The 144,179-nt window shown below is 44.8% G+C and overlaps 3 protein-coding genes across 9 annotated transcripts in view; 1 reads left to right on the top strand and 2 right to left on the bottom strand.

Annotated features, from left to right (window-relative positions):
• The first annotated feature begins 17,469 nt into the window (after window positions 1–17,469).
• On the top strand, window positions 17,470–18,639 carry FOXE1 (forkhead box E1). The gene has a single exon (XM_033948091.1). The coding sequence runs from the start codon at window positions 17,497–17,499 to the stop codon at window positions 18,637–18,639; it is 1,143 nt and encodes a 380-aa protein (XP_033803982.1). The 5' UTR covers window positions 17,470–17,496.
• Window positions 18,640–61,381: 42,742 nt separating this feature from the next.
• On the bottom strand, window positions 61,382–106,486 carry TRMO (tRNA methyltransferase O). Of its 6 annotated transcripts, none has more exons than XM_033916503.1 (6): window positions 106,391–106,486; window positions 106,126–106,267; window positions 101,033–101,207; window positions 84,014–84,171; window positions 71,052–71,702; window positions 61,382–62,155 (listed from the first exon to the last, which is right to left on the bottom strand). In XM_033916503.1, exons 2-6 carry the CDS (start codon window positions 106,244–106,246, stop codon window positions 61,944–61,946), a joined length of 1,317 nt encoding a protein of 438 aa, XP_033772394.1. In that variant the 5' UTR covers window positions 106,247–106,267; window positions 106,391–106,486; the 3' UTR covers window positions 61,382–61,943. The 6 variants fall into 6 exon arrangements, with proteins under 6 accessions (XP_033772394.1, XP_033772412.1, XP_033772403.1 ...); XM_033916521.1 differs by having other exon boundaries at window positions 106,180–106,267; window positions 106,391–106,484; XM_033916512.1 differs by having other exon boundaries at window positions 106,180–106,478.
• A 19,413-nt stretch (window positions 106,487–125,899) lies between these two features.
• The window catches only part of HEMGN (hemogen), a 62,314-nt gene continuing 44,034 nt past the window's right edge, over window positions 125,900–144,179 (bottom strand). For both annotated transcript variants that reach the window (XM_033916584.1, XM_033916593.1), the window contains exons 3-4: window positions 140,548–140,786; window positions 125,900–126,132 (exon numbers count right to left, since the gene is read on the bottom strand). In XM_033916584.1, coding sequence (XP_033772475.1) covers window positions 126,032–126,132; window positions 140,548–140,786 — 340 coding nt within the window. In that variant the 3' untranslated portion in view covers window positions 125,900–126,031. The remainder of the gene's footprint in view (window positions 126,133–140,547; window positions 140,787–144,179) is intronic.

A 144,179-nucleotide genomic window follows, 5' to 3' on the forward strand; every position in this document is an offset into this window, starting at 1 on the left:
ATCAAAATGCCAGGGCTATACAAAGAACATAAAATACTTATGGATACATGGAAAACTTTAAGGTATATAAGTAATCTAACTCCTATCCCAATTAATAAATCAACAACTCAAACGATTTGGCTAAACCCTAAGATCAAAATAGGCGGTTTCAAAATAATCTGGAAAGATTGGATGATAGCAGGTATTCGTACTTTAGATGATATAATAAAAAATGGTAAGTTGCTGGAGTTTTCACAATTGCAACATAAATTTGATCTTAATAAAACACAATATTTTAAATGGTTGCAATTGAAGCAATCCATTCAAGAAGGGTTCCCTGAATGGAAAAATCTTATTAATTATCACAGTTTAGAATTCCTATGTTTCCAGATTAATTCAACAGGTCATGAAGCTGCACAGTGGTATAAATTAATATCCGAATATATAAATAAAAAACCAAAAAATGGTCTTAGAGACATTTGGAGCATTGAGATAAAGCACCAAATTAGTGCATCTCAATGGCCACGACTTTGGTCTTGGAGATTAAAATGTACGATGTCAGCATCTATGAGACAAACTTGGTTTTTTCTTTTACATAGAGCATTATGGACCCCTACACGTTTACATAGAATTGACAGCTCTAAGTCTAATAGATGCTGGCATTGTCATATCGAAATTGGGACATTAGACCATCTTTTATTCTTTTGTCCATTCATTTTAACATTCTGGAAATCAATTTGGCCTCAAATTAATAGGATGTTAGAAAATCCGGTAGCCCTGACATATGATACCATATTGTTTGGAACAACTATGAGAAAAAATAGTCAAATATCATCAAGTAATAACAAACTTCTTTTTATTTTAACTGGAATAGCAATACAACAAATCACTTATAATTGGAAAAAACATGATAGATTAAATTATACATTCTGGTGGAATTCAGTATGCCACATATACAAAATGGAACTCACTATAGCAACACAAAAGGGATATATAAGTAAATTTCAAAAAATATGGAGACCATTAACTGACTACTGTAAAGAATGATTAATTTTTCCCATGTTTAAAATTTGATAAGAAGATAAGGGGGGAATTATATTAAAACTTTACTTAGAAATTGAGGTTCTGAAGGGAGGGGGGAGGGGAAGGGATAATAATATATTAACTAAAAATATATAAATTTAGATTTCTGAAATATTAATATGAATTGTAATATCAATTTTTACTTAAAATTAAATTAAATAATAATAGATGAGCTTATCAAGTATGTATATATATAAAATCTTACTGAGACTATGTAAATCACTTGATGTAACATTTGAAAATGAATAAAGATTTTAAACAAGAAAAACAAGAAAATAGTGTGGGAATCCAAAACATGCCAATGTTTTTTTTATGATATTAGTAACTTGATGCGCTTGGTTGGAGAAGGAAAGGACACATATTTTGCGATCAGAACTTTTATTAGGCATCATGGTAAGTAACAACTGAGGGTTGGCATAACGGGCCCTAAAATAGGCACGTTTGATCATCCTGGTGTGCTGGCAGGGGTTTGTTTGCCTTTGCCTTGCTGTGTAAAGCGCTGGAGGTTCTCCTCCCCTTGCTGACCTCTCACACTGAGGATACTCCGTTTCACAAAAAATTTTATATTTAATTATTTATTGACTTGTGTTCACACATTTTTCTAATCTTCAGAATACCACTCTTAGAACCTATTGACTTATTTACTGCCTTTACGTTTGTGTCTTTTGAAGTTTCTCTGGCAGTCTCTTTTTGGAGTCTTTGTGTTACAATACTTAGAGGGAGCATTGATGGAGAGGATGGTGAATACCCTCCTGGTAGAGATAGTAGGGACAAGAACAGTGTTGGAATTCATAAATTCATGGGATAAGCACAGAGGAGTTTTGTACAGAAAGAGGATGGAAACAAAACACAAATTAAATGACCTTTACATTTTAAACAGAGCATAGATGAGTGTAGCTCTGGCTTCTTTGTTGGGCTGACTGGATGGACCACGGAGGTCTTTATTTGCCACCATTCACTATGGGGCTCATAATCGAAACTAAAATACTTCTAAAAATCTGCCCAAGTTGGCACTTGGATGATCTAAAAGATAGGTCATCCAAGTGCCAATAATCGAAACAGCTTTTTAGACGTATCCAGGGACATTTTGGGCCTCTGAATCCCACTGTGCATCAGGGGCTGAAAGGGGAGTTGTTGGAGGAATGGTTAGGGTGGGATATGGGCCGTCCTAGGCTTAGTCATCCTGCAGGGATAATCGAAGGTTTGACAAGGCTGCCTAGACGAAACTTATACGTTGTGACTTAGACAATGTAAAGACACATATAAATGCCCAAAAGATATCCAAAGTGACTAGATAACCACTGCAGGACAAAGTAAAGACCCCCTCCTCCCATAGTCACTGACCCCGTCGCACTTCCACAAAGTTCAGAATAAAAACATACATACCTGCCTCCTAAATTCCAAGGGGGCATATTAAAGGTGTGCTTTGGGTGAAATTAGGGCAGGCTTAGGACTTGGACATTTTGCAGTGATAAACATTTAACAAAATGTCCAGGGCACTTTTAAACATTTGAGGTTAGACCTGATTTAAAAAAAGAATAAGGACCAAAAAGGTCCCAAAATGACCTCCAGATGACCTCTGGAGGGATTTAAGACATGACCCCCCTTACTCCACCAGTGGTCACAACCCCCCCCCCCCACCACCAGTACATTCCAGCCTATATGACAGTTTCAGCTGGCCACACAGACAAATCTCAGCAGCGCAGAGGGGCACTCTAGGGGTTAATGCAGTAAATGACAGATTAAAAAGTACCAGGTACACATCTCATCACAACCTGCTTATATTGTTTGGTGAGCCCTCCAAAACTTACTGTACTCACCTGTATACCACACAATAGCCCCTATGCCTGCAGGTGTCACCTTTATGTAGGTACAGTAGGTTTCATGCGTTTAAGTACACCTGTTCTATAAATTAGTGTGGCTAATTGGTACCTAAATTTAAAAGCCCTTTATAAAACTGTCCTTTATGATATTAGTTTTTAGAGATCTACAATTGAGAAGGAGATGCAATCCTCGCTCTTGTTGGGTTCTCTATTTTGTTTCTGTATAAGAGTGAGGTTTTAAGGAGGTGCTTCAGTGTTTTGGGATTGCTTGCCATCCTTATGTCCTGCTCTCAGTAATCCAGTGAAGTGGCAGCAGCTAAGTAAATCAAATATATATGCACAATAGATGGGTGATGTAGGAAATATTCAAAATAATCTTTTGGGATGTGAGAAACTGGTGTCACGCTTGACTGCAAATCAGACCAGTTTTGCATTCATTTGTGCTTTGGACAGGTCTCTGTAGTTCAGCAGCTCATGGAAATCTCCCAGTCTATGACTTTAAATGGGATGCCTATGTGAAAAAAAAACACCTCAATCTTAAGTTTTGCCTATCAAATCAGAAATCTGATTTGTCTGCTAGCAAGTAACTAAGGTTTAATATTTTCTAAGAAACCAGTTTGAGATCACACATTCTACAAGACTGTCCTTCATGAAAGTGACATTAAGAACTAAACCAAGTACAGTTGATTGCTCTCCTGGATATATGTAGATCTAGATCACCACAGACTTGCATTCTAATATCTCTAGATCTCTCCACAGCATTTGATACAATAGTCCACTCACTCCTCCTTAATAGATTAGCTACCATAGGCATTAGCGATTAAGTACTTAACTGGTTCAATTCATATTTTCTGGACGCACTACTAAGGTTAGCTTTAATAATTCTACATTGGATGCTGTCCCTTATAATTATGGAATCCCACAGGGATCCATACTCTCGTCACTTCTTTTCAACATTTTCCTTGCTCCATTAATAACAGTGGCCCAATCTATTGGATTCACCCCATATGCCTATGCGGATGATATCCAACTTTTACATCCACTTAACACTGAGGATCCAAACTGAATTCATGATATAAATGGAAAATTACACCAAATCAATCAATGGCTGAGGCTAAATATTAGCCCTAAATGTTAACAAGTCCCAGATTATCTTTTTCCCCCAGAAAGAAGATCAGAATCTACAAGAGCCAATTAAGATCAACAATATTCCCCTACAACAGGTCACAAGCATAAAAATTCTCAGGGTCATTATAGATCATAAATTAACATGTCAAGACCACATAACACAAACAGTGAAAAACTGCTTTTACAAATTGCGCATGATCAGGTCATTAGCAAAAGCACTCAATATACTTATTCACTCTCTGGCTATTTCAAAACTCGATTATTGTAATTCTCTATTAAAAGGCATCACCCAAAAACAAATAAGGAGACTTCAACTTATCCAAAATACTGCAATTAAAATCATAACAAATTCAAAAAAGTATGACCATGTAACACCTCTTTTAAAAAAATGCTCTTTGGTTGGCAGTACCCCATTGTATTACCTATAAAATAGCATTAATATACATTTAAGATCCACCAATCTAATCTGCCTACCTTTTTGGACAGGTTACTGATCCCTTATATTCCATCCAGAACTCTGCGGTCCTCTGACCAAAACCTTTTCTCAGTACCATCTCTTAAAGTTATTGGCACGAGACGAGCAGAAACATTTTCAGTAGCTGCACCTCAATTATGGAATTCTTTGCCTGGATATATTAGAGGAGAATCCGCTCTAGATAAGTTTAAAAGTGTTTTAAAAATGTTTCTTTTTAAAGATTCTTTCGAAAATTAAAATTCACCAATCAAATTTATTTTTGTAGGTCTTCTGTTTTTAAACATTTTTGCTTCTGCTTTTAGCCCCTCCCTATTATGTGACCCTTCATTGTTATCTTTTTCTAAAAATTTTGGCGTTCCACCCCTTCTCCCATTGTTGTCTGTAAGTCTGTTTATTTTTGTTAACATATGTGTGAAAATGTTCCTGTTACCCCTTTTTATATTTGTAATTCGCTTTGAAACTATGTTATAAGCGTTTGCATCAAATTTTAATAAACATGACATATGAAAATTATTGTTCCCAGAGAACACAGAGAAATAGAGACTGCAATGGCAGACAAGTATCTTGGGATCCATCCAGTTTGCCCATTTTCCTTTTCCTTGGAGAACTACAGAATCCTATTGAAGTCCAGTCTTACTTTCAATTTCTCAAAACTTAAGCAATATATGTAATTGCCCAAGTGATTTGGACCTCCAGCTGGCATAAGGGGCAAGAAAAGCCTCAGAACTGGTATAGCCACAGCAATGTAGCTCGTCTCAATTATCACCTCATACACCTCCTCAGTTTTGAGAGTTCAATACAATTCATTCTAATAATTATTTTCTAATGTGTAAAGCATTTATCTTGCTCAAATGGAGGCAGCAAAGCTCTGCTTTCATGTGCAGTCTTAGTAGTTAATCTGCAATCCAATGTAGTCATCATTTTGCTGCTATTCAGTCGATGTGTCAGGGAAAATTCAAAAATTCTGCTAAATATCTCTGTCTATGTTGGTTCTTTCTAAAGCCAGCAAAGCTTTCCAAGTTTCAAAGCTTATTAATAAATTATTATCCCGTCCATTGATGTCTAAGCGGCTTACAATCTAAAATAGGGGTAAGTTTCTTGAGTGGACAAGACAATGACAGTGTGGGAAAGAAGGGAGAAATATTATCTCAGGATAGCATGAAGGGGAGCACAATTAGGAAGGGTACTGTGCTACAGTCTCACTACTGGCACACTGTAGGCAAAGGGATTAAGTATATGCGTAGGAGAACAGGAAAGATTCTAGGTCTACAAGAAGCGTTCAATAATTTGTCTACCTGAGTATGAAAAAGTAGCAAGCGTGTTGAACCAAGTCTTTGCATGTCGTGACAGGTCTCAAGGTTACTCATGCACAGTTGCGGCTTAGTGAGAGTCTAACATTCCAAGAGACAGGATGTCAGGAGAGTCCTCGTGCAAATCAAGTAAGAAACTGCTAGATTTGGAGCACCCTTCAGGGATAAAATTTCTCACAAAAGAAGGGAAAAAGCCAAATGAGATCCATGAATGCATGACTGTAGTTTATAGTGAGTCTGTCCCATCATTCTAAAAATAAAATTTTGGAGCAAGCAGTTTAAGTGGGGTAGAAAAGGCCTGTGAAAGCAACTTCCACAGAAATGTGCAAGAAAGTCGAGGATTAAATTTTGTCAGACAAACAAATTAAGGTTTCCCGAATAGCTGAAGAAATGGGCATCTTGGCAGGTACAATTTAGAAAATAATTTATGAAAGTTGGGCATGTATCTCTTTATGAGATTTTAAGTAGATTTTGTTGAGAAGATCTAAGAGTTCTAGAAGGACTAGAGGGTTAGATAACGAGAAAGCTAGAATGGTTCCCATGTAGTGTAGATCTTGAAGACCAGAAGTAGGATTTTGTAATGTGGTGAGCAATTGGTAATCAGTGCACTGTTTTTAACAAAGGAGTAATGGTATCCAGTGATCACTTTGAGAGTGTGGTGCAGTGGTTAGAGCTATAGCCTCAGCACCCTGAGATTGTGGGTTCAAACCTCACACTGTTCCTTGTGACTCTTGGCAAGTCACTTGGCCCAGATTCACTAAGGATAGCGATTAAATCACTGTTGGCCAATTCCTGGCTGGTTTAAAAACAGTGATTGATTCACTATCTTTATTGCATGCCTGGGCCTTAGGCCACACTCTAGTGCATCATGTGATATACGGGGAGGGACATTTGCTGTGCAGGTGCTGGTGATTTTCGCTTCTTCAAGTCTCTGTAGACCAGTCATTTTTGGTGCATATATAGAAGGAGGCATAGCCCCTGATGAAACCTGAGTGTGATACGTTTGGGCAGCCGTCGGGCACAAAAGATAAGTGCCTTCCTCTCTTTAGCACCTTAAGCACTAAAAGCACTTTATATGCTATAAAATTAAGTTTACAAAATCAATTTAGAGCATATGTCACTTTACCCAGTAAGGACACGAAAGCTTATTTAAGTAGTGTCTTGGGTATTTGAGGTTTGGTTATTCAATCAAACTTGATGTTAATTTGTTCTCTTGCTTATGCAATACACAGGGAGGGGCTTAAGGCCCTGATTGGCTCAGGCGCCTTAGGCTCCTCCCTTGGGAGGGGACTGAGGCGCCTGAGCCAATCAGGGGCTTCATTAGTGAGTACCTAAGGAAGTCCCTGATTGGCCAAGGACTTCCTTAGGTACACCCCTCCTGCTCCCAACTTTTACAGGTACTGGCATGGGGGAGGGGAACGGGGATGGGGACAGGGAGGGGGCGTCTGGAGGCAGGAGGTAGTCGGCATCCCTCCTGCCATTTGTTTTTTGGTGGGTGGGAGTCGGGAGTTGGCCCGATGGCAGGAGAAAATGGGAATTTCTCCTGCCATAATTTTGAAGTGACGGGTGGCGGCAGGGGCATTTTGTTTGTTTGTTTGGGGAGGGGCACTTTATTGGGAGGAGGGGGAGATTTTTTTCTTCTTTTATTTTTTAATCGGGGGCTGATATTTGCATGTGTAATATACACAAAATATCAGTGCCATTAAAAGAAAAATAAAAAAAAACAGGCAGACCTGTCGGTAACAGTTACTGTCATGTCTGCAGCAGTTGGTTTTTACTATAGTAAAACCTGATTCAAAACAGCCAAGCAATTGTTAGTGAATCAATTGCTTGGCTATTTTGCATGGGGTGTTACTCATTTGCATGGCAGGATAAGATCGGATTGCAGATTGATAGGACAGCAATTTAATGAATCAGGTCAGGGTCGGGGAACGATTGCACAACCAATAAAACTGGTTTTGCGATCATCGGTACAGGATCGGAAGGTTTAGTGAATCTAGCCCTTAATCCCCCATTGCCCCAGGTACATTAGATAGAGTGTGAGCTCACCAGGACAGAGAGGGAAAAATGCTTGAGTACCTGAATGTAAACCTCTTAGACTTTAAGTGGTATATAAATACTAAACAAAAAAAGCTGTACATTGGTACCTAGCTTTGCGAGTAACCCGGTTTGCGAGTGTTTTGCAAGACGAGCAAAACACTAAGCAAACTTTTGACTCGCAAACCGAGCACTGCCCCGATCAATGAGCACTTACAGTTCAGGAAGCGCCGCTTCGGGGGATTCCTCTTCCGTCTTCCAGCCAGCCTTCTACATTGGGTGCCTTCAGCAGGTTGGAGGACCTCTGTCTGGGCCTGTGCGGCCGGGTGCTGTCCCGCCTGCATGTTGCGTGTGACGCACACAGCGTCAATCATTGGCATTGTGCGTGTCGTGCAGGTGGGGTGGCGCTCGGCTGCATGGGCTCGGGTGGGGGCTCTCCAGCATGCGGGGGGGCATATGATGTGGAGTGCTGGCTGGAGGATGGAGGAGGCATCCCTCTGAAGCGGCACTGCGGGGGTTCTCCAGTGGCTGGCATCCCCCCTGAAGCGGCACTGGGGTTCTCCAGTGGCTGGCATCCCCCCCGAAGCAGCACTGTGGGGTTCTCCGGCGGCTGGCATCCCCCCGAAGCGACACTGTGGGGTTCTCCGGCGGCTGGCATCCCCCCCTGAAGCGGCACTGTAGGGTTCTTTGGTGGCTGGCATCCCCCCCCCCCCCGAAGCGGCACTGTGGGGTTCTCCGGCAGCTGGCATCCCCCCGAAGCGGCACTGTGGGGTTCTCTGGCAGCTGGCATCCCCCCCTCCAAAGCGGCACTGTGGGGTTCTCCGGCGGCTGGCATCCCCCCCCCCCGAAGCGGCACTGTGGAGTTCTTCTTCAGATGACCGACGGACGAGGCAGACGGAGGAGACGGTGCTGCAGCACCCGGCACCCGACAGGTATAGACCCCGGGTTCTAGAATGAATCGTTGCTGTTGCCACTATTTTCTATGGGGAACTCTGTTTTGATAAACGAGCATTTTGGATTACGAGCATGCTTCTGGAACGGATTACGGGAAAGATGATGGAGGCACTGATTAAGGACAGCATCTGTGACCATATCGAAAAAAATGGACAGCTAAGGTCGAGCCAGCATGGGTTCTGCAAGGGTAGGTCGTGCCTCACAAACTTGTTGTACTTCTTTGAGGGGGTAAATAACCAGGTGGACAAAGGTGAACCCATAGACATAATTTACCTAGACTTCCAGAAAGCCTTCGATAAGGTACCACATGAGCGGTTGCTCAGGAAGCTATGGAATCATGGGGTGCGCGGGGAGGTCCACCGATGGATCAAAAACTGGCTGGCAGACAGGAAGCAGAGGGTTGGTGTAAAGGGCCATTACTCGGACTGGCAAGGGGTCACGAGCGGGGTTCCTCAAGGATCGGTGCTGGGACCGCTCCTGTTTAACATATTCATTGACGACCTGGAGGCGGGAACAAAATGCGAGGTCATCAAATTCGCAGATGACACCAAACTATTCAGCAAGGTTGAAACCACGGTTGACTGCGAGAATCTCCAAAGGGATCTTACGACATTGGAAGAATGGGCGAAAAAGTGGCAAATGAGCTTCAATGTAGGGAAATGCAAGGTCATGCATATAGGGAGAAGGAACCCGATGTTCACTTACAAAATGGGGGGATCAATGCTAGGGGTCAGTAATCTGGAAAGAGACTTGGGAGTGATGGTAGACACGACATTGAAGGCGTCGGCACAGTGCGCCACAGCCTCGAGGAAAGCAAACCAAATGTTAGGTATCATTAAGAAGGGTATCTCGACCAGAACGAGGGAGGTCATCCTGCCACTGTACCGGGCTATGGTGCGCCCGCATCTGGAATACTGTGTACAGTACTGGTCACCGTACCTCAAAAAGGACATGGCAATGCTTGAGGGAGTCCAGAGAAGAGCAACTAAACTGATTAAGGGTATGGAAAACCTTACATACACTGACAGACTGAAGAAGCTGGGGCTGTTCTCCCTGGAAAAGCGGAGACTCAGAGGAGATATGATAGAGACCTTCAAGATCCTGAGGGGCATCGAAAAGGTTGACAAAGACAGATTTTTCAATTTGAAAGAAACCACAAGAACAAGGGGTCACTCGATGAAATTGAAGGGGGACAGGTTTAAAACAAACGCAAGGAAGTACTTTTTCACACAGAGGGTGGTGGACACATGGAACACCCTTCCGGAGGCCGTGATAAGAAATAGCACAGTACAGGGTTTCAAGGATGACCTGGATAGGTTCCTGGAAGACAAAGGGATTGAGGGGTACAGATAAGAGCAGTGGAAGGTTTAGAGATAAGTGTAGAGGTAGGCAATAAAATTAGTCAGGGACCGCTGACCAGGCAATATGCCTGATGGGCCGCCGCGTGAGCGGACCGCTGGGCTGGATGGACCTCTGGTCTGCCCCGGCGGAGGCGACTACTTATGTACTTATGTACTTATATGACTCCAAACCCATCTCATCAGATTTGGGCTCTTCATCAGACGGATCACCTGTCAGAAGAGACATCTCTTTGAGGACCTTGTTTGTAGATGCTCCAATGGGGGACTTGCCCGACGCCATGCACAGTTGCCGGTAAGCCTCAGGAACTACCAGTCTAACCGAAAGCTACCTCCAAGGAACAGGAAAAGGACCTGAGCCTTGGAGGTCCTGAACTTTATACCCCCCCTCTCATGACCCCCTGCTCCTTTGCCCCTGCCCAATCAAATGAAAGTTTTTCAGTGAAAAGCCATTCCCACCACTCCCCTACCCACCTGCTCCCCTTTTGCTCTGGCCATTATACTAGCCTACTAGCCCCTCCCCCTCTAAAGACCTTTCTAGAAGGTCTCGAAAGGTGACCAACTCAGGCCTTCCAGCCCAATGTTAAAGCTACTCATTGAGACAAGGTATAAAATAGAAGGATTTGTGGCACATATTGAATGGTCAAGCCTTTTAAAGAAGGGAGTCCAATCAAAAATATTTAACTACATTACATAATATTGCCATAGTTTTAAAGCGCAGACTTGTTTTTTTATATAGGTACATAACCCCTACACATAAAATATATTTTATTTACTTAATTATTCTAGGTAAGGCAATAGACAAAGGGCCTGTTTTACAAAGCCGCGCTAGCGGCTGCTACGCGGTAACGGCCCCGAAGCCCATAGAGATTTGCCGCGTGGCTTTGTAAAACAGGCAGAAAATGTGCTTTGAAACTATAAAATTTGAAATATATTTACAATCACCCCATTTTCTATACATAATTGAAACCAGAAAGTTTTCAGATTAACTTACAATATCAGTTTGATATTTTAAATAAATGCTCAGGGGCTCATAATCCAAAGAGAAAAACGTCCAAAAACTGGCCTAAGTCGGCACGTGGACGATCATCAGTCACAAACGTCTAAGTGCCGATAATAAAACTGGATTTTAGACGTATTTAAAAATGACCTAGGCCTTCACAGTGCTGCTGAACGACCATAGCTAAATGGGGCGTTTCAGGAGGAGTGTCGAGGGCAGGATTTGGGTGGGACATGGGCAGGTTTAGACTTTGTCGTACTGCATGTATAACCTAAAGTTATACAGCACAGCATAGACGGAACTTGGACAGTGCGACTTAGACCATTTTAAACTTGGTCTAAGTCACAAAAACCCACCTAAAGTCACCAGATAAGCACTGCAGACACAAACTACAGATCCCCACACACTACCCCAGTGATCACCGACCCCCCCCAACCCCATAAAAATCATAATCACACCTTTAAAATTCAGCCTCCAGACCATCATCACCTGGTAGCCTGGCATAGGAAAGCCTAGTCAACCTGCACAGAGGCGGCTTAAGTCGTCTTGGGGATGGGTTAGGGACCCATGGAGAGGAGGACCCATGCCCATAAGCCACTGTAATCACTGCATTGCTGGTTAAACATGTGCACTCCCCTAAAAAAAAACCCAAACCTTTTTGTACTGCCCTATAAGAACATCAACCCCCCTCTTAACATCACCACATACCTGAACGTGCAAACTGTCAACCCCAACCCCTATTCACTAAATATGAACACTCTGTGAACTTAAGGAATATTTCTACTTCTGTGTAAACAACTTGGCACTTCCTGGCCTTGTAACACACAAACTGACGTTAACACTATTAATGTTATCAGATGTACACTGCTATACTCTCTAATTCATTGTACGAGATACACACTGATATACTCTTTAATTCGCTGTACGTAAAGTTTCTCTTGATTGTATTTACAGTTTCTCTGATTGTATTTACAGTTTCTCTTGATTGTATCTACAGTTTCTTTTATTGTAAACCGCCTAGAAGTCGCAAGATTGTTGGCGGTATATAAGAATAAAGTTATTATTATTATTATTATAAGTGGCTACTGCAGCCATAAGGGCTATTGGGGTGGTAGATAGGTGGGTCTAAGGGATTTTGGAGGTGGTTTGGGGGCTCACCATTATCTAAAAGGGAGCTGTAGTGATATGAAGACATGGCATCCTTTTTGTGAAGTTCATAGCAGTGCCCTGTAAGGTACCCCACTATTTAGGTGCCATGTCTGGTTGTCCAGTCCATCACTTTGTAGACCCCTCCCACATCCAAAAGGTCTGTTTCTAGACATTTTTGCCTTGGAAGAAAAGTTGGACGAAAATGTGGTATAAAGATGGACGATTTAGCAGCTTGGACGATCAGATCGGCAGGACGTATAATTAGACGATTTTCGAAATGAAAAATAATTTGGACGTATTTTTCAAAAATGTGTCTTAAGCTGTTTTTTACTTTGGATAACTTGCGACTTGGACGAAAACGGACTTAGACGTTCTTTTCGATTATGTCCCTCCACGTGTTTATGTTGATGACAGAAATACAAACACATTTCAAATATTAGATAACATTTCAAAATCTGCATTTCATTTCAAATGTATATTTTAAAAGGTGTAGTTAAACAAAATAAACACACTTCACACAATAATGATTATGTATTTATAATTATATTAAGTAAAATATACCCCCTCTTTTACAAAGCCCAATAGAATAGGCCAATGTGGTTAACTGCCCCAAAACCCAAAGGGATTTAAAGGGCTTTTGAAGTGCAGCTTTGTAAAAGGGGGGATAGTGTGGGTTCTTGTTTACATGTGTCTGTGAATGTGACCAAATTCGGCTCGAGTTGGAATAACTTCTTTCCTATGAAGATATGATTGCCTTAAATGTCACAGAATTACTAGAAACACCACTGTCTGAATCTACAGAAAAAGCTACATTGCTTATTTCTCTTGTCTTTGAACAAACTGTAAATCTTATCATGAGACTTTGCTTTCGTAACCCTTAGACTTTGTACTATGGGAAAAAAGTTTCAATATTCCCCGATGTCAGAAGAATTACACAGGAGCGGAGGAAGTTATTTCACAGTCTGTATATGGCCGTTTGGGGGAGGATGGCTGGGAGGTGTAGATGGGCTGGAGTAGGTTTTGATGGAGATTTCGGCAGTTGGAACCCAAGCACAGTACCAGGTAGAGCTTTGAATTCTTGCCCAGAAATAGCTAAGAAGAAAAAATGTAAAAAATTTAAATTGAATCAGGTTGGGCAGACTGGATGGACCATTCGGGTCTTTATCTGCCATCATCTACTATGTTACTATGTATGTTATTACGCGTGCTGAGACATTGACTCTTGGAGCAACATTTCTACTTGCATATCCATGCAAATTTCTGATAAAATATCTAGGAGTACGATATGTCTTTTATACCCCAGACCAATTGCGAGCTTTTCTGGACTTGAAAAACTTGGCGGCTGGAAAGATTCAATGAATGGCAATTAGAATAATGGGATTGGGTTGTTAAGCCTATGCCTTTGTGTTGATTTTTCATCTTTTCCTTTATTGGAGTTTCTCTTCACTCCTTTTTTTTTCTCCCTCTTCCTAATTTAGTGGTCTAAGAAAAATTGTTCTTTATTTTCCGGTTTAGCAGTGAAATTGCTGATTTGTATTATTATTTTTACTATCTGTATTTTTTTAAAACAAGAGTTTAATCTTGCAAAGTATGTATAAATTTCAATAAATAATAATAAAAAAGAAGATATTATTGCTTAGTTTCAATATTTTGATTTTGTGTTATTCGACACAATGTGGCCCAAATTCTGTAACCGGCGCCTAATTTCGGAGGCGCCCATCTAGATAGGCGCCTATCTAAATCGACTAACAAGCTGAATCAAGCTTTTTAATTAGCAATAATTGAAACTTAGGTGCCTATCAAGAAAGAGCGATTCTGCAATAAGGCGCCTCTAAAAATTTAGGCGGCCTTCAAAAAAAAAAAAAAAAGCGCTTATGCATGTTAGGCACCTTGTAGCAGAATCACTGCTCTTAAGCGTGCTTAAGCGCTTGGATAAGCGCCTAACTTTTAGTTGTGCCTAGAGCTGGCCTATTTATTGGGCACCTCCAAAATAGATGCTGCTCAGCGTGATTCATTGAACAGCACCCAATTTTACTTGCATCGCGCTGAACAGTGCCTACTTCGGCGCCTAACATTTGGGCGCTGCTTATAGAATTTGCCCTTGTATGCTTTATGCAAGGCAGACCTAAGGGGTTTTTTTTGTCAACAGTATCGTATAAAATACTCAGGTTCAAACCAGTTTTTAAGGTATTAACATGAAAAGGCTCAAACTAGAAATGTCACAAACTAGAAAGAGTCAAATGCACATTGTCTGATGGTATATTGAAAATCAAAGTGCAGATTGAGATGTCAATTCTAAACGGAGGGAAAAGCCTCAGACAAGGGCCCTCCCACCTCCACAATGGTGGAATAGCGGTGGTGGAGCGTTCACCTCACTGGCTAAAAAACCTCCTTTGATTAAAAAGACACTGCACTACTTCAAAATGTAATAAAAAAATATGTATTACTGTGCGATAGATGAAAATTTCAACTTATCTTAGTTGATCAGTACACCGACGGTGGCCAGCGTTTCACTATTCAGCTACCTCAGGGTGTAACATCTCCGATCAGAACTTGTAATTGGACGCTGAACGCGTCTCATGCATCCAAAGGAGGTTTTTTAGCCAGTGAGGTGAACGCTCCACCACCGCTATTCCACCATTGTGGAGGTGGGAGGGCCCTTGTCTGAGGCTTTTTCCTCCGTTTAGAATTGACATCTCAATCTGCACTTTGATTTTCAATATACCATCAGACAATGTGCATTTGACCATTGTGGAAGTGTTATCATTATATTACAGTTGGTTTTTCACAGTATCCAAGTCTTTTTTTTTTTACAAACTAGAAAGAGAACATTTCCTTTATCTATAACAGTGAGCTTTGACTATATAAACACTGGAAATAAGTCATGACTTCACTTTACAAACTTTGGGCTGCTTTTACAAAGCTGAGGTAGAGGTTTCCACTGCATCCTGGCTTGGTAAATGTTCCAATGTTCATAGAATTCTTATGAGCATCAGATCATTTACCTTGCCGGCCCGCGGTAGAAATCTCTACTGCAGCTTTGTAAAAGGAGCCCAAAGTTTGTAAAGTGAAGTCATGACTTATTTCCATCAGGTGGATGTGCTGTTGTAAAGGAACCCATGCATTATTTTTCTCTCACTGGACGCCTTCACTTTTACCTCCGTAGTGCTGCTTACTACCTCCACTATAAAGTTTATTCTCAGCAAGCAGGGATTTTTTTTTTTTTCTAATGTGATTTGGGGTTATATTGGGACAGGTTTAAATACTGACATTGTTTATTTTGGCTTTTCGGAGGGTAAGAGGAAAAATCACAATTTTTCCCTTTCTTGTGCTCTGCAAGTGTCACCCCCGATCTAAAATTCTCAACTCCTAGACACAGGGAAGAGTCTGCTCTCATCATCTTCCTTGAGCTGGATGACTACTGAACACAGAGAGGCTCTTACTTTGCAGTGGCTTCCTGGGGAGCTCTAAGGTAAAGCTCCAAGGAGCTCTTATTGTGATACCTCACTGGGCAGCAGCTAATTTAATTTCCAGGTATCTGGCAGTTTTATTTAAAGGCTAGGGTTAAGGTAAGTATATGGAACTTAACTGAATCTTTTCTTATCTAGAGGGAGCAGAACTGCCTCTGACCATAGTTTTCGTAAGCTGCTCATTTGTTTTTATTCTAGCTCATTAGATTTTGAGAAGTTTACATTCTTTTTCCTATCCAGGTTAGGGAATATACAAAGCAGGAAGCGGGTGTGCTGTTTAACAGAGATTTTTATATTTATTTGTTTTGATGTGGTGACAGATTTGTTAGGAGAATAAGATGAGATCTGTGTGAGAGATTTAGCAAAGTCAGCCTGTTGTAACATTTCTTTCATTTGGAGTTAAAGTGATTTTTAAAAAAATTATTTAGATTATGAGATATATATATATATATATATATATATATATATATATATATATAATATAACATAAGTGTGGGTAACTTTATTGTGCCAGTGTTTAACCTAATAAGCTTTTTTAAAAAATATATATGTGCATAAAACTTCCATTCTTTTTTGGATAAATGTTTTATTTTTTTCTTCGATTTATGACATATTTGCCCATTTCGCTGGATTTATTATTACAAGTGATAGCATTTCTAGAGACCTTCTTTTAAAAGGCGAGGACATTATATGTATATTCTTACTGAACTATATATAAATATAGTTCAGTAAGAATATTTTACTTCGCTTTAAACAGACATCCTGGCAGTCTTCTTTTTGGTAGGATAATTATATTTGTGACTTCAAACCTGGTTCATTGTAGGCAAGTACTGAACACCCAATAAAACATTAATCCAAATAATGCAAGACAATTGGTTGTGCTGAAATTGATCCTGAGGATGTCCCTCTAAGTTGTATTGATTTATGGCTCCCGATCTTGATTAAATTCTAAGGGGGGGGGGGACACTTAGTTCAGACATTTATATGCTTGTCATTTCCTGCACTGTGACACCTGAGGTTTGTTCTTGTTTTAAGACTGTTTGTTTTTTAGGATAAGTATGGACCTTCATATCTGAAGATCACCTTTCATGCCATGAAGAGGAGGTTTGATATTTTGAAATAGGAATGAGGGATTACCAGGCAAAGAAGAAACAATGGCCTAAAAAAACATGGATTTCTCTACATTATATACCTTGAAAGATTTTTTCTCGCGCTCTCTTTTTTTTTTTTTTTTAACTGAGATGCAGAGTCACTGTAGTTACAGTACTTCATGGAACTTGAACTGAATTCAGTCCTTCTGCCTCTGGGATTTTATTGCCACTTTTCCTATCGGACCGTTCATCTTTACGAGTAGAAAGTGTAAGATTGTAATCCAGCAGTATGAGACTCCTCTGTACAGAATGTAGCCTGCACGAAAAATATCTTTCACAGTAATATTCTGTATAGTCAGAAATTCTGTTCCTACCTGATGGGTAGCAGACTCCGAGAGATCCAGGCAAGGTGTTTGAAGCATTCTCCCTCACTTTCTCTCTGTCAGTTGTGAAAACTCAGCGACTAAATAGAAAGTGTTCTTGAAGAACTCTTCTGAGTTATATTTACTACCTTTACAAATCAATATTTTTATATGCAAATTATAGCTTCCAAGCTAATGGTTAGAGTGACTTTATAAGTAATTGACCTCTTCATAATATGACTAAATGTACAACTTTTTTCAATAAAATAGCTAGGGGATGACTGCGGAAAACCAGCACTCGCCTTCCAGAGCTACTTCTGCAGGTGCCAATCTTCATCAGATCAGCAATCTTACCATGCCAGTGGTCAAAGTAGAGAAGGACTCAATGCCTGAAGTACGTAACTGTGAATTAGAGGACACTCCAAAGGGAAGACGACGAAAAAGACCCCCACAGAGGGGTAAGCCTCCTTACAGCTATATAGCGCTCATTGCTATGGCCATTGCTCATTCGCCAGACAGAAAGCTCACTCTAGGGGACATCTACAAATTCATTACAGAACGATTCCCCTTTTACAGGGACAACTCGAAGAAATGGCAGAACTCTATCAGACACAACCTAACCCTGAATGATTGTTTCATCAAGATCCCCAGGGAGCCAGGCCGTCCTGGCAAAGGAAACTACTGGGCCTTAGATCCCAATGCAGAAGACATGTTTGACAGTGGCAGCTTTCTGAGAAGGAGAAAACGGTTTAAGCGAAGTGATATCACCACCTACCCATCCTATCTGCATGACACAAATGTGTTCTCATCATTGCAAGTTGGCAGGCCAGCTTACCCCAGTACAGTATATCCTAATATGACAATGAATCCCAGCTACAGTCAACAGATTGCTCCGCATACTTCTGTGTACTACCCATCCTCTTCACCTGGCTTTAGCTCTGGTCAGTCCAGGATGTTCAGCATTAATACTCTAATAGGATATCCCGGTGGCCTAAGCAGCCCTGGCTCTGAGCTCATCCAACAGTCCAACAGATCACTGAGTCCAGACCTGAATTCTTCAACCAGTTCTTGCACATTGAGTGGAAGCAGCTACCGGGGACAAGCTTGCGCGAGTGCAATTTACTCCAGATCTTCCAATCCAGTGCCCTATCATTACCCTGTTCCAAATGGGCATTTGCAAATGAATCAGGGGTCCTGCTCTCAGAGCAACAGCCACATCTTGGGGGCGTCCAGTCGGCTATCTATGCCCACGCCTCCGGCTCTAAGCAGCGATACAGTGGACTTCTATGGGAGGATGTCTCCCAACCAATATGCCTCGCTTAGCAGCTATAATGGTAATGGCCAGCTCAGCAGCACAAATGCATACCTCAGGCATGCAACATACGCCAGCAACATGGAAAGATTTGTGTCTGCAATTTGAAAAGTTTGCAGTGGAAAAAAAAAAAAAAATAGAGAGGAGATAGATTCCTTATCGATCAGGAATGTGACAAAGTGCGACTCTTACTAATTATTCAGCGGGGAGAGAGATGGTAGTTGTGAATGAATGGAACTTGGGGGGGGGTTGTTCTGGTATGGGTGAACACACATGAAGTGCTGGAGCTTTCCTTCCATCTGGCAGAGCTATTCCTGATGCATGTAAATTTTTAAAATGGTGATATAAAAGTGGAATGCTGTTATTAGCATGCACACGCGTGTACACACTTATACACCTGCATAATAACCATTTCCGGCATATAATTTGGAAAATGATGTATAAAATTCTCCCCTTTGAGCTTATTTTTGGTTCATCTTTATAAGCCATGATTACAATAATATGTTGGTTTTGCATTCTAGTTTTACCAGAAGTTGAAGTATGACAATGTCTTCCTTCATTGCTTTCCTCTACGGGATTAATAAGACAATGCCAAAATGATTCTGTATGCACTAATGTGTCACGGGTGGGGAGTGGGGGGTGGGTGGGGGGAATTGTAGTATGAGTCATAAGCACAGTTTTGCAAAGAGGTTTTGCTTTGCTTAAATTTGTTTTGTAGCAGACACAGCACCCTTTTGGCAACATATATATTTTTATACCATTTTAAAAAACTTTCCTGGTTTGTAAGTTATACCTGCATTAAAAGACTAGCTGTTAAAGCAGTCCATGTTTTAGCTTTATTGAGCAAATGACAACTTTGAGGTTTAAAATTATGTTACACCTTTATAAAATAGAAGGCAGGATGAGACAAAACATTACAGCCCAAGAGAATCTATAATCAAAATATATATGCTGCAAATTGTTCTTTTTATCTTGGAATTCTTAGTAATTAATCTGAGTACTTTAAACAAATTCTATGCAATATTAAGTTCTTCCCAGTATGATTCAGGAAGATTATGGGGAAGGTAAAGTAAACATGTTAACATGTTTTATTGGTATTAATAGTTGTTGCATGGTAATTGTTTAAAATTGAAATATGACAAGCTGGATGAAAAAAAGCAAACAAACCCCAAACATAATCAAGCACTATGAAAATGATAGGAGGACATAATTTGAGGTTGAGAGGTGGTAGATTCAAGAGCAATGTTAGGAAATTCTACTTTACGGAGAGGGTGGTGGATGCCTGGAATGTGCTCCCGAGAGAGGTGGTGGAGAGTAAAACTGTGACTGAGTTCAAAGAAGCGTGGGATGAGAATCTAGAATCAGAAAATAATATTACATATTGAACTAAGGCCAGTACTGGGCAGACTTGCACGGTTTGTGTCTGTATATGGCCGTTTGGTGGAGGATGGGCTGGGGAGGGCTTCAATGGCTGGGAGGGTGTAGATGGGCTGGAGTAAGTCTTAACAGAGATTTCGGCAGTTGAAACCCAAGCACAGTACCGGGTAAAGCTTTGGATTCTTGCCCAGAAGTAGCTAAGAAGAAAAAATGTAAAAATTTAAATTGAATCAGGTTAGGCAGACTGGATGGACCATTCGGGTCTTTATCTGCCGTCATCTACTATGTTACTATGTTTTAGGCAGAACCCTAAACATATTTAGGTCAATATTCAGCCATTGGCAGTGAGCATTTTTGTAAATGTTGACTGCGGCTGGCTAATTTAGATTAAGATATTCAATGCCAGGGCCATGTACAGGCATCAGCATTGACAATCTGGATCAGAAGCGATATCAAGAGTTTATGTGGCTGGGGAAAGTTAGCACTGCCTTTTAAGTGGTCCTAGTTTCCCAGTTTATTTATTTATTGGGGGTTTATTATCCACTATTATGAAGAGGCGGTGTAACTTTGGGCACCAGCACTGAATACTGCTGGCCCCCACATAATTTCAGGGACCGCCCCAACCTTTCCAGACCCTTCCAGCACTGTCTGAACTGTGCCATGGTAATCAGTGCTGATATTCTGTGGCACCTGCCTGGTTAAGTCTTACTGATCTGCTCAGCGCAGTTTAACCGCCTGTTTAAATTGTTTTGAATATTAGGCCCATTATTACCGAGGCGGCCTAATATTAGCATTGTTCCAGGACCATTTTGAATCATGAGTTACCTATTTAAAACATAAAAAGAGAAATAAAATCTCTCACATATTCAGAACTGAGGATAGACAGATACAGAAAGCCAGAGATTATAGATCAAAAAGATATAGATAGAAAAAAATCTATATTTAGACTTTTAATACCCTATACTTCCTCTAGATCTCTTAGATCTCAAGATCAGCAACTTTTAGCTATTCCCTCACTAAAAGTTATTAACACAAGGCGTAACACTATCTTTTCTATAACAGCTCCTCAATCTTGGAACAGTCTTCCATTGTACATAAGACAAGAAAAAAACTTAACAAAATTTAAGTCAGAACTTAAAAGTTTTCTATATATTGACGCCTTTAATAACTGATCTTTCTTTCTTTTTTCTCCGCATCCATAATTCAAAAGGTCAATTGTCTTTGTCCCCCTTCCTATTGTTTTTCCCCTGAATTTAAATTTGAATTAGTGATTGTATTATCGAATGTAACCATTAAATATTTTTCCTTTTGTTTCACTATAGCCTATTTAAATTACCTTTAAATGTAATGTTATTTGTGTTATGTGTATTTTAGATAATTGTATGTTTAATTTAATAATTGCAAGTGTGTCACCAACTATTTTACTTGTACATCGCCTTGAATTTTGAATTGGCGATTAATCAAAATACCTAATAAACTTGGAAACTTGGAAACTTGGAAAAGTCTAATCTAACCTAATCCAATCTTTATATTTGTATTGCACCCACTTCCCCTTGGGTCCAAGGTAGGCCATATAAAAGAAACCAGCAAGCAAAAGAAAGGGAAATTACCAAATAATTAAAACAGTTCTTACAGTATTTACAGATACCTAGTTAATATAATACATCATTTAATTCCCATCATGGGAAATCAAATATTTCCCAAATTAAAAAGTTTTGTTGGCAAAAAGACATATATAAAAATGATAGCCTGATAGAAAGAGGCAAACTATTCCAAATTTTAGATGCCTGAAATAAAAATGAGCTCTTCGGTATGACAATTTCTGAACACCTCTCACTAAGGGAAAGTAGAAACAGCAAATCTCTCTAAAACAAGAAAATCTCTTGGACACTAAAAGTTTCAGCTTTTCTTTAAAATTATTGGGTTGTTTTAAAGAGAATGCCGATAAAAATTTGAAATGCATGCCGATTTTATACCTGTTTTGTAAAGGCAATTGTAATACTGTATAAAAGGCTTCCAGAAATTTCCAGTAATGCATAAATGCTCTTGCACAATGTTACAACTGCTCCGAGGCAGAAAAATCTAGTACTCTTGAGTGGGCGCATGCATATTTTATATAGTATGGGGCAATTCTATAATTTGATGCCAAGAAGTGGTCACTACAATGGGGCAAGCTTACCCCTGAATTCTATAAGCGCTAAAACCTGAGCACACAAATTTGGGCACATGCCCAATTTGTACACACAATTTACCATATTTTTCGCTCCATAAGATGCACCTGACCATAAGATGCACCCTAGATTTAGAGGAGGAAAACAAGAAAAAAAATCATTCTGAACCAAATTCTCCCTGACAGGCTCTGCACCCTGTCCCTCTCTGGTGGTCTAGTGGTAGGCTGGGACAGGACACAGGGCAGGCAGGGACATGGCACAATGAAGGCCCAGTGGCCTAGTGACAGGCAGGCAGGCCTAGTGACAGGTAAACAGGCCTAGTGGCAGGCAAGCAGGCAGGCAGGGCCCCCCACCTCGAGGCAAGCAGGTAGGCAGGGCCCCCCACCCCGAACTCCCCAATACCTTATTTAAGTTCCTCCTGCGGTCTGGTGGTCCTGCCCTTCCCTCCAGCTGACTCCCGACAGAGCAGCACAAAATATCACTGCCTCATTAGCATGTGGAGGATGAGAGCCTCGCGACAGCAACCAAGCTGGCAATTATCTTGCACGGGCTGAGTACTTCCTTCTTTAAATGCATTATGTTTGCAGAGCAAATTAGACATCATCTTGCTGCCTCTGAGGATCCTTTTAGTAAAAGCACAGCTCTTTGGAGTGTGTGGTAGGCAGTCTGCTGGATGCATTTGGATTATTGTACGCTTTTAGGATGGTGAAGAGAGAACAAACCCTTTTGAGGCAGTTACAAAGTGTAAGAAAGAGCAGGATTCATCTTTGTCCAGCTGAGGGTTTCCAGGGTTTAATGAATGCGTCTGTTGAAGGGCTTTTCATGAAGGCAACTACTGGTAGTTAAGTGTCTTATCATACAACGAGGGAGAGAGAGGAAGGTCAACACGATGCTTTCTTACATAGCTGGTGCTCTCAAAAAGATCAGGAACTGTGCAAAGTAATGGGCTAAAGGCAGGAGGAGGCAGATCTGGTGCTTCTGACCATCCAAAAATGGCACCTATTCCCTTCAGCTGACTCCTGACAAAGCGGTGCAAAAGGCAAGCGTACACTTTTCGTGTCCCTGCCTTGTCCCGCGCTGCTCCGTGAATGGCTGAGCAGTGTGGGACAAGGCAGGCACACGAAAAGGGTACGCTTGCCTTTTGCATCGCTCTGTCGGGAGTCAGCTAGAGGGAAGGGCAGGACTGCTGGAGAAACTTAATAATATAATGGGGGGGGAGGGGGTTGGGTATTCGCACCATATGACGCACTCTTATTTCCACCCACTTTTGGGGAGAAAAAAGTGCGTCTTATAGAGCGAAAAATATGGTAATTGAATAAAAAGTCAATTAGTGCCAATAATGAGAAATTATTGGCACTAATTAGCTTTACATAAAAATGTACACATGTAAATTTAGGTGCGAGATCTGTGCCCAAATTTTGTGTGTGAATCAAAAAAAGGGGGGAGGAAGTGGGAGGGTTATGGTGGATTAAGGACATTCTTTGGATTTACGTGCAAAGTTATAGAATAAGGGGGGGATCTGCACCTAATTTAGGCATGAGGATTTGCACCACATATTGGGGAATGTGTGGCGCAGTGGTTAAAGCTACAGCCTCAACAACCTGGGGTTGTAGGTTCAAACCCATGCTGCTCCTTGTGACCCTGGGCAAATCACTTAATCCCCCCAGGTACATTAGGTAGATTATGAGCTCACCAGGACAGACAGGGAAAAATGCTTGAGTACCTGAATAAATTAATGTAAACCATTCTGAGCTTCCTTGGGAGAATGAATAAATTTCAGTTAGTGCACATGGCCAGACCTAAAGTTACACTTTCTTCAGATCCTCAGCAGACTCAGTCATGAGTTTTTGTTACAGTATGCATTTACCCAAACAGTTCCGCTCTTCATTGGATCATTTTTTGCTTTTTATATTTTCTTATTTCAATTAATAATTTATTATTTATAGCACTGTATAGTAAAAACCCCAATTATCTATTTAGGCTCAATGCAAGGAACGTCTCTCTTGATACGATTCTGTTTCAATATAAACTTCTTCAGGGTCAAGGCTCCTACATATAAAAAATGGTAGCATTTAAAATTCAATATATGCTGCGAGATCAGTTTAAATATTATGCGATTTCTTATACAAACACTGACTGACTACAATTGACTAGATATCTACAATATGATTTGGTTCTTCTGTATTTTGTGTCTCTTGCGAATGAAGTGGAAGAATCTTGATTTATGGGTTGACACTGGGTCAGCTGATATATTCTGGTGGCGGGAAGTTTTCACCCAGTCAGAACAGAGCAGTGCACTGATGTGCATTACAACAGGAAAGGATTGAAAAGAATCTGATGTCAGACACAACCAAAAGAAGACACTGCCAGACATTGTGGAGCGCGGTTTAAACTACCATAAAAATGAAAGCATAGCTAATTTGGTGAAGTATGGTTTGGAAACCAATGTAAAAGATATAACTTGGATTGCTAATATCTCCTGAAGTGTTTGTATAAAAAATCGCATTATATTTAAACTGATCTCGCAGCATATATTGAATTTTAAATGCTACCATTTGTTTTATGTAGAAGCCTCGACCCTGAAGAAGTTTATATTGAAGCATAATCGTGTTGGGAGAGGCACTCCTTGCATTGACCCTACACAGATAAGTGGGCTTTTTATTATACAGTGTTATAAATAATAAATTATTGATTGAAAAATAAGAGAATATAAAAAGCAAAAAATGATCCAATGAAGAGCGGAACTGTTTGAGTAAATGCTTACCGTAACAAAAAGTCATGAATGAGTCTGCTAAGGATCTGAAAAAAGTGAAAAAAAGTATAAATTTGAAAAAATCTGGGGTATTTGTGGTTAATTGATGTATGTGATCCCTGGAATATAGCCAATTTTCTTGCACACCTAAAGTTAGGCAGGGGTCCTATTCTATATATCACACCTAACTAAGTGCTGATTAGAATAGCACCGAATATTTTTTTAGTGCTGATTTTTAACGAGCCATATATAGAATTTAGTCCTCAATATCAACTCTAAAATGGCATGTAAGCGCAGCTAAGTCATTACAGAATACTAATGCACACTGGCTTTGGCACGGCAAAAATGGGCATGATCCCTTATGCCAGTTCAATGGCTGGTATGCCAATCATGTGCAACTGATAATATTTTGCAAGTTCTGCACATTATTTGCAACACGCTCATGGCCTGCCCATGCTCCACTCAAATGTATGCCCCTTTGCAGTTATGAACTACACCTAGAACTTCTGGGCACCAATTTATACATAGTATTGTCTCGAATGTTTGTACCACACAATTCTGTCCATACTAGGTGAAGTTCATATAAAATCACATGTTCTCTTATCAGCATGCATACATGTATGTGCATATACTGTACATCTGCACAATATTATAATATTTTCTCATATATAATAAGGACAATCCTTTAACATAAGAACATAAGAATTGCCGCTGCTGGGTCAGACCAATGGTCCATCGTGCCCAGCAGTCCGCTCACGTGGTGGCCCCCAGGGCAAAGACCAGTGCTCTAAATGAGTCCAACCTCACTTGCGTACATTCCAGTTTAGCAGGAACTTGTCCAACTTTGTCTTGAAACCCTGGAGGGTGTTTTCCCCTATAACAGACTCCGGAAGAGCATTCCAGTTTTCTACCACTCTCTGGGTGAAGAAGAACTTCCTTACGTTTGTACGGAATCTATCCCCTTTCAACTTTAGAGAGTGCCCTCTCGTTCTCCCTGCCTTGGAGAGGGTGAACAATCTGTCTTTATCTGCTAAGTCTATTCCCTTCAGTATCTTGAATGTTTCGATCATGTCCCCTCTCAGTCTCCTCTTTTCAAGGGAGAAGAGGCCCAGTTTCTCCAATCTCTCACTGTACGGCAACTCCTCCCACCCTTTAACCATTTTAGTCGCTCTTCTCTGGACCCTTTCGAGTAGTACTGTGTCCTTCTTCATGTATGGCGACCAGTGCTGGTCCCTCTTTGAGCCTATTTTTGGTTTTCTCTATAAGCATAAAGGAACAATGATTACATAAGCATTTTTTTTTATAAATTTAAAAATATATGAAAGGAGAGTTACTTAATAAATATCCATGAAATGAAAGGTCAATAAACAATATAATAGTATGCGAGGTGATATTCTTTATTGTACTAATACATTTCTTAACTAGCTTTCTGGAGCAAATCAAAGCATGCTGCTGGGACCAGATGAAGGCAGTATGGATCTGGAAAACTAGTCAAAACATGTTTCAGTTGCTCCTTTTCTTTATAGTTTTATGACTTAAACTTTATTTCCACATATTTAAGTAGACAAACACAGTAGCTACACTTGAAACTGAAAAACAAACAAACAAACAAAAAAACCCACCACAAGTAATGAGTGTTTACACAGCCACCTTTTCTTCACTTATGTGGAAATGACACTGGTCTGTTATGGTAAGGACTAATCTACTTTCCTGTGCAAACACTGGGATTATGTGTCCCAAAACAGGATAGTGTATGTAAAACCTAGTTATTTCATACCGCTGGCAAGTACTGTGCATGTTAACACCTGAAAAAAATTCTAAGGCAAACAAACAGTGCCCTCATTAAACTTTTCAGCTATTGCATATGACTATGTTAGCTCTTCAAATTAGTATCCAACATTTCTGGTCAATCTCTTCACTGGTTTGTTGAACTAACACAAGGTCACAGACAGACATGTTGACGGCCATGATATTCTCATTTGGCTTCCTTTTCTTTATTTGGTAAATGAAAGCCTATAAAAATCTATTTTATAGACCACATAAACTATCAGCCTAGTATTCAAAAGAGGCCATATGTTCACTGGCTGTCAGTTATGGTAATACTAATGTGACCATACGTCCCGTTTTGAAAGGGACCGTCCTGATTTTAGATCCCCTGTCCCCACGCACAGCTTTGGGACTCCAAAATGTCCCGTTTTCAGAGACAGCGCCCCAAAGCTGTGCATGGGGACAACGGGACAAGCAATTGCAGTGAATGGGCTCTCTCCCTGCTTCCCTGCCCACCGCCGCAACTTCAGGAAAGGAAGATTCAGGCACCAGCCCACAAGCCTTCTCCCTGATGTCAATTCTGATATCAGAGAGGAAGTTCTCGGCCAGCCAATCGCTGCCTGGCTGGCCTGGAACTTCCTCTCCGACGTCAGAATTGACGTCAGGGAGAAGCCTTGTGGGCTTGTACATGGACCTTACTTTCCCGCAGTTGTGGTGGGTGGGAAGCAGCAGCGGGCGGCGGGCGGACCGGGTGGGGGTATGGTGTTGTGAGCAGAAGAATCGGCGGTAGGCCAGGCTTCGGCACTGGAGGAAGGGAGGCAGGCAGGCTTCGGGGGAGGAGTAGGGAAAGGCTGGAAGGCAGTGAGGGGGACATAGGAAGGAGGTAGGGAGGGAGGAAGGAAGGAGAGAGAGAGAGAGGCAGAGAAAGGGGGGGATTGTAAGCAGAAGAAAGACTAGAGAGAGAAAGGCCTGGACCAAAGGGGAAAGACAGGAGGCAGATGCTGGGCTATGTGAGGTACAGAAAGAGTAGGAGAGACCCTGAGGAAGAACAGAGATGGAAGATCATAACAGAGGAGGGAGAGAGAGGGAGACCTGGAACAAAGGTGGTGGTAGGTACAAAGGAGAACTGACACTGGATTTGGGGAGGGTAACAGAGGGAAAGAGAGAGAGACCTGGACACAAAGGGGATGGGGCTGGATTGTGAAAGAAATGTTGGATGTGAAAGAAAGAAAGAAAGACTGGATGCACAGTCAGAAGGAAGTGCAACCAGAAACTCATGAAATCACCATACAACAAAGGTAGGAAAAATGATTTTATTTTCAGTTTAGTGATCAAAATGTGTCAGTTTTGAGAATTGATATCTGCTGTCTATATTTTGCACTATATTTGTCTATTTTTCTATAGTTACTGAAATGACATTGCATATTTTAAAGTCATCTGCCTTGACATCTTTGAAAAAACTTGAAACTCGTAAATGATAATTAACATTTTTTCTGCATACAGTGTGCTTTGTGTTTTTTAAAATTTTCTGGTCACCATTATGAATTAAGATATTGTGTGTACATGAAAAATGAATGGAAGAAATTGGGGGGCGGGTCTAGGACAAGATTGGAGGTGGGACTGAAAATTAATAGATGTCCCGTTTGATGAAAAAAAATAAATGATCACGTTAGGTAATACATAATTTCTCTCTCCATAGCTTTTAGAAACGTATGGGTCTTTTTTCAAAGCTGTGATTAAAAGTGGCCTTAGTGTACCCTTATGCAGGTCCATTTCATAGACAGTAAGGGTTCATGTGATATCCATGCACTACCCAGTTAGTGCCTAGTAATGTAGATGTGCTAACAGGTTAGCACAGGAACCTCACTGTCTACCCCTTACATACCCCCTAAAAAAAAGTAGACACATTTTTTAGTGTGTGGTTAGCACGTGCACATTTGGAAGTTACCACAGGATACCTGAGTGCATGCTGAGGTACTCCAGTTTTAGCTGTTTTAGGCATTTGTTAATACATAATACAGCTTAGTAAAAAGGCCCCTTATACAGGTAATACAAGGCTGAAACATAAGAACATAAGAATTGCCCCTGTCGGGTCAGACCGGAGGTCCATCGAGCCCGGCAGTCCGCTCACGCGTCGGCCCCTCAGGTCCAAGACCTGATAGTGCTCATACCCTAAAACTGTCATACACTTTTCGCTTATGACCTGTAGAGTAACCTTCTATCTATACCCAGTAATCCCCTTCCCTTCCAGGAAGTCATCCAGCCCCATTTTGAAACCCAGTATTGTACTCTGTCCTATTACCTCATTTGGAAGCGTGTTCCAGGTGTCCACCACCCTCTGAGTGAAGAAAAACTTCCTTGCATTCGTTTTGAATCTGTCCCCTCTCAGTTTTTCTGAATGACCTCTTGTTTTTGATGTCCCCGCTAGTCTGAAGAATCTGCCCCTATCCACCTTCTCTATGCCTTTCATGATTTTATACGTCTGTATCATGTCTCCTCTCAGTCTCCGCTTTTCCAGGGTAAAGAGCCCCAGTTTGTCTAACCTTTCGGAATATGAAAGGTTCTCCATTCCTTTTATCATCCTAGTTGCTCTCCTCTGGACCCTCTCAAGCATCGCCATGTCTTTCTTAAGGTACGGTGACCAGTATTGGACACAGTATTCCAGCTGTGGTTGCACCATTGCTCGATACAATGGCAGGATAACTTCCTTCGTTCTGGTAGTGATACCTTTTTTGATAATGCCCAGCATTCTGTTTGCTTTCTTTGAGGCCGCTGCACATTGCGCCGCTGGTTTCATTGTTGTATCCACCAATACCCCCAGGTCTTTTTCTAGGGTGCCTTTCCCCAGCACCCTTCCTCCCATCGTATAGCTGTACATGGGGTTCCCTTTCCCCATGTGCAAGACCTTACATTTCTCCACGTTGAAGCTCATCTGCCATCTTTTTGCCCATTCACACAGTTTGTTCAGATCGCTCTGTAATTCTTTGCATTCCTCAACAGTTTCTACTCTGTTGGAGAGTTTTGTATCGTCCGCGAACTTGATAACTTCACATTTCGTGCCCATTTCCAGATCATTAATGAATATATTGAACAGCAGCGGTCCCAGCACAGACCCTGTAGGACACCACTCGTGACCCCTTTCCAGTCAGAGTAGTGTCCTTTTACTACTACCCTCTGCTTCCTATCCGCCAGCCAATTTTGGATCCATCTGTGGACGTCCCCTTCCACCCCGTGGTTCCACAGTTTCTTCAGCAGGCGCTTATGGGGTACCTTGTCAAAGGCTTTTTGGAAATCTAGATATACTATGTCAAAAGGGTTACCTTGGTCCAAATGTTTGCTTATCCCCTCAAAGAAATGCAGTAGATTCGTTTGGCACGATCGTCCTTTACAGAAACCGTGCTGGCTTGTTCTCATCAGTTTGTTTTTTTCTATATGCTCATTGATACCTTCCCTGATCATTGATTCGACCATCTTCCCTGGAACTGAGGTCAAGCTCACCGGTCTATAGTTCCCCGGGTCGCCTCTCGATCCTTTTTTGAAGATTGGTGTAACATTTGCTATCCTCCAGTCTTCCGGGATTATCCCTGTTCTCAAGGATAGGTTGCATATATGCCTGAGTAACTCCGCTATTTCGTCTATGAGCTCTTTCAGTATTCTCGGGTGGATCCCATCTGGGCCAGGAGATTTGTCAATTTTTAATCTATCTATCTGTCTGAGAACGTCTTCGAGGCTTACCTCCATGCATGATAATATTCCCTCTTGATTCCCCTTGAAGATTTTTTCCGGTTCCGGCACGTTGGATGTGTCTTCTTTTGTAAAGACCGATGCGAAGAACTTGTTTAGTCTATCAGCCACCTCTTTTTCCTCCTTCACCACTCCTTTTCTGTCTCCCTCATCCAGAGGTCCCACCTCCTCCCTCGCTGGCTGTTTCCCTTTTACATATCTGAAAAATGGTTTAAAATTTCTTGCTTCCTTGGCTAGTCTCTCCTCGTATTCTTTCTTGGCTTTTCTGACCACTCGGTGACATTCTTTCTGATGTTTCCTGTGCTCTTTCCAATTTGCTTCAGTTTTGTCCTTTTTCCACTTCCGAAATGATGTTTTCTTGTCTCCTATCACTGTCTTTACTTCAGGGGTAGATTCAGGGGCAATGTTAGGAAATTCTACTTTACGGAGAGGGTGGTGGATGCCTGGAATGCGCTCCCGAGAGAGGTGGTGGAGAGTAAAACTGTGACTGAGTTCAAAGAAGCGTGGGATGAACACAGAAGATTTAGAATCAGAAAATAATATTAAAGATTGAACTAGGCCAGTTACTGGGCAGACTTGTACGGTCTGTGTCTGTGTATGGCCGTTTGGAGGAGGATGGGCAGGGGAGGGCTTCAATGGCTGGGAGGGTGTAGATGGGCTGGAGTAAGTCTTAACAGAGATTTCGGCAGTTGGAACCCAAGCACAGTACCGGGTAAAGCTTTGGATTCTCGCCCAGAAATAGCTAAGAAGAAAAAAAAAAAAAAAAAAAAAAAAATTTTAAATTGAATCAGGTTGGGCAGACTGGATGGACCATTCGGGTCTTTATCTGCCGTCATCTACTATGTTATTGTTTATCCATGCTGGGTCTTTAGTCTGATTCTTATTGCATCCTTTCCTAAATCTGGGTACATATAGGTTTTGTGCCTCGCTTACCGTGTCCTTGAGTAGGGACCAGGCTTGCTCCACAGACCGAGCTTTCTTGGAGCTGTTTCTGAGCTTCTTCTTCACCATTTGTCTCATGGCATCATAGTTCCCTTTCTTGAAGTTAAACGCTGTTCCCTTTGTTCTCTTCCCCTTTGGTAATCCTACTTCCACTTGGAACAATATCATGTTGTGGTCACTGTTTCCTAGTGGTCCCATTACTTCCACTTCCTTTGCAGGTCCTTTTAGCCCGTTGAGGATCAGATCCAGGATCGCTGCCCCTCTCGTTGGAGTCTGGACAAGTTGTTCCATGAAACAGTCTTGGACGGCTTCCAGGAACTCCGTTTCCTTCGTGCATTTTGAATTTCCAAGACGCCAGTCTATCCCGGGATAGTTGAAATCTCCCATAACTATAGTGTTAGCGTTCTCGCATTCTCTCTTCAGCTCAGCTACCATTTCTGTATCTCTGCTTCCGATTGCCCAGGTGGACGGTAGATCAGTCCCATCTTTATCTCGGATCCGTTTTTTCCTGGTATTTTAACCCACAGTGACTCCAGTTGACCATTTGCCGCTGCTGTATCCACACTAGTTGAGTGAATGGTTTCCCTTATGTACAGTGCTATTCCTCCTCCTTTCTGATAAGTCCTATCTTTTCGGTAGAGTTTATACCCTGGCAGTACTATGTCCCATTTGTTTTCCTCGTTCCACCATGTTTCCGTGATCCCTATGATGTCTAGGTTAGAGAATGACACGGGGAAAAAATCTGTCCCCGTCACCGGCCCACCATCCTCTGCACCGCCCCGTCACCGCCGTTCCCTTCACCGCCCCGTCACCGTCACCGCCATCCCTTTCACCGCCCCGTCACCGCCACTGCCATCCTATTCACCGCCCCGTCACCGTCCCCGCTGCATCCATATAAGGGTTTTTCTTTCCGACTTCATCCCCTTTCCCTTTCACTCCCTCCTTCCAATTTGAGCCGGGAACACTAGCGATCGCACGGTCCCCGCAGCTCACACCCGCCTGCCCAATCGATTCTAGTGTTTAGCCAGCTCTCTCCCTTCTCCTCACCTTAGTTTGTAGATTTTCTTTTTCGGCGACCCGCACGCTATCAGAGAGCCGCGCACGCGCGGCTGCTCAGTGTTCAATCTTCTGCTCTGCTGCAACTTCCTGTTTCCGGTTGCGTCAGAGCAGAAGATTGAACACTGAGCAGCCGCGGGTGCGCGGCTCTCTGATAGCGTGCGGGTCGCCGAAAAAGAAAATCTACAAACTAAGGTGAGGAGAAGGGAGAGAGCTGGCTAAACACTAGAATCGATTGGGCAGGCGGGTGTGAGCTGCGGGGACCGCGCGATCCTTCATACCTCACTGCGGGGACAAGACCATTCACCGCCCCGCGGGCGGTGAATGGCCTTGTCCCCGTCGCCGCAGCGACTGCTAGTTTTCTTCCTCGTTTTCGGCGGGTGACCCGCGGCTAAAATGCGGTGGCCGCGGGTAAACCGCCACCGTGTCATTCTCTAGTCTAGGTTCTCATTTTTGGCCATGACTTCCAATTCCCCCATTTTATTCCTTAGACTCCTTGCATTAGTGTACATGCAGTTCAAGTCCTGGCATTTAGTCTTCTTTGCTGTTTTCCCATGTGCTTTAGTCTTCTTTCTGTCCTCTTCCTGGCCAGCCAACTCCTGAATATTTTCTCCTTTGTCCTCCCTTTGTGATATGTTTCTATTGCCTTGCCCATGTGGCGTGTTCGTATTTTCTTTTTCCTGTGCCTTCCCATCTTCCCGTTCCTTTTTGACTTTCCCTTGTAGTATGTTTATCATGTCCTCCTCTCTCTTCTTCTGTCTCCCTTGTTTTTTCATAACCTGATGCTGTCCACATGTGTCTGCCCAGCATTTTTCCCCCTCAGTACCTTCACTGTGTACTGTCTCCCGAACCGTCGATATCAGGTCGACTGTCGGCTTTCCCCTTCTGCTTAGTTTAAAGCTTGCTCTATCGCTCTTCTGATGTTATTTGCTAGTTGTCTAGTTCCCGCTGTGCTCAGGTGTAGACCATCCTTCTTGTAGAGCTTGTTCTTTCCCCAGAACGCTCTCCAGTTCCTCACGAAGAGAAATCCCTCTTCCTCACACCATCTCCTCATCCACGCATTTATTGATTGTAGTTCCGTCTGCCTCTTCGTTTCTGCCCTCGGTACTGGCAGGATCTCTGAGAAGGCTATCCTCTGGGTCCTCATCTTCAGTTTCCTTCCTAGGATCTTGAACTGTTCGGTCAGTGCATTCTTGCTGTAGTCTCTCCTGGTGACGTTGTTCGTCCCGACATGGACTATCACTGCTGTCTTTCCGTCTCTGCTCCCTCCAGGATTCTTTCAATTCTGTCAACGACATCCTTCGTTCTTGCTCCTGGGAGACAGGTCACTAGCCGATCCTCTCTCCCTCCTGCTAAGTGACTGTCTACTTGCCTTAGGATTGAGTCTCCCACCAGGATTGCAGATTTCCCCTTTTTCAGCCTCTGTTGCGGTCGCAGGTCTGTGTCCCTGGTGTTCTTCGTTTCTTCTCGCTCTAGGCACTGAGCGTGTTCCTCCTCTTCCTGCAGCAAAATTCCCCCGTGGGTATCTTCTAACTTGATGTCAGTTGCTTCTTGTCTTCTGCTCCGTATGTCCTCCTCGCTACTGCGCTTCTCGTAGTCCTGCTCTTCCACTCTCCTGTAGGCATCTTCAATGAACTTCTCGAGCTCCCTGACCTGTTCCTCGATGCGCCCCTCTCGCGTGTGATCTTCATCTGTCTGGAAGGGGTCTTCTAAGGTGTAGAGTCCCTCCAGTTCCTGGATCCTCAACTTCAGGTGGCTGACTTCACTCTTCAAGCTCTTCAGTTCCTGACAACGCCCGCACACGTATGACTGCAACCCGGAGGGGAGGTAGTCATACATGTGGCAGTCCGTGCAGTACACTGGGAAGCTCATCCTCTGTGTTCCATCAGCGTCCATTCTTGTCTGCCCTTTAGGAGTCCTGGTTCTAGTATGTTCACTCCTGCGCCTGGCTCTTCCTTACCTTCTTCGTCTTCCGCTCCCCTTTGCTTGTGCGTGTGTGGTGTTTGCCTTGTATTTGCCTTCTCCGCTTGCTCGTGTATTTGTGTTTTTCCTTGATTCCGCCTTATCTTGTCCTGCTGTGCTTGTTGCTGTCCTTGTGTATGTGCTCACGTGTTCTACTTGCTTGGCCTGCCTCTACTTTATCTTCTGCCCGTGCTTCTTGTCTTCTGCCCCTGCTTCTATTCTTCAGTGCCTTCCTAGCCTGTCGTTTCCCTTTATGTGTAGTCCTCCCTGGGCCTACTCTGTCCTTTGTTTGTTGCCCCTACGCCTTTCTTGTTTGTATGTGCACGTGGATATGTCCTTACCTTGCTTGTTTTCTTATCTTGGGGTCCTTAGATGTAGCGACCCGGCCCTTCTTAAGGCCCTTCGCAAAGGCGCTCTCGCTAAGGCGAGCGCCTTTGCTGTGTGCCGAACGGCGGTGCGCCATTGGCTCCCTTCCTCTTAAGGAGGAGCCCGGCCGATGACGCTGCGCTGATGCAGTGGGCGGAGCCTCCCCTCGCCGCTACCCGCTCTGCTGAAGCTGCTCTCCTGCTCCCCTGTACCGGCTTCTCTCTCCTCGGCTTCTCTCTCCTCGGCTTCTCTCTCCTCTGCCTCTGCTTCTTCGCCGCTGCCTACACGCGGCTCCACGAAGGAAACAGTGCACAATCCATAAGCGCCGCGGCTCCCTTCCTCTTAAGGAGGAGCCCGGCCGATGATGCTGCGCTGACACGGTGGGCGGAGCCTCCTCTTGCCGCTACCCGCTCTGCTGAAGCTGCTCTCCTGCTCCCCTGTACCGGCTTCTCTCTCCTCGGCTTCTCTCTCCTCTGCCTCTGCTTCTTCCTCTCCTCTGCCTCTGCTTCTTCTGCCATGACTTAATGGCCAGACACTATGAAGTCAATATTCAAAGTGATTTAATTGACTCCTAGCAGATTAAATTGCTTGTGCTGGGCCATGTGCTGATATTTAGCAGCATTTAACTGGTTAGTGCCACTCAATATCCGTTCTAACCGAAAAACGCAAAACCAGCTGTTTTGTGGGCTCTCCAAGGACACGGTCAGCACTTATGTGGTTCATCTCAAGCAGCTAAGTACTGAATATTGCACTCAACCATATAAGTTTTAGGCAGTCACATAAAACTGGATATTGAATGTTGGTACCTGGATTGGCCCAGCATGGAATATCCAGGCATAAAGCCAGCGGCAGACAGAAAAAATCCTACTAACCACCGTTGGCTCAATGTCAACTCCTATCTGTATAAGAAAGGGTCAGTTATGGGGATGGGGTTAGAGCAAGCTGAAAATTTCTTTCTATAGGGCCATAGTCAGCTGCTAAAGAATAACATGCTGTTAATATAGGCCTGTCAAATAGCAGACCTACCAAAACAGATAGCACTGGCAGAGTGATTGCTCAGTCCATATATTCAGCAATACTACCTACATGGATAGCAGGACTTAATGTATGCATTAATTTAAGTGCTGTCAATCAAACACAATCAATCAACAACAACAAAAAAGATATAAAAATAGGAGACACTCTGAGTCATCTATATGGCTCCTACTCATCTAGTTGTGCGACACTGTGCTAAACTTAAACGTATGTGCAAATATAGTACTTCTCAAATCACATAAATAATTGAAACAATTCTCTGAAAGCAAAATAGCATTAAAAAGAACTTATCTTGTGCTGACTCTTGCTTGAAACAGCTGCACAGCAATTGGTATGCAAATCTATCTCGTGCATATTCTGTGTGGATATCCTGAAAACCCAACTGAATGGGTTTCCCCAGGACTGGGTTGAGAAGTACTAGTCTAAAAAAAAAAAAGAGAACTCATTAAATTACATCTTATCATTCAAGTACTTATAACCGAGACAAGTGGGATTTAAATACACAGCATCAGCAACTTCTCACTCCAAGACAATTTGGAATTCAAATATGCAGCTTAATATATTTATCAGAGTAAGGAATGCCAGACAAACAAAATGATTCAAAAAGGAAAAATATGACATTCAGAACAAGAAACCCCCAAACAAACTGAAATGTGCCAGTGGCTTTTTCAAATGGCTCTTTACTTTCTCCCTATGAGAAATAGTTAGATATGAATCTTGCTCTAGAACAGGAAATAAGTTTGTTTTTTGTCTTAGGGATAATTGTGAAGCAAATAAGTAGGATAAGGTATTGGTTTGCATGTCTTCAGTTTTCTTAACTGTAGGTGCCCAGTTGAAGGGCTGATGGCCATCATAAGAACATACTGGGTCAGACCAAAGATCCATCTAGCCCAGTATCCTGCTTCTGCACCTACCAGAGGATTTCCTTTGGACTTTTCTTCCAGGAATTTATCAACACCATAGTTGAACCTAGCTTTGCTGTTTTTACCACATTATCTGGCAACAAGTTTCAAAGCTTATCTTTGAGTGAAAAAAATATTTTCTCCTATTTGTTTTAAAATTATTACTATGTAACTTTGTGGCATGTTCCCTAGTCTTTGTACTTTTTCTAAAAGTAAACAATTGATTTGCTTTTACCCATTCTACTAAACTCAGCATTTTTTAGTGTTATTTTACAAGTCTTTAGCTGATATGAATACTACAGTTTACAAGTTATGTGGACTCATAATAACTGTAAAATGGTAGCATATCATTATGTTGTTGTCAAGGCTTAAGGAGGGTGTCTACACCTCTCTGAGGGGTCTTTTTACTAAATTGCAGTAAGCGCTAGTGCATGCTTACCACACATTAAAAAGGCTTAGCATGAGGCATGCGCTGGTATCTCATGGTAAATTTGCTTGCTAAAAAAATATTTTAAATTTTCTTCTAGGGGTTATGTTGGGGGTGAAAAGTAGGCATGACAGCACTAATCTGACAGCACTCAGCAGTGCCTCACACGCTAATTGATTAGCATGGGCCCTTACTGCCTACAAAATAGGTGGTGGTAGGGGCTCATGTGGTTAGCCCGTGGCCATTAATTTGGAAAATGTGCCATTTTCCAGCAAGTAAAACAGGGGAAACAAAACCACAAACTCAAAAGCGCAAAAACAAAGTGGAATTGTCCCAATCAGAATGGTGAGCACTAAAAAAGTGTCCTTCAACTCATCTGATGAATGCAAATGCCGTTATTGGTTCAAAATCTTGTGTATATATCCAAAGACTCAACGACCCGACATGCACATGTTTCGGCCTAACCGGCCTGCCTCAGGAGTCTTACGAGTCTTCGAGGGTTGTATAGGAAAATCATGTAAACTACAAAATTGCACACAACCTCTACAACTGGATAACTCTGGGACGTGAGCGACTGATGATCACAGTGGACATGCTGCAAGCTCGTGGATATTCACCCAAGGGTACTCAAGGAACTAAGGAACGTAATAGCAGAGCCACTTCGCCAAATATGTAACCTATCCTTAAAAACTGGAGAGATCCCGGAGGATTGGAAAATTGCAAATGTCACACCCATCTTCAAGAAGGGTTCAAGGGGGGACCCGGGGAACTATAGGCCGGTGAGCTTGACCTCGGTCCCAGGAAAAATGATGGAAGCACTGATTAAGGACAGTATCTGTGAACACATAGAAAACAATGGACAGCTAAAGTCGAGCCAGCACGGCTTCTGCAAGGGTAGGTCATGCCTCACAAACTTATTGTACTTCTTTGAGGGGGTAAACAGACAGGTTGATAAAGGGGAATCCATTGACATCATTTACCTTGACTTTCAAAAAGCCTTTGACAAGGTACCGCACGAAAGACTGCTTAAAAAGCTGTGGAGACACGGGGTGCAAGGGGAGGTCCACCGATGGATCAAAAACTGGCTGGCAGACAGAAAACAGAGGGTTGGAGTGAAGGGCCATTACTCAGACTGGCATGGGGTCACGAGCGGAGTTCCGCAGGGGTCGGTGCTGGGACCGCTCCTGTTCAATATATTTATTAATGACCTGGAGGCGGGAACAAATTGCGAAGTTATTAAATTTGCGGATGACACCAAACTCTACCGCAGGGTTGAAACCAATGCTTTCATCCAATGTTACTAAGACTATACTCATTCTGTTACTATGTCTTACCCTAAATGTCATGTACCCTCCTGGAAATGTCCAGCTTCTTCTTATGTAATCCGCTTTGAACCGCAAGGTACAAGCGGAATAGAAATCACTAATGTAATATAATGTAATGTAAACCATGGAAGACTGCGAAGATCTGCAAAGGGACCTAACGACGCTAGAAGAATGGGCCAAAAAATGGCAAATGAACTTTAACGTAGGGAAATGCAAGGTCATGCATGTAGGGAAAAAGAACCCGATGTTCAGCTACAAAATGGGAGGATCACTGCTAGGGGTAAGTAACCTTGAAAGAGACCTGGGAGTGATGGTGGACACGTCTTTGAAGGCGTTGGCACAGTGCGCCACAGCCTCAAGAAAAGCAAACAAAATGTTGGGTATCATTAAGAAGGGTATCACGACCAGGACAAAGGAGGTCATCCTGCCACTGTATCGTGCAATGGTGCGACCGCATCTGGAGTACTGTGTCCAGTATTGGTCGCCGTACCTCAAAAAGGACATGGCGGTACTTGAGGGAGTCCAGAGAAGAGCAACTAAACTGATAAGAGGTATGGAAAACCTCTCATATACTGACAGACTGAAAAAGCTGGGGCTGTTCTCCCTGGAAAAGCGGAGACTTAGAGGAGACATGATAGAAACCTTCAAGATCCTGAAGGGTATAGAAAAAGTAGACAGGGACAGATTTTTCAGATTATGGGGAACAAGTACAAGGGGGCACTCGGAAAAATTAAAAGGAGACAGGTTTAAAACAAATGCCAGAAAGTTCTTTTTCACCCAGAGGGTGGTGGACACATGGAACGCGCTTCCGGAGGTTGTGATAGGCCGGAGCACGTTACAAGGCTTCAAAGAAGGTTTGGATAGGTTCCTAGAGGATAAAGGAATTGAGGGGTACAGATAAGAGTAGCGGTAGGTTATAGGGATAGTCTGGGACCATTGCTCAGGCAATGGGCCTGATGGGCCGCCGCGGGAGCGGACCGCTGGGCGAGATGGACCTCTGGTCTGCCTCAGCGGAGGCAACTTCTTATGTTCTTATGTTCTTATATATACACAAGATTTTAAACCAATAAAGGCATTTGCATTCATCAGATGAGTTGAAGGACACTTTTTTAGTGCTCACCATTCTGATTGGGACAATTCCACTTTGTTTTTGTGCCATTTTCCAACAGCAGCATAAATGGCCTCAACATGCAGAAAATACCTGTGTGAGAGGTGTGCTAAGGCCACTTTTGCTGCAGCTATAGTGAAAGGGCCTATAAGGGCTCCTTTTACAAAGTAGCACTACTGATTAGTGGCACACTGAATGCAAAGAAGCCATTCAATTCCCATCGGCTTCTTTGCGTTGAGCCCACACTAATTGGTAGCACCGCTTTGGCTTCTCAATGAAAAACTTTAATTTGATTGGGCAGAGGCAAAAGAGCAGGGGGTCATGAGAGGGAGGAAGACTAGAAAAGAGAGGGAGCAATGCTGGACCATGAGGGAGAGTGGAGAAGAGGAGAAGTTGGTTTCTGCCAGGTACTTGTGACCTGGATTGGCCACTGTGGAAATAGGCTACTGGACTAGATGGACCATTGGCCTGACCCAGTATGGCTATTCTTTTGTTCTATGTGGGTTCAGTGGAATTAGGATGGGGTTCGGAAGACTCACAAATTCCACCCTAAGTGTAGTTAGAGTGGAGAATGGGCCTGAGTTTTACTACACCACCCACTAGGCTACTCCAGGAACCTGCTTGCTGCTCTACTAGGAATGGCCATAATATCTGTAGCTGTTATAGGTACAGTAACTGTATAGAAAAAATGGGTAACAAGATGTTCAAAATGCTTTTATGGCAAAGCTTGAAAAATTCCTCCTGAATGCTGAAACCAGCTAATGCATTCTGAGCAAATTCTTACAAAACTGTCAAAAATCCCTTTTATTTCAATTGTGTATAGTTTCCCATCAAAAAATACAACTGAATATTGGAGGTGAGCATATCATAACATAATGAATGATCAAATCATAGGACCTCTTATGATATATATCATTCCAGGTCCACATCCTGAATGAAGTATTATAATCATTTATGCTCAAACCCTCCTACCATCCCCTTAAATAAATTACCCACAAAGTGCTGAAACTTATTGCAAAAAAAATTTCTGCCTTAAAAACTTAATATCTATAAAAGTTGCCTGAATAACTTAATATATTTAAGGCAAAGGCAAAACACACCAAAACCCATAGTGACTTGATGAAACTTTAGGGAAAAAGCATCACTTATCTTAGGTGGAACACACCACCACCAGCGCTGATATATTATGCAAACACTCCCGACACCTGCTGGTATCCTGGCGTTTCAATCCAAAACGGATCTTCTTCAGGGGATTATTTAAAACCACTGCCTTTCCCTGTGTATTAGTTGCAAACGAGTCTCCGTTAGTTGCAAATTGCTTCAAAATTGCGACCGTTAGTCTGCACGGCTTGTCGCCCCAACACATAGTTGCCTATTATAGGTACAGGAAGGTATACATTGTTCCATTCACATCTTTTGGGGGTTGGAGGAGGTCAGTGACCACTTGAGGAGTGTGTGTAGAGGATCCTGTTAACATCCCTCCCGTGGTTATCTGGTCAGTTTGAACACCTTGTCGCACTTATTCATTACTAAAACAGGTCTAGCCCCAGATGTCCAAATTGTGCCCTGGACATCTTCTTACATGTTTGATTCTGGCAGAAAAACATCCAAGTCATAAGCCTGCCCTAATCCCACCCACAACACGCCTCTAACATGCTCCCTTGAGATTCAGGTGAGTTACTGATCAACAGCATAGATACCCATCTAAAATATAGGTTTGAAAATAGCAAATTAGAAGGGTTTGGCAAGAAAAACATTCATCTGTCCTTTTATGCTACTTTTTGGATATTTTCTTTTTTGAAAATGAGCCTCATAGCCTACCAGTATTCTATTTTTGTTTCACACATGGAATTTCTATCCACAAGGATTCCAAGTTCCAATCTGTTTCCTGCTGAATTTCTATTCTGTTTGACTTAATGCACTCTGGCCTAAATGCACTAAATATGGTCGTTAAGACTATGCGGGTCACTGTGAGCCTTTTATTGACCGATTTCCAAACAGCAATTGATGCTCAAAAGGCTTCCCATGCAAATGAGTTCAGTCAGATGTCTGCCCTAATCCCACCCCACCAGTCATTGTAAAACCGACTCAACACATGTGCAGTCGGTAGGGGAATCCCTAACAGCTGAGCTGCAGGGGAAGCCCCGAAGCAGCCTCTTGCCGCTCAGCTTTTTGGGGCAGTAAACCTTTTTTTAATGGGCACAGAAGTTGTGCGTGTATAATCCTTGCACAATATCTGTCCCCATAAAAAAAAGGTCATGCTGGCCCTCCTCATGACCCCAAACAAAATAGAGGCAAAACATTGCGATCACTTGCCACCCTCCTGGCCACCTTCATGCCCCTCCCCGATGAACATTGCAGTCCCGGAACACTCCACCCCTCTGAAGATGCCCACTCTTCCCGCCCCCGTACCTTATTTCATAGAGGAGGGATGTCTAGTCCCTCCTGCTTCAGGGCCCACCTCTCCAAAATGGTGGGCCTCCCCCTTCCCAGTGCATCATGGGATGCATTGGGAGGGGCATAAGGCCCTGATCGGCTCAGACACCTAAGACACCTCCCACAGGGGACATAGGCACCTCAGCCAAAGCCTTAGGCTCCTAAGTGGTGCATTCTGGGATACACTGGGAGGAGCCTAAGGTCCTGATTGGCTCAGGTGCCTAAGACCCCTCCCTTAGCAGCCATCGGTAAATTTAAGGAATGCTCTAGTAATGTTATGGACATCGATCGGAGGGCTCGTTTTAATACTAATGAGGTCATTTGCCTGGCAGAGTCAGCAAATGTATGAACGCATGGAAAAACCACGCGGTGAGCAATTGTGTACATTGAACTGGCAAACTAGGTCATCACCAGTGTTCCCTCTAAGCGGGCGGGTGTTGTGAGCAAACTTTTTTCACCGTGAGCCAAAAATATCGGGCGCCAGCAAGTTATGAGCCAACTCGCCCGATTCTCCTCTCGCCGCCCTGCCATCTGCCGTACGCCTCTTCCGATCGTGCGCTGTGACGAGAAACGTGTGCGCTGCGATGTAATATTTTGTGCGCCAGCGCACGCCAGCGCAGCTTAGCGGGAACACTGGTTCAAATGGTTTTATTTATTTCCCCAAATTTATTTTTGTTATACGCATTGAAAATATTTGATATTGCGTTTAAATCAAAATCTCAATAAACTTGAAACGAGTGCCCGTGAGATTGTGGGAGGGTTAAATACTCAAAACTTAGAAGTTTTTGCTACGCCAGCTTTCTGGTATCTTTACATACAGTGGCGTACCTAGCATATGTAACATCCGGGGCCCATCATTTTTTGGCACCCCCCCCCCCATCTGTAAGAAAAACATGATTTTTAGTAACAAACCACACGTCACACATGAGTACCTAGGAAAAGGCAGCATCTTACATATTGCAGTGAGCAGTACATCAATACACCCATTGTAAAACTAAACAAGCCAGACCAGCACAGATCAATCCTACACCGTCAATCCTAACAGAAAACCATGTCTTTCGAACACACAGAACACAGAAAACACCTTCGCCTAGTAAGGAATATGTAATCACAAACTAACCCCTCCCTCTTTTACAAAACTGTAGTGTGGATTTTAGCTACGGAGGTAACAGCTCTGATGCTCATAAAATTCTGAGCATCAGAGCTGCTACCACCAAGGCTGGTGCTAAAAACGCTTCACAGTTTTGTAAAAGGGGGGATAAAATAAAAATACATAGACAAAGGTTAAATTGAACCAGCAAGAAGCTGGACTCTGCATACAATGCTTCACAGAAACAGTGACACATGTCTCCTAAAGCAATAAATAAATAGAAATTTTTTTCTACCTTTGTCTTCTGTGGTTTCTCCTTTCCTCATCTTCTTGTAACTCTCTTCCTTCCATTCACTGTCTGCCGTCTCTCTTCCCCTATATGGCATCTTCTCTCCTTCTATGCCCCTTCCAGAAACTGTATGCCTCCCCCTTCCATCTCTCCTTTCACCCCATTGGTCTGGCATCTCTCTCCTCGCCTTCCCTCTCCCACACCTCTCCTCATAGTCTGGTATCTCCCCTTCCCTGATTCTCTGGCATCTCTCTCCTTTCCTTTTCTTCCATCTTTCGTTCCCCCTCCATGCTCTCACATCTCCCCCTTCCTTTTCCCTTAGACTGGCATACCTTCCTCCTATGCTCCAAGCCCTGGCATCTCCTTTAATTCCCTCCCTCATCTTCCTTCTCCCTCCAGCTGGGTACCGCAACACTCTTCCCTGCAGCTCTGCACTTCCCCACAATTGCCATGCTTCGGTTCCTCTTCTTCCTTCCTTCCTCCCCCCCCCCCCCCGCGGGACCCTGCGGCACCATCAACTCTTACTCCCTCTAATGTCGGCCCTGCAGCTCCAGACTTCCTCGCACCTTCTCCCCTCCCCCTTTGGATCGCTATTATTTTAAATGTTATAGCCGCGGAGCTGTATCCATCAGTGGAGATGTCTAACCTCGGCCTGCCCCGGAACTCTTACTGCAGCAGCCGCCCGTCTAGGCAGGAACAGGAAGTCACTGTTGCAGTAAGAGTTCCGGGGCAGGCCGAGGTTAGACATCTCCACTGATGGATACAGCTCCGCGGCTATAACATTTAAAATAATAGCGATCCAAAGGGGGAGGGGAGAAGGTGCGAGGAAGTCTGGAGCTGCAGGGCCGACATTAGAGGGAGTAAGAGTTGATGGTGCCGCAGGGTCCCGCGGGGGGGGGGGGGGAGGAAGGAAGGAAGGAAGAAGAGGAACCGAAGCATGGCAATTGTGGGGAAGTGCAATCCCCCCAATGCGTCCCCTTACCTTACCTCCCCTTACCTTTGCGACGCGTGTGTGCGCTGTGAAGAGAAACTTTGCGCTGCGATGTAATATTTTGTGCGCGCGCGCAGGCCAACGCACCTTAGCGGGAACACTGGTTCACTAACCTAGTTCAAAGTGGTTTAGCAATGACCATTGGAGAGTTTGTGCATCCAGGTCTCTATCATATAGCACCACCGCCCTCCAATTTAATCCACTCTGTTACTGTGAAAAGGGAAAAGTTGAAAGGAGAAACTAATTAAAGTGTAAATCAAAGAATTGTTTAGGTGCAATACCTTGGAAAAGAGACGGCTGAGGGGAGATATGATTGAAGTCTACAAAATCCTGAGTGGAGTAGAACGGGTACAAGTGGATCGATTTTTCACTCCATTAAAAATTACAAAGACTAGGGGACACTCGATAAAGTTACAGGAAAGTGCTCTTAAAACCAATAGGAGGAAACTTTTTTTCACTCAGAGAATAGTTAAGCTCTGGAACGCGTTGCCAGAGGATGTGATAAAAGCGGATAGTGTAGCTGGTTTTAAGAAAGGTTTGGATAAGTTCCTGGAGGAAAAGTCCATAGTCTGTTATTGAGAAAGACACAGGGGAAGCCACTTCTTGCCCTGTATCGGTAGCATGGAATATTGCTACACCTTGGGTTTTGGCCAGGTACTGGTGACCTGGATTGGCCACCGTGGGAACGGGCTACTGGGCTTGATGGATCACTGGTCTGACCCAGTGAGGCTATTCTTATGTTCTTAGAACAGTGGTGGCGATCCTATGGCATCCGTGCCAGAGGGGGCACTCAGAGCCCTCTATGTGGGCATGTGTGCTGTCGCCCCAGCACAGAGTTCGTTACTAGAAAGTCAGAGGAACGTGGGGCCGGACTGCTCCCCTCCCCCTCTCCACACGCACCTGAGGACATTTCTCACATCACCTGCGCCTCTGGCCAGCAGCCCAATGGAAGTGCTTCCTCCCTCCCCTGTCTGGGGTAAGGCGGGTGGCTCACATGCGGCATGAGGGTGCGGTGCAGAAGGCAGCCTATTGAGTCTGCAGCAAAGGTGATTCCCATAGAGGGGTTGGAGGGGAGCATAGCTCACAGCATGGCATAGCAAAGGGGAGCAGATTGTTGATTCAGAGAATATCCATTTCTTTAGTGTTAACTAATAGTGTTAGCTATTTTTGGTATAGAGATAGATTTTTATTGGGTGCTTCATTTTTTAATTTTGTGTTTTTGTAGACTCCAAATGAATACAGCAAAAAAAAAAAAAGCAAGAACAGATAGCGGAAGATCATTGTGTTTTTCTTTTAAGACAAAATATGTTAATGTACGAGTTGTTTTTTTCTAAACTAAAACCTCAGTATTCAGGTTAAATTGCCATGTTGGCACTTTGCGATAAATAAGTGAATTTTGGGTTGCAGTTTGGGCACTTGGTCTTTAAAAGGTTCGCCATCTCTGCCTTAGCACAGATACCTACAGTAAATAAACCAATGCCTATTTGCTCTGAAGCCCAGATGCACTAGTCATTATGTGTCTAACAATCATTGCTAAACCGGTTGAACCAGTTTAGCTATGACTGATGTACTCAATGGCTCTCCACACACTTTTCCGTGCATCTGTTGCAACCTCCAACTTTGCTAAGCAAACCTCATTACTATTAAAATGAGGTCTTTAATATTATAACAAGCCCACCGAGCGAAGCCCTAACATCACTTCATGATGCACAAAAAATAGCAATTAGTTTTACTGACCTGAAAACACCAACTGGTCTAGACCTCCTAAGGGAGGGGCCATAGGTATCTGAACCAATCTGAGTCTTAGGCCTCTCCCAATGCATTCCAGGATGCACCAGGAAGGAAGTCTAAGGTCCTTATTAGCCCAGGTGCCTAAGGACCCTCCTATGGGAGAGCCCTTAGTTGTCTGGGTCAGTCATAAGCCCCTCCCTGGTGCATCCCAGGATGCACTAGGAAGAGGAAGGCCTGCCATTTTGAAGAGGTGGGCCAGCAGGTGCTTATCCCTCTTGCTGACTTTCAAGTTCACGGGGTGGGGCGGGGGGGTTGTGCTTTAGCTGGGGGAGTTCTGACCTGACTACCTCAGCCCATCAGGGCTCACTCTTGGGCACTAATGAGGTGGTGGGAGGGGCCTTGTTGGGGGGGGGGAGGGGAACATGGAAGTCCAGGATTTGGTCAGAGGTGTAGGGTGGTCCGGATGGCTGAGCAGGAGAGAGTTGGCATCCCTCCTAATTTTTTTCTAAGTTGTTGGGGAGGGGAGCCATCGGGGTGGGGTGTCAGGTATGTGTGAGGGGGGTCCAGCTGGCCAAGGCAGGAGGCAATAGACATCCCTCCTGCCAGTGATCTTTGTGTGTGTGTGTGGGGGAGGGGGGGGAGGGTTGCAGGTGGCTGCAATCTTCATGGGGTGGGATGGGAGCAAGATGGGGTTCAGATGGCTGCAATCGCCATGGTGGGGTTCTTGAGAGCATCTCTCCTGCCTCTTTTTTGAAGGAGGCCTGTTCTGGGGGTTGCCTTAATTGGGTGGGGGGGAGGACTTTTTTTTAAAATGGGGACACATGTACATCTGTGCCATAAAAAAAAAAAAAAAAAGAGTCTTCCAGCCCCCACTAGCTGAACCAGGAGGCTGCTTTGGGCTGCCACTGCCAGCTCTTTGCATGTGTGTCACTTTCTCAATGACTGATCGGATGGGATTATGGCAAACTTTCACAAAACTCACTTGCATACAAACTTGTTGGAACATAGATCATTGTTTTAAAATCAGACAAAATATTGGTCCACAGCAAACCACATGGTCTCTTAACTACCATGTTTAATGCATCTGGGCCCGTCCTGAAGAGGAATATGATACTGGTGAGTATCTTACCTGCTGTGAAATTGCATTCAAGCTTGAAGAAAAACAAAAGGGAGATTGTAAGTTGATAGGTACTTTCATTGTCTTTTAAAAGTCACACTGCTTATTTAGACAATTTAGAGCAGTTTTTCTCAACACATGGTACATGTATCCCTAGGGGTATGCAGCAGGAGTGTCACTTGCCCCCTTCCTCCAGCAGCATGCCCCCCTCTGCTAAAGAGCCTTCATTTCCACACTCAGGAAAGCCCTATCAGCTCCACCCACTTTGACACATTTGCGTTGAGGTGGTACCAATAGGGCCTCATGAGTGATAGACTTGAAGGCTCTACGTTAATCTAGTGCCAGTGCTGAGCTTTGTATAGACTCCAGACTCCCTGACCAGCCACAGGAGGGTGGCAGAGGACAGAGGGCTCATCGCTGGAGCTAGCTTGGTATTGCCCAGACTGTGGGAGCACCCCAGCTGACCTGGAAGGCCTCAGCCTTCCCACAGTCTGGGCAACACCAAGCTAACTCCAGTGATGAAGAGCCCAGTCTTCTGCCACCCTCCCTCTGCCTGCCAGGGAGTCCAGAGTCTATACCAGGCCCGGCACTGGCGCTAGCTTAACTGACACAGAGCCTATCCGTTCATGAGGCCCTGTTGGTACCACCCTTCTGATGCAAACGTGTCAAAGTGGGTGGAATCAACAAGGCCATCCTGTGCATGTGAAGGCTCTTCGTTGAAGTTAGTGCTAGTGCTTGGCCCTGTGTGGAATCCACATTCCAGGTTAGGCAGTGATAGTGCAGCAGGAGGAAGGTTAGAGGAGGAGCAAAGCTCAACTTGCTTGTGGGGGGAGGGGGCAGAGAAGGAGCAATATTGGACTGAGAGATGTGGGGAAATGGCAAGTTGGTAAGGCTGGCTGGTTGGGTAGGAAGAAATGCTGGACATGGATGGAGAAGAGATATGCTTCTTATGGGATAGAAAGAGGAGGAAATGTACATGGATAGAGGAAAGGGAAGATGGATGAAGAGAGAGGAAGCAGGTGCATATGGATAAAGTGGAATGGAATGGAATAGAGAGGAGAAGCACATGGCTGGAGGGGAAAAGATGCATGGGATGGAGGAAGGTAGGTGCATGAACTTGGGACACAGAAGGGAGGGAGGGAGGGAATAGAAAGGAAGAATTGTTGGGCATGAATGTGAGAGGGAGAGATGTTGAACATGAGGAAAGGAAGAAAGAGGAAAATTGTAGGGCATAGAGAGAGAAGAGTGAGTTAGAGATGAACGGAGAAGAGGATGAGGGAGAAATTTTGGATATGATTGAGAGGGAACAGTGGGACACATTGAATGGGATGCAAGGGCTAGGGAGAGATGTGGCATGTGCTAGAGAGGAGTGATAGAAGAAATGTTGGGCATGGGGCTGGTGGGGAGTGGTGAAAGATGCTGCACATAATCTAGGGAATGAGAGAGGGAGAAATGTTGGATATGACAGTAGAGGGGAGATGCACCATGGATCTCTTTCTTTCCCCACTCCCTTTGCAGCAAAGGAGGGTATGAGAAAGACAGATGGATAGGAGAGACATGTTGCCAATGTGGGTAGAGGAGAGAGAAAGAAAAGTTGGACTCATTGAAGGACATAGAGAGATGTTGGATGGGGAAGGGAATGAGGTCCAGAGGAGATGAAACATGCAGGAGACAGAAATAAATAAATATTGGATGCAGTCAGAAGGAAGTGTAACCAGAGACTCATGAAATCACCAGACAACAAAGGTAGGAAAAATGATTTTATTTTCAATTTAGTGCTCAAAATGCATCAGTTTTGAGAATTTATATCTGCTGTCTATATTTTGCACTATATTTGTCCATTTTTTTGTAGCTGTTTCTCAGGTGACATTGCATAAAGTCTGCCTTGACCTCTTTGAAAACCCCCCAAATATAAATTAACATTTTCTCTGCAATGTGCTTTGTGTTTTTTAATTTTATGGTTACCATCATGTATTGTTAATAAGATTATATTGTGTGTATATGAAAAATCGAAGAAATTGCATTACAATTAGTACTATTATTATGGAGGTGGGGTCAGAGGTTGGGAGGTCTAGGGTGGAGCTTGGGCAGGGGTACGCAGTTTATATTTGTTGAACAGGAGGTACTTGGCGGCAATTCTGGTTCTTGAAAGCCACAGGTAGGCCAAGTTTTCAGGATATCTACAAAGAATATATATCTCATGCATATTTATTGTGGATATCTTGAAAATCTGACCTGCCTGTGGCTCTCGAGGACTGGAATTGCCTACCTCTGGGATAAACAACACCAGGTTAAGGTCCCAGGAAGAGAAAGGATGCTTAACTGGCGCTGTCAGGAAGAGCCCACTTCAAGAATCTAGCAACATCAGGATGAGATACCAAGGAAGACCGAAGCTCCCGGGGTCTAAAACAGGAGAGCCCAGCCACTTGGACCCGAAGAGAAGCCACAGTGAGATCTTTATCCAATCGAGCCTGAAGAAAGGTGAGAATTAGCGAGAGACGAATAAGGGTCCACCTGGTCCTGGGCACACCAATGTTGGAAAGCCTTCCATGCCTTAGCGTAAGTAGCACAGTGGACTTCTTAGACTTCAGAAGAGTTATCAGCAACCATAGCAGAAAGCACAGTTACTTACCGTAACAGGTGTTATCCAGGGACAGCAGGCAGATATTCTTGACTGATGGGTGACGGCACCGACGGAGCCCCGGTACGGACAATTTTAGAGTGATTGCACTCTAAGAACTTTAGAAAGTTCTAGCTAGGCCGCACCGCGCGTGCGCGAGTGCCTTCCCGCCCGACAGAGGCGCACGGTCCCCAGTTAGGATAAGCCAGCTAAGAAGCCAACCCGGGGAGGTGGGAGGGACGCAAGAATATCTGCCTGCTGTCCCTGGATAACACCAGTTACGGTAAGTAACTGTGCTTTATCCCAGGACAAGCAGGCAGCATATTCTTGACTGATGGGTGACCTCCAAGCTAACAAAAAGAGGGATGGAGGGAAGGTTGGCCATTAGGAGAATAAATTTTGTAAAACAGATTGGCCGAAGTGTCCATCCCGTCTGGAGAATGCATCCAGACAATAGTGAGATGTAAAAGTATGAACTGAGGACCAAGTAGCAGCCTTGCAGATTTCCTCAATAGGAGTGGAACGGAGGAAAGCTACAGACGCTGCCATAGCTCTAATTTTGTGGCCCGTGACAGAACCTTCCAGTGTCAGGCCCGACTGAGCATAACAAAAAGAAACGCAAGCAGCAAGCCAATTGGACAGAGTGCGTTTAGATACAGGATGACCCAACTTGTTAGGATCAAAGGACAAAAACAGTTGAGGAGATTATCTGTGAGGTTTGGTGCGATCAAGATAGTAAGCCAGAGCACGTTTACAATCCAAGGTATGCAAAGCCTGTTCACCTGGATTAGAATGAGGCTTTGGGAAAAAAACAGGTAGAACGATGGATTGGTTAAGATGAAATTCAGACACAACCTTAGGAAGGAACTTGGGATGTGTACGGAGGACGACCTTATCATGGTGAAAAACAGTGAAAGGTGGATCCGCCACCAGTGCATGGAGCTCACTGACCCTCCTGGCAGAAGTGAGAGCTATTAGAAAGACCACTTTCCAAGTTAGAAATTTAAAATGCGTTGAGGCCAACGGCTCGAAAGGAGGTTTCATTAACGCAGAAAGAACCACATTAAGATCCCATACAACCTTAAGAGGTGGTTTCACATTGAAAAGGCCCTTCATGAACTTTGAAACTAAGGGATGAGCTGAGATGGGTTTTCCATGAATCGGCTCATGAAAAGCTGCAATGGCACTAAGGTGGACCCTTATCGAAGAGGATTTAAGACCAGAGTCAGATAAGGACAATAGATAGTCCAACACCAGTCCCACTGCTGTAGATATGGGATTATGGTGATGTAACAGGCACCAGGAAGAAAACCGAGACCACTTTTGTTGGTAACATTGAAGAGTAGACGGTTTCCTGGAGGCATCAATAATAGAACGGACAGGCTGAGAAAGGAGAGCATGAGCTGAAGTCAGCCCGAGAGATACCAAGCTGTCAGGTGCAGAGACTGTAAGTTGGGATGAAGAAGCGTTTGCTGATGCTGTGTAAGTAGTGAAGGAAACAGAGGAAGAGGTATGGGTTCCCTGGAACTGAGCTGAAGTAGAAGGGAAAACCAATGCTGTCTGGGCCACCGTGGAGCGATGAGGATCATGGTGGCTTGTTCCCTCTTGAGCTTGAATAGGGTGCGCAGCATGAGCGGAAGAGGAGGGAATGCATAAAGGAAGAGATTGGTCCAATCCAGGAGAAATGCATCGGGTTCCAGACGGTGAGGAGAGTAAAGTCTGGAGCAAAACAGGGGCAGTTGATGGTTGTGGGGAGCTGCAAAAAGATCCACTTGAGGAGTGCCCCATTGAGAGAAAATGAACTGGAGTCGAGGGGTCGAGAGTCCATTCGTGAGGTTGAAGAATTCTGCTGAGATTGTCTGCTAAGCAATTCTGTTCCCCTTGGATGTAGACTGCCTTCAGGAATAGGTGACGAGCAGTCGCCCAGGTCCAAATCCTTTGAGCTTCCTGACATAAAGGACGGGATCCCGTCCCTCCTTGTTTGTTGATGTAATACATTGCAACTTGGTTGTCTGTGCAAATGAGAAGAACCTGAGGAAAAAGGAGATGTTGAAAAGCTTTGAGGGCGTAAAACATCGCTCTGAGTTCCAGGAAATTGATGTGGTGTTTCTTTTCCTGGGTGGTCCAAAACCCCTGAGTTTGGAACTCATTCAAGTGAGCTCCCCATGCATAGGGGGAGGAATCCGTGGTGATGACCAGTTGATGAGGAGGTAGATGGAACAGTAGACCTCTGGATAGATTTGATGATTTCAACCACCAAAGAAGCGACTGTCGAAGAGACGAGGTCTCAGATATGTGTTGTGAACAAGGATCCGTCGCTTGTGACCACTGAGTCGCTAGGGTCCAATGAGGAGTACGCAGGTGGAGACGTGCGAAGGGAGTGACATGTACTGTGGAGGCCATGTGTCCCAAGAGTACCATCATGTGATTTGCAGAGATGGAAGTTTTCTGGAACACCTGCTGACAGAGATGAAGGATGGTGTGAAGGCGGTTTGGAGGAAGAAAAGCCCTCATCCGAACAGTATCTAGAATGGCTCCAATGAATTGAAGTCGCTGAGTTGGAATGAGGTGCGACTTGGGTAGATTGATTTCGAACCCCAACAGTCGAAGGAAGTAAATGGTCTGATTGGTGGCTATGTGTACGGACTGAGGAGAAGGAGCCTTGATGAGCCAGTCGTCCAGATAAGGGAAGACTTGAAAATTGTGGGAGCGGAGATAAGCTGCGACCACAATCAGACATTTGGTGAATACCCTGGGAGAGGAGGCTAGGCCGAAGGGTAGCACCTTGTATTGGTAATGATGTTGGTTGACAAGAAAGCGAAGATATTGTCTGGACATCAGATGAATTGGAATGTGAATATACGCCTCCTTGAGATCGAGGGAACATAGCCAGTCTTCCTGAGAGAGAAGAGGGTAAAGGGTGGCAAGAGATAACATCTTGAACTTCTCCTTGACCAGACATTTGTTGAGATCTCTGAGATCTAATATTGGTCTGAGATCTCCGGTCTTTTTGGGTACAAGAAAGTACCGGGAATAAAATCCCAGGCCTTGCTGGTCTAGAGGAACTGGTTCGATGGCATTGAGAAGAAGGAGGGATTGAACCTCCTGAGCGAGGAGGAGGGACTGAGCCTTGTTGGAAGCAGACTCTTTTGGCAGACTTAACGGTGGAGGAGTCTGAAAGTTTAGGGAGTAGCCGTGAGCGATGATAGCAAGTACCCACTGGTCGGAGGTGATTGCTTCCCATCGAGACAGAAAAACCTGTAGTCGACCCCCTATGGGCTGAGGTAGAGGACATGAGGGAGGAAGACTGGCAATGTTCTGGAGAAGAGAGTCAAAAGGGCTGTGTCGGCTTAGGTTGAGTAGCCGGTTTTACAGTAGGCTGTTGTTGTTGACGAGCCTGTTGCTGCTGTTGACGCTGTCTGCGAGGTTGAGGGGGATGAGGCTGAGCCGGTCGAGCAGAAAACCTCCTTTGATATGAAGATTGTTGCCTGAATGGACGAGGAGGAGGAGGTTTCTTCTTGTTTTTCAACAAGGTGTCCCACCTAGTTTCATGGGCGGAGAGCTTTTGTGTGGTGGTATCCATGGACTCCCCAAACAGCTCATCCCCTAGGCAAGGCGCATTGGCAAGCCGGTCCTGATGGTTTACATCCAGGTCTGAGACCCGTAGCCATGCCAACCGTCTCATTGCTACAGAGATAGCAGTAGCTCGTGACGTCAGTTCAAAAGTATCATAAATGGAACGGACCATAAACTTCCTGAGTTGCAAAAGACTAGAAGTACATTGCTGAAAAGCAGGAAGCTTACGGTCCGGAATATACTTCTGAAAAGAGGTCACCTGTTGAATGAGATGTTTCAGGTAAAACGAGAAGTGGAATGCGTAATTACCTGAACGGTTGGCCAGCATGGCATTTTGGTAAAGGCGCTTTCCAAATTTATCCATGGCCTTTCCTTCTCTGCCAGGAGGGACAGAGGCATACACACTGGCTCCTGCAGATTTCTTTAGGGTTGACTCTACCAACAGAGATTCATGGGGAAGTTGGTGCTTGTCAAATCCTGGGATTGGAATCACTTTATACAGAGATTCCAGTTTTCTTGGGGCTCCTGGAATTGTCAAAGGAGTTTCAAGATTCTTATAAAAAGTTTCCCTCAAGATGTCATGGAGGGGTAACTTTAAAAACTCCTTAGGAGGTTGGTCAAAATCCAAAGCATCCAAAAATGCTTTGGATTTTTTAGAGTCAGACTCCAAAGGAATAGACAGGGTGTCTGACATCTCCTTTAAAAATTTTGTGAAGGAGGAGTGCTCTGGCTTAGCAGTAGTATCCTGCACCGATGGTTCATCCTCATCAGATGTGTAATCCTCCTCGGTACCGAGGGGATCATCTGAGTCGTCCCACAAGTCAGGGTCCCGTACCGATTGTAAACGGCCCTGGGAAAGTGGAGTCGATGTCTCAGTGTGCTTAGTCTTGCGTACCGATTTACCAGACCGAGTGGAGACGGTACCTGGGGAATGTAGTACAGTACGGGGTTCAGAGAACAGTACCGGTTCCGACACCGTAGGAGTAGCACGCCGTTTTGGTTCTGCTGACAGAACAGGCATAGACAAAGATTTGTGCGGTGCCGAAACAGTCGATGACAATAAAAGAGGCTGATCGACAGACGACACCGAAGGCTCAGTCGGTACCGACACTGGAAGGTTCGGAGTCAACAGAGCCGGGAGCAAGTGTTGGAGTTGCTCCTTAAGTTGGGCCTGGAGGATAGAGGCAATACGCTCATCCAACGTTGGTCCCGATGGCACCGGTACCGGTTTTTTCTTGCTCGGTACCTTTGGTGCCGCTCGACGCTCGGGTGAAGTCGATGCCGATGACGAGGCAGTGACTTCAATGGGAGCGGAGCGTTTACGGGGCCGGCGCTCAGTCTGCAGGACTTGGCTCACTGCATGCTCGACTGGCGGGCCTAGAACAGTAGGGGAAGGCTTCTTAGCCGGCTTACCTACAGGAGTCGACACCGGCGATGTATCTTGCGGTGCCGAGGCAGTCGGAGTCGATTTGGAGGAAGTCGTCGACGTCGATACCGGTGCAACTTCCATAGCGTACCGAAAAGGATCCGCTGCTGAATTTGACGATTTTTTAAAGTTCTTTTTTGTAAAGAACTACAGCGGGTGCAGGTTTCAGCCCTATGGTCCGGACCCAGACACTGGAGGCACCACTTGTGCGGGTCGGAGAGGGAGATAGGGCGTGCACACCGCTGACACTTTTTGAAACCCGGTGACGGGGGCATGAAGGGAAATACTGCTGTAGCAAAATCGAAGCCCGAGGCTTCGATGGTGCCAACAGGCCCCGCCGGGGCAGATCGACAAAAAAATGAAAAATAAAAAGATTTTTTTTTTTTTTACACAAACTGTAAATAAGAAGGAAAGAAATAAAATATGAAGAGAAAAATACGCGCGAGCGGGAAGGCAAGTGAAAAGAGAAAAAACTTCCAACAGCCGTTGGAAACACGCGTCTTCTTAGCTCCGCGGAATTAAGAAAACTGGGGACCGCGCGCCTCTGTCGGGCGGGAAGGCACTCGCGCACGCGCGGTGCGGCCTAGCTAGAACTTTCTAAAGTTCTTAGAGTGCAATCACTCTAAAATTGTCCGTACCGGGGCTCCGTCGGTGCCGTCACCCATCAGTCAAGAATATGCTGCCTGCTTGTCCTGGGATAATATCTTTTATGCTCTAAGGCAGTGTTTCTCAGCTCGGTCCTGAAGAACTCCCTTGCCAGTCAGGTTTTCAAGCTATCCACAATGAATATGCATGAAAGAAATTTGAATATAATGGAGGTAGTGTATGCAAATCAAGTTTATGCATATTCATTTTGGATATCCTGAAAACCTGACTGGCAAGGGGGGTACTCCAGGGCCGAGTTGAGAAACACTGCTCCAAGGCTGCGCACTCAAGAGCCATGCCATAAGAGCAAAGCGACCCAAATCATCCATGGACACTGGACTCAGTGGGAGGAGGTCTGGATAGTTGCTAAGCTGAAGGTCATAACTCCTGCGCAGACATATCAGATCTGCAGACCATGGCCTGCAAAGCCTACACGGAGCCACCAGAATGAAGAGGCCCAAATGGGCTACGATTTATCAAAGGACCTGACCAAACATCGGCCAAGGAGGAAAAAATACAGGAGAATCTCCTACAGCCACAATTGCACCAGAGTATCAAGCCCCTTGCTTCCGGGGTCGAATCTTCAACTAAAGAAGCAATCCACTTTTTCTTGTTTATTGCCATGGCCATGAGGTTGAAATGGGCCCGAGCCCACACTATTGCTCTGAAAGCCGCAATGGCCAGGGCACACTTGCCCAGATCCAGAATCTGTCTGCTGAAGAAGTCTGCTTAAACATTGTCTAGTCCCTCCATATGCACTATTGTCAGTACTGGGAGGAGATGTTCTGCATAAAGGAAATGAATGCAGGCTTCTTCAGCCAGAGGAGTGATGATCTTGATCCCTGCCTAGCAATTGATGTAGGCTATCACCGTCACATTGTCTGAGAAGACCCTGACTGCTTGGCTCTCCAGAGTCTTCTACAATCTCATCAGAGTTAGCCGAATGGCTCTAAGTTCCAACCGGTTGATTTTCCATTTTCGCTGAGAGGGCACCCGACTCCCCTGAACAGGAGAACAATTGCAATGGGTTCCCAAACCCCAAAAGCTGTCATTTGTCATCAGCACTATCCAGGAGGTAAAGTGTAGCAGTACACCCCTGTGGAGCGGGTGTGGGAGATGCCACCAGTCCATGCTTGCTTGAGCTTCCAGAGTCCAAGGTAGATAGGCCTGCAAGGCATCCCTGTGCAGAGCTCCATGAGAGAGCAAGCATACTGAAGAGGACGCATGTGTGCCTTCACCCAAGGAACCACATCCAGCATGGCAACTATCGATCCTGGAATTTAAAAGACAATCCTATGCTGACAGAGCCGGTCACTCTAGAAGGGAAGAAATTTGGGCATACAGTTTCTTCCTGTGGGCTTCTGGTAGACAGACGAGTTTAAAAGAGTTCCCAGGTATTCCAGCAATTGCATGAGCACCAGATGGTTCTTCCTGAAGTTGACAATCTAGCTCCACCATGTGCCGTTCCTCGGTCGAGGGAGCTCTGATCAATCGGCTGTTCAAGGAAGGGTGAACCTGGAGACCCATCTTTCGCAGGTAAGTTCCCGCAACCACAATCACCTTGGTGAAGGTCAAGGGCCCTGTCACCAGCCCAAAATGCAAATCCAAGAAGCAATAATGCTGGTCCAGAACAGGAAACTGAAAAAGTTGCAGTGGATGGGAAAAATATGCAAATACACCTCTGTGAGATCAAGAGAGGCAAGAAACTCACCTGGGCCACTGCTGCAATGACTGAAACCACAGCCTCCATTCGAAAGCGTGGAACCCTGATAGCCGCATTCATATGCTGAAGATCCAGACTAGGCCTCCAATCTTTGGAGCCATTTTTGGCACAAAAAAGTATATAGAGTATCTGTCTGAGCCCAAGTGTTCGTGTGGCACTGGTCTATAGCTTGAATATACAGCAAGCACTGAACGATGGCTTGAACCTTGAGCACTGTTTCTGGGCGACCTGTAGGAAAATCCACGAACCAATCTGTCAGAGGCCGGGCAAATTCCAGCTTGTAGGCCGACTGAATAATGTCCAAGACCCACTGGTTGGACATAATGCACATCCAGGTGGAAAGAAATGCAGAGCCAGCCCCCTATCTGAAGAGGGGCATCCCTTGGCCTGGCATCACTGCACCTCTTTGGCAGAGGTTGCAGAATGGGAGGTGGAAGGCTGGGAACGCCTGTGCGTCGTGAGCTCTGTGAAAATCTCTGCAATATGCCATGAGCTACAAAGATTAGAACAACCAGAACCCCTGGAGAGTCTGACTCTGCAATCAGGTAAAGACTTAGGGTGACAGTCCATCACAGAATCCATAAAGTTGCCCAAACCTTTGCCAAACAAAAGCTGCCCTTGAAAAGGCAGTCTAGCCAAAGTAGCCTTGGAAGTGGAATCACCAGCATACTGTCTGATCCAAAATATTTTTGGGCAGAGATGGAGAATGCTGACCTTTGTCAAAACTCGCATAAAGTCATACAGTGCATCAGCCATATAATCTGTCCCAGCCAAAAGAAGTTAGGAGGGGAAACCACCGCTTCACTCTCCAGTGTACACAGTCGAGACAGGTGCATGAGACAAAAGATGTTGCCGAAGCAGCTTTAATACCTAAAGCAGCTGCGTCAAAATTTTCCTGATCACCACATCGACACGGCGGTCGCGGTCCTGCATATCCTCTAACACTACACCCCCTCTCTGGGGAGAAGTGCATTTAGTCACCTGTGCCACCAAAGAATCCACCATGGACTAAACCAAAAGCCGATGACAGTCCTGTGCCAGGGATACAAGCGTGACATAGCTCTAGCAATTTTCAAAGCATCATGATGCCAGGGAAAGGTAGCAAACTGCAAGCACACACCACCAAGCCAGGAAGAAGTGGACAGAGCTAGCTGAGTGACCAAAGGGAACTGCTGCAAAGGTCCAGAAAAGCCGCAGACTGAAATAAGTGCATGACTGTGGGATTGTCCCCAGGCTCCAAAGCCCCAGAGAGTTCCAGCACACAGTTCCCGATTTCCTGCCCTGGGAAGCACTGCATCTGCAAATAAGAGGTCAGCAAGCGAGTCATCTTCCTTAGGATCCCCTCAGATCAGGGTCAGGCAGCACAAGAACAGCAGCAGGCTGAGTTGAGGATGTGTCCAAAGGAGTAACACCACTGAGAGACACCGTGGAGGCGGATTGGGACTGCGCAGGGGAAGAACACTGGTTATGTGATTGAACACAAGAACACAAAATTTCCTAAACTTAGAAAAAGTGTCCGACTCCTGGGGCATAGATGTCACCCTAAATTTGGGTTTCTTAGATTGTGGAGGGCCCACAGCCTGGAAAATGGATTTACCAGCTGTGCCAAGCCCCAAAAGTAAGGAACACTGCCCCCCCCCCGAGCATAACGCTCCAAAAATACTAAATTTGCGCAATCCTGGTGGTGGCGGCGAAGAAAGCAAACAGGATGTTAGGCATAATTAAGAAGGGGATCACGAGCAGATTGGAAGATGTCATAATGCCACTTTATAGAACAATGGTCAGACCGCACTTGGAATATTGTGTCCAACACTGGTGTCCATACCTCAAGAGGGATATAACTCTGTTGGAGAAAGTGCAGAGGCGAGCCACGAAACTTGTCAAAGGAATGGAGCATTTGAGCTTCAAAGAACGACTCAGGAAACTGGGACTGTTTACCCTCGAGAAGAGAAGATTGAGAGGGGATTTGATAGAGACTTTTAAAATATTAAAAGGATTTGATAAGAGACCAAGAAGCAGAAATGCTAACATTTTCAGATGTGACACGGACAAGAGGTCATAGCCTGAAACTGAGTGGCAGCAGGTTTAGGACAAATGTCAGGAAGTTCTGTTTCACTCAGCGAGTGGTGGGTGCTTGGAATGCACTCCCAGAGGAGGTTGTGGCGGAGACTACGGTACTGGGATTCAAGCGCATGTTGGATGCACACCTTCTTGCATATCATATTGAGGGATACGGTAAAGTTGGGTCTCCAAAAAGGAGTACCTAATTGGGCCGCCACGTGTGCGGAGCACCGGACTAGATGGACCTCGGTCTGATCCGGTGAGGGCGTTTCTTATGCTCTTATGAATCCACATGAGGAGCCCAAAGACTCCATCCCAGCAACTTTCCAGGCAAAATTTGCAGTTTTGAAGAAGCAGGGAGCTGTAGAAAAAAAAAACACTGCTAAAAATTCATGATGGCCACCGTCAAAAAAATCGCACCAAACTTTTCACACTTCTCAAATTCTAAAAACAGCAATTTTTAGATTTTTCAAGAGAGGGAACACAGGGAACATAAAGAAACAGTCAAAAGCCTGCTTTTTAAACCTCCAATTCCTCTCACAGGCCGTCAGCCTATGTACTCATTGTGACCTGACAGGATCTGTGCTGTAGCCTGCTTTCAGCTCTCTCACAGTAGCTGGATGAGAAAACTCACTGCCACAGTGCTAGGAATTCTTCCCTAAAGCTGAACTTCGGGCTTACAGTCAGACTACACCTCCACCCCTGAGGACCAATGGATGTGCACCAGGACGGACGAAAGCGCGAAGACACCACCGACCCTCCTAAGGGCGCTTAACAGCCTGCATACAACCCCTGCTTAACAGTATGTGAGACCACATCAGGGACAGCCCTGAGCTCCAGCGAAAACTATGCAGCTTGGCTTACAGGTACCCAGTAGGATCGGCCTATCAGCTACAGACCGAAGTCTGTGAATTCTTAAGTAGGCAGAGCTTCAAATAGCTCCAAGTACAAAATTACCCCCAAAAAAGACGAAAGTAAATCGAATTAAAGATAACAAAATGAGGAGACCAGAGCAAACAATCCTGTAGGCATGTGTGCAGAAGGAAATAACTGTAGATGGAGCTAGAGAACCCAGTGAAGTACAGCAGAGGCAGAGTGAAAAATTCAGAGTGGATTCTTTCTGCAGCGGCACGCAGCTATAGGAACTAAACCTGTCTGTCTGACCACTAATAAAATCTCTTCCAGTGCAATAGGTGAGACATTCTAGACCAGTGGTTCCCAACCCTGTTCTGGGGGACCCCCAGCCAGTTGGGTGTTGAAGATATCCCTAATGATATGCACTAAAGTCTAAGCTTGGGTTTTTTCTCCAGTTAATTAAATAGCTGCCTATTAGATAACTCAAATTCTTAAAACCAGCTATTAAATATTTAATACAAACAAGTATTATCGTAATCAATTCAATTTTAATATTATCTCCCACAATTCATTTCATTACAGTACAACTTATCAATAATTTAATAAATATCAGAATAATTTAGGCAGTGAACCTAATCCCCATCAACTCACACTCACTTCCCAACTTTCACACACATACTACAGTCATTGTGATTACTTTTATCCAAAAATGGATCTTAGTTAGTTCATGATCATCTAGTCAGAGAGGCTTCAAACTGAGAGTTGCACAAGTCTAGCACAACTACCAGGTAGATGGTGTGTTTCCTGCTTGTCAGCTAATCCCGGCTTGTGCCGAACCCTGGGTCCCTGCTCGAGTCATGCTTAGTTTACTGGTGAGCCTTGCAAACACAGCTCCTGAAGAGGTCAGGTGGCGAAACACAGTCTTGTGTTGAGCTGAATGTTTTATGAATTGAAGAACAGGACCATCATGAGGACAGAGAGGCCTGCCAATTGTGTTTAAGAAACTGTGATTTTCATGTGCAACTCTCAGTTTCAAGCCTCTCTGACTAGATGATCATGGACTAATGAACTAATCAAGATCCAGTTTTGGATAAAAGTAATCACAATGACTGTAGTATGTGTGTGAAAGTTGGGAAGCGAGTGTAAGTGTGAGTGATGGGGATTAGGTTCACTGACTAAATTATTCTGATATTTATTAATAAATTAAGTATTGATAAGTTGCACTGTAATGAAATGAATTGTGGGAGATAATATTAAAACTGAATTAAGATAATATTTGTTTGTATTAAATATTTAATAGCTGGTTTTAAGAATTTGAGTTAATGAATATGCACGAGAGAGATCTGCATATAATGGAAGTGACAGGTATACAAATCTCTCATACATATTCATTAGGGATAGCTTGAAAATCTGACTGGCTGGGGGGGGTCCCCCAAAACAGGGTTGGGAACCACGCGGTCTTACCAATCCTGTTTAGTGCATCTATCTCATAGTTCAAAGCCCCTATGAAGACAAAGTACCAGGCATTGTGATGGCAACACCTAGTAGCTGAATTAGGGCGCATGATTTCAGTATTCATAAGGGAGCAAAGGCTCACTACAGCAATAACTGAATTATAGCAAAAGAAGGGGTGAGGAAAACAATGTAAAATAGGGTGAGTAGTTGCAAATGAAAGCCTATGGCCCTGGATCTTATTGTCTGTTCCAACTGATCTGGAAATCCAAAAGGAGTAGAAAAACTAAAACATTGCTCCAGAAACAGTTAAGGCAGCTCATTTTTCTAGTAGCTGTGTTAGTCCTGGAGAAAATGTAAAACTTCTTTGTAGACTGTGAAATAGTTTACTGGCTCAACATAAGAGCTACACAGAGATTCTGTACAGCACAAACTTTGAAAATCTTCAGCTATACTACTATACATCCTAACTTGCTTCCAGTGGTTTTACTTGAAGTACTTCTGCAAACCCTTCACTGAACCAACATGTAATATGGGCTGTGTCAACAGTGAAGTAAAAGAGACGATCCTGGCACTGCTTCCTTCGGTATACAGATCGAGGATCTGCTGCTAAAATTGTGATGATTACATGCTTCATTTCTTCTGGGGATCGGCAGTACCTGAATGATTTTGCTGCATCTGTAGAAAAGAGAGAAAAAAGGTGTGAAATTTGGACTTACAGTTAACTTGAACTTTTTTAAGCATCCTGCCAAACCAGTCTAGATGAGCTTGTTATATCCCTCTGCCAGCAGATGGAGCACAAGTAAAACAGTTCAATGCTGACTTCACTCACCTTATAGAGCAAGTGCTCCCTTCAGTTCATCGGTATTCTATTGTCAAAGCTAAAAGCGATCACTTTTTTTTTTTTTTTTTTGCATTGGGAAGCCATGTTAGAGTATCAATCGATCTGCTAGCTTATATGGCATTAATGGCCTTATTTGCATGGGCTGATTGGAGAATGAGCGAACCTGCAGAAAACCACGAGGTGAGCCATTTTTTGCATCGGGTTGGCAAATGCGATGTCCCTAAAGCAGTCAAAACTGGTTTAGCGACGATCACTGACTTTAGTGTATCTAGCCCTTTGTTTCTACAGCATTCCCAGCATGGGCTAGTCTGGGGAGTTGACGCAGGAATTTAAAAAATAAAATAAAGAAATTGATAGAATATAACAGTTTCCAGCTCACTACCAAAGCCAAAACTTGATCCAATCAAAATCACTATTTCATGATCACTAACTCAGGAATGAGATAAGCATCAAGGGGCTACAACCGCCTTCAGAGTGGACTGCAACATACTCATTGTTGGTTCTCTGAATTTATCAGAGCCCTTGGCCACCATGGCTTCCATGAATGGGTTCTGGATTGATTGACCTGTTAATTGTGCTGAATCTTGTACGTCCAAATTTCACCTTCCTTGTCATCAATACCAGACCAGCCTAGAAAAGTGGAATGAACCCAAGTACTACCTAGGCCAGCTGGAGGAAGCCCACAGGAACCTACACTGAAACCTCATACAGTAGCCTCTTCAAACTCTGAGGTTGCTGCCACTGGAGAAGATGTACTTCATTGTTCCAATGTCAGAAACTTCTTTTTGTGGCCTGCTGAGTCTGCCAACTTTCTCTTATGAAACATTTTCGGTAGCAAAACACTTCCCTCCTCTTGCAGTACCAAGTCAGGGCCATGGAGGGTGGGGAGGTGAGGAAGCAAGCAACACAGTGTGCAGTTTTGCTGTTTGCTGGCTAGAGCCTTGTTGTTTTGTTTGTTATTACCTGCTGATGCTGCCTGGGTTCCCCCCCCACCCAACAGCATCAGTAGCTTTTTGTTTACTTCCCCTTGCGGTACCGAGACAGGGCCCTGAGGGGAGGGAGCAAGTAGGGAAGACTGTGGTCTGGATGATTCGATGGTCTGTCACAAACAGCCTCTGCGTGAGAACTGTCCATCACAGTTTTTAGTCAGCCGCTGAAAAGCGCCTTCCCTGTCCTAGCGCCTACCTGTAAGAACCGATGCTCTGCAGAAGAAAATTTTGCCGACGTTAGATGCTACCAGGGAATTTGTACCTTAAAGACCTCTTCAGTTCCGTGGATTCATCCTTTTTTTTTTTTTTAAAGAACCGTTGCTCTTAATTGAAGAGCAACCTACTCTAAGTTTCTTGAACCCCCTCCTTTTTTTTTTAACTAAGGGGAAGTAAGTAAAACATTTTTATTGAATTCTATGATATAAATAAATTTTATATACCGGTATATATATATATATTTTTTTTTAAGAAGAGAGGGGAGAGCGGTCAAAGAAAAAACTGACATCCGGAGGGGAGGACTCTAAGTGTAGGGACTCATGCGCATGCCCAGTAAGCTCAAAAGCTTATTTAGCTAGGGGAGAGCACCGGCACTCAGGCTCGGTCAGAGGACTTCATCAACAAGTGTGCCTGCATATCCCATGCTTGTCTCCGGAGAATGGGCATCTCCCTCATGACGATTCTCGCTAGCACAGAGGGAGGGGGGATTCCAAATGATGAATTCGTCGGGGAGGGGGGGGGGCTTTAAAAAAAAAAAAAAAAAAAAGGGGGGGGGGGAAGATATTGTGCATAACATGCACAGCATTTATGCCCATTAAAAGAAAAAGGTTTCCTGTCTTGAACAGCTGAGTGGCAGGAGACTGCTTTCAGGGCTTCTCCTGCCTCTAAGCTGTTCGACCTTCCCCTGCCGGCAATATGCATGTGTGAGAGTCGTTCTCACAGCGATTAATTGAATGGAAGAAATGGGATTATGATGAACCTCCGCATGAATCATTTGCATGCATCTTTTTAGTGCATCAATAGTTAGATCGGAGCAGACCCACACAGTCTTATTGATCCTCTTTAGTGCCCTAAGTTTCCACAAATTGCACCCACCTACCTGGTATCTGCTTGCCTACCTCTCCCAAGCCAAATGCACAAGCATCGAACTGCTGCAACTCACCTGCAGGCAGTCACCCTCCTTATCCTCAGATATACTGGAAACAAGGTAAAGGAGAGCAGGAATGTGATTACTTCAGACCTCCTGACCAAGTTCAAATCTTCTGAGGGAGGGAAGGAAGGGATGTCAAACAAAATTTACCAAGATCCAAGGGCCAACACTCAGGATTGCAGAGGCAAAAAAGCTCCTCTAAGCTGAATCAGGGCAAACTTTCATAGCTACTGGGCTGTCAGTAGCTCCCACTGTTAAACCCACCGACAGGGAAAAGGCACCAGGTACTAGACTCATTTATGTGGGAACTTGAATGTGCCCGAAAGAAGAGAGAAGTCAAATGCAAAAAATTACTGCCTGTACCATTCCCTAAAATCTGTCTATGCTCTACCTGGAATCCAGTAGCCTACAGCCTTCCTGGGAGCAGCTCACTCGTAGTTAGTGCACCCGGTCACATGTCTGTAGCAGCCAGAGAACTATTGGGGAGCTGAAAGCACTAGCTCCCTATAAGGCAAGTGAAGTCATCTCAGCTATTTTTCTCTGGCAGCAGGAGCGTAACTCAGTCATCTGGACTGGTCTGACATGAATGATAAGAAAAAACAAATGAAAGGCATCCAAAACAATTTTTCCCAAAATATGTGACAGCAGAAGAGATCAGGCAGAAAGTCTAATGTGAGAACAATAAATTGTTAAACACAGGAAGAGGTTACTTTCACCACACTGTAAATGAAAGTTAACAAACAAAATTGCTTATATAGCTTCAGAGGGGGAAATTCTATAAGAGGCGCCTAACTAAAATGGAAGATTAGGTTTCTACTTTCGATAATCTTCTGTTAGTCCCTGTAGGATTCCATATGCTAGGTGTTCAATCCCAACCTGCAATCCGGGAGTTGCAGAAATCCAACCCTTTTCTGAGCACACGCTCCACCCTCTTAGCCTGAGAGCTAGAGAACATATGCAGTTAAGTCCCAAAGCCAAGTAATATACCTGAACAAATCCCCAGCAACACAAATTCTGAACTAGTCTGCTCTGCAAAACATGAAACAAGTAATAAACATGCACAAAGGCAATCCAGCCAAACATTGAGGAATAATGTAGAACTAACCTGGTGTGAGCAACGAGCCCCAGATGAGACAGCCTTCAGTAAAGCATACTCACAGAAGGGGGAACACTGCTTACAGGATCCATCAACTGGCTGGAAAGACTTCAAGCCTGCAAGGTAAAGAATCAAGGCAGAAAGAAGCAGGCTACTCAACAACTGAGTGTATACAGAGACTGCGGGTCGTATGGAATCCTACAGGGACTAACAGAAAGAAGATTATCTAAGGTAGAAACCTAATCTTCCATTCTGTTACGTCCCTTCTGGATTCCGTGTGCTAGGTAACAGCAAGGGAGGGATAGAAGAGCCTACCCTCAACACCGAGTGCCCAAAAGCGGCATCAGAACAAGCTGCCACATCCACTCAGTAAAGCCGGGCAAAAGTATGACGAGAGATCAAGAATCCACCCTGCAAATTTCATCAGGATGAAATGCACGAGACTCAACTCATGACACAGCCACACTTCCATTCGAATGTGCTTTAAGCGAAATCAGCGGCTGCTTGTGACGGGTGATGTAAATCATGGAAATGGCTTTTCATATCCATCGAGCGATGGACATCGGCCTCCCATGTCAGGACAAAAAGGTAATCAGACAGCCTGAAATCATTAGTCCTCTCCAAGTAGTGAAGCAAGAGTCTACGGATATACAACTTGCGTAAGATCTGATCTTTGTGCTCCGAACCTGTGGGATAAAATGCAGGTATGTGAACTTCCTGGTTGACATGGAAGGCTGATATCACCTTTGGCAGAAAGGAAGATACAGTACGGAGACCACCGCCTGTGTCTGTAATACGGAGAAAAGGTTCCCTGCACAAAAGAGCCTGAAGCTCCGATATATGCCATGCTGAGACAAAGGCGATCAGAAAAGACAGTTTTGATTGTTAGATCCAGAAGAGAAGCAACTTTCAGTGGTTCGAATGGGGCCTCTCCAAGGTCCTGCAAAACGATGTTAAGATTCCATGAAGGGAAAGGAAGACGCAAATGAAGTGCCTCTCTCATAAATCTGGTGAAGTCCGGATGAGCAGTAAGCGAACTAGTGCCTCTGTGCGCTTGAAAACATGAAAAGCCTGCAACTTTAAGGGAGGCCACTACCAGATCTTTGTCCAAGCCCTGAACCACCAAAATGGGAGCCAGGATCACCAAAATGGGAGCCCTCTCAGGCTCTGCCTGATCCTTAGCACACCACTGTTGGAAAGTCTTCCAAGCTTGGCATAAGAAGCTATAGTGGAAGGTTTCTTTGAACGTAAAACAGTCAAGATAACTACCTTCGAATAATCATGGTTCATCGAGGCTGAGCACTCAAATGCAAAAGACCAAAGTGCCATGGGTTCTCTATGGGCACTGGCCCCTGACTGATAAGGTATTGATGAAGAGGTAGCTGGAGCTTTTCATACTGCTGAAGACAGACGTGATCCGCATACCAAGTGCGATGAGGTCAATACGGAGCTACTAGAATCACCAGGCCGGGATGCTTTGCTATCCAATGCTTGGCCGGACCGATTAGAGGCCACAGAGGGAACACACACAGGAGCTCGTGAACTGGCCAGTGTTGAACCAAGGTGTCCAGCCTTAGGCTTCCATGCTGCATTTGTCGACTGAAAAAGCGCCTTCGAGTTCTCTGCTGAAGCCATCAAGTTCACCTGGGGATGACCCCAGCGCTGACAATCAGATAGAATGTGTTCTGCGAGAGGGACCATTATCCCAAGTTCAGGATCTTTTGGCTGAGGAAGTCTGCCTGAACGTTGTTGATTCTGGCCACATGGACTGCTGAGCTTCCACATAGCAAAACAACATGCGATCCTCTTTGTCCAAGGGAGTGCTTCTCATGCCCCCTTGACAATTTACATATGCCACCACAGTGGCGTTGTCAGAGAAGACCCACACTGCTTTTCCTTCCAGAAGGGGCTGGAGAGCGAATGCCAGCTGAATTGCCCTGAGTTTCAAACGATTGATTGACCAATGTTTCTGACAAAGAGTCCACTGCCCCTGAATGTAATGGTCCCCGCAATTAGCACCCTACCCTGGCAGGCTTGCATCCATCATAACAGCCATCCATTCTGATATGGAAAGAAGACTGCCCTGATGGAGAGCCTCCATGTGAATTCACCAGCTCAAGCTGCTGCGAGCTGGCTCCATCCAGGGGAGTGACATCTGAAAGGGATGACGCTACAAAGACCACCAATAGAGGAGACTCCTGAACAGGCACATGTGTGCTCAGGTCCAGGGGACCGCCTCCAAGGAGTCTGATCCCAGAACTTGAAGATAAGTCAGGCCATGGGAGCTGGACAGTCCAGCAGAGATCTGATCTGCTGTTTAAGTTTCTGTCTGCATGCCTTGGGAAGAAACACACAAACCTGCCTGGTGTCTAAGATAAGACTCAGATACTCTAGGAACTGGGAGGGTTTCAAGGTGCTCTTCTTGAAGCTGACAATCCACCCCAACGCCTGCAACAGACAACCCACCATCTCCATGCACTTTCGCACTCTGAATGAGATGGAGCTTGGATCAACCAATCGTCCAAGTAAGGATGGACTTGGATGCCCCACTGGTGGAGAAAGGCCGCCACAACTACTCATCACCTTGGTGAAAGTGCAGGATACCGTCGCAAGGCAAAGGGAAGTGCAATGAACTGGAAATGCTGTTATAGAACATGGAAATGCAGAAATCTGCAATGCTCCGAGTAGACTGTAATATAGAAGTAAGCCTCCGCGAGATCCGCAGAGGTTTCGTCAGCAGGAGACCTGAAGTTATGATGCCGTTGTACAGAGCCATAGTGAGGCCTCACTTGGAGTACTGTGTTCAGTTTTGGAGACCACACTACCGAAAGGACGTGCTGAGAATCGAGTCGGTTCAGCGAACGGCCACCAGGATGGCCTTGGGGCTCAAGGATCTCACGTATGAAGAAAGATAAAAAAAATTGCAGCTGTACTCACTTCAGGAAAGAAGAGAACGGGGAGATATGATTGAAACATATAAGTACATCACGGGACGCATCGAGTCAGAAGACGATATCTTCTGGTTCATGGGACCCTCGACCACCAGAGGGCATCCGCTGAAAATCAGGGGAGGGAAGTTTCATGGCGACTCCAGGAAGTATTTTTTCACCGAAAGAGTAGTGGATCATTGGAACAGACTCCCACTCCAGGTGATAAAGGCCAGCAGCGTGACGGATTTTAAGAGAAAATGGGATACTCACGTGGGATCTTTAAGGGAGTAAATTCAGGGGAGGGGATACTTGGAATGGGCAGACTTGGTGGGCTATAGCCCTTTTCTGCTGCTTTTTTCTATGTTTCTAGAAACTCCCTTTGAGAGACAACAGCTATGACTGTGTGCATTGTCTCCATGCGGAAATGAGAAATCTGTGGAAATGAGGAATCGGCAAGAAACAGCTTACCCACTAGATCCTCCAATCTTCCGAGCCTTTCTTTGGCATGATGAAGTATAAGGATACACTCCCCAGAGGAGCCAAATAAATTTTGTTGAAATGTCACACCCTGCAACCAAGGCAGGGAGCTCTTGAGCCCCACCAAAAGAGTCCCTAGACTCGAAATGTAGGCGTTTTGAGGCAGACTTTAGAAGGACCACTGGGCGATATTTTTTCACAAAGTCATGGACCCAGGCTGGCTCTGCAGCCCTGGCATACATGGAGGAGGCAAATTTTGAAGCTCCCATCCCTCCCCCTGCATGCTACAGTTGCTGATCCAGTGCAATCAATGCACACATCCAGCAGATTAGGGGCTGGGGAGTCCACCCCAAACGATTTTTGAACAAATCAAGGAGTACCGAGGCACAAATAAAACTTTTGAAAAAAAGACTGATGAAAATCCAAGATGGCCACTGCCAGTGAATTTGTGCCAAAAATAAACAAAACCTGAAAATAAAAAGACTGAGATTTGGGGTCTGGGAAAGTGGGGGACCTGAACCCTACCCTCAGAAAGTGCGAAAACAACTTTAAAAGTGTTCAGCAAGCCACCCCCTAAGTTCCCATAGGAAATAATGGAGATTTATTCACAGTTCTGAGGTGCGTAGCCTGTCAGCAATTTTAACAGCATCTGAATGGAGGGAAAGGATTTTCTACCTCAGAAACTTCTCCAAATGACCAGCGTTGAAGATCTTCGGACACTGACTTTGACCTCCACCCCTCTACAGATCCTTGCCAAGTGGTCGGGGGCGGGAAAGGCAGCCTGTGCCTTGAAACCTGGATTGGTTTCACTACAGACATATACAAGCCTGCACCGAAAACCCATGACAAGGTCAGTAGGCTAGCAAACTTCCAGGGGAAGGACCCTGAGTTTAGTAAGGGTGGCACACAGCAGTCTGGTTCCACAGATCCACCAGTTTCTTTGTGAAGCAGCAGGACTGCGGCCTTTCCTCCAGCAGAGGACCACCGAGAAGGAGTCTCAAGGCACTGAAGCTACTGACAAACGAACTTTAAGTAAAAAAAACCCACAAGAAAAAGAAGCAGAGTAGCTGCAAAAGACTTCTGCATGTATTGCTTGTAGAAATTGTAACTGGAGATGTTCTCCAGCTCTCAGGCTAAGGTGGTAGAGCATGTGCTCACAACAATGTTGGATTTCTGCAACTCCTGGATTGAGGGTTGGGATTTAATATCTAGCGTATGGAATCCGGAAGGGACATAACAGAATGAGTAAATTTACTGCAATTATGAACTTTAACAAGTTCATTATTGAAAAAAAAAAAAATTAATAGGCATCGATCTTCTTAGGTGTGATTCTATAAAAGATAGGCGCCTAGTGGCACCTAACTCCAAAGTAGGCATGTTTAGGGGCAGAGAAGGACCTAGGCGCAATTCTGTTAAACTTAGGTGTTTATAATGTAGGTCTTTAAAACCCAAGAACTTGCGGCAGCCAATCAGCTAGCAGCTCTGTACGGGGCAGGAGTGCAGGAAGATCCCTCTTGTCCCAACCCACCAGGGAATTGAAAGGTAAGCGGGGGAGGCAGAAGGGAAGTAAAAGTTGTCACAGTTAGCTGGAACAGGAGGCAGGAGAGATCGCTCCTGTCCCAGCCCACCGCTGGACCACAAGGTCTTACGGCAGGAACCGGCAGAGGCCCGCAACAGGTCTGGGGGTGGGGGCGTTGACCCGAATATAAGCCGAGACCCCAATTTTTAGGCAATTTTTTGGGCCCAGAAATCTCAGCTTATATTCGAGTATATAAGGTATGGGCATAATTGTAGAATAAGGGGAATCCATGTCTAATTTAGATGCAGGGATTTGCACATTTCGGTTGGTGTGAATGATCTGCCTAAAGTTAGGTGTGATTTGTGGGCATAAGACTTAACTCTAAGCGCCATTTATAGAAGAGCAGAGCATTTTTTCTGCGCTGATTTTATAGGTGCCATATATAGAATGTACTTTATGTTGTTCTGTGGATAGCATCGTCATATTTTCTATCTCACCATAGATTTATGCGTAGAGGAGGAAAAGAAGAAAAACAGCCCAAGAAAAATAAGTCATTTTGCGTTTTACTGTACCTGCAGATCCTGCAGCTTTAAACTGATTAATTTCCATTTCTGAATGAGGCGTAAACCTAACCTGCAAAGTGGCAACAGAAGAGTTCTTTATCCAAGGTGGCACACTACTTGAAAGTGTAAAATTATCCCCTGCAGGCTGATGTTGTTCCTGCAGTGGCTGAAACTCTGAACATTGCTCATGCTGAATTGACATGGAGCTTCCTCCCTCTGTAGTACTTCCAGTGTCTTGTGACAGATATGTGTCAGTCACAGCAACAGGTTGTGACCTCTTGCTCTCATTCATTGTAGAGGTTATATCTACTCTCTGAACAATGCATTCTGCTTTGCCTAGTTTCGTTTTACTGGAATTCTCATGGCCCAAACATTTATCTTGATTGTTTTTTGAAACTGGGCTGTCTGAGGCATAAAATGGGTCCTGGTTCTGACAGGGCCATGCCTTGCTACTTTGCAGGTTATTGGGTGCTTCCCAGTTATCGGCAACATTCACCAATTCCTGTGAATATTTGCTTTCAAGCTTGCCACCCTGTTCATTATATGTGTTGGCAGACAGGTCTGCATTCTGTGGTGAATCATATTCCAAGATATATGGCTTAATGTCAAGTACTGGTGTACCTCGTATCATATCAATTCCAGAGAGATATATGGTTCCACCTAAATGCAAAACAACAAAGCACATTGTGTCAATTAGATCATGGCACTAAGGGCTAGATGCACTAAAGTCAGCCATTAAAAACACAGAAGCCCTAACAGCAGTGACAGGAGGCTGCTTCCCGTCGCTGCTGTTAGGGCTCTGGCTTTTTTCAATCGCTGATCCACAATCGGCCAATAGCGATCTGACTTTAGTGCATCTAGCCCTAAGTCCCTGATTCTATAAGATGCCTTCAGCACTGATAATTGAACCATTAAAAACCAATTAAAAAAATTAATTTGCTGGTAAGCACCTAACTCGGTAGGCATCTACATCAAAGCATCTACCAGTAAGTAGGCATAATTAGGGGTGGATTTGGGGCAGAGTTTGGGCATGGTTTGACCTAAGCACCCTCATTTAGGCCAAGAAAACCCTGGCCTAAATGGCAGTGCACCTAAGAAAGTTTTGGCATTGCTAGGTACAATTCTATAAACGGCATCCAGCGGCTGATTGACAAACATACCGAATGGCATCTAGGAGTTACAGTAGATGCCATTTATAGAATCAGGGCCTAAATGATGCCTGTGCTAGCTAACATGGCTCCAAAACCTAACAACAGCATCTACAAATTCTGCATTTAATTCACTGCACTTTATATGTCAATAGTAATCATTTTGTTGCTAGAAAACATGATTAAGAATTCCACACTATCTTGGCTCCACCTACTTACTTACAAACAAGATTAACTCGGCCTAAACTCAATATTTAGTTTTCCAGCTAGTAACTGATTAATTTCGTATCAGAAAATGGAGTAAAGTTTCCTCCTCACACAAGTGAGAATAAGGAGAAGAATAGAAGTCCACAAACCGTGATGGACGATGAACACAGTAGGGATGACAAATGGAGAAAGGAAGAGACCTTGGTTTTGAAAATGTTCTTTATTGCAGATTGTAGCAAACACTTTCAAAAGGTCAGCTTTAATAGGACACAACACAGGTCATGTTTCAGCACTACTGCTTGCATCGAGAGTCTGTCAATACTGAGGTAAGGCAATATAAAATTAATGGCTGTAAAATGCCAAACACAAATGGGAGAAACCAGAGAGCTGCAAATTGTTTATTTATTCTATTTAGCTCAGAATGAGTTACAAATCAGGTACTTAAGCATTTTCCCTATCTGTCCTAGCGGGCTCACAGTCCATCTAATGTACCTGGGGCAATGGAGGATTAGGCGACTTGCCCAGGGTCAAAAGAAGCAGCACGGGGTTTAAACCCAGAACCTCAGGGTACTGAGGCTGCAGCTCTAACCACTGTGCCACACTCTCTTCCATTAAAGTGAAAAACATTTTCAAGACCCATGTGTCCACGACCCTCTGGGTGAAAAAAAACTTTCTTGCATTCGTTCTGAAGGGAGATAGGTTCAAAACGAATGCAAGAAAGTTTTTTTTCACCCAGAGGGTCGTGGACACTTGGAATGCGCTACCGGAGGAAGTGATTAGGCAGAGTACGGTACAGGGATTCAAACAGAGACTGGACGGATTCCTGAAGGATAAAAGGATCGTGGGATACTGAGAAAGCTAACCAGAAAATAAATATAGAATCCCAACCAGGTCGTGCATGTGCAAGACCGGAGGGCTAGGACTTTGATGGGAAGATAGGACTCAATAGGAAACCAAGGTGGCATGGGGGCCCCTTCTGGTGATTTAGATAGGTCATGACCTGTTTGGGCCGCCGCGGGAGCGGACTGCTGGGCAGGATGGACCTGTGGTCTGACCCGGCGGAGGCACTGCTTATGTTCTTATGTTACTTCTTTCTCTGATGGTCAACCCTACTGTGTTCGTTGTTCAGTTTCCTCTTGACATCACTATTTATTGAAAGTGAAAAAACTACAATCCATCCAGTTTAGCATGACCAGATGGTGCTTAGGTCTTTACAACATAGGCATAAAATTCAAGAATGCCAGCTTCATTGATGGTAACTGAAAATTTGACCTGGCAAGAGACTGTGATGCTGGTTGTATAGCGAAAGCGAGTCACTGGCGTGGACAGAAAACTTCTCTCAGGCACTGCTGCACCCCACCCCCACCCCCCTTCTCCAGCAACCTACTGGTTATGAAAAAAAGGGCTTATAATCAAAGAGCTTAGGAAAAGCTAGGAACAGAAGCAATTGAAAGAGGTACTTTCTGTGCATTTCCTTGCTTGTAATATACTTCTGGCATAAGATGTGTGAAGATATCAATGAGGTGAAACAGAAGACAGGAAGAAATGTAATGTAAATATGGCTTCACTAGTACTTTGCTTTAGAGCTCTAGAGTTTGCAACCATTCTCCTATCGTGGTACACCTCAGTGTTCTCCCTAGGGCCGAGCGCCCGGCTAATTTAGATGACCGCCCAGCTATCATCCGAAGTGAATTCTGCTGCTGCCCAAAATTTAAAAAAAAATGGCTTGGAGAACTTATGCTCCAGGGCTCCAACATGTGCATGCCGGCTTCCCTTCTCTTCGAAACCGGAAGTTATGTCCGAGGGGGGGGGTAAGAGAAGAGAAGGGATGCCGGCAAGCACATGTTAGAGCCCCGGAGCATGCGTTCGCTACGGGCTAAGGCAGGAGACAGGTCAGTGAAGCTTACAATTTGCTGTTCTTGCTGCCGGGTCCTGCCTACTTTCTGTTTCCGCGAAGACAGGACCCGGCAGCATTTCTCCCAATAGGTCAATCGCGATCTTGGGCCTAGTCTTCCTCTCCCCGACATCAATTCTGCCGTCGGAGAGGAAGTTCTGGCCAGCCAATCGCTGCCTGGCTGGGCCGGAACTTCCTCTCCGACGGCAGAATTGACGTCGGGGAGAGGAATGCTGGTTGGCCCGAAGTAGGGAAGCAAGGAAAGCTTGGGGTGGCAGCGGCTTTGGGGCCTGTTATCCAATGGCGGCAACGGCTTGGGGGCCTTTCCCCGATGGCAGCGGCAGTGGCTTGGGGGAGGGAAGGGAGAAAGAAAGAGGGCAGGCAGGGAGACAGAAGGAAAGAAGAGAAACAGAAAAAAAAGAAAGGGGGTATGAAGAAAGAAAGAAAGGGCAGAGAGAGAGAGGAAGAAAAAGTTGGGGGAGGGAATGAGGTCTGGAGGAGAGGAAGCATACAGGCTGAAAGAAGGGAAGAAAAATTGGATGCACAGTCAGAAGAATAAAGTGCAACCAGAGACTCATGAAATCACCAGACAAGGTAGGAAAAAATGATTTTATTTTAAATTTAGTGATGAAAATGTGTCTGAATTTATATCTGCTGTCTATATTTTACACTATGGTCCCCTTTTACTAAACCGCAATAGCGGTTTTTAGCGCAGGGAGTCTATGAGCGTCGAGAGCAGCGCTGGGCATTCAGCGCAGCTCCCTGCGCTAAAAACTGCTATCGTGGTTTAGTAAAAAGGGAGGAGGGGTATTTGTCTATTTTTGTATGGTTGTTACTGAGGTGACAGTGCATAGAGTCATCTGCTTTGACCGCTTTGAAAAAACCCCGGAATAGGAATGATAATTAACATTTTCTATGCGTACAGTGTGCTTTGTGTTTTAAAAAATTTTTTTTTTTTTAATTCTTTATTCATTTTCAAACTTACAAGTGCACAAAAGAATAATATGAAATACATTCATACAACACTTGAACATTCTACAATAATATCCTAAACATATAATTTAATAAAAATCCCTCCCCCTGCCAATAAACATACCCTCATTACCAATAAACATACCCTCATTACATTAAAAACACACATTTTTAGACCAATTTTTCCCCACTATCCACCCTACCCTTCTATATATATATATATATATATATATATATATATATATATATATATATATATATATATACCATCAGAAAAAAGAAAAATGATGCCTATTCATTACAATAATCCACTAATGGCCCCCAGATCTTAAAAAATTTTTATAATTACCTTTTTGTACAGCAATTAATCTTTCCATTTTAAATATATGACACAAAGAGTTCCACCAAAACGTATAATTAAGATTATTATAATTTTTCCAGTTGTTAGTAATATGCTGAATAGCAACACCCGTCATAATCATTAAACATTTGTTGTTATGCGCTGATAATTGACTTTTTTTCCTCATAGACATACCAAACAGAACAGTATCATAAGATAGTGCAACATGGTCTTCTAATAAACAATTTATTTGAGTCCAAATTGAATTCCAAAAGTTCTTAATGCAGGGACAATAAAAAATTAGATGATCTAATGTCCCCACTTCTAGATTACAGTGCCAGCATCTATTAGACCTAGAACTATCCAACTTTTGTAAACGAACTGGGGTCCAAAAAGCTCTATGTAATAAAAAGAACCAAGTTTGTCTCATAGAAGCCGACACTGTACATCTCATTCTCCAAGACCAAATTCGTGGCCATTGAGAAGCAGAAATTTGATGCCCAATCTCAATGCTCCAAATGTCTCTAAGACCAGTTTTTGGCTTTTTATTAAGAAATCCAGATAATAATTTATACCACTGCGCGGCTTGATGTCCCAGGAAGTCTGTCTGAAAACATAAGAACTCCAAACTATATTGAGTATTAAGAGTTTTCCATTCAGGGAACCCCACCTGAATAGCCTGCTTCAGTTGCAACCATTGAAAACTATTTGACTTATTAATCTAATCAAATCTAATCTGCAACTGTGAAAAATCAAGCAGTTTACCATCTGAAATTACATCATTTAAAGTTCTTATGCCAGCAATAATCCAGTGCTTCCATAAGATTTGAGATCCGCCAATTTGAATCTTGGAGTTTATCCAAAGGGATTGATTCGTTGATTTATGTATTGGAATAAATGTTAAATTATTAATGTATCTCAAAGTTTTCCATGTGTCCATCAAAATTCTATTCTGTTTATATCTTCTAGGCATTTTTATACTAACAACGTGAACTAAATTTAAAGGGAACAAGAGATGCCATTCCAAGTATAACCAGTCTGGAGCATTATCAAAGAGTTCTGGGAAGATCCAATACATACCCTGGTGTAAAATATATGCTTGATGATACCTATAAAAATTTGGAAATTTGACCCCGCCCTCCTCAATTGGCTTTTGTAGAGATGATTGAGGCCAACAACGTGTCAGATTTTAAGAGAAAATGGGATATTCACGTGGGATCTCTAGGGGAATAAAAGTCAGGGAGTGGGTCATTGGTGTGGGCAGACTTGATGGGCTGAGGCCCTTTTCTGCCGTCAATTTCTATGTTTCTATTCTAGGTCTTTTACCCAGCCAAACAAATTTTGTAAGAATACCATTAAGTTTTTTATAAAAGGACCCATGAAAAAAAATTGGTATCATACTCATTTGATAGCAAACTACAGGCAAAATCATCATTTTAATCGTTTGGACTCTTCCCCACCAAGAAAGATGCAAAGGATTCCATTGCTCACACATTTCTTTTATTTTTTTTTAATAAAAGTTGTTCATTCTCTTTCAAAGTGTCTTCCAGAGTATTTTTTATCATTATACCTAAATATTTTAAACCATCCTCTTTCCAAGTAAAAGAGAAAGAATCAAATAAACCTTTAGTACAATGCACATTAAGAGGGAGAATTTCTGACTTACTCCAATTTATTTTATACCCTGAAATTTTACCCAAATGTATCAATCAATTCTAACAAACATGGAATGGTAGGTTCTGGATTTCTCAAAAATAACAATATGTCATCTGCATATGCTGCCACCTTGTATGTTTTTTTTAAATTTTATTGTTGGTAGATCATTTTGACTTGGTCATTTTAAAAGTAGCTCACAAGCCCAAAAAGCATGGGCACCCCTGCTCTAGAACATCACTCTCGGTTTCATAATACCAAAACCAGAGGAAACACACGAAAAAGGCCACCAACTAGACATAGTTACCTTTTCGCAAAAAGATATCCCTGACCCAAAGATCCACCATAGCACAGGGACCTGGGAAAAATGCATCTGGTCAGATCACTACATATGTTATTTGAGTTATATTGGCAAAAAAAATTTCCCCAACAAAAATACAAAAGAAAAAACACAAAACCAACCACAATCACCAGAAGAGGAACTATAAATCCAACAGAATTCTGGGCTCACTACGAACTACAACTGAGGAAATACAAAACTTCCCAACTAGATGGGCAAAGTTTAGCAAAGAAGTGTTAGATCAAATAGCACTTTTCCAAACACACAAAAAGAAAGAAAGGGAAGTAAATGAATGGTTCGACTCTGAATTACTAACTCTAAAACAGGAACTGAGAAAACTAGAAAGAATCTGGCAAAAAACAAAGAGGAAGACAAAATACACTGGAAACTAAAAATGAAAAACTACAAAGATCTGATTAGAGAAAAACGAACAAAACACTATGCACAAAAAATAGGGACACCCAAAACAAATAGCAAAGAACTGTTCAAGTTGGTAAACAAACTAACAGACACTACCCAAATCCTGCTACGGGAAAATGAATGTATGCCCTCAGCAGAAACCCTTGCCACTTTTTTCAACAACAAAATCTTAGATATAAGAGTGACCATACCTTCACTCTCACCCAACTTTAAATTCCAACTTGGACCCCACAAAAAAGAACCCAGAGTAGACATGATCTGGAACTATTTTGAACCTCCAAATTGGCACCAATTTTTAACCCTGTTCAACAAATATACTAACTCAAACTGCCTTCTAGATGTATGTCCTTCCAAAACCTTGAAAGCAGCCACACTAGATTTTAAAAAGGATCTATTTAATTGGCTAACAACCACTCTCACGGAAGGAACATTTCACGAGGAAATGGGACAAATACTTATCACACCCATCTCTAAAGATCAAACTCACTAGCCTTGAAAACCAACTACAGACCCATAGCAAACATCCCCGTATTTACCAAACTACTTGAAGGACTGGTCAACTTGGAGCTAGTGAACCATCTAGACAAATTTAGCATTCTCAATGAACACCAATCAGGATTCAGAAAAGGTTTTAGCACTGAAACAATACTAAATCACCTATACAGTTTATTCAGCAAAGGAACAAGTGCCCTGATTTTACAACTAATCTTCAGCAGTGCTTTTGATCTTGTTGATCACAAAATAATCCTGCACTGCCTAGAGGCAAAAGGAATTACAGTAAGAGTAAGGAACTGGATACAGAGTTTCCTAACAAAGAGATCATACCGTGTGGTTAGTGGTGGGACATACTCAAACTCATGGAGAAACCCCTCGGGAGTACCACAGGGTTCTCCACTATCGCCTACACTATTCAATATTTACATATCATCCCTAGGACACTTATTGGAAAAGTTAAACTTGAACTGCTACATATATGCAGATGACATTTCCATTTTAATTCCATTGAACAGCATAACAAACGAAACCTCAGAATACATCTCTCATATTATGACCGAAATAGAACATTGGACAATCAACTTCAAACTGAAACTAAACACGGAAAACACAAAAATCTTCCTTGCAAGCCCAACAGAAAAAATAAAAGACCACGACTACCCGATTACTAAAACAATAAAAATATTGGGAGTCACATTAGACACAAAATTGACAATGGCAGAACACACGAATTTAGTGGTAAAAAATGTTTCCTGATATTATGGAAACTAAAGACCATCAAAAAATACTTTGACTCATTATCATTCAGATTAATGGTGCATCACTAGTGCTCTCTACACTGGACTATTGCAATATCGTTTATATTGGTATACCAAAAAAAAACTGTGAAGAAACTTAGAATTGTTCAAAACGCAGTGGTCCGCTTGATATTTGGATTGAAAAAAAGCGACCATGTTAACCTGTACTACAGACTGCCAGTCGAGGCATGAATAATATTCAAGTTCTCTTGCATATGCTTCAAGCTAGTTTGGGGACTAGCTCCGACATACTTGCTATCTCACTTCGTATTATACAGCCCTATAAGACAAACAAGAAACTTCAAGCTATTTGCATACCCAAGCATCACCGGCTATAAACACAAAACATTTCTGGATAGAACTTTTATGTACCAAGCAAACAAACATCAATACTGGCTAGACAACTACATTAATGGAGCTAGACTGACCTACGACGCTTTTAGAAAAGTCATAAAAACTGCCTTATTCGACAGATATATCACCTAAACAGTAATTACAACAAACTGTATTTTGTAGATTGCTACTTTTTTAATAACATGTCCCCACTGAAATTCTTAACAATCTGTACATTGTAATTCGCTGCATTTTTTAAAATTCTACTTACTATAATTTCACTGACTATCTACATATTGTAACTCGCTGATTGTCCATCTCTCTTCGATGTGAACCGCCTAGAAGTCGCAAGATTATGGCGGTATAGAAGAATAAAGTTATTATTATTATTAGTTTTATCAAGTGGTACAGTGAGGGGCCAGCACTTTACATTTTATCACCTCATTCTTTCTTTTTTCTCCTCATGTACAGCACGGTTCTTTATTCTAAGCAGCTCTGGCACTAACAGTACTACGGGTGCCTTATGCTACTTTCACTATCTTTTGCAGTCAGGTTCGGCATTTTATCATGGTTTTGTTTTTTTTTTAGTTTTTCACCAGTATTTTCATTTATTTATTAAAGCAGCCTTTTTTAACAGCCTGATGCCCTTCCCCTATCAGTGTGCATCCAATCCACTGCTGACACTTTTTTGGCGCCTCTTTCAACGGATCAAATATCATAGCCCCACTGTCGTGTGTTCACTGTCGTGTGTTCACATTTATTCTGCTTACGAGTTTATCTCATCAGTGCAGAGACCTTTTCAGTAAGTCCATTTTACTCTCCCGAGTGCTGTGGTTTTATTCTTTGGTTTTAATAGAAGGTAGCTATTTGAACAATAATTTAGATCTTTCCCAGGTTTCACTTTTCATCTACCTGGTTGGCTTGTCTTTGAGCTACTATTGGCTTATGTTTTCAAGATACACTCTGTATTGTCAGCTGTTCATTTCCCATATGTTTACTTTTGCCCTGTTAGGTCTATATAGTCTAGGCATACTGTTTGTAACCAGCCATCATTTTAAGTATGTATATGCCCTATTTTAGGGGGGGGTTAAGTTCTTTTAGAATGTTATTTCATTAATTCTGAGTTCAGTGTTACAATATGTTGTTCTTGGTTTTTAGTTTACACATTATTTATTCTTTTCTATGACATGTTCGCATCGCAATTTTACTCAAAAGTATAAATAGGTATCCATATTTCCATTCAAGTTTCATCACGGTGTTCTGGTTTTGGCTCCAGTATTTATCACTTCCGTCCACCAGGTCTGGCTATCCGTTACAGTCTCATATATTAAAGACTCACTCATTATAATTAGCGATGATCCACACGTCTCTTCATAATGGACATGTCCGATTTTAGCATTGAATATTAGTACTATGGGTATGGTCTTTTCTGGTTTCCTTTCTATAGTCTGCTTTTCGTCTGGAGTCTTTTGAGTTTAGAATTACATTTTATGACATTTTTGTGGTTATAATTGTATGACATGTCTAAATTGGTCAAGTTATCTATTCTTTTTATTATTTTTTGTCCCCTCATACAGTGGCAGACCGCCCCGGGTGCCAGCCCTAGGGATACAGAACCTTCCAAACTGCTCTAAATGGCACCTGCACCTCAGCGCGGCTGCTGTACTTATTCCGAATCAGAATCGGTAGCCGCACTGAAGTGCAGGAAGGTCCCACAATGACTGCATTTGCCGCCTCTACCTCCGGAAGACGTAAGTGACGTTTGAAGGGGTGGACCGGCAGCTGCAGTCATTGTGGAATCTTGCCGCAACTCCCTGCGTCTGCCGGCCCACCCCCTCCAACGTCACTTACATCTTCCAGAGGAAGAGGCAACAGAAGCAATCATGGGACCTTGCTGGTTTGGAGGGAGAGAGGAGCATAGAAGGGTGGTGGAGAGAGAAAAAGGGGGTCAGGGTGGTATAGGGAGAGAAAAGGGGCAGATGCTGATGGAAGTGGGTGGAAGGGAGAGGAGAGAGTGAAATGCCAGACCATGGGGGTGTGGGAGAGGGAGATGCATCGCTGTTTCTGTGGTGTTGCATTGTATGCAGAGTCCAGCTTCTTGGTGGTTCAATTTAACCTTTGTCTATGTTTTTCTATTTTATCCCCCCTTTTACAAAACTGTAGAGCGTTTTTTTAGCACCGGCCATGGTGGTAATTGCTCAGAATTATATGAGAGTCTGAGCTGTTACCACCATGGCTAAAAACCACATTACAGTTTTGTAAAAGGGAGAGGGGTTAGTTTGTGATTACATATTCCATACTAGGCGAAGGTGTTTCTGTGTTCTGTGTGTTCAAAAGACATGGTTTTCAGTTAGGATTGACTGTGTAGGATTGATCTGTACTAGTTTGGCTTGTTTAGTTTTACAATGGGTGTACTGATGTACTGCTCACTGCAATATGTAAGATGCTGCCTTTTCCTAGGTACACTCTTGTGTGATGTGTGGATTGTTACTAAAAATCATGTTTTTCATACAGATGGGAGGGGGTGTCAAAAAATGATGGGCCTCAGGTGTCACATATGCTAGGTACACCACTGCCTTCATAGTTTATATCTAATCCACAAGCCTGCTTTTAGGACCTACAGGGTATGTATCCCTCTGATTCATAACAATTTCACTTCTCATGTTATCTTATCCATTCTTTTTATTATACAACTGCCCAGATAAGCATAATTCTTTGACGTGATTGGACCTTGAAAACTAACGGCAACAATGTTCTCCCCAGAAATTTTTTCTAGCCATGAAAAACATTTGCTGCATTTAGTGTGCCACAAAAAACATTTGCTCCGTTTAGTGTGCCGGAGTTAAAAAAAAGTTTGAGAGACGCTGCTGTATACCATTTAAAAGAGGGAAAATATCTAATTATTCACTTCTAGAATTGGATACTTCTTAAATTTAATAAAAATATTATGGAACAAGTGTCAAACCTTAAGAAAGGCAGTCATATTGAGCATTGGAAAATAACTAATAATAATTAACTAATATAAATAGTATACATTTAGGGCTCCTTTTACTAAGCTGCGATAGCGGTTTTAACGCGTGCTTAGCTCGCGCAGAATTGCCGCTGGTGTTAGTTCAAGCCGTGTAGCGCGGCAATTCTGCACGTGCTAAAAACGCTACTGCAGCTTAGTAAAAGGAGCCCTTAATTTTCCCCACCACCAAATTTCCCCGTCCTGCCCTCCCCCCCCCCCGGCTACTTTTTCATGCTACCCGGCTGGAAAAAATTTCTGGGGAGAACACTGCACCTGATAGACAAAGCTCAAATCTGTGACAATGCACAGAGGACTCTCACAAGAGAGAAGGGAGCCCTTTTGGTCATATTGCTGGCCAGTTTTTACCTCATACAATCACCTTCTTCAAAACATATAGGCCAGCTCAACCTCTCTCTCATCACTCAGTGATCAAACTGGAAGGAAGGTGAGAAAGACCCCACATTCCTGGCCAGGGACAGAGGGAAACAAGAGATGTCATTGATCTCATCATTCATTTTTCTCTGGGGCTCCAGCTTGTCTGAATTTGTGCTTGATTCTCTATAACCCATCTCCAATTGATTTTCTGATGATAGTGTCTCCTACAGGTGTTAAGGCTTAATAGTACATGAAGCTCTTGATTTTGTTGGATGTCTTTGCCAGAATTTTATGGGCTGAAGTGAAATTTATTTATACCTTTTAATTTCCTTTCCTTGAGTCCTGATAACCCATTTGTCTGGAATAGTCTGTGACCCTTTTTTACCAACATATTGAGATACTGAACTACTCTAGTGATATCACCAATATAATGGGCTTGTGCAGCCTGGAATGCTCCACTATGCTGTGTCAATGCAAGATTAGACCCACCTAGTCACACCAATATAACCCTATCAAAAACAACTACAGCTTATAACATGCCAGCAACTTAAATCTAACTATGTACACACAGAGGGAGAAAGCAGACAAAACCTGAAGATATCCTGGACACCTCAGTCTTTTGGGGCAAGTTCTGAACTAGTGTATCATGACTTTAGGAAAGGAAATTAACAAGTATGAATAAATATCACCTTCCTAGACCAGTTCAGACAAACAGGATATAGAAAAGCAATGTCTTACTGGATGGGGAGGATAAAGCTTCCTGAATCACAGCTCTACCAAAGACAGCACCACTCTGGTGAGAACATCCGACTTGTAATGATTTACAAAGGAATGCAGTGACACATGCCACTGCCTTACAGATTTCTACCAGTGTGGTCAGCCAAACCTCTGCTCAGAAGTCACCTGTGCCCGAGTGAAATAGGCCTTCAGACACCTCATTATGGATAATATACAAGAGCAGGCAAGAGTAAAGCTAGGAGGTATTACCTTCAATTTTTTCCAGTTTGGCAAGAGTCAGCCCGATTGCATTGGGACGATGTGGGCTTCTTGTAGAGAAGACTCCAGTCTTTGCTCCATTTAATCTAGGTGGCTGTACTTTTGCCTTACAACTCAGGTGACCATTTTTATGAAAAATAAACAGAATCCTATTTAAAATAAAATAAGAGATTTTAAGAGCCCAGAACCACTGCAATTATTTTTGATAAAACTACTTACCCGGCAAGTGGATGAGAGCAAAGAGCTAATTAATTTATTTCAGATGCTCTAATCCTATTTTGGGCAGCAACAATAAAACATGATCTTCACAATATACTGCTAAAAAATCTGCTCACACTGATGACATTAGGTTCTTACCTCTGCTAATCTTCTTTCTTGTAAATCTGCACTTTATTCCGGGACCAGTGGTTTTATGCATCTCTGACTGCTAGGCACTGTAGAAAGCTTCAAATGATTGAAGCCATAACCCATCCCCTTTGCTAGCATATCCTGGAGCATGCCCAGTAGAATCCAGTCAGTCTTCCGGTAGCCAGGAACATCTACAGAAATAATAAAGGAGAGAGGAAAATAGTGAACTCTTCACTAAATTAATTAATTCTGCTCATAACAAAATATACAAACAGCAACAATGAAAACTGTAAAACAGGTTATCACACATTAGACCCTGAACTACAAAACAGTGCTATGGGGAGATAGCCTGCACTGTCAGAAGGGGGCACTAACTGAGGTACCCCCCCCCCCATATAGATGGTACTATTATAAAGGCTGGTCCAAAATATAAATTCAGATTACCAGTATTTTCAGGCAAGTGAAAACCAAATCAGACAAACAGAGGGCGAGTTCTTGGAATAAAGTGCGAATTTACAAGAAAGATGATTAAGAGGTAAGAACCTAATCTTTCGTTCTTGTGCAATCCCACTTTATTCCGGAACCAGTGAGATGTAACAGAACAGTCACGAAAATTCAGGGTGGGACTGATGAGCTTACTGCCCACACCGAAGCACCAAAAGCGGCATCCCGCTTGGTCACCACACCAACCCTGTAAAACCTGGAGAAGGTGTGCAGAGAGGACCACGAAGTAGCTCTGCATATCTCATCTGGAGGCACTGCCAATGACTCGGCTCAGGAGAAGGAAACCCCTCTGGTAGAATGAGCCCACACCCTGAGGGTTTCTCTCTTGCTGCTACATAAGCTGCAGAAATTGTTGTTCAAATCCATCTCAAAATGGTAGCCCCAAAGGCAGGTTAGGAAGCACCAAACAGGTGATCCGAGACCCGAAACTTGCTGGTTATCTCTAAAGCCCACTGCAAAAGATTGTTTTCATCCAGGGACTGCAGAAATTGGTCCCGGGCCTGAACCAGAAGGAACAAACACCAGAAGGCGAACTGCCCAATTCACCTATAAAACAGAAACTACTTTCGAAGGAAGGAAGAAACCATACTCAAGAGCAATCCGATAGCCACAATATACAATAAGGATCCTGACAAAAAAGAGCCGAAAGCTCCAAAATTGTCCAAGCTGACATGACAGTCAAGATGAATACCAGCTTGAAAAAGAGATCCATCACAGACAGCCTTTAGGGAAGTCACTGCAAGGCCCTTGTCCAGGCCATCCTGCCGAGACTCCAGCACTCAAAGAACCGAGGGAGAATAATAATCCTCCTGACTGCTAGAGCACTAAACCTGGTAGCACCGCCAAACTTCTGTGTAGGTTGCCACCTTGGCCTTCCACATGCTGAGAAGAAGCACAGCTATCACCGCACTAGAACAGCCCTGGGCCGACAAGGCCGCGCCCTCTAAAGGTCAGACACAAGCCCAAAGAGGCCCGGGTCCTGCAAAGTGATCAGCCCCTAAGAGAGGGGCCGAGAATAACAGGGCATAAGAATATAATAGCCTTACTGGGTCAGACCAATGGTCCATCAAGCCCAGTAGTCTGTTCTAACGGTGGCCAATCCAGGTTACTAGTATCTGGCCAAAACCCAAAAAGTAGCAACATCTTAATCAAAGATGACCTAACCCTTAATATAACTGAAAAAACATCTAACCCATACATGGACTTATTAGCCTGCCAACTCTCAAGCACCCTACCAAACTTTTATGACTCACTTCAAAATGTGAAACAATAGTAGCCTCAATAGTAATTGTACTCAGGATACCTTGTACACTCCAATGGGAATTCAGATTCCACTATTCTCAGAACAAGTCAGTGGTGTTGGAATTCTTCACCATTCCCCTTACATGGAGAGTACTAAATATCTTTTATGGAGATATATATTTTTTCTTCTAGAATAGAAATAGAAAAAGAAGAAAAAATATATATCTCCATAAAAGATATTTAGTACTCTCCATGGTGAAGAATTCCAACACCACTGACTTGTTCTGAGAACAGTGGAATCTGAATTCCCATTGGAGTGTACAAGGTATCCTGAGTACAATTACTATTGAGGCAACTCTCAAGCACCACACTAAAAGACACACTAAACTGCTTGCTCTGTTACATAACACCGGGAAACTGGACTATAGCAAGACCTGAAGTTGAAGACTTCATATACCAAAACTCACTAACAGCAACCTATAACCTAATCCTAGGAGACCTAAACCTACACCTAGAAGACCAATCATCCAAACAAGTAGACAACTTTCTCTCATTTCTCAAAGCCTTATCCTTCCAAATGCTAAATCCACAAACTACTCATGAGAAAGGTCACCAACTTGACATTGCAGCCTTCATGACCCACCAACCATCCCTAATAGAAATTCATACATCTAATGTAACATGGTCCCAATCCATCTGGTCAGATGACTACACTTACACCTTCAACATCAACTGGACCAAAAAAAAACAACAAAAAACCCATATCAAAATCCAAAATAGTAACATACACCTCATGCAAACACATCAAACCCACCAAATTCTAGACTAAAATTGATGAAACAATCCAAGAAAACAACCCCAAGGACTTCATCTCACAATAGGACAAATTGTGCACCAACACCCTTGATGAACTAGCCCCATTGCAAGCCAAAACCAGAACCAGCAGGCGATCAGACCAATGGTTTGACAACAAACTGCTACAACTCAAAAGACAATGTAGATGGCTAGAAAGAAAATGGAGAAAATCGAACCTGGATCATACAAAATTCGCCTGGAAAAAAAATCAACAAACAATACAAATCACAATTAAAGGACAAGAAAAAGCACACTACACCAACCTAATAGGCACTGAAACCCAAGACACCAAAAAACTATTTCAAATACTAAAAAACCTAACTGATACCAAACCCTACCTGACCACTAACAATACCCCCAGCCACTCTATTAGCAGAACACTTCCAAAACAAAATTACAAATGCAAGAGCTACCCTCAATGACACCCCTACCCATCTTATTGATTTCACAATTCTCTCCACAGAAAGAGATTCAACTGCAGCACACAGAATATGGTCCCAGCTCCCCAATATACAACGGCTCAAATTCAACAAATACTACAAAAAATACAACCATGTATCCTGTGACCTCAACCACTGTCCACTATATCTCCAAAAACCATCCAGTACAAAATTCCGTGCTCTTCTTCTAAAATGGATACAAATCACGGTCACAAGTGGCCTTAGTGAAATCATCATCACCCCGATCCTCAAAGACCCTAAAGGACCAATAGACCAAACATCCAACTACAGAACAATTGCCTCTATTCCTCTCTATATCAAAATAATAGAAGGACTAGTAGCCAAATTCCTCACCAATTATCTAGAAAACAACAACATACTCCACCTCACGCAATCTGGCTTCAGATCCAACTTCAGCACAGAGACACTACTAGGATCCCTCATGGACATAGCTAGACAACACCTCAGTACAGGAAAAAACTGGACCTGACCACTGCATTTGACCTGGTGGACCATAACATCCTACTACAAATCCTTGATACAATAGGTATCACAGATAAAGTGTACTCGTGGTTTGAAGGATTCCTAAAATCAAGAATCTATAGAGTAAAATCAGACAAAGAAAAATCAGAACCTTGGTCTAACCCTAGTGGCGTTCCCCAAGGATCCCCACTATCCCCTACACTCTTCAACCTCTATACAGCTTCCCTCAGCATCCACCTGGACAAACAAGGCATAACCTCCTACAGCTATGCAGATGACATTACCATTCTCGTACCTTTCGATCAACCAAAACTTTCCATGACAGACACAAAACACCAAACATTAGAAACAGTAGCGACTTGGATGAAAAATCACAAACTGAAATTGAACCCAGACAAAACAAAATTCATCCTCCTCGAAAATAACAAAATACCAACCATAACCAACATAGAAATCAACGCAATCAATTACCTCATACAACCCACTCTAAAACTACTAGGAATAACAATTGACAGATACTGCACCATGCAACCGCAAATCAATAAAACAATACAGAAATCATTCTCAGTTATGAGAAACTTAAGGCAAGTTTGGAAATTTGAGAAAACACAATTCCAACTCATAGTACAATCCTTAATACTAGGTCTACTAGACTACTGTAATATCCTCTATCTCAGTGATTCCCAACCCTGTCCTGGAGGAACACCAGGCCAATCGGGTTTTCAGGCTAGCCCTAATGAATATGCATGAGAGAGATTTGCATATGATGGAAGTGACAGGCATGCAAATTTGCTTCATGCATATTCATTAGGGCTAGCCTGAAAACCCAATTGGCCTGGTGTTCCTCCAGGACAGGGTTGGGAACCACTGCTCTATCTCCCCTGCCCTGCAACAACAACAAAACAACTACAAACAATCCAAAACACAGCACTGAGATTCATCTACTCATTGAAGAAACACGACTACATTACAGAAGCCTATCTCAAATCGCATTGACTTCCAATTCCAGCTAGAATACAATTTAAATTCTACTGTCTACTATTTAAAACTTTATATAGAGACAGTCCAAACTATCCAAACAACCGCCTCACCCATAACATTTCAACCAGACATAGGAATACTCAAACACCATTCACCGCCCCCCCCCCCCCCAATTAAAAGGAAAAAAACTATATGATGGCCTCCTAGCCACTCAAGCAGCCAAACTAGACAACCAAATCTCCAATCTACTGATGGCATCCCCAGACTACAAAACATTTAGAAAAGAAATAGACTATACTCTTCAAGAAATCCCTGAAAAAGACTTAACACCGCAAGTTCAATTCCTTCTTCTTACTAAAGCCCCAACCCCAAAACAACTAGCCCTACTCTTTACTTTCCTTGAAAATGACCAGCTATCTTTTTGTAATACATCTTCAATAATTCTTTTGTAATCCACCTTGAACCGCAAGGTAATGGCGGAATAGAAATCCCTAATGTAATGTCATGTAATTCCATGCTACTGATCCAGGGCAAGCAAAGGCTTCCCCCATGTCTTAATAACATACTATGAACTTTTCCTCCAGAAATCTGTCCATACCTTTCTTAAAACCAGCTACACTATCCGCTTTTACCACAACCAAGATCACGGTTCCCTGGCACTCTGATATGTGACACATCAGATACCCTAATATGGGCTATGGAGGGAAGGCGTAATGAAGACTCTCCTGCGGCTAGGAGTGCACCAGAGCATCCAGGCCATCGTTGCTGGCCTCGTCGCAGTTGCCATGAAGTGCACTATGCACTCTAACGCCCTCCTAGAAAGAGACACTGTCCGGGGTCTAGTGTCCTACAACTGAGAAAGACTGCCCAAACGCTGCCCACTTCTGCCATGTACGATGCAGCCACCGCAACCCAGAGTCTTTCCGGCCAGTGAAAAATCAACTGGGACTCTCTACTCAGGGAGGGACCCCTCGTGCCCCCCTGCCTGTTGACGTAAATCACCGCCCTGGTATTGTCCAAGGATACTCGGACAGCTTGATGATGTAGACGGGCCTGGAAAGGCAAGAAAACAGCCAACCGCTCTCAGTTCCAGGTGACAGTCGACCCCCTTGCATCCAGAGGGCAATCACCAGCCCTGTACCGAAGCAGACCTACTGACTGCCTCCTAGAAGGAGAGACTCGCATCTTTTGACAGTCATCTAATCCAAATTTGGAGCATAAGGCCCCTGGCTAGCGCCAAGGGACGCAATCACCACATCATGCTGCTGCATGCCACTGCTGACCAAGGTCAGGGGGCAAGCAATGGATCACGTTATGGATTCCATTGGGACAACAGAACCTGCTGCAAGGGACGCAGTCCAGCTCTGGCCTACAGAACTCCAATGATTGTCTCCACCACAAGCCCAGGGACCTGGAACTGCTGCTAGGATATCGGGGTCTGAGCGACCAGGAGACTCAGACTGTTCGAATCTTCTCATACCGGGAGATGGGAGAAAACTTCGTTCTATCCCATGAGAAAGTGAACTCCCAGGAATACCAAATCCTGGGTGTGTTGCCAGTGTCTCCATCGAAGGTTGATCACCCAGCCCTGACGCTGCATCAAATGGACCACCTGCGGAACTGCCTAGATCCCCTTGACCAGAGAGGGAACTCTGAACAACCAATCGTCCAGATACATGTGCTGCCACTATCACCGCCACCTTGGTAAAGGTCCTTGGTGCCATCGCCAACCCGAAGATAAGAGCTGCAAACTGAAAGTGCTGCTCCAGGATGCGAATCCGCAAAAGTTTTCTGTGTGCTAGAGAAATGGGGATAAACAGATACACTTCCATGAGATCCAGGGAGGTCAGCAACTCCCCTAGTATTAACGAATCAATGACTGAACGCACCACCTCCATGCACAAGCAGGGCACCTTCAGTGCCACATCAACCGTTTTGAGATCCAGGCTCAGTCTCCAACAGTGGTCTGATGCAAGGTCTCTCATTCCGCCAAGAAAGCAGACAGTTCCCCCCCCCCCCGCACCCCGATGCACAGGAGAGAGCCAAAGGTCAGGCGCCAGAACTATGGTTGTGGTGGGGCTGCTGGACGTCCGTTTGAGGACTGCTGACAGCCAGACCCCTTGAAACGGGATCTGGGGAACGTAGGGTACCTCTGCCCTGAGGAGGGAGGACTGTCATACTGGTGAGAACGTCCAAACAGACTAAAACCAGAACGTCCCAAAGCCCTGGTGGGACTTGTCCTGTTCCCGGGCAAAGCCATTAGCTTGCAGTCTTGTACACTGGCCAGGAGATCATCCAGACCCTGGTCGAACTGACGCTGTCCCTAAAAGGGAAAAGCATTCAGGGTAGTCTCAGAGGAGGAATCCCCAGACTGCTGCCTAATCCACGGCATCTTCCGGGCAGACACTGAAGAAGCACCCAGCTTGGTGAAAGCTTTCAGAATGTCCGATGAGACATCAGCCATCTAATCCATCCAAAGATGAGAAATTCCAAATCATGTAGCATCACAGTGGCATGGCATGTGAAGTGTGAAGAGGCACACCCGTGCAATGAAGGACGAGGCTGGCGCCGCCTCAATCCTGGCTGCAGCCGAATTAAAAAAGGTGTATAAGGATGAAACAACACAATCAGTAAAATTGGGAGTATGAGTATAAATGCTTCAAAAATTCTACAGACTTCTTTAAAAAGAGAATTTATAATTTTATCATATCAAAAAATAAATAACTTAAATTAATGAAAGTGCTCAGTGAAAGCCAAAATGAACTTTTAGGTATGAGAGCGCACTCCTCCTTACCAGTAAACTATAATATCTTTATGAACAAGTTGAAAACATTCAATAAAGGATAGAAGAGTACTTATCTCTGCTGGAACAGTTATGTCCTGGGTTCACAAAGCTTCAAATTCAAAAGTGCTTAGTGCTCCCCATTCACATAAAAAACGCCAGCAGAGATAAGTACTCTTCTATCCTTTATTGAATATTTTCAACTTGTTCATAAAGATATTACAATTTACTGGTAGGGAGGAGAGCGATGATGTATTCAAGCCTGAGCTGGTAGAGTCCTGCGCTCTCATACCTAAAAGTTCGTTTTGGTTTTCACTGAGCACCTTCATTAATTTAAATTAACTATTTTTTTGATATGATAAAATTATAAATTCTCTTTCTAAAGAAGTGCGTAAGGATGAAATCCATATGCCTGTCCTGAACATCCTTCAGGACCACTCCTCTGTTGGGAGGAAAAGAAGTGCGCATGGATGTTTTGAGTCACAGCTATAGCCACCTTCAGAAAAGTGCTTAGTAAAACCGCTTGCCATGGCCCGAGCGCAAAACATGGAATCTCCGACAGAATATAACCCACATCGGGGTTATCAAGGGAAGGAGGCAGGTAGTGGCCTCTTGATCACTCATGAGAGAACATTCCTGCTGGACCAGCTGAGCCTGCTGCAGTGACCATTCCTGCAGCACTTCTGTGATGAGGTCCTGCAGATGAGCAGGCTTTAGGGACCTGCCTTGGGATCGTCAGCCAGGTCCCGAGACCACACGAAGCCTGTTTGCAGAGCTTCACCAAACAGTCCACATCAGCGGCTGCCGCCAAACCTCCCTGCGAAAGCCCTTTTGCGCGTCACAGTTCCTGCTAGGAAACCAAGCAAAAGATTTGTGCCGAGTGGCGGCGACATCCCAACGGACGGCTAAATGTTGGAGGGATGATCACAGGCATGGACTGCTTTACAAATATGCCTGAAAGAGCCTATGCATAATTCTCGGGGAAAAGGAGGACTCCTGCGGCAAAAGCCACTTTGAGCTCTTCAGACTTAGAGGACTTTAAAAGTTTTTCTCCGAAAACGTGCTTGCGTTACACCAAAACGCCACCAGCACTCACCCAAGAGCCCCCAAAGGCAATTTTCACAAAAATTGGGGCAGAAGGCTCAATGAGGGTCTCCCCTGAGGTAAAAGGCATTGCTTCTGTGCAAATTTAGCTTCCATTGTGGGGAATGCGGCTGTGCAACCGACAGCCAACTGCTGCAAACAAGACATGAAATCAATACATTTCAACCTGGGAAGGCCATCTGTGAAGTTTTGAGCAAAAACAAAGCCCCTAACTATAAAAAATATTGATTTATTCAAATCAGGAAAATCCAAGATGGCCATCGGGTGCTAATTTTGCAATAAAATCCTCCGGGAAAGGAACAGGAATCCCCAGAAAATGGTGAATTTAGGAGGGGGGTGTTAGGGCATGCAGGGAAACCACCTAAAACCCCCTTTTTTAAGAACCCACCAAATCGCCAAACAGGCTGTCACACTGTTTACTCACTGTTCCATAGTGATGAAGGGAGAAATGCAGGCAATGCTGGAGAAGCATGTAGGGAGATCAAATGCCTCAGGAAGCTGTAAAGCTGGATTTCAAGTCTTCTGACTGCCCCACCGGCCCGATCACCATGGCCAATGACCTCTGCCACCGTCAGATACATCGCACAACCAACTGGCGGAGGCATGCAGTCCGGCTCTGATCCTGGGCGCGCCTCCAAGGAACCGCTCAGCTTGCGCTACACCCACTAGCGGACGAACCTGGGGTGAGCTGGCTTACAATCCCAGAGACCAGATCTGTCCTGAAGGCTGTCCATGGGGCTTACTGCCGTTCAGGGATCCCCCCCGAGAAGCAGACGTTCACCAAACGTCTGCAATCTCCCATCGGAAGGATGTCCCCGCAGGGAACTTCCACAGATGATGGTTGACTAAGAGGGAAATACCAAAAACATTACTATAACTATCCAACGAAAACACGAGAAGAATAAGCTCCTAGAGGCATGGTATGTAGAAAGCAAAAATTGGATTCTACTGGGTGTGCTCCAGAATATGCTAGCAGAGGGGACGGGTTATGGCTTCAATCATTTGAAGCTTTCTACAGTGCCTGACGGTCAGAGATGCATAAAATCCACTGGTCCCAGAATAAAGTGGGATTGTACAAGAAAAGTTCTGCAAAGTTCTTTAGCTGAATTATTTGGCCTCAACCAGTGGAAATTTTTGGCTCAGACTCCAGTTTAAGCTTCAGGATCAGTTCTCGCAAGTCCCACGAGAACTGATGACAGCCATTCAGATAGCGGCACGGGCCCAAGCGGGAGCGTGTAAAGCTTGCTCCTGATCTGTGCACCGCTAGCAAGGGAGGGAAACACTGGATCACTAGGTACTACAGCAGTGTCGGGCGGGTGTTTTAAAAGGGGCGGCGGCAAGGGGTGTTTTAAAAGTACGGGGGGGGGGGGGGAAGATTCCTACAGGGCTAGGTGGGTGCCCGTATTTTGGGCCTATAAGAGTCAAAGGCCCTGGGACGCTGGGTTGGATCTTCTTTGAGGGCAATGCCCGAGTCTCTGCAAGGGGGGTGAGAGGAGGGAGCTGACAGATTGGGTGGAGGTTTCTCTGCATTAATGATATCTTTATTTACCACTTGTTTCAGTTTCTGGCAATTGTATGCTTTATTGTTTATCATGCTGTTTGGTTTTCTTTTTTTTTTACCATCAATCAAAAATTGTTTACCATAAAAGTGCTGGGGTGGGTATGGGGAGATGATTTTAAAATACTGGGGGGGGGGGGTTTACAAAGGGATGATTTTAAAAGGTACTGGGAGGATGATTTAAAAGTATTGGGGGAGGGTACGAGGGTATGATTTAAAAAGGTACTGTCGTGTGTGTGAAAAATTGTTAGTTGGCAGGGACAGATCCCTCCTATCCCGGCCTACAATTAGACCACCAGAGGGGGGACAGGGTACAGAGCCTGGCAGGGAGGGTTGACAGGGTGCAGAGCTTGGCAAAGAGTGTGGTGTTGGGTACAGAGCCTGGCAGGGAGAATTTGGTTCAGAAAGCACAGTTACTGTATTGTAGGTGCCAGTCCCCTACCTGAAAACGCAAGAACTTGCGGTGAGCGGGGTGCACTGGGACATGTGTGTACGCCTCCTTCAGATCGAGGGAGCAGAGCCAGTCGCCCTCGTCGATCAGGGGGTAGAGGGTCGGTAGGGAAAGCATCCAAAATTTTTCCCGTATCAGGAATTTGGTCTCAAGTCTAGTATTGGGCGTAAGTCTCCCGTTTTTTTCGGTACCAGGAAGTAACGGGAGTAGAAGCCCTTCCCCCGTTGGTCGGGGGGAACCTCCTCCACTGCTCTCAGGCGAAGCAGGTCTCGAGCTTCGGAGAGGAGTAGGGGTAGCTGCGTCCGGTTGGGAGGGCAATTCCTTGGGGGGTTGTCCGGAGGAATGGTCCAAAAGTTGAGAGAGTATCCTGATGAGATCACGCCAAGGACTCATGCGTCCGACGTGACTTGTTCCCAGCGAGGGTAAAAGGCTTTGAGGCGACCCCTGATGGGAAGGAGGCCTGGGACTATGGCGGAGGGGGCCTGCCCCCTTCCACGCATCCCGTCAAAAGGACGGGGATGGTTTGGTAGTCGCAGGCGGTTGGGATTTGGGCATGGCCCGGTGGTGGGCTTGCGGACGCCTGGGAGGAGGCCGCGAGAAGGCAGGAGTGGATTTTTGTGGGTAGCGGCGCGGAGGAGCCCTATACAGCCTGGACGCGGGCGGTTTGGGCTTTTGTCGGACGAGGGAGGCAAACGAGCGTTCGTGTTCGGAGAGGCGTTTTGTAGCCGCCTCGATAGTGTCATCGAACAGTTCTTTTCCCACGCAGGGGAGGTTAGCCAACCGGTCCTGTAAGTTGGGGTCCATGTCGACCAGGCGTAGCCAAACTAGTCGGCGCATGGCGATAGCAAAGGCTGCCTCTCTGGAGGAGAGTTCGAAGCCATCGTAGGCCGCGTGGAATAGATGGAGGCGTAGGTTGGAGAGGGATTCCAAAAGCAGGCTAAAGGCTCCTTGGCGGGAGGCCAGTAGGTCAGTCTCAAAGGCTCTCAGTAGTCCAATGAGGTGTTTGAGGTAGGATGTGAAGGTGAAAGTGTAGCTTTGCACCCTAGAGGCCATCATTGCATTTTGATATAGTCTCCTGCCGAACTTGTCTAGGGTTCGGCCTTCTCGGCCTGGGGGGACCGCCGCTGAGACCCGGGAGGGGTGAGCCTTTTTTAAGGAGGATTCTACTAACAGCGACTGGTGGGAGAGCTGTGGTTGTTCAAATCCCGGAAAGGGTACTGTACGGTACTTGGCCTCCATTTTGGAGGGCACGGCTGTGACCATATAGGGGGTCTCCAGGTTCCTGAAGAGAGCCTGTTGGAGTATCGGGTTAGGCGATAAGCGAAGGGACTCTCTGGGCAGTGATGGCATATCCAGTTCCGCTAGGTACTCTTTAGAGTATCTGGAGTCGGACTGGAGGTCTAAATTCAAAGCGTGGCCCATGTCCTGGACAAAGCGTGAGAAGGATGGTCGGGATGTTCCCGAGGCCCCGTGCGGGGTCGGTGAACGAGACCTCCGTCGGGTGGAGAAGGAAGGGGAGGCTTCCCTCGAGTAGCGAGGTTCCTGCTCCGATCCAAGCTCCGAGACCGGGGAAGCACTGTGAAAGTGTTCCGGGGTCATGGATCTCCGACATCTCGAGGAGCCCCTCGGAGACGATGCCGGGGTTCCGATCGATGTCGAATCGGTGACCTCGACCCGGACTCCCTTGGTGAAAGCCCGAAACCTCAGATCGGAGCCCCGGTCCGAGGGGGAGTTCGGAGGATGCGTGGGTTGGAGAGTGATAACTCTGCCACCTTCAGCGGTCCCGTACGAGGTGTAGGTGAATGGCCTCGTAGAGTGGGGGAACCCCGGGCCTTCTTAGAGGTACGGCGGTTCGAGGTTTCTGTTGGTTTAGCCCGACGTTTTGCCCTGTGGCGGTCTGTGGAGGGAGAGTGCCTCGGGTGCTTCGGTGAGGAGTCCGAGGAGGATGAGATGCGGTGAAGTTTGCGCACTTTTCCCCGAGGTGGCTCGACGCGAGGCTCAGGCTGGTCTGGCACATGCAGGGTCGAGGTCAAGGCAGAGGCCGGTTGTAGATGGGCCATTGCAGCGGACAGCTCCGACGAGATCATTGCTCGGAGTAAGTCCTGGAAGACGGGCACGGACAGCATCGAAGGCATGTCCCCTGCCTCGGTGCACTCCACCGGGGGTGACCTTGTATCAGAGTATTCCCGTGTGGTGGAGGCACGGCCCGAAGGCTTGGAGGGCTTCGTCGGGGCTGTAAGCATGGGACTTCCGCCATGCATCGTCTGTGTCCCCGAGGTTGGTTTCTTCGCTGGTACAGAACCTGAAGAGGGGACTTACCCGGAGCCGAGGCTTTCTGTTGTCCCGAGGACTTCGGAGTCGAGTCTCGAGGCGATGCCGAGGTATTCGGGGCCGAGGTCAAGGCCGGGGCCGACCTCGAGGCCGAGGGTTGGTCTGGGGCGAAAAGATCCGCCATGCGGGCTTTCCTTCGACGGAGGGCCCGGTTCTGGAAAGTAGCGCACTGAGGACAGGAGTTGGTTGGATGAGCGGCCCCCAGGCAGAGGATGCACCGGCGATGCGGGTCTGTGATGGAAAGAAGCCGCTCGCACCGGGTGCACTTTTTAAAGCCGGTCAAAGGCCGGGACATAGAATCGAAAGTGGCCGCGGCTCGAGTAGCCACGCGGTCACGGGGACCCGGAAGCCTCCGGGTCGGTCAAACGAAGCAGGAATCAAGTTTAAGAAGAAAAAATTTCGCGCACAGCGACTTAAACGATGAAAAACAAGAAAAATTGCGGTGCTAGAAGGCAGTTGGGGCAGAGCCTGAAAAAACACGACTTCTAGGCTTAGCGGAAAATTTTGAACTGGAGACCACGAGGGGATGCACCCCCTAGTGGAGCAGGAAGGCACGCATGCGTGGAGCAGCAGAGCAAACTTAAATCTTCAATCAAGTTTGCTTGAAAATGCTTCCGCATCGGGGCTCCGTAGATGACGTCACCCACATGTGAGAATATCATGCCTGCTTGTCCTGGGATAATGTTTTTTTTCTTGTTTTCCTCCTCTAAATCTAGGGTGCGTCTTATGGAGCGAAAAATACGGTAATTTATTTTGCATAATTACAGATTGCTAAAAACAAATATACAATTTTCATTTTTGAATTATTTCAGTAGCTTTAGGTGTATACTATTTGGGCCAGGATAACTTTCTGCCCTTTAACTTGTTGATCTGTATCAGTATATGGGAATGAAATAGAGTATTCCATGGATTAGAAAACCTCAATAATTATCATCATCTGTAAGAAAGTTCACCTCAAAATAGTAGAGGCAATTTAATTCTCCAAGTTAATAGTAATGATTCACTATATACTTATGTAATAGTCAAAAAAACTAGTAGTTTGGCTGCTATAAATCGCACTAACCCATATGGGGGACAATTCCATAGAGAACACTAAATGCCAGTGCATTACTCTGAAATATATCATATAGGGCAGGGGTGTCAAAGTCCCTCCTTGAGGGCCGCAATCCAGTCGGGTTTTCAGGATTTCCCCAATGAATATGCATTGAAAGCAGTGCATGCACACAGATCTCATGCATATTCATTGGGGAAATCCTGAAAACCCGACTGGATTCCGGCCTTCGAGGACCGACTTTGACACCTGTGATATAGGGCATCAGCCACATAATCTACCAAAAATCATGAATCATGGGACAGTAAAAAACACATTCTTCAAGCTAATCTTTGGGCTGCCAGTCAGACTCCACTGTCTATGCCTGTGGACCACCGGAGGCGTACCTGGACGGGCAGAGTTGCAAAAATGCAGCCAGTGTACTGCGAACTAGAGAATGACACGGTGACGGTTTACCCGCGGCCACCGCATTTAAGCCGCGGGTCACCGCCGAAAACGGGGAAGAAAACTAGCAGTCGCTGCGGTGACGGGGACAAGGCCATTCACCGACTGCGGAAACGGTGAACAGGTTTGTCCCCGCGGGCCAATGTACCCCCTTCTAGGAACCGCTATTTACCTGTGTTTCACCGTGCTCCTCATTTGTCAGATCAACCCTTCCTGCCAATCGCAGCAGAAGGGTACCCAACCCCTCCTGCCGGTCCTCCCAATGGCCTCCCCTAAGATCGCCGGCAGGAGGGTACCCAACCCCTCCTGCTGGACCCCCCCCCCAACGAACCCTCCCACCCCGGAACCCCCTTAGTCTTACTTTCCAAGTTGGACCGGACAGCTCCTCGCTCGTCTGGCCAGCAGGCCTGCCTCCGTCCAAATGAGGCGGGCCCGCCCCTCCCCTCCCCTGCCTCCCAATGGCCTCCCCTAAGATCGCCGGCAGGAGGGTACCCAACCCCTCCTGCTGGACCCCCCCCCCAACGAACCCTCCCACCCCGGAACCCCCTTAGTCTTACTTTCCAAGTTGGACCGGACAGCTCCTCGCTCGTCTGGCCAGCCTCCGTCCAAATGAGGCGGGCCCGCCCCTCCCCTCCCCTGCCTAACCCACAGGATCCTAGGGCCTGATTGGCCCAAGCACCTAAGGCCCCTCCTATAGCGGGAGTGGCTTTAGGTGCCTAGACCAATCAGGCCCTAGGATCCTGTGGGTTGGGCAGGGTAGGGGCGGGCCCGCCTCATTTGGACGGAGGCAAGCCTGCTGGCCATACGTGTGAGGAGCCGTCCGGTCCAACTTGGAAAGTAAGACTAAGGGGGTTCCGGGGTGGGAGGGTTCGTTGGGGGGGGGTCCAGCAGGAGGGGTTGGGTACCCTCCTGCCGGCGATCTTAGGGGAGGCCATTGGGAGGACCGGCAGGAGGGGTTGGGTACCCTTCTGCTGCGATTGTCGGGAGGGCCGTTGGGGGGGTCTACAGGAGGGGTTGGGTGCCCTCCTGCCGTGATCGCTGGGGGGAGGGGAGACTTGCAGCCGTAGCCGCGGTCACTATGCTAATCACGGCAGCATTTAAAGTACATGTCGTGTTTGTTTTTGCATTGCTAGCCCCAGGGGTGGTGGAAGATTAGTGATTGAAAAACTGTATGAAAAATAACTATTTTAAATTTAGTGATCAAAATGTGTCAGTTTTGAGAATTTTTATTAATTAATTTTTTCTCTGCGTGTTTTGTTTTTGTATAGTTATTAACTAATATTTAACTAAGTTTTAAAGTTTTAAAGAATGTTTCCTTTATACGTAAATAAAGAAAAGTGAATGGGATTGCAGTGGCGGTGACGGGGCGGTGAATGGGGTGGCAGTGGCGGTGACGGGGCGGTGAAGAGGATGGTGAGACGGGGACGGGGCGGTGACGGGGATGGTGAGACGGGGACGGGGCGGTGACGGGGATGGTGAGACGGGGACGGGGCGGTGACGGGGACCAATTTTTTCACCGTGTCATTCTCTACTGCGAACACCATTGAGCTCCCTAAGCACGTTACAATCTGCGCTGGACTCCCAACTTAACAGGAAGTGAGACTAGGTCAGGGATAGCCTTGAGCTCTGAGGAAGACTAAGCCAACTGGCTAACAGGTATCCTGAAAAGATCGGCCTGTCAGCTACAGACTGGTCTGTGAATTCTCAAGCAGGCAGAGATTCAAATCCACTTCAAACCGAAAATACCCGCAAAAAGGACGAAACCACATCAAATTAAAATAATAAAATGGGGAGAGCAGAATTCACACAGCTGCAGTCATGCTTGCAGAAGACTGCTAGAGGGCGCTAAACTAGCCTGTTAAGTACACTGGAGGCAGAGTGCAAAAACCTGGAATGGATTTCTTCTGCAGCTCATGCGAGTAAGGGGAAATAACCCAATGGACTAGAACAGGGATCTCAAAGTCCCTCCCAGTCGGGTTTTCAGGATTTCTCCAATGAATATGCATTGAAAGCAGTGCATGCACATAGATCTCATGCATATTCATTGGGGAAATCCTGAAAACCCGACTGGATTGCGGCCCTCAAGGAGGGACTTGACCCCTGGTCTAGAATGTCTCACCTATTGCACTGGAAAATCAATTATTCCATTTGATATTTAAAAAAAAAACACCAAACCAAAACCTGAAGGAACCACTTATAGCAGGGGTGTCAAAGTCCCTCCTCGAGGCCCGCAATCCAGTCGGGTTTTCAGGATTTCCCCAATGAATATGCATGAGATCTATTAGCATACATTGAAAGCAGTGCATGTAAATAGATCTCATGCATATTCAATGGGGAAATCCTGAAAACCCGACTGGATTGCGGCCCTCGAGGAGGGACTTTGACAACCCTGACTTATAGCATGTAGTCTAATTATTGCTCTAACAATCCACTTACCAAATATGTGAAAACTGCTCTAAGCCCATTAAACAGTGCTCTGGATTATTGAAGACACTTTTGTTTATTGTCAAACGAGCACGTGACAACCTACAAACAGATGGCTGTCGTGGAGTTCCATTCTTTGCTGAGAAACACGAGTCTATGTAACCAACTGGAATAGTTACAATATTTCCTAAAGAAAAATAAATTTTAGAGTTTATTAAAAGAAGGTAGCACAGATCATATATTGTTGACATTACATCAGTAAAGAGAGATTATGTTCTTACCTTACTACTATCTTCTCCAGTAGATAGGTATGTCATTAATCTCCCCATGGCCGCGAGCCTTTGCAGAAGGAATCCACTCCGGATTTTTTCTGTATCCCTCCTACTTCAGTGAGAGCTCTACTGCCACCTACAGTTAGTTCCCAAGCAAGCAAGAGCTCTACCAAAATTAGGTGAAGTAGGGATATGGGTAAACATCCCCAACTAAAGTCTGTTCTGCTCAAAGTAACATAAGAACTATGAACAATCAAACAGAGCAACAAACATGCCAGCAGAAACATTAAAGGAGCTCAAATAGTAACTCAAAGTATACTAGTACATAGACTCCTCTTAATTGCCCAAAGGGCTAACTGGCCTCCAAGAACAGAAATGGAGAACATTCTTAACTAGACAGTAGGCAGGCACAGGAACAAAATGACAAGGCAGGATTCCAGAATAACACACCTATCTAATGGAAGATATTATCAAGGTAAGAAACTACTCTCTATTTCCAGCACTTAGCAAATGTATGCAGAGTGAACCAAGTTGCAGCCCTACAAATTTGTGGAGAGAGAATACCCTAGCTTCAGCTCATGATGAATCTACACTTCTGGTCGAACACACCTACACAGAAACAGAGGACTTTCCCACAATGTATGCTGATGAAATGGCCCTTCAGATCCACCTAGATATTGTGGCCTTGGAAGATAGTCAGAGAGCACTGTTGGCCTCCAGATATTGAAGAAGTACTCTTCTCACATTCAACTTCTTTAAAATACGGTCCTGTTTCCTGAAACCTGTGGACTGGAACGCTGAATGCTGGCAATCAAGCTTCCTGATCAACATGAAACACTGAAACCACTTACAGCAGGAAGAAACGGTATGGAAACAGACTCCAGTGTTAGAGATCTAAAGGAAAGGCTCCCTACAAGAAAGAGCCTGAGTTCCGAGACCCGTCTCACCAATGTTATAGCCACCAGAAACACCGTCTTCAGCATCAAATTCATCAGCGTTTCCTTCAATGGTTTGACCAGAGCCCTGAAGAACCGTGTTAAGATTCCATGAAGGAAACAGTGCACCTTTCAAAAATCTGGCAATGTCTGCATGAGATATCAGTGTAGTTCTTCAGTCTTAAGCCCTAAAACCAGACAGATTGGCAACTTGGACCCGAAGGGTAGCCACCGTAAGTCTCTTGTCAAGGTCAACTTGGAGGAAAGCCAACACCACAGATACTGGAACTGAAAATGGCTCTACCTTTCCCTGGGCACACCACAGCTGGAAAGTCTGCCATGCCTTAGCACAGGTCAAGACTGTGGCCAGATCTTAGACATGAGGAGAGTGGTAATGACTACTTCCAAGTATCTCTTACGTGCTAACGCTGCGCATTCAAGAGCCAAGCTGTAAGGGCAAAGTGATCCGGATCCTCTACAAGAATTGGGTCCAGGGAAAGAAAATCCAGTTGCACCTGTAGCTTGAGACCATCCAAAAATGAACCAGATCTGCATACCACGGTCTGCATGGCCAGTCTGTAGCAACCAGAATAATCTCCCCCTGATGACTTGCAATCCTTTGAAGGATTTGGCCTACCAAGGGCCATGGAGGAAAGATGTATAGTAGCATGCTCTGTGGCCACAGCTGGACCAGATCATCCAGACCCACACTTCCAGGCTCGTATCTTCGACTGAAGAACTTGTTTACCTTTTTGTTCTTTGCCATAGCCATGAGGTTGAATTGCAGCCAACCCCAGCAACAAGCAATGGATTGGAATGTTGGTACAGACAGCATCCACTCACCTGGATCCAAGATTTATCTGATGAGGAAGTCGGCTTAGATATTGTCCACTCCTGCTATGTGTGTCACCGAGTGCATCTGAGATGGCGTTCTGCTCAACTGAAGAGCAAGCAGACTTCCAGACACAGAGGGGCACTCTTGGTTCCCCCCTGGCAACTGATATGGGCCACTGATGTAGCATTGCCCAAGAAGACCCTAACCGCCTGGCCTTCCAGAGTCTTCTGCAGTTTCAGCAAAGCCTGCCGCATGGCTTGAAATTCCAGCTGGTTGATCGACCATTTTCTATGGGTGGGCGACCAACGCCCCTGAATCAGCCAAAGATTGCAATGAACTCCCCAGCTAAGGAGACTGGCATCCATCATGACGACCACCCAGGATGCTATGTGGCTTAGCTTGGCATGTCACCAGACCAAAGGGCAGGGGCCGAGAACTGGTAATGTTGTTCGGGAATTACAGGCCAGTAAGTCTGACTTCTGAGGTAAGCAAATTAATGGAAACGCTTTTAAAACAGGGAATGATGAAGTTTCTGGAATCCTGTGGATTACAGGACCGGAGTCAACATGGATTCACTAGAAGTAGGTCTTGTCAGACAAATCTGATCAATTTCTTTGACTGAGTGACTAGAGAATTGAATAGAGGGAGTGCGCTAGATGAGGTGAATTTAGATTTTAGCAAAGCCTTTGACAGTGTTCCACACAGACATCTAATAAATAAACTGAGTGTCCTCGGGATGGGTCCCAAAGTGACAGGCTAGATCAAGAACTGGTTGAGTGGAAAGCGATAGAGGATAGTGATCAAAGGAGATCGCTCTGAGGAAAGGGATGTTACTAGTGGTGTGCCTCAAGGTTTGTTTCTTGGGCCTGTTCTTTTTATTATTTTTATAAACAATATTGCTGCAGGGCTGTTGAGTAAGATTTTCCTTTTTTGCAGATACCACCAAAATCTGCAATAGAGTAGACACCCAGAATGGCATGAATAGCATGAAGAAAGACCTGGTGAAGCTTGAAAAATGGTCTGAAATTTAGTAGCTAAAATATAATGCAAAGAAATGCAAGCTCATGCATTTGGGCTGCAAAAACCCAAGGGATCGGTACAGTTTAGGGGGTGGAATTGTATGTGATGCTCTTAAGGTAGCCAGACAGGTAACGGCGAAAGCTAGAAGGATGCTAGGGTGCATATGGAGAGGAATGGCCAGTAGGAAAAAGGAGGTATTGATGCCCCTATATAAGACTCTGGTGAGACTTCATTTAGAATATTGTGTACAATTCTGGAGGCCGCACTTTCAAAAAGATATAAAAAGAATGGAGTTGGTCCAGAGGAAGGCTACTAAAATGGTGCGTGGTCTTCGTTATAAGGTGTATGAGGACAGACTTAAAGATCTCAATCTGTATACTTTGGAGGAAAGGCGGGAGAAGGGAGATATGATAGAGACATTTAAATACCTATGTGATGTAAATGGTAAATGTGCATGAGTCAAGTCTTTTTCATTTGAGAGGGCATAGGATGAAGTTAACAGGTGATAGGCTCAAGAGGGTGGTAGATGCGTAGAACAGTCTCCAGTAGAGGTGGTGGAGACAGAGACTGTGTCTGAATTCAAGAAAGCCTAGGATAATCACGTGGAATCTCTTAGAGGGAGGAATGGTTACTGTGGATGGGCAAACTGGATGATCCATTTGGCCTTTATCTACCATCATGTTTCTATGTGCTGGCAATGTGGTGCATCCTGCCTCAGCTCCTTAAGGTAGCTAGAAAGGGAGAAAAAAAAATCACTGCCTCATTCAGAATGAATAACCACCTTTGAATCTTTGAGCTGCCATTTGCAGTTGATGTCTGACTGAACCCCAAATTCTTGTGGACCGACGGATGCACAAAGCTAAAAAAAGGGGGATGGACAAAAACACAGCTGGTACCGAGAGATACCACCAAGCCTCCTAGACGTGACAGCTTTCACTCAAACCTCTGCCAAGCAGCGAGTGAGTAATACTAACTGGGGACGGCCCCCAAGCTCCAAAAATGCTTCAGCAGGCTGGCTAAAAGGTACCACAAAGGACTGACCTGTCAGCTACAGACCACAGTCTGCTGCTTCTCCACGCAGGTAGGGCTGAACCCATAAACAGGGAAGCTCCATGCACCGAAAAATTGAAGAAAATCTAAAAATAAACTTGAATTTTTTTAAAAAAAGAGCAGAATCGAAATACTCCTTCAGGCTCATGGGCAGAAGGGAAAAACTGTAGGTAGCAGTAGAGCTCTCACTTAAGTAGGAGAGATACAGAAAAATATCCAGAGTGGATTCCTTCTGCAAAGGCTCAGGGCCATGGGAATATTTACTCAGGTGTCCAGAAGCAATTCTGCTCTATAATTGCACTAAATGGGTCTAGTTCTCATAAAATTGAAAATTATGCAAGCTAACATGATTATTTAATTATAAGCAAAAATCAAAATATTCATTATACTAACCCTGAAAAACAATTGATGAAAACAGGATTGGAATATAACCACTCCCCGAGGTTGTGATTTCCAAACCAGCCCGCTCCTTGTGACTCTGGGCAAGTTACTTAAATCCTTCCACTACCCCAGTATCAGAGTTAGGGCCCCATAGGATTTACTGCAGCAGCATCACTACTGTAGCTTTACTTGGGACAGCGAAGGAATTAAGCGACTTCCCCAGAATCACAAGGAGCAGGCTGGGATCGAATTCACATTTACCATGCTGGCCCGTGCTATCAGGTTTGATAAAAGAGGCCCTTAGATTATGAGTCTACCCCTTTTAAGGAAATCAGGAGCTTAAGATCCAGCACTTAGGGTCGAAACAGATAAAAAGCCAACCACAAGACAAATCCAAAAAAAGGAAGAAAGTGACCAATTCAGTGAATCACAAGTTTATTAAGAGTCCCAAGTCAAATGCAATGGCGTAGTCCCCTTGAAAACTAAACAAGGAATTTCCCTTCAACTGTTCTATTGGGGGGAAAAAAAAGAGTAACATGACGGAATACAAATTGTAACCTCTAGTTTGACTAGAATGACAAAAATAAACAGGACGGTTGCTTTGCTGAACACCTTGTTCTGGTCCGACGTCAGGCTCCACTGCGCACAAGAAACGAACCCGCTCACCTGACTCCAAAGAAGATCTGGCGCAGCACTCAGACCAAGGGACGGGGGAGCGCTTTGGACTATGCATTGCGCGCGGGTTTTCACGCTACTAAAGAAAAAAAAACAAAAAACAACAAACGAAGGCAGCCTTATTTCAGAACACTCTTGCTTAAATCACTTTTTTTTAATCGCTGCTCTAGACATAAAGGTTTAATTTTTGAGCACCACTGACTTTCTTAGGTTTACACTCCGGTTCCACGTCGCGTGGCGATGACGTCCTACGCATGCGCACTGATCCGAGGGCAGCCGGACGCTGTTTCGCACGTGCAGGGCTGTTATTGGCTGTAGGCGGGGCAGGAGGCTGGAAACTGAGACAGAAGCATTGGAGCCAACTTTTGAAAAATGATTGGTAGTGCTCAATTCATAATAACTCACAACTAATTTCCTTTCATCCAGTGACCAGCCTGTATCTAGATGTCAAGAGCAGGGCTGGTAATGTAGGTGAACCATAAGCATCAGAAGTGGGGGATGGGGGAGAGGCTACAGGGGCCATGGCCTCCCCCAAAATTGCCAGTAGTATTGTAACAGGGCCAATGGAGATCCTGCAAGGTAAGTTACATTTCTTAAGAGGCTGTAGCAGTGTACCTAGGCAGGTGGCACTCTCATGCTGAAGCAGGTGACCAAACACTCAGCTAGCCTAGTGGGGCAGCCTTCTTTATTTTCGGGGTTTGGCATGGCTACTAGTTCCTTGTGCCTGACTGCGGAGCCTCCGCAGCCTAAGAAACGCAAAGTTAAGTCATCAAAGGGTGACTGTGTCCCAGGAGCCGGAGGCTTTCTCTGAATTTATGAAACATTTGTGGAATGAGTTTCAAAGCCGGCATTCTTCCCGCTCTGCCTCAGATGCGCTCTCAGTGGCATCGTTTCTATGGACACATCCTCATCTCAGTTGCTGCTCCTGATCTGGGGGATCCTGATGATGATCAGCTTGCTGACCCCTTATTTACAGGTGAGATGAGAGTTTAGGGACTTTGTGCTAGATTTGCGGATCCCTCTGGGGGTTTGGAACCTGGGGATGATCTCATGGTTCTGCATTTTTTAAAGTCTGCGGCTTTGCCAGACCTTATTTTGGAGACTTTACAGGAGTTGAATTTAGTCAGTCAGCTGGCTTCGTCCACTTCTTCCTGGCTTTGTGGTGTGTACTCACAGTCTGCTACCTTCCCCTGGCACCCTACTATGAGCATTATTGGAGCAGTATGAATCTCCAGAAGGTGCTCTTAAGATAGCAAGAGCCATGTCTCGCTTGTATCCTCTGGCACAGGAGTGTCATCAGCTTCTGGGTCAGCCTATGGTGGATTCTTTGGTTGCGCAGGTGACTATGCATACCTCTCTACCCATTGAAGATGGTGTGATGATATGCAGGCTGTGTGGATGTGGTGCTCTGGAGACTTTTTGATGCAGCTACTTTGGGCATAAAGGCTACTTTAATGGCATCTTTTGTCACACGCGCTGTGTCTCTCAGCTGTGGATCCTCCTCCTAAACTTCTTTTGGCTGGGTCAAATTATGTTGCTGACGATTTGAATGACCTTATGCAGGTTTTGGCAAAAGTGTCAGCATACTCCCCTTCTGCCCGCAGGATGCTCTGGATCAGACAATGGGCTGGTGATTCCAAGGCTACTTTGGCTAGATTTCCCTTTGGCTAGATTTCCCTTTAAGGGGCGGTTACTGTTTGGCAAGGGCCTGGACGACCAAATTAATTCTGTGGTGGACCATCACCCTAAGACTCTGCCTGATAGCAGACCCAGGATCTCTAGAGGTTCTGGTCGATCTAATTCTCGTGGCTTCTGGCGATCTAGCCTGTATGCGAGTGCCATGTTGCAGACCAGTCTTCCCTGGACTCCGAATACTCGGGTCAGCATGGATTGTGGCTTCTCCCGCGGTCACTCTGCAAAGGCGTTCCACTGTGGAATGCCTCCTGGATCGTGGTGATGACGATGCCAGCCTTCGGGGCTGGGAATCCCATTTCAATTGTCCCATTTGGAGGTGTTGGACACCCTCTCAGAGGAAGTAGTCAATCAATCGGTTGAAGATGAGAGCCATTCGACTGGCTCTGATGTGATTACAGAAGACTCTAGAAGGCCAAGTGGTCAGGGTCTTCTCCAACAATACAACGGCAGAAGCCTGTATCAATCACCAGGGAGGGACCAAGAGCACTCCTTTGGCTCAGGAAGCCCCCCCTTCTTTTTCTATGGGCAGAATATTATCTCTAGGCGCTATCAGCAGCACATGTGCTGGGAGTAGACAGTGTTCAAGCTGACTTTCTCATCAGACATTCCAAGCTATAGTGTGGCGCTGTGGCCGGCCTTTCTTCAACCTCATGGCCACTGCAAAGAACATAAAAGTGTATTGTTTCTTTGAACAGTTGAAGATCCAAGCCCGAATGCGAGGTGGGAGTGGCCTCTGGAGATTCTCCTGTATGTTCTTCCTTCCTGGCCCATGATAGGCCAGATTATTTGGTGGATTGCGGGCCATCCGGGCCTTGTCATTCTAGTGGCTCCAGATTGGTCTCACAGACCGTGGTACCACAGATCTGATGCATCTTTGACTTTGGCTAAGTGCCCATCCAGACCTGCTTATGTAGGGTCCGGTCTGCATGGAGGACTCGAATCACTTTGCTCTTACTGCATGGCTCTTGAGCGTGCAGTCTTAGAACACAAAGGTTATTCTGATGTGGTTATTGACATTCTTCTCAAGTCCAAGAAGTCGTCCACAGTTTCTGCTTACATTAAGGCATGGAAAGCTTTCCAACATTGGTGTGCTTAGGACCAGGTGGACCCTTTTTCAGCTCTGATCCCAGTAATTCTTGCCTTTCTGCAAGCTGGACTTAAGATTCACTGTAGCATCTCTTCGTGTCCAGATAGCCGGGCTATCTTGTTTTATTTATTTAAGTAATTGGTTAGTTAGTTTTATATCCCATCCTCCCCAAAGAGCTTAGAACGGGTTCCAATTTTAACAGTCATAGCATTACAGTGCATCAACAAATAGGATTGTTCATAGGGCAGTGCCAGAAGAAAGAGCTTAGGTTGCATGGTGAAATGATAATACAGAATAGCATAATTATAGTTGAATAAGGATATTGTAATGAGATGGACAGGGCACAAATTCCTGTATGTGTTGTGTGTGTGTGTATGTGTGGGGGGGGATGACTTTGGGATCATATGGATGGGGTATGGCTGAATTGACGAGTTTGATTTTTTGGGCAAATCGAGTAGTACTAGTGTCAGTACTAGTGTCAGGAATGGAGTCGGGGAGTGTTGGGGGTTGATCTTAACTAAGGCTTATTTTTGGAGTAGGGCTTATATTATTTTTGGGGTAGGGCTTAAAAATCATGCTAGGGCTTATTTTCAGGATAGGTCTTATTTTCGGGGAAACAGGGTATTTCTTTGAGGCGAGTAACAGGAGTGAGTGGTCAATGGCATCGAAGGCTGCACTCACGTCGAGCAGGTCAAGCAGGATGTCATTTCCTTTGTCTAATACAGTGTATCACAAACTATGTGCCGTGGCACACTAGTGTGCCTCCTGAGATTTCAAGTGTGCCATGGCACACTGAGGAAGAAGAGAGGCGCCGGCCAGCTGATTTGCCTACAGGATGTGCCTCTCGCCACGAGATGCATGTCCTGTAGGGCCATAGAGTCTCAACATGCGATACGGCGCCAGTGCTGCATGTTTAGCGACTTCCTGCTGCCGTCATGTATCTCCCGGGACTCCTGCCTTCCTGGTCTTTTCTCCCCACTCCCGGACCAGCAGCGGCAGCTCACTGTGCTTTTAACTTCCCCATCCAGCTGCAACTAGCATTAGTTTAGACGCAATTCCATCAGGCAGCCTCGGGGCCTTTGCTAGGCTGGTCTGCTTCAATGATGCAACTTCCTTTTTCGTCAGAGTTGGGCTGGCCTAGCAAAGGCCCTGAGGTTGCCTGATGGAACCGCGTCTAAACTAATGCTAGTTGCAGCTGGGTGGGGAAGTTAAAAGCACAGTGAGCTGCTGCTACAGAGAGGAGAGGTATTACTGGACAGGGGAAGAGGGCAATAGAAGGGAAGAGAGGTACTGCTGGACAGGGGGGAGGGAAAGGGAATGGAGAAGAGGTGCTGCTGGACCTTGCAGAAGGGGAGGGAAAGGAAAGGTGCTGCACACTGGAGGGGAGGATGAGATGGTGCATGGGGAGAGAGATTAGTTGTGAGTGGGCTTGGGGGAGGGAAGGAAAGAAAATTGTTGCAGGAGGAATGAGAGTGATGAGAGGGAGAAATTGACATGGGGTGGAGGATAAGGAGAAATGGTGCATGGGGAGAGAGCATGTTGGGTTTGGGGGTGGGAAGGAGGGATGTCACTCGAGGGAAGAGGCAAGTAGAGAAAGAAAAAGTGTGCAGGAGGCAGAAAGTATTGGACTCATGGAGAGGGTGAGATGGATGGGGAGGACAGGAGGGAAGGATAAATGTCATACTCGGGGGAAAGAGGAGAGGATAGAGAGTGAAAAGTTGAACTCTTGGAGAGAAGTTGGTTGGGGGAGGGAAGGAAGGCCAGAGGAGAAGCAGCATGCTGGAGGAAGAGAGAAAGAAATGTTGGACTGGTGGAAAGGAGGGAGAAATGTTGGACTGGGAGGGGAGACGGAAGGGAGATGGACTACGGGGAGCAAAAAGGAGGAAGAGAGAGAGAAATGTTACTCTGGGGTGGGTGGGGAGGAGAGATGTCTAAAGGAAGGGAGAGATACCAGACCAGGGAATGGAAGGGAAGGAGGTGAGTCTGGTAGAAATAATAATAGTAGTAGTGCAGTAAAGAGAGATGCCAGATTATGGGAAGGAGAGGAGAGAGATGCCAGACTGGGAAGGGGGGAAAGGAAGGAGAGGGATGTTGGACCACTGGGAGGAGGGAGGGAAGGAGAAATGTCAGACTACTGGGAGGAAAAGAGAGAGATGTTGGACTACTGGGGGGGGGAGGAGGGAAGGAGAGAGATGTCAGACCATGGAAATGGGAAGGGAAGGAGAGAGAAATAGGAAGGGAAGGTAAGACATGGAAAAGTAGATTTTGAGAAGAAAGCAGAAAAATTGAATGTTAAGTTAATGCCAAAGATGGATGCAATAGCCCAAATACCAGTAAATTAAATGTGTGTCCTACCAACCACCTCTAATAGAATGCAGAAACAAAAAAGGACTAGGTTGGTGTATTTCAATGTAGGGATCTTAACCGAAAAACCTCAGCCCCACCACTCCACCGCTATAATGATTTCTAAAGCGGGAGATTTCTGTGGTGCCTCATCATAGGTAATTGGTTATTCACTGCTGTGATTATATTCATATGAATGCTTTTTATTTTCTTTTTTTCTTTTTCCTTATAATGAATGGAATAGTATAAAAGTGTATAAGAGTATATACTTAACTTCTATACACAGCTGGACCTGGGAGTCTGACCCGACATGTTTCGCACATTCCGTGCTGTCTCAAGGGTTTCCCGAGGTCACCGTAGTCATCCGACTCGACACTTTCACAGAATTTGTACTTGCGAGTCGGATGACTACGGCAACCTCGGGAGACCCTTGAGACAGCACGGAATGTGCGAAACATGTCGGGTCAGACTCCCAGGTCCAGCTGTGTATAGAAGTTAAGTATATACTCTTATACACTTTTATACTATTCCATTCATTATAAGGAAAAAGAAAAAAAGAAAATAAAAAGCATTCATATGAATATAATCACAGCAGTGAATAACCAATAACCTATGATGAGGCACCACAGAAATCTCCCGCTTTAGAAATCATTATAGCGGTGGAGTGGTGGGGCTGAGGTTTTTCGGTTAAGATCCCTACATTGAAATACACCAACCTAGTCCTTTTTTGTTTCTGCATTCTAAAGATGGATGCAAGGCAGAAAGTGAAGAAGAAGAGAAAAACAGTCAATGGATAAGAAGGCACATAGTTAAAAGCACAGAAAAATAGTAACCAGACAATAAAGGTAAGGAAAATGATTTTATTTTCATTATACTCATAGTGATTGAAATGTGTAAGTTTTGAGAATTTATATCTGCTCTGTATATGAAAAATGAATGGAAAAAATTGCATTACAATTAGTAAAGGGTGTGGGATCTGGGGCAGAGCTTGGGTGGGCCTAGGGCGGAGCTTGGGAGGTCTGTGATTGGGGTACTCAGTTGATATTTGTTAGGAGGTACTTAGCTTGAAGTAGTTGAGAAACACTGCTGTAAGCAAACAGCCGGCGCCAGTGTGGCCCTCTTCCCTGCTGGCACCCCATACTGGTGTCTCAAGGCCTATTTGGAGGGCCTCTGCGCATGCATGGATGTCGACGTGATGATGTCACGCATGCGCGTGATGTCATCATAGTGACGTCCATGCACTTCCAGGTGCCTCGAGCCATGGCCACTATCTTTAGTGTGCCCCGGCTCGAGAAATTTGAGAGACGCTGGTCTAGTAGTTGCCAGCAGTCATCTATGACGTCTAGTAGGACAGTTTCAGTGCTATGGCGTTTCCTGTATCCTGACTGAAATGTGGATAGAGCTTCCTGTTTGTCTATAAATGTTTGCAGCTGAGATAGATCACTTTGTACATCGCTTAGAATTCGGATTAGGCGATTAATCAAATGTCATAATAAACTTGAAACTTGATAAGGGTAGGTTGGAGACAGGCCTGAAGTTGCTGGGTGTGTTTGGATCGAGGAATGTTTTTTTTCAGGATTGGCCTTAATGATTGATGATTTTCAGCTTTCAGATGCTAGTCCTGTTTGCAATGAGGCATTGATGAGTGGAAGAATTGAGTTTGCAAAGGCGTCTTTAACTGATATAAGAAGATGTGATGGGCAAGGGTCCAGTGTGGAGTTGGAGAGTTGGATTGTGCCTACAATTTCAGTGAGGTCATGGCAGGAGATGGTGTCGAAGTGGAACAGAGTCTCTGTTGCCGTTGTTGGTATTTTGTTGGAGTAGAGGTTGTGGGGGTGTGGCATTTATTGTATGATGGAGTTGAGGTTAGAGTGTATTTTGTCGATTTTGTCTGTGAAGAAGGAAGAGAGTGTCTCACTGTTGAGGTTGGTATTCAGGGGATGATTGGTTCCTTCTGTTACGTCCCTTCCAGATTCCATTCACTAGATGTTCAATCTCAACCCGCAATCCGGGAGTTGCAGAAATCCAACACTTTTCTGAGCATATGCTCCAACCCCTTTGCCTGAGAGCTAGCGAACATATCCAGTTACAGTTTCTCCAAGCAATCCATGCAGAAGTCTCTTACAGTGGCTCTGCTTCTTTTCTTGGGTTTTTTTTTTTTTTTGCTTTCTCAGTAGCTTCAGTGCCTTGAGACCCCTTCCAGGTGGTCCCTTGTCAGATGAAAGGACACAGTCCCACGGTGCCGGACTTCTGCTTCATAGACAAACTCTGGTGGATCTGTGGAGCCAGCCTGATGTGTGCCACCTTTACTTCAATTGGGGCCCCTGCCCATGGGAGTTTGCTTGCCCGCTGACCCTGTCACAGGTTTTAAGTGCAGGTTGTATGCGTCTGGAGGGAAACCCACCTGGGTTTCAAGGTTGAGGCTGCCTTTCCTGCCCCCGACTGCATGGCGAGGATCCGTGGGGGCGGAGGTCATAGCTGGTGTTTGGCCTGCTGGCAGTCCGAAGATCTTCAACTCTAGTCGTTTGATCAAGTTTCTGAGGCAGAAAATCCTTTTCCTCCACTTAGTTCCTGTTTAAACTGCTGACAGGTTTGGATCAAATTGAAGAAAATAAGAAGAGACACAAGCACTGACAAGTTAGATGCAAAGCACTGGTGAAAAAGCAAGCTTATTTGTATGTTGAGTCAACTTGGAATAGATCTCATCCTGAGAGACGTAGATACTTACAGACAAGACCTGGAGACCAGAAGGACAATTGAGGGAGAGTTCCTGGCAACTCCTAAGAGCGATCCTCGGAGATGCATGCTGGCACAAGTTTCAAGTTTTATTAAAATTTTGATGTATCGCAATATCATAAATTCAAAGCGATTTACAATTAAATCACTTTGAATTTATGATATTGCGATACATCAAAATTTTAATAAAACTTGAAACTTGCATTACCTGCCTAACCCCCAAATTGACCAGTGACTACTGGGTCTGTGGGGACCAAGGTTCTGGAAGACCTGATTTGACCAGTGACCAGAAGGTCCACAAGGACCAAGGTATTGGGAGATCACATGGACCCAGGTGACCACTGGGTCCATGGGAATCAAGGTATCTGGAGATCCAAATTGACTAGTGACCAGCAAGTCTGTGGGGACCAAGGTACTGGAAGAAACCGAGTGACTGGATGTGACCGGTGGTAACCAGAAAAGACCTGAGTGACTGGAAGAGACCAGAGAGAAAGAGAGAGACTAGAGAAACCTGAGTGACCAACAGCTCGACACCAACCATGTGAATATTCAGTACTGACTGGCTAAGTTTATAGTGGCCAAAGATAGACCAGCTATTTAAGCTGCCTTATTTGACTGCTCGATTTAGCTGGCCAGCGATCTGAATTTCATGGATAGCCATCTATTTCATGCGCCCTAGCTGGCTATCTGTTAGCCATTAATTGTTGACATTTAGCAGCCATCTTGTGCTGAATATTAGCACTTAGGTGACTAAATAGCACTGAATATCGGGCTGTTGATGCTTAACTTTATATGGCCTTTATTGAATTAGACCCTATTCTATTGAATTAGCCCAGATTCTACAAACAGCGCACTAAGTTAGGTGGCAGTAGGCACCATACCAGTGCCTAACTTAATTGGTTTAATTGATTATAATTGATGTGGTAATTGACCATGTCATTTAAAATAAATTATTTTCTCTTTAAAAAAATGGAAGCACCTCCAGCAACGGTGCCGTTCTTCTGACTTCAGAGGTGCACCTAAGGTCACATAGGGCATAGTTAACGGTGGAAGTGACCTTAGTTACCTCCATAGTCATGATTCACGTCAAAGATAGGAGCCAGAAATATAGGCCTTTGAAACCAGGCCTCCTACATTTCCAGTGCCTATCTTTGATGTGGCCACAGTTCTTGAAACAGTGCTGTTGCGTGATTGATGCCATTGGCACTGCTTTCATAGGCGGATAGCTCCATTTTGAGAATCTGGCCCTAGGTGTATAAGGACAAGATGTTTAAATGAGAGTGTAAGTGTCATATAACAATTATAATGTAAAAATTGATCAGAGATTCTTAAGAAAATAATGTTTGATCAAGAGGAAGGAATTATAAGTGTGAATGTAGGCCCAGTTTCTATAGTAAATCAAGGGTTAATTTGTGACCCAGAAATGTTAGAAAAATAGCCTCTACTCTAGGGGTTCTCAGCCTAGTCCTTGGAACTCACATAGCCAATCAGGTTTTTAAGATATTCAAAATGAATATGCCTGAAAAAATTTGCATGTACTACCTCCATGCACTCTTCCCTCTAAGCTGAGTGGGAGTCCTCCATCTACAGTCTACAGAGGGAGGTGAAGTTTCACTATCACATTTTCAATAATGAGGAACATGCCAGTTCTGCAGTTCTCCAGGGAACCTGCCTGTCCCTAAAGATTGAAAAACACAATTTTGAAGCACTGCACCCTACTGGCAGCAATGCAGTTGGAAGATACCTGCTCAGCATAGAAGGAACAGTGCCTCCTTGGTATGCAAATCTATCTCATTCATATTCATAATGAGTATCTTGAAAACCTGACTGGCTAGGTGTGTCCCAAGGACTGGGTTGAGAACTATTTAGCTGTCTGGGAACGGTTCCTAGTCCTCTAACTACAGCTAAGCTGACTGATTGCCAGCTATCTCCTGCTAAATGTCCTGGTCACGAGCTATCTGAACACCAATATTCATTGGCTGACTGGCAAAGCTGAGCAACTAGATAGACCTGTCTAAATAGCATGTCTGTCTTTGGCTGTTTTGGCCCCAGCATTGACTTTCCAGGTTATTTACTGGGCTCCACTGACTGGCCGCAGAATGGTCATATCACACCTTAATAGAGCATCAAGAGACTGTACTCAAAAAAGAGCATTCCTTTAGCTAGCACCATGTCTTTGAAATAATTTGCCAAAATCATTACAAGAGGTAGCAGATTTTTTTTAAAAAAAGTAAAGTCCTTATATTTATGCACTCAGGGATATGAAGTACCGTATTATCCCAGGACAAGCAGGCATGATATTCTCACATGTGGGTGACGTCATCTACGGAGCCCCGATATGGACAGCTTTTTCAAGCAAACTTGATTGAAGATTTTAAGTTTGCTCTGCTGCTCCACACATGCGTGCCTTCCTGCTCCACCAGAGGGTGCATCTCCCCCTCTTGGTCTCCAGTTCAAATTTTTCCGCTGAGCCTAGAAGTCGTGTATTTTTAGGCTCTGCCCCCAACTGCCTTCTAGCACCGCGATTTTTCTTGTTTTATTGATTTAGTCGCTGTGCGCGTTTTTTTCTGATTTTTATTTATCTGTTCCTGCTTCATTTTGACCGACCCGGAAGCTTCCGGGTCGCCGCGGCCGCGTGGCTACTTGGGCCGCGGCCAGTTTCGTTTTCTATGTCCCGGCCTTTGACCGGCTTTAAAAAGTGCACCCGGTGCGAGCGGCTTCTTTCCATCACAGATCCGCATCGCCGGTGCATCCTCTGCCTGGGGGCCGCCCATCCAACCGACTCCTGCCCCCAGTGCGCTACTTTTCAGAACCGGGCCCTCCGTCGAAGAAAAGCCCGCATGGCGGACCTTTTCACCGCCGACCAACCCACTACCTCGGCCTCGAGGTTGGCCCCGGCCTTGACCTCGGCCCCGAATACCTCGGCACCACCCCGAGACTTGACCCCGAAGACCTCGGGACAGCAAAAAGCCTCGGCTCCGGGTAAGTCTCCTCTTCCTTCTTCAGGTTCCGCACCAGCGAAGAAGCCAGCCTCGGGGACACCGGCGACGCATGGTGGAAGCCCCATGCTTTCAGCCCCAGCGAAGCCTTCCAAGCCTTCGGGCCGTGCCTCCACCACACGGGAATACTCTGATACGAGGTCGCCCCCGGTGGAGTGCACCGAGGCATCAGACATGCCCTCGATGCTGTCCGTGCCCATTTTCCAGGACCTGCTCCGGGCGATGATCTCGTCAGAGCTGTCCGCTGCGCTGGTCCATCTACAACCGGCCCCGACCTCGACCTCGCATGCGCCGGACCAGCCTGAGCCTCGCGTCGAGCCCCCTCGGGGCAAAGTGCGCCAGCTTCGCCGCATTCCATCCTCCTCGGATTCCTCGCCGAGGCGCCCGAGACGCTCTCCCTCCACGGACCGCCGCGGGGCAAAGCGTCGCGCTAAAACGACCGAAACCTCAAACCGCCGTACCTCTAAGAAGGCCCGGAGTTCGCCCACACTACGAGGCCATTCACCGACGCCCCGTACAGGACTGCTGAAGGTGACTGAGTTATCACTCTCCAACCCTCACATCCTCCTAACTCCCCCTCGGACCAGGGCTCCGAGCCGAGATTCCAGGCTTTCGCCAAGGGAGTCCGGGTCGAGGTCACCGATTCGACATCGATCGGTACCCCGTACCCCGGCATCGTCTCCGAGGGGCTCCTCGAGACGATGTAGGTCCTCGACCCCGGAACACTGCCACAGTGTTTCCCCGGTCTCGGAGCGCGGGTTAGAGCATGAACCTTGGTACTCGAGGGAAGCCTCCCCGTCCTTCTCCGCCCGACGGAGGTCTCGTTCACCGTCCCCACACGGGGCCCCGGGAACGTCCCGCCCCTCCTTCACTTGCTTTGTCCAGGACATGGGCCACGCTCTGGACTTAGACCTCCAGTCCGACTCAAGATACTCTAAAGAGTACCTGGCGGAGCTGGATTTGCCGTCACCGCCCAGAGAGTCCCTTCGCTTACCGCCCAATCCGGTACTCCAACAGGCTTTCTTCAGGAATCTGGAGACCCCCTACATGGTAACAGCTGTCCCCTCCAAAATGGAGTCCAAGTACCGTACAGTACCATACCCCGGGTTTGAGCAACCACAGCTCTCCCACCAGTCGCTGTTGATAGAATCTTCCCTGAAAAAGGCTCACTCCTCCCGGGTCTCAGCGGCAGTCCCCCCCAGGTCGAGAGGGTCGGACCCTTGACAAGTTCGGCAGAAGACTGTACCAGAACTCTATGATGGCCTCTAGGGTACAAAGTTACACTTTCACCTTCACGTCCTACTTGAAACATCTCATTGGACTGTTGGGAGCGACCGACCTGCCGGCCTCACGCCAAGGAGCCTTTAACCTGCTCCTGGAGGTTTTCTCCAACCTATGCCTCCATTTATTTCACGTGGCCTATGATGGCTTCGAACTTTCATCCAGAGTGGCAGCCTTCGCTATTGCCATGCGCCGCCTAGCCTGGTTACGCCTCGTCGACATGGACCCCAACTTACAGGACCGGTTGGCTAACCTCCCCTGCGTGGGCAAAGAACTTTTTGATGACACTATCGAGGCAGCTACGAAACGCCTTTCGGAACACGAACGCTCGTTTGCCTCCCTCGTTCGGCAAAAGCCGAAACCGCCAGCGTCCAGACCTTTCAGGGCCCCTCCACACCTCTACCCTCAAAAATCTACCCCTGCCTTCTCACGGCCTCCACCCCGACGCCCGCAAGCTCACCATCGGGCTCCGCCCAAGTCCCAGCCGCCTGCGACCGCCAAACCATCCCCGTCCTTTTGTCGGGATAAGCGGATGGGGGCTGGCCCCCTCCGCCACAGCCCCAGGCCTCCTTCCCATCGGGGGACGCCTCAGAGCCTTCTACCCGCGCTGGGAACAAGTCACGTCGGACGCATGGGTCCTTGGCGTGATCTCATCAGGATACTCTCTCAACTTTCGGGAAAACCCTCCAGACAATCCTCCAAGGGTGTGCCCTCCCAACCGAACTCAGTTACCCCTCCTTCTCGCAGAAGCTCGAGAACTGCTTCGCCTACGGGCAGTGGAGGTGGTTCCCCCCGACCAACGGGGGAAAGGGTTCTACTCCCGTTACTTCCTGGTACCGAAGAAGACGGGAGACCTGCGCCCAATTCTAGACTTGAGGCGACTCAACAAATTTCTGGTGCGGGAAAAGTTCCGGATGCTTTCCCTACCGATTCTCTACCCTCTCATCGACGAGGGAGATTGGCTCTGCTCGCTCGATCTGAAGGAAGCCTACACACATGTTCCAGTGCACCCTGCTCACCGCAAATTCCTGCACTTTCAGGTGGGGGACCTACACCTACAATACCGAGTCCTCCCCTTTGGCCTGGCGTCGTCACCCCAAGTCTTCACTAAGTGCCTCGTGGTGGTCGCAGCTGCCTTACGCTCTCAGGGCCTCCAGGTATTCCCCTACCTGGACGACTGGCTGATCAAAGCCCCGTCCAGGGAGGGGGTTATCTCAGCGACCCGACAGACTATTATTTACCTTCAAGGTCTGGGGTTCGAGGTAAACTTCTTAAAATCCCAGCTGCGCCCCTCTCAGCCCTTACAGTTCATCGGGGCCGTGCTGGATACGGTTCGCCTCCGCTCCTTCCTCCCCCCTCCACGTCAAGAGGCGTTAGTAAGTCTGAGTCGAAGGATTCAGACTTACTAACTCCGTATCAGCTCGGCAGATGATGACTCTTCTGGGCCACATGGCCTCTACCGTCCACGTCATACCCTTCGCCCGCCTCCACCTGAGGACTCCCCAATGGCCTACCAATGGCGTCAGGACCGGGACCCAATCGACCGTCCCGTGACAGTGACTCCTTCCTTGCAACAATCGCTTCTCTGGTGGGCCGACTCTTCAAATCTGTCCAAAGGTTTACTTTTTCTCGCCACTCCACACAGCAAGGTACTCACCACGGATTCGTCGGAGTACGCTTGGGGAGCTCACCTGGATGGCCTACGCACTCAGGGGATGTGGTCAACAGAGGACCGCCACTGCCACATCAACGTGCTGGAGCTTCGGGCCATCTATCTCGCTGCTGTGGCTTTTCAACATCTGCTCCACGACCGGGTGGTTCTCGTCCGAACCGACAACCAGGTAGCAATGTACTACGTAAACAAGCAAGGGGGGACGGGGTCTCGGGCCCTCTGTCAGGAAGCCCTGCGTCTCTGGAAGTGGGCAATTTCCAACAACATCTTCCTTCGAGCGGTGTACATACAAGGAGAGCGGAACTGTCTGGCTGACAGACTCAGCCGCCTCCTCCAGCCACACGAGTGATCGCTGCACGCCCAAACCTTACGACAGGTGTTCGAGAAGTGGGGGACACCTCAGATAGATCTGTTCGTCTCCCCCCTCAACCACAAACTCCCTCAATTCTGCTCCCGGATGTACTCCCCGGACCGCCTCGAGGCCGACGCCTTCCTCCTAGATTGGGAGGGAAGGTTTCTATACGCGTTTCCGCCTTTTCCTCTGATTCTGCGGACGCTGGTCCATCTCAAACCAGTGCGAGCCACTATGATCTTGATTGCTCCTCGGTGGCCACGCCAGCCTTGGTTTTCCCTTCTACTTCAACTCAGTACCAGAGATCCACTGCCTCTGCCTCTGTTTCCCTCTCTGCTATCGCAGAGCCAGGGTTCGCTGTTGCATCCAAATCTTCAGTCTCTTCATCTGAATGCTTGGTTTCTCTCCCCCTGACTTCTCTCCCTGTGTCGCAATCAGTCAAGGAAATACTGGAAGCCTCGAGGAAGGCCTCGACTAGAACCTGCTATTCCAAAAAGTGGACCAGATTCTCGTCCTGGTGCTCCTCACACGACCAGGACCCGGTATCGGTCCCGGTCTCCTTGGTCCTGGAGTATTTGCTCCATCTTTCTCACTCCGGCCTGAAGACCAACTCCATTTGGGTACATCTTAGTGCAATTGCTGCCTTCCATCAACCCCTGGAAGGAAAAGCCCTTTCACTCCATCCCTTAGTTTCTCGTTTCATGAAAGGTCTTTTGAATGTCCACCCTCCTCTCAAACCTCCCCCGGTGGTTTGGGACCTTAATGTGGTGCTGGCTCAACTCATGAAACCCCCATTTGAGCCGTTAGACAAATGCCATCTGAAATTCCTCACTTGGAAGGTGATCTTCCTACTCGCACTCACTTCCGCTCGACGGGTTAGCGAGCTACAGGCCCTGGTGGCGGACCCACCTTTCACTGTATTCCATCACGACAAGGTGGTCCTCCGCACTAACCCTAAGTTCTTGCCTAAAGTGGTGTCTGATTTTCATCTCAACCAGTCCATTGTCTTGCCAGTATTTTTCCCCAAGCCCCACTCTCACCCCGGAGAGACGGCGCTGCACACCTGTAAGAGACTGTAAGAGACTGTAAGAGAGCGTTGGCCTTCTACCTCCAACACACTCAGTCTCATCGGACAGTCCCACAATTGTTTTTGTCCTTCGACCCTAATCGGCTGGGTCGCCCAGTTTCCAAGCGCACCTTGTCCAACTGGTTGGCTGCTTGCATTTCTTTTTGCTACGCTCAGGCTGGTCTCGCGCTGCATGGTCGAGTAACGGGACATAAAGTCCGAGCGATGGCAACCTCCGTAGCTTTCCTCCGTTCCACACCCATTGAGGAAATCTGCAAGGCTGCCACGTGGTCTTTGGTTCATACTTTCACCTCCCACTACTGCCTGGATACATTGTCCAGGAGCGATGGCCGTTTTGGCCAATCGGTAATGCGTAATCTATTTGCTTAAATTGCTAACTTCCCTCCATCCCTTTTCAGTTAGCTTGGAGGTCACCCACATGTGAGAATATCATGCCTGCTTGTCCTGGGATAAAGCACAGTTACTTACCGTAACAGGTGTTATCCAGGGACAGCAGGCATATATTCTCACAACCTGCCCGCCTCCCCGAGGTTGGCTTCTTTGCTGGTTAAGTGAACTGGAGACCACGAGGGGGAGATGCACCCTCTGGTGGAGCAGGAAGGCACGCATGCGTGGAGCAGCAGAGCAAACTTAAAATCTTCAATCAAGTTTGCTTGAAAAAGCTGTCCGCATCGGGGCTCCGTAGATGACATCACCCACGTGAGAATATATGCCTGCTGTCCCTGGATAACACCTGTTACGGTAAGTAACTGTGCTTTTTCACTCATATACCGCGCACCCGTGTAAAACGCGCACACGGGTATAGCGCGCGGGAAACTGTAATTTATGTAAAGAAATTTTTATATACCGCGCACACCCGTATACCGCGCATGCCGCCCCGACTCTCCTATCGCCCGCCCCGACTCTCCTCTGGCCGCCCCGACTCTCCTCTCCCCCTTGAAGTCCTGTCCCCCCTTGAAGTCCTGTCCCCACCCTGAAAGCCTGATGCCCCCCCCCGACGTCTGATTCACCCCCCCGCAGGACCGCTCGCACCCCCACCCCGAAGGACCGCTCGCACACCCACAGCCTCCCCACCCCCCCATCATGGAGAAGCTGCCTACCGTTGTCCTGCTGCTTCCTCTGCCGGCGGTCCCGCCCCTTCTCTGAGCCCTGCGTCTGCGCTGCTTCCTCTTCCGGCGGTCCCGCCCTTTCTCTGACAGGGCGGGACCGCCGGAAGAGGAAGCAGTGCAGACGCAGGGCTCAGAGAAGGGGCGGGACCGCCGGCAGAGGAAACAGCAGGACAACAGTAGGCAGCTTCTCCATGATGGGGTGGGGGGGAGGCTGTGGGGGTGCGTGCGGTCCTTCGGGGTGCGGGTGCGAGTGCGAGAGGTCCTTCGGGGTGGGGATGCAAGCGGTCCTGCAGGGTGAATCGGACGTCGGGGGGGGGGGGGGGGAACTATGTAAAAAAAAAAAATGTGTACAACGCGCTCACGAATATAACGCGCATGGTTATACTCGGTTTGTAAAATCGTGTATAACGCGCTCATTATATGCGTGAAAATACGGTAACTTCTTAGTAGGGAGTATGTATTTAATTTTAAGCAGAGATACACAATAGACTATGAAGGTAAATACAAGTATGTATGTGCTTGAGTGATTGAGATAAGCTTTCCTATTAAGAATGGCGTTCCTATTTTATTTGTTTTGTTATTTTTATTATTTGTTATTTTAGTTATTAGCTTGATTATTTTATTTTTCTTTTGTAAATTTTTATTATACTGTAAACCACTTTGTTCTCAAATATATCAAATATATAAAACCTAAATGGGGTAAAATTAATAACATTTTGGAATCATCAGTTCCACTAACGTATGAGGCGGTCATTTGTGGAACACTATTACATGTTAAGCCCCCTACGGATCAATATAAAGGCCGTCTTTTCCTTATAATGACTGGGATAGCCATCCAGATGATAACCTGGAAGAACTATGATCGTTTTAAATTTTTCTTTCTGGTGGGCAAATCTTTGCTCCAGTTATAGATTTGAAAGGATGAACGCTGATAATTTGGGGCATAGTAATATATTTATATTGGTATGGGGCCCATTGACATCTTATGTTACCTCACTATAATAGGTTTTTGAGTGTGAGTTAGTTTTTGTTTATTTTGGTACACATCCAGGGAAGGGTGGGAGGGGAGGATATTTTTGTCATAATTTGATTTTTAAATATTTACACTTGGGATGGGTGGGAGGATAGGGTAAGGTTATTGGGGAATTCTATGTTTCTGTGTTTTTTTAAATTGTCATTAGGTGGGTGGGGAGGGTGAGGGGGAGAAATTGGTTGGTTACATATACATTTGAAAGTTAAATGTGCTTATATTGACTTATTATATATGATATATTTATGTATTGCACTATTGAAGATTGTAAAATTAATAACGATTAAAAAAAATATATATATATAAATTAATAGACAGAGACTGTCAACTGACAATGAACTGTTTAAATTTATTTCTAATTGACAATCTTCAACATGATAAAGCACTTAATGAAATATTCAAGGAGTACTTAAGAACAAGAAACTAGAAAGTCTTCACTAGATGAGTCTTAACACTCTTTGTCATAACAAAACCAAATTTCATAATAATTTAGATAGAGTCCATCTATTTCTAGTCACAGTAGTTAACCCTTTCAGGACCAAGGGACATATTTGTCCCATAACTTTAAAATCCTATAAATTTTGATTGGGATAGTCTACAGTTCTAAATTTGATATGTACGGATTCCATATGATACTGCCTTTATGTAAACAAACTGGTTCCGACATTCATTCATTAGCGTCGTTGCCAGATTGACGAGAAGATTCACTTGCCACACTGTCCATAAGCCAGAAGTGTGATTTTTTAAAATAAAAATAATGATATTTCACAAAAAAAATCAATTTTTTGGCATCTGCAAGCCCTTTTTACCATAAAAATGTCGTCAAAACCACAAAAATTGGCCTACGATCCTTATGGTCCTGAAAGGGTTAAAGCAAAGATCAAAACACACCAAACACAATATCCTAGAGTGGGATCTCTCAGAGAGAGAAAGAGATAATGGTTACTGCGGATGGGCAGACTAGATGGGCCATTTGGCCTTTATCTGCTGTCATGTTTCTATTTAAAGATATATATTGGGGAAAGGCTTAGGAAACTTTCAGTGTATTTCATTGTCTCTTGGCACCACTAAGACACTGTCTTCAGCACGCTGTCCTTTTAAAGCAGGGGTGTCCAATGTCAGTCCTCGAGGGCCGCAATCCAGTTGGGTTTTCAGGATTTCCCCAATGAATATGCATGAGATCTATTTGCATGCACTGCTTTCATTGTATGCTAATAGATCTCATACATATTCATTGGGGAAATCCTGAAAACCCGACTGGATTGCGGCCCTCGAGGACCGACATTGGACACCCCTGTTTTAAAGTCTATAGCTGTAGGTTAAGGAATTTGTAGAAGAGGTCTTTATGAGGCCTAAGATTGATTGAAAAAATACAGCAGCCTGTGGCTGAGACAGGGGAAATATATTTTTGTTAAGCAATTTCAAGATTATTCTAAAAACAAAACCCATGGCAAGAAGAAAGCCACTGTTGAAGAAAAGCCCTATGATGTGCCACATAGCATTTGCAAACAAACACATAGAAGGTTTTGTGTTCTAATGAGACTAAAATGGATTTTTTTTTGCTCTCAATGGTGATCAATATGTGTGGTATAAACAGGGCAATGTTATACATGCAGGGGCCCAGGGCAGAAATTTGGAAGGCCCCAAAGTAAATTGAGAGGCTGTATCTCCTTCAGCTTTGAGAAGGCTTGGGGGTACCCTGTGGTATAAGGTAATTGTCCTGTTTGTATTCCCCCACCACCAGCTTTGGGTATAAAACATCATCCCTACAATAAAGTATGATGGTTGCAGCATTATACTGTGGCAATGCTTTGCAGCAGAGGGGACAAGCTGGTTTGTAACGATTGAAAGAAAGATTCTAGAAAAGCCTGCCAGAGACCCAGACTTAGGAAGAAGATTCATCTTTCACCAGGTAAGCAAGTGCAACAATACAGTGATTCAGCAAGAAGAAAAGGAATGTCCTTGATTGGCCCATCAAAGCCTAGACCTGAATCCTTTGGAAAATCTGCGGCAAGACTTGAAGAGTGCAGTACACAGACAATCCCCAGCCAATCTGAAAGAACATGGGCTATTCTGCCAAGAAGAATTGGCAAAAACTGTTGCATAAAGTTGGTAGCTACACAAAATGAATTTAGGGCTGTTATTGCTACAAAAGACGCATCTGCCGAGTACTGAGGAAAGGGGTATGAAGATTTAATGCAGCCAAGATTGGTTGGTTTCTTATTCTTTAAATATTTTTTGAATATACAGTATATGCAATTGTTCTTTCATATTGAAAATGTAGAGTATGATGTATAGGTCAGTGAAATGAAGCAAACTTAAATTGCATTTTTGAATTGTATTTTTAGACAACAGAATGTGAAAATGTACAAGACTTTTACAAGACATTGTATGTCAATGCATTCACCAAGACATCTCAAATTTTTCAAAATATGATTTCTTAGAGAACTATTTAAAAAAATGGGATGTAATATTCGTCATCTTCTTGTTGACTATCCAGTGGAAGATTGAGAACATCTGATGTTTCATGCTCAGGATCTCTTTCTGGTACTTCTGTAAAGAAAAGAAAATAAAGATGTACTGACAAAGTAAAAGGATTAGGCATTCAAGTAATGAGATGTTTAACCAGAACATTATGGCCAATCCTCATGAAATAAAAGTATCCTAACTGTCATGTTTCCTGTGATCTGCCATTTTGAGTAGTATGTTGAAGGAGAACATTTTATGATAAAAATGGACATATAATGCAGGAACTAATTAGAGTGTGATGGAAATTTCCCTAGGGAAGTATGAATAATTAGGTGAAATCTATTACCAATACCAGTTTATGCAGGAATAGTTGTAGCCTTTGTTTGCTTCTCAATTAGCAAAATCATTATCTTGTTTGAATCTGCCCCCTGATTGAAACCAAGGAGTTAGCAATTTGGACAGGGTTTCTCCTAAGTTTACCTGACAGAGGAAAAGGATTGTTACTACTATAACACAATCATAACAGCAATAAATCTAACATTTTAAAATCCAATTTCAGCTCCATGACATAGAGCAGTGATGGCTAACCTTTTTGAGCCCGAGTGCCCAAACTGCCGCACAAAACCAAAGAATTTCCTCAAAGTGCCAGCACGTCAATTAAACCTTAATAACAAGATTTTAGTATCTAAAAACTCTTTATAAAGTTGCCTGAACTATGTAACATCATTTTTAAAGGTTGGAATCTTTGTATTGTCAGAGAATCAATTTGATTCACAATCCTTTGGTTTTCATTTCAATTTATTGGCAATTTATAATGTTTTAATGATTTCATTCAATTTAATGAATTTAGGAAGAATTTGATTCAGTTACACAATATATTTTAAATGTATTATTCACATAACATGTCAAATGTATCCTGAGTAAAAAAAAAGATAAACTTCTTAAAACTGTTAACTGTGTCAAGACTCGGTGTGTATTCCCAAAGAGTCGATACATGTTTTTTTGTAAAATTTACAATCAAATTAGAAAATAGTTAAATCATTACATTTCTAATAATATGATGTAAAGAAAACAAAAGAGCTTTCAATTAAACCAACCGTTTTTATTGGAAATTCCAGATTGGAATACAACAGGGCCATGTAAAGTCCCTTTTTTAAATAACATCTTTAAATAATATTTAAATAACTTAGAAAGTGTCTTAACTGCAAACTGAAAACACTGCTTCATGTAAACATATGCATTGGGCATGCTCTGAAAAAAATTAATGTGATTTTTGTTGTTGCATGCATGCTGATAACTTGTCAATCCTTGGCTCATAGTGCGTTAATTTCAGAGCAACACATGCAGCACTCATGTCATCCGTTAATCTGTTTCTAGCATCAGATTTTATATGATTCAAAGCCGAAAACAGCTGCTCACAAGCATAGGATGACCCAAACAAAGTAAGAAGAGCAATCTCAAGTGCTTTCATGGACTTAAAATTGTCTGGCAGAGAATTCCACGCTTTTAGGATTTCATTTTCAGAACTGCTAGCAGTGATTTCATTTGTCACCCTTTCACACTCAATACGTTCAAGAGCCGCACGCAGGTCATTGAATTTACTTTTCCAGATAAAGCTTTCTTGAAATTCCAGTAGCTCCATTTCCAAATTTTGAATATCCAACCACTGTAAGCAGGAAAGATCAAGATCTTCAAATGTGGACTTTTCTGGGGAAGTTATAAATGAAAGGGTTGTCTCCATCTTACGGAACTGAGAAAATATTTTACTAAAATTCTCCTTTGCTTCGGCTACAATGGTGGAATATGCTTTGTGGATTTCCTGGTGTTTTTTATGACTGTCCACAAATGTTGTAGAATTATCCAAATGTATTTTTAGGTTGGGAAAATATTTTAGCTGTCCACTCTCAAGGTCTTTTTCAAAAATATGCAATTTTCTCTCAAAAGCTTTAATGTCACTAAACATGCTTTCTGCTGTTTTTCCCATGCCTTGTAATTTTTTGTTTAGTACATTAAAGTGGTTAGTAAAATCTGTAAAGAACATGAGGTTGGTAAGCCAGGCCATGTTGGTGAGTTGAGGATAGTCTTCCCCCTTTTCGTTCATAAATAGCCTAACTTCTTCCAAGCAGGCCACAAATCTCTCTAACACTCGTCCTCTGCTCAGGCACCGGACATTATTGTACATCAGTAAAGTGTTATATTGTGCCTGAACCTCATCAAGAAGGGCTTGAAATTGTCGAAAATTAAGAGCACGCGCCATGATGAAGTTCACCATTTTTGTTACATCTTTGAGGACATCGTCAAGTTTTTTGCTGCTTTCTTTGGCGCAGAGAGCCTCTTGATGTATTATGCAGTGAAATTGAATCAGTGGATGTTTTGCTTCCTTAGCAAAGAAATGAATGAATTCTGATGTTGTCCCCACCATGCTAGGTGCTCCATCGCTAGTAACTGAAACCACTTTTTCTGGACTTATGTCTAGTGATGAAAAAGCCTCCATCACAGCATTGTGGATATCTATCCCTTGTGTTCTTCCAGGCAAAGACAGCAGTTTTACCAGCTCTTCTCTCATGATGTCACCAGTAGCATAACGCAAAATGAGCGCTAGTCTTGCATGGTTAGTAATATCTGTACTTTCATCCAAGCACATGGAGTAGAAGGGTGCTTTTTGTAAGTCGCAAGTAAGCTGTTGACTAACATCAGCAGCCATTCGCAGAACCCTATCTTTTGCAGTATTTCTGCTTAGCGGCATCTCAGAGATGTGCTGCACAATTTTATCCTTGTTTTGGAAATCATGGAAGAGTGAATTACTCCCAGCCAAAATTGCCTTTTTGATAAAATCTCCATCAGAGAGGGGCTTACCATGTTTTGCCATGCACAGTGAAATTTGAAAGCTGGCAACTGTAAGATGATTAGTTTTTGAAAGATAGTTGCTAAAACTAAGAGACTGGGAGTGATATTTCTTTAATTTTCCTACAAGGAACTCTTTTCTTTGAGCTAAACCAAGTTCAGCAACACTGTTATGGTTGGTCTCAAAGTGACGTTTGACACTTGATGTGCGAGACACAACACTTTCATTACACATAATACACAATGCTTTCCCACTGCGTTCAATCACTCCATATGTCTCTGTCCAGGCCTCTTGGAATGGTCTTCCACTATCTGTTTTTGCTTTTTTTGCTGTACTCATTTTCTTTGTTCAAGACTTCAAGTCTACAAAAAGATAAAATTTGTATAATAAAAAAAATCTAATGAAGTGCTGTATACAAATCCGTCCCCATAAAAAAAATATGTGATTGGGGAATTTTACTAATTGTAGACATCCGTTTTGGTCAAAAAATATACTGTCCGGGTGAAAACCGGACTTGTGCAACCTGAGTGTATGGGAAAATGACTTTTATTTTTCATTATTGGAGCCTTTGTTATTTTATTATGATGTTTACAAAAGCACTGTGAAGGGCCACATATACACTTTACTGTTTTTTGCTATATTGAGTTTTCCATAAGGTACAGCGCAGAGGATTAGTGTGTTGGTTGTTCACAGAGAGCCCAGTCCTCCTCTCAGCTTACTGAACTTCTCTATGCAATCATCATAAGCAGCTTTTTTATTTCCTCAAATTTAGCATGTCCCCCATGGAAGATACAGAGGTTTTTACAGAGGAGCACATTATTAGACACATTAACATCCCCCCATATCCTCATCTCTCTAGCATGGGAGCACTAGGAACTGTTCCTGATTACAGATGTCACATGTGGAGTCACACTACAGCCTCACTGAGTTCCTGTGACAGACTCAGTGTGAAGCTTCTCTTCCTCCCCCCACTTCCCCCTCACACACTGCCTGGCTCATAGGATACTAAGGGGAAGACAGGCAGGCTAAACATCCACTGGACTGCAGCCAGCACTGCAGGACTGCAGCCAGCACAGGAGGATGGGCCGCGGCCCACCGGGACAATGCCCAGTCCTCCCAATGGCCAGTCCGGCCCTGTTGCCAGGTGAGCTGCAAAGCAGACACCGGCACACTCGCCTCCCGCCATGCCGCATATCTTAATTGCGGACTAGAGAGTTGTGCGGGGACAGAAATCCCACCCGTCCCCACCCATCCCCGCCAAAGTCTCACCCGTCCCCACCCGTCCCCGTGAGGAATCCCACCCGTCCCCGTGAGGAATCCCTCCGTCCCCACCCGTCCCCGCAAGGAATGTCCTCCGTCCCTGCCCATCCCCGTGAGGAATCCCCTCCGTCCCCACCTGTCCCCGCGAGGAATGTCCTCCGTCCCTGCCCGTCCCCGTGAGGAATCCCCTCCGTCCCCGCCCGTTCCTATAAACTTCAGAAATAGTTATTTCATTTAATTATGCTACTGAATTAAAGGCTCTGGTAGAAACCCATTTACAAATAAGCAAAAAGACTTTATTAATTTGGAAATATTAATTGGGAAGAATACACACTTTGTAAACGGGTTTCTACCAGAGCCTCTTTTGTTTATAAATTTTTATCAACACAACTAATATACTACTTTATCCTGAAGCAAAAAAAAAAGAAATAGAATTATTTTCCTACCTTTGTTGCCTGGTTTCTGCTTTCCTCATGTTCTCATTCAGTTCCTTCCATCTACTGTCTCTCTTCCTTCTGCGTCTTCCATTTGCTCTGTTACTGTGCCTCTCCCTTTCTCCCCTCTTCCAAATTGGTCTGGCACCCATCTTCTTCCCTCCGCTCCCCCCATAGTCTGGCATCTCTGTCTTCTTCCCTGCCAGCGTCTGCTCCCCACTCTGTCTTCCCCATTTCCTTTCAGCGTCCTTCTCCCCCCCCCCATCTTCCCCATGTCCTGTCAGCATCCTTCTCCGCCCTCTGTCTTCCCCATGGCCTTTCAGCGTCCTTCTCCACCCCCCCATCTTCCCCATGTCCTTTCAGCATCCTCCCCCCGTCTTCCCCATGTCCTGTCAGCGTCCTTCTCCCCCTTCTGTCTTCCACAAATGCTTTCAGTGTCCTTCAACCCCCCCCCCCACCGTCTTCCCATGGCCTTTCAGCGTCCTTCTCCACCCCTTTGTCTTCCCCAGTGCTTTCAGCGTCCTTCTCCCCCCTCCTTCTCTCCCGCCCCGGGTGCAGCACAGCCGGCCAGGTCCCCTTACTTTTGTGGGGCTTCCCCGACCGACAGACCGACAACAGCCCCGGTCTGACAAACCTCCCTGCCCTTAACCGCGAATCTAAATTTCCTTCTTACGGTTCACGGAAGTTTCGCCCCCAGCAATTCGCCCCTCACATTTCGCCCCCGCACATTTCGCCCCCCGGATGTTTCGCCCCCACACATTTCGCCCCCGCACATTTCGCCCCCCGGATGTTTCGCCCCCACACATTTCGCCCCCGCACATTTCGCCCCTGAGTGTCAGACTATTCCTCTCGCAGGCGATTTCTTTGCCGACACGACGGCAGGCTACAAATTCAAAGTGCACAGCTGGCTGTTCTCACTGCCTCTAATGTCGGCCCTGCAGCTCCGGACTTCCCCACACCTGCTCTCTCCCCCCCCCCCCCGATCACTATTATTTTAAATGTTATGGCAGCCACGGCGCTGTATCCATCGGAGGAGACTTCTAACCTCGGCCATGAAGTTGCTGTTGCAGGAAGAGTTCCGGGGCAGGCCGAGGTTAGAAGTCTCCTCCGATGGATACAGCGCCGCGGCTGCCATAACATTTAAAATAATAGTGATCGGGGGGGGAGGGGGGGGAGAGAGCAGGTGTGGGGAAGTCCGGAGCTGCAGGGCCGACATTAGAGGCAGTGAGAACAGCCAGCTGTGCACTTTGAATTTGTAGCCAAGGACCAACAGATAAGTTTTATTTTAGTCGATAATTAAGAGTTAATTTTTAGTATATACTATGGCGGTCGGGACAGTGAAGGCAATAATGGTTCCAGCGGCAACCTCGGTTTGGTTTTTACACTGAATTTAAATGGTTGCGGGTCTGAGCACTTCACACAAATTATTATTAATAACATTAAGGAGGGTATCCCTGCACGCACAGAGTTAATAAGAAATACTACTTTGAAGTACAACAATAAGATGATCACAAAACATGATCACAGGAAGGTTCCCGCTAAATCTCTCCCTCTCTCTTAGACTGTGGAGGGACTTGCCTGGTTTAGATCCAGTGCTCACTTAACGTTTACGTCCCCCCATTAATCCTTGTCTCTGGGCTATCGCTCATCAGCATGAACTCCATCCCTCCGACCCCTAAAAGGGAGGAAATGCCACAGCCCTGATGTGATGTGAAACCTGATCAGTGAATGCCAGCAACTCTGTTCCCCAAACTGGCTTACACACATTCTCTCTCTCTGTTTTGTACTTTGTAATCCAATAGCCTGGAAATGCACAGGGTCCCACGTTGGGGGGGGGGGGAGGGAGGAAGAAAGAAGATGGGGGTCATAATCCAACGCTACCTCGGCCTGCCCCGGAACTCTTCCTGCAGCCACCACCCGCCTAGGCAGGAACATGAAGTTGCTGTTGCAGGAAGAGTTCCGGGGCAGGCCGAGGTTAGAAGTCTCCTCCGATGGATACAGCGCCGCGGCTGCCATAACATTTAAAATAATAGTGATCGGGGGGGGGGAAGAGCAGGTGTGGGGAAGTCCGGAGCTGCAGGGCCGGCGTTAGAGGGAGTAAGAGCTGATGGTGCCACAGGGTCCCGCGTTGGGGGGGGGGAGGGAGGAAGAAAGAAGATGGGGGTCATAATCCAACGCTCAGGGGCGAAATGTGTGGGGGCAAAACATCCGGGGGACGAAATGTGTGGGGGCGAAATGTGTCTGGGGGCGAAATGTGAGGGGCGAATTGCTGGGGGCGAAATGTGGGGGGCGAACCTTCCGGATCCCCCTTCTTACAGCTGCTGTAAGAAGGTAATTTAGATTCGCGGTTAAGGGCAGGGAGGTTTGTCGGACTAGGGCTGTTGTCGGTGGGTCGGGTTAGCGCCACAAAAGTAAGGGGACCTGGCCAGCTATGCTGCACACGGGGCGGGGCGGACCGCCCCCCTCCCTTGGTAGCCACTCGAGCCGCGAGGCTACTCCTTACCTACCTTGCCTGCAGCACAGAGCCGAACGGAAGTCTTCCCGACGTCAGCGCTGACGTCGGAGTGAAGGAGGGCTTTGTTTAAGCCCTCCCTCCCCTCCGACGTCAGCGCTGACGTCGGGAAGACTTCCGTTCGGCTCTGTGCTGCAAGCAGAGCAGGTAGGGAGAAAAGCCGCGCGACTTAGTACATCCAGCCCCGCAGGAACCCCGCGACCCTCGGAGGCGTCCCCACGGGATCCCCGCGACCCTAGGGGGCATCCCGTGCAGCTCTCTATTGCGGACTTTCCCGCGTGCCAGCTGCAAGGCCTTCGCGTGCCACAGCTGGCACGCGTGCCATAGGTTCGCCATCGCTGAAGAGGTTTTAGGAGAAGCAAGTATAAGACATATGTGGTTGTTTCTCCCTAATTTCATACCAGGAGTGGCTCAGAACATTGCATTCTACCAATATACCAGTCAGGGCCTCTTGACTAATTCTCTTGGATCTAACCCTCACTGTCTCTTTGCCACACTCAACACTTTACTCATAGTGCCCTCTCCACCAATTTCTTCCACAACAAGGTTCACAAGATTTCTCAACCAAATTGCTTTCACCTCTCTCTTGTCTAGTCTGCTCTGCCGGCTCTTCGTCAACCCCTGACTCCTTTTCTGAAATCACTGAAGACGAAACTGCACATTTATCCCCAGCCATCTACTTATCACCATCTCTTCTATTGTCAGCCCCTCTATCTGCCATATCCTCAACCTATCATTCTCCACTGTGACTGTGACCAATGCTTTCAAACAAACTGTAGTTATGCCTCTCCTCAAAAAACCTCGCTGGACCCTACCTGCCCCTCCAACTATCACCTCATCTCCCTCTTCCCCTTCTTATCCAAGCTACTTGAACGTGCAGTTCATCGTCGTTGTCTGGACTTTTTGTCGTCCTGAGCTATCTTCAACCCGCTTCATTCGAGCTTTCTCCCTCTTCATTCTACTGAAACTGCCTTGCTAGAGTCTTCATTAACTTGTTCTTGGCCAAATCCAAAGTCCTCTACTCCATCCTCATCCTCCATGATCTATCTGCAGCGTTTGACATTCTGAATCACTGCCTACTTATCGATAAGCTGTCCTCATTTGGCTTTCAGGGCTCTCATAGTTTTCTTATCGTTCCCATCACACTTTTAGCGTTTGTTCTGGTGGATCTTCCTCCACTGCCATTCTGCTATTGGTTGGTGTACTTTAGGGCTCTTTCCTGGGACCTTTTCTTTTTTTCCATCTATACGTCTTCCCATGGTGCTCTAACCTCCTCCCATGGCTTCCAGAATTACCTCTATGCTGAGGATTCACACTTGAAATTTCTCTACACTTGAAATTTCTACAGGAATCCAGGCCCGAGTCTCAGCCTGCCTAGCTGACATTGCCACCTGGATGTTTCACTGCCTTCTAAAATTTAACATGGCTAAGACATAAGAACATAAGAGTCTTACTGAGTAAGATCAATTGTCCATTTATTCCAGTAGCCCATCTTCATGGTGACCAATCCAGGTCACTAGTATCTGGCAAACAACCAAATAGAAGAAACATTCCATGCTACCGATCCAGGGCAAGCAGTAGCTTCCCCCATGTCTTTCTATGGACTTTTCTTCCAGAAAATTGTCCAAATCTTTCTTATAACCAGCTACACTATCCACTCTTACCACAACAATCTGGCAATGTGTTGCAGAGCTTAACTATTCTCTGAGTGAAAAATATTTTCTCCTATTGGTTTTAAAAGTATTTCCCTGTAACTTCATCGAGTGCCCCCTAGTCTTTTTAATTTCTGATGGAGTAAAAAATAGATCCACTTGTACCAAACTGGCAGGAGTCCATTGCTTATTGTTTACATTTTGCTCATTTTCTGCTTAAGGGAGAATAACCTTTGGCAGCATGATTGCTGTTGTTTCTGTTTTAGAGTTCTGGTTCAGACTTTGTTACATTCTTAACTTAGACGTGTTAGGCAATGTTAGGCTTAAGATGAAAAGATGGCTTTAGGCTTCCCAGCATTCTGTGAAATAAAAAAACAAACAAACCAGCCGCCACTGCTGAGAAGCACTTTTCAACATCGGGACAGGCAGTCCCGCAGCTTACCGCCCAGCCAGCTGAGAGGGTCCTTCCAGGATCTTTAAACTACCACCTAGCCTTGGAATGCGACCAAGAGGAGCAGGGAGTATCGAACTTTACCAATATGGGCAAGAGAAAGGCCAAAGTAGTACCACCAATTTTGATTAAGGATCCAATGGATCGCCATCTTATGGTAGGTAAATTTGGATACTTTAACAGCTTCACTGTCCTCTAGAGCAGTGTTCTTCAACCTTTTTACACCCGTGGACCGGCAGAAATAAAAGAATTATTTTGTGGACCGGCAAACTACTAGGACTAAAATTTAAAAAACACGTTTACGCTCCATCTCCGCAAGCTCGGTCCCCGCAAACCATCTGATCCCATCTGCACAAGCCGCAATTATGATTTTATATTGAACGTATTTTATTAAAGTATAAAAAGAAACAATATTCTGAACAATTGTGATTTTATAAATACAAATATACAGAGCACGGACCAACAAAACCCCTGTCTCCCCTCCCCTTCACATATATCCCCTCTACTATCAAGAAAACTAAACAAGCCAAGTTCATAGAAATATCATGCTAACAGAATACTGCAGTCCCCAGTTATGTCTCTAGCAGGATATATATTTCAAATCTGATATATTCTAATCACAAAATAGAAATAAAATTATTTGTTTCTACCTTTTGTTGTCTCTGGTTTCTGCTTTCATCTTCTTTTCACTCTCTTCCTTCCAGCGTCTGCCCTCTCTGTCTCTTCAATCCAGCATCTGCCCCTTCCATCTACTGTCTGACCTCTCCCCCTTCCATATGGTATTTGTCTTCTTTCTATGCCCCTCTCCCCTTTCCATCCAGGCTATGCCCCTCTCTCCTTTTTAGACGATTCACTCCAGCTTCACTGCTCTCTTCATTTTTATCTCTCCTACACCAGATCTAGCATCTTTGACCCTCTCAATTTCTCTGCTGACCCACCTTCCCATCTCATTCCTATCTCTCCCCTTCCCCTCCTCTAATCTCCCTGCAAGCTGTTTCCTTCCTTTTTTCTTCTCCCTTCCCTCCTCCCCCTGTCCAGCAGTAACTCTCTTCCTTTTCCTTTCCCTCCTCCCCTCCCAGCAGCATCTCTCCTTCTCCCTCCCTCCAGGTCCAGTAGCAGCTGTCCCTTTTCCCCCCTTGCCCAGCAGCTTCCCAGACTCCTTTCCTCCTCCTCTCCCAGCAGCATCTCTCCTTCTCCCTCTCCAGGTCCAGTAGCAGCTGTCCCTTTTTCCCCCTTACCCAGCAGCTTCCCAGACTCATTTTCCTCCTCCCCTCCCAGCAGCATCTCTCCATCTCCCTCTCCAGGTCCAGTAGCAGCTGTCCCTTTTTCCCCCTTACCCAGCAGCTTCCCAGACTCCTTTCCCTCCTCCCCTCCCAGCAGAATCTCTCCTTCTCCCTATCCAGGTCCAGTAGCAGCTGTCCCTTTTTCCCCATACCCAGCAGCTTCCCAGACTCCTTTCCCTCCCCCCTCCCAGCAGCATCTTTCCTTCTCCCTATCCAGGTCCAGTAGCAGCTGTCCCTTTTTTTTTCACCATGCCCAGCAGCTTTCTCCCCTCCCAGCAACTCTCCTTACTTGCCAGCGCTGCGATTCAGTAAGGCAGCCTCGGGTCCTTTGTTGGGCCGCACCGCCTCTGAGGAAAGCGGAAGTTGCATCATCAGAGGCGGACCGACTCAGCAAAAGCTCCAAGACTTCCTTCTTCAATCGCTGCGTTTGTAAGGAGAGCCGCTGGGAGGGGAGAAAGCACAGTGTGAGGCTCCCTATTATCTCTCCGGTCCTGCACGAAAGACAGCTCCTCGATCTTGCCGGTCCTGCGCGGACCGGCAGGAAATTGAAGAAGTTGATCTCGCCGGTCATGCGCAGACCGGCAGGAATTTTCTGCGGACCGGCACCGGTCCGTGGACCGGCGGTTGAAGAACTGTGCTCTAGAGAACTTACACCACCTCCTCAACCACTATATTTTCCAGGGTTAGAGGAGTCCCACCCAGTGGAGGAGGGAATGTCTTCTTCTCTACAAATATCATTACCTTCTGGACTAGAGGATTTAGGTCAATCCTTGGAGGGACATAAAGAGCTGACCCCTGTGCAGATGGTCATAGGGCAAGGCTCTGAAGTCCTCCCTAAGGACAAAGAGATCACTTTAAATGATGTATGGCTAAGTATTAACAGAATAGAGTCATCATTACAAAAAACCGTTTTAAAATTATGCCAATTTTCTTCTGATGTTACAGTTAAAATTAGGGAATATGATGTTAAACAGGGGGAAACAGTAAAAAAGTTAGAAAAATTAGATCAAGCTGTTAATACTTTACAAGTAAATGCTGTTTCCAATATCAAAGATGGTATGTTGATTCATGCTAAGTTAGAAAAATTAGAGAATTCTATAAGGGCTAAAAACCTTCATCTATTAAATTTTCCGTTAACACACTATTTATCTTCTTTGGAACTCTTGAAAATGTATTTGAGGGATATATTGCATTATACTAAAGTGGATAATCTTGAATTAGATAACCTCTATTACATTCCAAGAGCATCTAAAGAAATACTTGAAGAAGGTGAAATGGATAAACTCATTTCACCTGAAGTTTGAATGTATCACAATTTCTTGAATCCTCTAAGGATATAATTGATAAATGAGCAACTTTAATAGTGGTCTTCAAAACAGAGCTGGAAAAACAGGCTATTTTGAAATTATATTTCTTGAAAAAACAAGACCTGTTTTGTGGCCAACGTGTGACAATTTTCCTTGAGAAAAGGAGACTGCGTGGGGATATGATCGAGACCTTCAAAATACTGAAAGGAATCGACAAAATAGAGCAGAGAAGATTATTTACATTGTCCAATTTGACACGGACTAGAGGACATGTAATGAAGCTAAGGGGGGACAGGTTCAGGACTAATGTCAGGAAGTTCTGCTTCACTCAGAGAGTGGTTGACACCTGGAATGCCCTCCCAGAGGAGATTATGACGGAATCGACCGTCCTAGGCTTCAAGAGCAAACTAGATGCATATCTCCTTAAGAGAGGCATATAAGGATATGGTGGACTATAAATTAAGCCAGGTGTACACCTGGCAGGGCCTCCGCGTGTGCGGATCGCCGGACTTGATGGACCGAAGGTCTGATCCGGAGAAGGCAGTTCTTATGTTCTTATGTTCTTATGTTCCGGATGTCTCTAGACATACTCAGTTTAAAAGGAAACAATTCCTCCAGCTAATACCTAAGGTGGTGGCAGCTGGAGCTACATTCTTTCTCAAATTTTCGTGCAAGTTCTTAGTCTCGTATGGAAGTGACAAGTATACTTTTTTTGAACCAGTCCAGTTAGAAGACTTTATTAAAGGAAAACTTCTGTTGAAAGTTTAATTTCTATTATTAATAACTTTATATATATTGGAGGAAGGTATATTATTTATATAGATTAGCCAATTACTGCCTGCGATGTTAAATGATAGATAGATTTCATTTCCTATTTAATACTGGTGACCATTATAATGTGGACTATATCATGGTTGACTTATTTCCTTTATATGTTAAGTTATATTTTATATACAGAATTTGGTGGATATTCGTGAATATTTATTATTGTAATGATTAATCAAATAAAGAATTAAATATAAAAAAACAACAACAAACAAACCCTGAAAATTGATGCTCCCTTTTTCAGTGGTGGTTGCTCCAGCAAATCATTTTCTCCTTTTCTCCAGGATTCTTGTCTCTTTCCTCTCTACCTTCTGCCTAGAACCATTATCCCCTCCAAACTCCTCTTTCTTTCTTCATCTTGCATTTCTTAAATACACAAAATGTGGGAAAAGCATGCAGAGCATGGCTCATGGAATTCTTTCCAACTCTTCTGCATGTAAATGCATGTGTAGGCATGTTTGGGGGTGAAGGTGAGATTGGGGTATTTGTGTGTGTACATATTTGTGCATGTGTATTTGTGTGCATTCTTAGATGTGTGTATGCTTTCCATCTACCTCTGATCATGAGAATAGATGACGGGGGAGGTGGGGGGGGAAGGTTTGAAAGAGCAATTCCTTAACCACTACAGTGACTCAGTGTATGTATACTGCAGTTGTTGGAAATGCTCTTCTCATAGAAATGTATTGGAATATTTTTTGGGGAGGGGGATATCGCAAAGGCTTAACCAGTAGTCCATTTGGGGATGGGAGAGTCACAAATGTGGACTGAAGGAGTCAAGTTTTCTCTCTCCCTCCTCCACACCACCACAACATTAAAATATACCTTTGCTGGCAGGAATGCCAAGCCTTGTCAGCCAAAGTTGTCTCCTGCATGAGTCTCACTTTTGCTGCCAGAGCAGCATTCAAATCAGCGGGCAACTTCAGCCTCTGGTGTAGGTTCTCCTGCAAATACTCAGTTCAGTCACTGAATTGAGCATGCGCAAGACAGCCAGCATTGACAGCCGAAGCACACCTATCTAATCTCCCCAAGGCTGAGTGGGGAAGGACTGACAGTGGACCGGCAGAGGGACTGGTAGGGATGGTGGTGACTGGCGGAGAGACCAGTAATGGTAGTGGTCAGTGGATCCCTGAGGCAGCCTAGTAGACCCTGAGAGTTTTGGACAGAGTTCTAAGGAGCGTCCAGTGGAGGGACTGGCTAGGATGGTGGCAATTGCCGGAGGGACTGGTAAATGGCACCAGAATCTGCTGAAGACCTGGAGGGCTAAAGAAGACTCAGGAGAAGACCTGGAGAGGACCAAGGAGAACATAGAGAGGACCAGAAGGAGCTGGGAAGGCCTGGTTGGGGATTTTAAGAGAATGCATGGTATGTATGTAACCCTGTATGTTGTGTTTTAACAGAGTCCAGAAGAGAACCAAGGTGCCTGGGGGTGGATATGTTGACGGGTAATACCATTCAGCCTTGTCACATGATGACAAGTGCATAACACTAGAAGCCATATAAAGAATTCCCTAGCCAGTGATTATTGGATACCAGATAATCAGCTGGTTGGAGCAACTTTTGGATCAGCCCAGAGTGGATTTTTGGTGGCACAGGTGACAAAATGCACTTTTCTCCCTAATGTGGGTGGTTTAGTATTGGAAGTTATGCAGGGCTACCATGTGGAGATGGTTCTCAGGAAGCTCTTTGATGCAGCTGCTTTAGGCATTAAAGCTGCTTTGGCAGTGTCTTGTGTTGAATGCGCCTGCTGCCTGGCAACACTTCATCTTCCCGCTTAAGCAGGACACTGCAGAAAGAACACTTCTGGGGCAGGCAGGAGGCTGGCTTCATTGTGTTGTTGGCTGCCCAAAGATTTTAAATTTCAGTGGCATGGAGATGGTTGGTGGGGGAGTCGGGATTGTTACATAATGGGATCCCCGAAGTTTCCACCTACCTCTATGTGCGATGTGAGCAGGACTTTCCTCATGGACATCTTCCACTATCTCAGAGTGTGCTCCATCACCTATCTCTTCTGGCACAGTTAAAGCTGCTTCTTCCTCATGCTGCAAATGGACCTGCCCATTCTCTTCTTGTGTTTCTTCTGGCTGATCCTCTACCTCTTTGGCTTCATGTTTGCCTCTTCCACGTCTAGGCCCCCTCCCTTTCCTCTGTCTTTTGTGTTTATTCTGCTCTCTGAAAAACACGAAGAACATTTATATGACAAAGCTATTTTTCTATATTTTCTATATTTTTTTATATTACCTCTTATCCTCTATAAAATATTTGCTGACATTTAACATCTGAGTATTCTGTTCACTTATGCTATTATATCTTCTGATACATGGAGGGGCATTTATGAAAGGACGTCGAAGTCAGAATAGAGATATCCAGCTCATAACATCAAAAACAGACATCCATCTCAATGTAGGGTTCTTCTTGTTGTAATTCGCTCTGAATCCAATTTGAAAAATAGCAGAATATAAGACTACTGATTAGATTAGATAGGTTTTGGAGGACTCATCATACATTATAAGGGGATGTAGTTGAGATGTAGTTCTGGCACTCAGTTATGTGGTTGAAAATGGCAAACAAAGTTGAATGTCCTAAGGTTGGATGTCTTGGTGGCAAAGACATCTAAGTACGTGATTATAATAAAAAAAAGAAAATTGGACATCTTTCAGTGTTGCCAGTTTCGAAAATGGTTGTTTCTCCACCTCTGACTTTGGACACCTTGTGGAAAACGTCCAAAGTCGGCCTTAGATGTACAATCAAAAATGCCCTTCCACATCTTGGGCTTTCTTTGCATCTTCTCTCACTTGCAGAATATCCAAAATTTAGCTGGGTGTGGCATAGTTTGGAATACAGCGAGATTAATGGGGGGGGGGGGTGCATTCTGGTGTTTGGTTCAAAGAGAGCCCTTCTGTTATACAACATCTCTTTATAGGAGTTTTCATGGAATGGGCAACCATTTGTTGTTTTATTGTCCCTTGATACTCAATTTTTGGAAATCAATATGGGGACAAATTAATAGGATATTGGAAACATCGATTCCGTTGTCCTATGATGTGATCATTTGTGGGACATTGTTGAATGCTAAAAATCCATTAGACAGGTATAAAAGCAGATTCCTCATAATTATGACAGGGATTGCCATGCAAATGATTACTAAGAATTGGAAAAACTGGGACAGGCTAAATTTTTCCTTTTTGTGGGATACTTTATGTCTATGGGCTCCTTTTACGAAGGCGTGGTAGTGGTTTAACGCGCGTAATAATGCACGCTAAACCGCTGGCCGAGCTAGCCACTACCGCCTCCTCTTGAGCAGGCGGTAGTTTTTCGGCTAGCGCAGGGGTAGCGCGTGATTAAAAGTTACGCACGTAAAAGCCGTTACCGTGGCTTCATAAAAGGAGCCCTATGTTATAGATATGAAAAAATGAATTCAGATATATTGGGTCATAATAAACTATTTAAAACAACATGGGGTCCATTAACAAAGTTTGTTAACTCTGATTAGTTGTATAATGCCTTTATTTCCTATTTGATTTGCCTACACATCTAGGGAGGGAGGAGGAAAATATATTTTGTATTATTTTTTGATCGAATGTAAGTGCTGTTCATGATATTAATTGTATGTAAAATTTATTGCACTTTGTACTCAAATTGAAAATCAATAAATAATTAATTAAAAGAAAAAAAGGAATGGGCAACCATAAATTTTTCATGTTGTGTTATTTCCCTTGTCTTTTATAGGAATGACTGATTTCTTTCTTTCTTTTATTTGTTCTGGGATGAATGTTTTCAAGAGTGCACACACTTTTCCTGATAGTGCAGGTATGCACAAACTATTCACGGATATGTGCCCTAGTGCTTTTTCCAAAACAGTGCACCATCTTTCTAAATATTGCACACTGACCCAGATTCTGTATTGTGTGACCAAAGTTGCTTGCACAAATCTGTGTGCAGCACAGATTTGCCTGAGCAAATTATTGATTAGCTGGCTAATCAGCACTGATTGGTAAGTACCAACTAATAATTGACACTAATTAGCAGTAATTAAAAATCGACGCTCACAGTTGTCTAAGTGCATTCTATAAAGTGGTGTGCGTAAATTCCAGTGCAAGAATCTCAAAAGGGGGTACTGCAAGGGGAGGAACATAGTCAGATTGTGGGCATTCCTCAAAGTTAGAAGCACTGTCATACAATACGCCCGATATGCATACGGCTTTGGAACCAGTATTTATGCCTGGTTTTCGTGGTCTCTATCAAAAGGAAAAGCTATATCTTTTTTCTATAATATTCTAAGAGATCAATCCTTTACTTTTTCATATCATGCTATGAAACACTGGGATAATATATTAACCATTCCGCTCTCGGACATTGACTGGGAACTCTTTTGGTCTTCAACAAACCGCCCGCTTTTATCTTCTAGAGTTTCACAGTCAATGCTCTTTGTTATGTGGAATGCAACATGGACCCCATTTTGCATGTGGAAAGCCAAACTAAAACAAGATTCTGTTTGCTGGAACTGTTTGAAAGAGGAGGGAACTCTTGATCATATGTTTCTCCATTGTACTTTGGTCCGCTCTTTTTGGACCCAAGTCTGGAACACCATACAATCTATCACTAACTGCTCAGAAGAGATTTCTATGGACATTATAATCCTTCGATCTCAACATCCCTGTTTCGCGCAATCAAATTGCCCTCCTAAACTCATTGATACCATGATTGTGACTGCTCTCATGCATATTTTAAAAAATTGGAAACTATCTTCGTTATTAAATTATACGTTTTGGTGGAACTCTCTATGTATGTACCATAGATATGAATCATATGCATATGAAAATAGAATTTCGCTCCAAATATCCATGAATATGAAAAATAAAAAATCACCCTGGACATTCTTAGATTCATATGTACGCTCTACTTTGTAGACACTCCTGTCTTCCCCTACCTTTTCTTCACTTTTTCTCTTTATTTCCTTTCTCTTTTAATTTTTATTCTATTCTATCTCATTTTCTTTTCTCATACAATCTTCACAAATAACTTCATTACTCTGAGCTTTTCTTAATACCATGGTCCTTTATAGTTAATTGCATATTTATAGACCATATATATACAAAATGTTATATGTATTTGAATTGCTCCTTGTATTTTTCCAAAATACTCAATAAAAATTTATTAAACTTAAAAAAAAAAAAAAGAAGGGCTTGAGCATGCGCAGATGCATGCTCAAAGCCGGCAGAGACTGGGAAGAAGATCTTCAAGCGGCACCAGCTCTTGTGGGCTGCGTGCCGGTGCCAAAGGGGGGGTGAGTTAAAGTTGGTTGGGCAGGGGGTTCCTGTTCTTGCGGGGGGGGGGGGTGCCGATTCGAGCGGGAGGGGGCCCTTTGCGGCGGGGGGGAGCGATGCCGGTTATTGGGGGTGCTCGCAAATCGAGTCAACACTCGGTTTGCGAGACACGTTTTGCGAGAATGTTTTGCTCGTCTTGCAAAACACTCGCAAACTGGGTTACTCGCAAACCGAGGTTTGACTGTATAGGAAGTGCCTTTTATAGGACTGTATAGGAAGCACTGTTGGAATTGGCACC

This window comes from Geotrypetes seraphini, chromosome 1 (genome assembly GCF_902459505.1).
Source record: "Geotrypetes seraphini chromosome 1, aGeoSer1.1, whole genome shotgun sequence".
NCBI classification, from domain to species: domain Eukaryota; kingdom Metazoa; phylum Chordata; class Amphibia; order Gymnophiona; family Dermophiidae; genus Geotrypetes; species Geotrypetes seraphini.

Bases quoted from the DNA above. Each gene is read 5' to 3' on its own strand.
- TRMO (XM_033916503.1), bottom strand. From the start codon at position 106,246: ATGCATAGTCCAAAGCGCTCCCCCGTCCCTTGGTCTGAGTGCTGCGCC. The intron at 84,172-101,032 runs GTAAGTGGATTG...TATTTTAAATAG, and splicing joins GAGCAGTTTTCACATATTTG to GATTCTGTTTATTTTTCATA. The intron at 71,703-84,013 runs GTAATACCTCCT...TTTTGCATTTAG, and splicing joins CAAACTGGAAAAAATTGAAG to GTGGAACCATATATCTCTCT.
- FOXE1 (XM_033948091.1), top strand. From the start codon at position 17,497: ATGACTGCGGAAAACCAGCACTCGCCTTCCAGAGCTACTTCTGCAGGT.